The following is a 144,179-nucleotide window of genomic DNA, read 5'->3' as shown; positions in this document are numbered from 1 at the left end:
GTGAAAGTGCCATAACGAAACCCATTACTTTGTATGCTAACTAAAAATTAATTTAAAAAGTGTATTTTTTTGAGACTTTACTTATTTTTAATTTTATGTGTAAGAGTATTTTGCCCACACTTATGTCTTTGCACCAGTGCAGGCAGCACCTGTCGAGGCCAGGAGAGGACATTAGGTCCTCTGAACTGGAATTACACATGGCTGTGAGCTGCCATGTGGGTACTGAGAATTGACCCCAGGTCCTCTGGAAGGGTAGCCAGTGCTCTTTAACTACTGAGCCATCATTCCAGCTCCAAAAGATGGAATTTTAAAGTAAACCACACATTGGTTAGTGTGGTTGTTTGGTTGAAAATGGCCCCCAAAGGCTTGCATGTATTAATAGTTGATCCCCAGTTGGTGGAACTATTTGAGAGGGATTGGGAGATATCCTTGTTGGAGGAGAGGTGTCACTGGGGGTGGGCTTTGAGGTTTCAAAAGACTCACACAATTCCCAATGTTCTTTTTTTGCCTCATGGTTATGTCTCAAGACATGAACTTCTAGCGGCTGCCCTGGTGCCATGCTTCCCTCACTACTGCCATGGCTTCCCTTAGTGATGGACATGGAGAATGGCCATGGGGTCATGGACATGGACTCTAAGTTGTAAGTACCAAATCAACTCTTTCTTCTGTAAGTTTCCTTGGTCATGGTGTTTTATCACAACAGAAAAACAACTAAGTCCATTAGGTTAAACTGGACTGCATAACAGACCACTTTTAAGACATGATACATTCTTGCTTATATGAAAATCCAGTGGGGCGTTTGGTGAGGGAGCTTACATACTGAGAATGGGCTACCTCCAGCTCTTCTCATCTTCTAGGCTGCCCATGTCTTTATTTGGCTGAGAAAAGAAGGAAGAAAGAGTGCAGGACTTACGGGCAAAATTTTGGAAGCTTAGAGGTGACACATGCCACATTTCATCCATTAGAATGTAGTTAACTTGACTAGGAAGTGAGGAGGAAAGTGTTTATAGTGGCAGTCACTGCCAGGATTTCCACAGTCCAGGGTACAGCCTGTTAGTGCAGTACTCGGCAGACATTTCAAAGATGTCTTTAAAGCATATTTTTATACTTATATTTTATACTTCACTTAAAGCTATTGGCAAACAAGTCTTTAAATTTATACACATAGTACATACATGGTTACATACTGTAGCTAGAATTAACATAAATATACAAATATTGAATCATACATAAACATGAATATAATAGATAAGGCACAGCTTCAGGTGGATACAGTGGCCTGGACTTATAATCCAAACATTTAGAATACTGAGACAGGACTATTGTGAGTTTGAGGCATCCTGGGATATACAGCAAAAGCCTATTTCAAAGAAAACAAAACCAAGTAAAACCATTAAAAAATAATTGAAATCTGTGCAAAGAAACAACCCAAAGAAATCTTCTAAAATGTTAAAAAGATTGCCTTAGAAAGTCCTATCACAGATATTTTATTTCTCTTTTTTAAATTTTGGAAACTTCATTATATTTTGTATTTTATTTTATGTGTCTTGGTGTTTTGCCTGAATGCATATCTGTGCACCATATACATGCCTGGTGTACTAGAGGATAGAAGAGTGCATCTGCTCCCCTGAAATAGGACCTGTAGATAGTCGTGAACTGTCCAATGCAGGAGCTAGAAATCAAACATGGGTCCTCTGGAAGAGCAGTGCTCTTAATTGCTGAGATATCTCTAGCCCCTCTCTAGCTTTTTCAAGTTTATAGTTATGGTTGCTTTTCAACAAGAAAAGTTGCTTTCTTTTTAAAAGATATTGTTTTAATCATTTCTCATTTAAGTGTTTATTTTATTCTGACAATTTCATAAGTATATAATACATTTTTTTTTTTTTATCATATTCACCTTCTCCTGCCCTCCCTTCTGACTCGTGGAAACTTCTTCCGAAAAGTCCCCCTATTCTATCCTGTCTTCTTTTTTGTTATGTAAATAATTCACAGGTGTTTGCATTTGCATGGGTATGAGGTTATTGACTGGCTCATAAGCAAGTTTCCACTGGCTACACCACTGAAGAAAAATGGCACCTACCCCACTTTTCAGCAGCCATGAAGTACCAATCTTCAGCCAGAGGTTAGGCATTTGTCATTTTTAAATCTTTGTATTTCTATACATATTTTTATTTTTGTTTACTTTTTTACCTTTTTAACACAAAATTTTAAGAAAGATATAGTGGAAGTAACTCTGGGATATTGATATTGATTGTATAAAGTTTGTCAGAAAATTATCTGGGTCAAAAGGAGTGAAAACATTATAGGATGAAACAATAATCAAAGATAATTCCCTCTAAGTAATTGTTAAAAAAAAACTAAATGAAATTTAAATTTCATGACATAATATTATTTGAAAAATCATGTTGTTTAAAATATTTAAATTGTCACTGATTTCTGAATACTGAATCTCAGACTTGCAGAAATGTCTGTATTGTTGGCAGGGACAATCCGGACAGAGGCGTATTGTTTACTTTTCTTGTTTCTGTTACAAAATGCCTGACAAAAGGGACTGAAGGAGAGAAGGGAGGGCTTGAGTTCAGGGGCACCACAGCTGTGAGGACCGGATGTGAAGTGGTGCTGGGGATGCTGTGAATGTGTTGCTCTGATTGACTGATAAATAAAATGCTGATTGGCCAGTAGCCAGGCAGGAAGTATAGTATAGGCAGGATAAGCAGAGAGGAGAATTCTGGGAACAAGAAGGCTGAGTCAGGAGTTGCCAGCCAGACACAAAGGAAGCAAGAGGTAAATGTAAAAGTACTGGTAAGCCATGAGCCATGTGGAGACTTATAGATAAATAGAAATGGGTTAATTTAAGGTATAAGAACTGGATAGCAAGAAGCCTGAGCCGTTAGGCCAAACAGTTTAATTAATATAAGTGTCTGTGTGTTTATTTGTGTCTGAGTGTCTGCGGGCCTGGGTGGGACTGGAGATAACTCAAGCAACAAGGTGGCTGGCCACACTGTGCCTGACATCAGGAAACATGGTAGTAGGCATGCTGCCCGACCAGAGTGTTCTTCTTTACCCTGGGACATTGCCTAGGGGATGGTGCTTCTCTTCCTAATTAATCCTCCACAGAAACAAGAGCCTTCACAGACACCTAGGTGATTCTAAGCCAGGTCAGGTTCACAGTCACAGATGGCTGTCTCAATGGGACTTTCTGAGATGTGTATACACTTCTCTCCACTCACTGCCCTCTATGCCAGCAACAGAACTAACGCTGTCTATGACAGATCCTCTGGCCTTCTCTGAAGTCATCTTCTCATAGTCTCGCCTTTTAGGTTAGTATGGTTTAACTAAATGACAACTTTAATGTCAGTACTGTGGCCAGTAAGCTACCCTCATAAGTTAGGATTCATGCCAAACACATGTTTTGAAATTCAGTAACACACATGCATACACACACACACACACACACACACACACACACACACACACACACACATATGCACGCACGCACATGCACACACTTTAAAAACACAGCAGTTTATGCATTTTAGAGTAAATATAAGATTCTGCTTAGACATCTTGATATGAAGTGAACACATCTCAAATTTAGTTATTTTCAATACCACTCTGCTATCTCTAACATAAATTATTCAGGCTCCAGCGTTTTCTTCCTTAGAAACCATTTCTTGGTGTCTCTGCTGGCACCCAGGTGGGACTAGAGCCAGCTAAGTTTTCTGAATGGATTAAGGCTGCAGCAGCAGCTGGTGGTGGTCTCTGGGGAAGCTGGTTGATGTGATCTCTGCCCCTCTGATGAAGAGGCTCCCTTAGAGTCACCTGGAATCCCAGATCTTTATTTGCTGTATGGAAATGCCAGCAGCAAGCTGGCATATTTTTCAACCAGTGCTATTTATGTGATGAAGCCTCGCAGCAATCAACTCTTCCTGGGCCAGCTTTGTGCTGTGCCAGAGAATACCCTTGAAAGGAACCAAATTCATTTGCTCAAAATAGCGAGATCTAATGCATTTGCTCTGTAACATGCTGGCTACTTTGGGGTAGAAGTTCGTAAGCATTGGAGTGCAGGCAATGACTGGTTTTATGTGCAAATATATCTCTGTGAACGGTTATACCTTTGGTGTGTTAATTTTGGACTCTGTTGTCCACGGAGCTTACCATGACCAAACACATGGTAGGTAGGTCTAGAACTACCTACGATTCTTAAATATGTCTAAATCATTGGATCTTTTATTTTTGTTAATTCCTCATTTTATTCACCATCAATACTCAATTCAAAGGCCCAGATACCCTTCCTAACCTGCAGAGATGGAGGCATAACTTGTTTTTTTTTTTCCTTTTGCAGGGGACCCAGCTTTTATTTCCAGAACCCACAAGGTAGTTCACAACTATCTGTAACTCCAGTCCCAGGGAATCCAGTACCCTCTTGATCTCCACAGGAACCACACACACATGTGGTGTACATACATATATGCTGGCAAAACACACATACAATAAAATAAATGAATCTAATAAAAATGTCTTTTGACAAATGAGTAAACAAGATGCGGTAGGTCCATAAGTGGAATATTACTCAGCCTTTATAAGGAAGAACTTGCTTTTTTTTGTAGACTTGGTATATGTTATAATCCCAGTACTATGGGTAAGCTAAAGCAGGAGGATCACCTTGAATTCCTGGCTAGCCTGGGCTTAACAAAATGAGACCCTGTCTTAAAAAATAAAAAGGAAGGAAATCTTGTCACATACTAGAACCTAGATAAACCCCAAGAGCACCATTGTGCTGAGTGTAGTAAGCTACGCACTGAATAACTTGTTGTTTTTATTGTTATATTGTAAGTAATGATTGTTTCTAGTAGCACTGTAAAACGTAACTCGGACACATTCAATAATTGATTTAGATTTTTATCAGCATTGTGGCTTTCTCATAGGGTGCAATTAATAACATCCTCCCATCTCCAGATGATCGTCTTGCTTTATGACTAATTGTCAGTATTTTATTCTGTTGTAATTTCTTGAGCAGTGTCAGGTAACACCAGCCATTGACCCTGTGTAAATTTAACCAACAGAGAAATGCCAACTTATTTGTTTCTCTCCCAGTCTCTTTTTATTTGAACACTTTCTTCCTTAGCAATTCTTTACACTGTTTTAAGTATTGCCTATTAAAATTTCTGTTCACACTTTTTATCTCCATGATGTTTAGCCTCTGCATTTACGAGTATGTTGAGTGGTTTCCCACTCTTTATGGGATCCTCCTAATATTTATGAATTTAGGGTACCAGCAACTTGCTTTATCTTTCCTCATTAACTTGAGTCCAGTTAGACTCAGGACAGAGGGGAGACATATGCATTCCTACTCTGTATACTGAACTCGTCATGTGGCTTGTACTGGGGTTGGGGGATGGTTGCCTTCAGGAGGGAGCACTGTCCATGTCAATGTTTGTCATTCTTGGGTTTCCACAAGAGCTGCCTGCGGGGTCAATTGCAGAAGTCTGAATGAGTTAATAAACTGAAAGCTGGGGTTGACTTTGAACTTGAGAAGTAGTTCATGCTGCCAGTTATCCTCAAATTAGTTTTGCAATTTTATGTGAAATTCTATGCAATTGATGTTAGCAAAAGGCATTTGCCAAAACAGCCTTGTTTGTTGTAAAACACATAGGATAATTTAAACTAAAAGGATGGTTCTGAATTTGTCATCATTTTGGATTGTTGGCTTACAATTAAATCAAACCAAACTCAAATCCAATTCATCCAAACAACGATAACATTATTTTTTTTTCTTAAATTTATGGTTTTGCTTTTGAGAGACTAGGAGTTAGAGAGACTCCCTGGTAGGCAGACAGAGAGGGAGAAGGGTATGGCTAGGTAATAAAGATGGTGAATTTCCAAGATAGCCAGCTTCTTTCTCAACTTCCTAACAGGAGACAGAATCCTGTTAGGCCTTTGTTTCTTGTCCAGCAGGCTCTCACACCGCAGCACCCCTCTGCCCAGCAGTCTGTGTCATGCCCCTCCATCCCCCTGTCCTCCCCATTCCCCCCCCCCCCCCCCCCCCCCGCTGATGGACTGGGCTTGGCAAGTTCAAGACTCAATCAGGACATGTCACACAACAGTTGCATATCAATCAACCATCCCATCTGCCATCTGTCTTCAAACCAACAAACCCTAAATTAGGGAAGGAAGCCTATTCAGGGATTTAAAAAACCCCAGCCCTGGAAGACTAGAGTTTTGACTTTCCTAGTCCCCCCACCTCTGCTTTACAGAGGGTCTTTTTTCTCTGTGTGCCTGCTGCCTGTGTGTGTTTCCTCACCCCCAAAAAATGCCTTTGTTCAACTTTCTGTGTTTGGTGTTTGTGATTTCTCTGCTACTACCTGTTGTGTTTCAGATTTTTCCTGCCTTTTAAGTCTGTGACTGGCAGAACAAATGAACCATGCCGTGACTCCCAGACTGTATTGCTTTCACATATGTGTGCTGTATTTATATTATTTTGCCTCCTCCCTCCAGCCTCTCCTATGCCCCCTGTGTTTCTTCTCAAATTCAGAGCCTCTTTCTTCTTGGGTAAGGAATTGTGTGGTAGATGTATACATCAGAATGGGCACCCACAGTTACTTGTTCTCTCATTTTCACCAGTTGTAGTTTTCTGTAATGGTTGCTGTCTGCCACAAACAAAAGCTTCTTGTGGGAAGAATATCTGTGGGTATGAGGGTACATGTTACAAATTCAGGTAGAACTGGTTTAGGAAAGTAGCAGTGGTAGGTTCCCCTGTTGGTTCTATGGCATGATAGTTGGCTAAATTTACAGTGCCAGGCATGAATTCTCTCCTATTAAGTGGTCTTTAGGTCCAGTTAGACATTGATGGTAACCAACAAGGTATCAGTCACTATTGCTCCTTTGAAATGTCTACATGCTAGTTTGTAGGCATCACCACTAGTAAGAGACTATTGATGACTCTTTTCTTTTGGTAGCCTGCACAGCAATTCCTGGCACTATGAGAGTTAGTTCTCAGGGAAGAGTCTCCAGATCAGGTTCAGCTTGATTCCTCTAAGTGCTATGTCTAAAGTGCAATGTGTAAAAACAAAAAGATGAATGAAGTAGGGAAATCAATTCAGAATCTCAAGAGAAAAGACAGCAACATGGAAGAGAAAGTCATCATACTGGATGAAGTAATCATCAAGCATAATGAAAGAAAAATTCGACAAGGAAATTGAAAGTCTAGGGAAAAAAACACACACACAGAAATGTTGGAATGAGAAAAATCAGTTAAGCAAATTAAAAATACAATGCAATACATCACCAGATTCATTGGAAGTTGATTACAGCAATTCTTAGGGGAATAGATTGTAGTTATGAGTGATTACATTTTAAAATCATGAAATCTCAAATAAATATCCTAATGATTCACAAGAGAGCTTAGAAAACAAATAACAAGTCAAACCCAAAAGTAATAGATGGCAAGTAATAATAAAGATAAGGGCAAAAGTCAATGAAATAGAAATTCAAAGAATAATGCATGGAATCAGTCAGAGCTGGTATTTGAGAATATAAGGCAGATTGACAAAACTCTAGTCAATGTAATCAAAAGAAAAGGGGATAGCACTAAAATGAATTAAATTAGAGGGGGGTATGGGGAGTAATATCACACTGTATATTTCAGTATTAGCCTGAGGACTATTTGGGAATGCTTTGAGAACTTATTATCCAAATCCTGTGAAACCTAGAAGAAATAGATAATTCCCTAGACACATATGACCTGCCAAAGTTAAATTAAGGGGATATAAGTTATATAAGCATGCTACTAACAAGTCATGAGATTGAAGAAAAAATAGTTTTCTAAAAAGAGAAGCCAAGGACACAACAGATTTAATACAGAATGCTATGAAACTATCAAAGAGAAACTAACTCTAAAGATCTTCAAATTGTTTCATAAAATAGAAAGGATAATGATCTATGGTTCTGAGTGTGATGGCACATGCTGGTAATCCTTGAGAGGTAGAGACAGGAAAGTTAGAAATTCAAGGTCATCCTTGGCCACATAGAGAGTTCCAGTCCACTCTGACCCTGTAAGACTCTGCCTTAAAATAAGTAGAGAAGTAAGAACACTATAAAATTAATGATTAAAAGCTTGGTAATATATTTAGACAGAACAACAACAAAAAACCCTATAGACCAATTTTCCTGAAGAACACAGATGTAGAAATTTTCAATAAAACACTTGAAAAGTGAATTCAAGAACACATTAAAAAGATCATTCATCATGACTAAGTTGGTTGCATTCCAGGAGTGCAAGGTTGTCTCAACATACACAAATTCAACAAATGTAATTCAGCCCATATAGAAGCTCAGGGAAAGAAAAATAATAAAAACTTCACCATGTGTGAAAAATGAAAACAAAGACTACTGTAGTGGCACAAATAAAACCGGCAATTTACACAGCTTTTGAGAACCCAGTGGAACCCTGAAGAATCCTTTCTGTTTTATTTTCATTTTGTTTTAATACTAAGTTGTCCAAAGAAATAAAAGCCTAGCTTGCTTTGCCTATTTTCCTTAAGCAAACCCTACTCCCTGCTCTTCTCACCCAGTAGACTCAAAGGTAAGAAGAAAAGAAGAAAACCAGTGGTCACTGAGCAGTTGGGCCCATCTTACCATGGAAGGGCGGAGGAGAGTGGGGAGGAGGAAACAGAGGGAGATGAGTCTTTCTCAGTACTGGTACTCCCTGACCATGCAGAGTTCCAGACTTGTGACTACCCTTCCTCTGGGAGCAGAAATGACACAGTTGGCCCAGACTAGAGCAGGACCTCTTCCACAGGGTGGTGCGTGCAGCAGGTACTCAACCGTTGTGGTGGTGATTGTTACTTGGGGGCTATATCTTTTTAGTGAAAGTAAATCATTTTTGGCTGTGTCCCTAGTTAGGAAATTGGTAGGTTGAAGTTAGAGTTTATTTTATAAACAACATGAAGTGGATAAGGTTTTGTTTGAAAAGATGGGATGTTTTGATTGTAGGCTAAAGAGAGGATCAATAACTTATTGAGATGCAATTCAGAGTTTCATGGTTAAAAACAGGCTCTAAATTTAAATCCAAACTCTACTACTGACTAGGTACACAGTCATGGGTCAATCTTTTCATCTCTGTCCTCTGCTTTTAATCTTTAAGATGAGAGAAGCTACAATATCTATCTTTGCAATACAGACTTTGACTTTGCCTGGAAAGATGCTTGGTAGTTGACCTTGACCACTGGCCACTGGAGGTTTTCTCTAGGCCCTCAGAATATCTTCTCAGATAAGAAAGCATTGTTTGGCTTGGGAAATTTTTGTCATAGTAGAAGGTCCAACTATCTGCTTTAAGGGTGAGGGTTTTGGGTCATTGGGAATTACTTTGGCCCATGAAAGTACTAGAAGCTAAGGTTAGCCATGGAGGTCAAATAAAGAGTTTGGACAGATGAACTTCCATGTTTGGCAATGCTCTGCTGTTACACAGAAAGGTTTAAAAAGCTCCATAGTTACACAGGGACAAAATGTCTGATGTTAATGTGGGAAACCCTCTAGATACCACTGAATGTTCCTCCTTTAGCTGACTTTGATCCCTATTGTTTAACTATATTCCATTCTAACTAATGAGAAGTGTCTCATTCCTTAGTGAATGTTATGAGTCATTCTACTTAATTAGTGACAAGAAGCGTGATCTTGAGGACTGATGAGTGTTCAGTCAGCATCATAGTTATGGGTTGTGCCCTTTCCAACTTGTACTATCTTAGGGCTTTGTAGATCAAATTAGATGGTTATGCTCAGGCAGAGTATAGTGTAAATCAATCACTGAGGATTGTGTTACTTTACATCTCTTGATGCAATACCATGTTGTAGGTGAAGGGCTTGAGAAGTTGCTTGGTGAGCATGGCCAAACTTAGCAAAGAAAAATACAGAACATATTTATAGTGCAAAAGCCTTATTCAACTGAAATTCACACTTTGCTTCTGGAATTTTATCTAGCCTATTGAGACATGGACAAATAGTTTTTAGACAAAAAAGACTAGTGTTCACTGAGACTAGCATGCTAGGACCTATAGGTTGTTGCCAATTTGGGATAAATTGGCATATCTTTGGATTATCAGGTAAGTTCCAGGTAGAGGAGAAATGTCTTTGGAGGAAGATTAACATGGCAATTTAAAGCACAGACACTGAGGGTTTGTAATGATATGCCCATAGCCACTTGATCAGAGCATCCTAGGAAGTTTCCAGAGTTCTATTTTTTGACAAATTTAAGTTTCACATGTCAGCACAAGCTATTTAAAATATGTTAGGAATCTAATAATGTTCAATATGTTTCTTGTCTACTTAAAGGAAATCAGTATAATATTTTGGGGAATACCTTTCATATGTATCAGAGTATTGGTAGTATTTTCCTATGCAGGTTTTGTTGTAAAACATTAATGCTTTTAGCGCCACAATAACTTAGAAGAGTTAAATCAGCAGACAGAAGGATCTTTATTTTATAAAGCAAGACAGCGGGGCTCAAAATTTTTAGACGTGCCATAGACCACCGTTTTTCCTACTGAGCAGAAGGGATCAGATCTTCCTATCCCTGGTTCACTTTCTTTATTTCTCAACAGTTCATGATTCCAGACATATGCAGGCTAGATTGAAAATGAAGTAGTGAACAGTTTCTTTTCATTAGCCTACCTGTGTGTGGTAATCCCACTGCTTATGCTAAGTAGCAAAATGAGAAGGTGCAATATTTCTTCAGTAGAGACAAAACCCACTTTTGCCTTTACTATGCAGTGCTTGAGGTCCTGGGCAACCTAACCTCTGAGCTTCAACAACAGCAACATCTGAGATGGCCACTGTAAGTAAACTGATGGTTAAAAAAAAAAAAAAAAAAGTCCCCGGCATTTGCCAAAGACACTGTTCAAACATTAATGTTAGTGAGAAAGAATGAAATGGAGCATTGATTAACTTGTCCTGATCACTATAGTTTAAATTTAGGAAAGAGAATTAGGAAGTTCCTCACCAAATTTTTAGATTTTAAAATAATTTCCAAACATTCCTGGTTTACAAACAGCAATTGCTTTTAAGCTGTATTTCTGTAGTTTAAACATCCATGTTTGACTTGAATGATCCTTGGAAAATCTTGGTCTACGGGTGGTCTGAAACTGGCTGGTTTTGATGAAACTGTTTATTCTGCATATAAGTCAGAAACAATCCTGTTTTGACTTTCCTGCCCTGGATAGTATCATGTTTTACAAACACATGAAAGAAACATGCTGATGTAAAAAACAGAAGCGCTTTCATTCAGAACAAACAACCTCCCAGTCATGAAGATCTGCTGCAGGCATATCCGTACACCCTGTGTGACTAATGGCTATATCATATTTGGCAACAGAAGTTGTGTGAGTCATCAACCAGAACTATACAAAGCTTATTTTACAATGAATGTGTTATGATATTTTTTGTGTTTGGGAAGGAACTGCAGAACCACAGGGATCTCACAGAGTAAAGAAAGCTCATCTGCATTCATGACTGTGGATGTCTTCAACTTGATGTTGGATATTCACATTGAAGATGAGGAAGGGTGGACTTATCTTCCATCTTTCGGTAATCACATCAAGTTCTTTTTCCCATCTACTTAACAAAAGAAAGCTTCATTGCTCAGTGCTTTTTTTTTTCCTCAGAAGTTTGGGGTAGACTGACTTCACCTGGGGAGATCTTACTGACCCAGTGCAGTACTCAGTTTCAGTCACACAATTAACTCTGAGCTTCCAGAAATGGCACAGAAGCATCAAGTCTTGCTTCCAGGCTCTCCAAGTGCTCCCAGTCATGTGTCGACATCTACCTGAGAAGGAAAATAAACGTATCTTTTACCAGGGCTGCTCTTTCACCCTGCTGAGTATCATCTAAGGAATTCTAGAGATGCTATAAATGCCAAGGTCACCCCCATAAGGTAGTCTGATTCCCATCTACAAGGTTTTCCTCCACAAGTCAGCAATTGTGATTTATATCTGCAGTGAGAACTGCATCTCTGCTCCTTGAGAGCAAAGGCAGAGATCTATTTGTGTGTGTGTGTCTGCAAATGTCTATATAATGCTTATAATAAGAACTCCTAGTTTCTGTGGTATATTATTAAATACTTTAAATTTGCACTTGCATAAAAATAATCACAAGATTAAAACAAAAGAAAAAATATGAATGATTACTTTCAACATAATAAATCGTGCCTAAAATTATTAAAAGACTTAAAGCCAGAAGTGTTAAAAACACTGAAAAAAAAAACCCCAAAATTCAATGTCATTTAACATGCTTTGGAACATTTACAGTGTCAGGAATTATGCTAAATATTTCTCAGAAATTTCCTAATTTAGAAATAAAAACTGAAGCTCTACTGAGCTTTGGTCATGTCTAAGGTCATATGTTGATCAAATGACATAGTGTCAGGTCTGTGTCTTTGGCTCTCCTTCTAGCTAAAACATTAACAACCTAACTGCTCATGATGTCATGGATATGGAACAAAAAATAGGAGACTCTTACACTCAAAGATGCTGTAACAGAGGGCATTCCTTTGTGAGTTGTTCCTTCTAGAGCTGTTCCTCTTTGCCAGGCAATTCAAATTATAAAGTAAAGCTATACCTACACAATGTTAGCTGCTGTATAGTCTCCCTTTAGATTTACAGAAAACAGGATGTTAGGTGACCTTCTTATATTATCTAAACATGCAATGCTACTTGTTCATTGGTCTATGCATCAGCTAACACAAAGCATGTAAGTGTCTGTGGATTTTAACTTTATCTTGTCTAAAGTATCATAAACATTTGCTTGCAAAAGGCAGAAATCAGCTGTGGTGTTCTAGTGTATGTATGTGTTTAGGCACTCACTGTATGATAAAAAATCCCACCCAGTAGGTGATCTAAGCCCTCTCACAAAGGTACAGTCACTAACATGATCTTTCTTGAAGGACAGTGGTTCCTTTCCTATCAAGATTCCAGCCTTGAATAAAGTACTTTGTCTATGAGAGATTCTACTAAACATTAGCTTTTCAGGGGTGGGCAGTGAACATGGGTCCAATGACAGAGCCAAGGGATGTAACAGGCATCATGATTTCCTTGTTTTTATTGGTTAATCTTTGCCCTTCAGATTCCAAGGAATGTTGAGAAGGGGCACCTAGATTAGTGTTTTGTGTGAGTAGTGTTGCCAATATGATAAAGATTTTTATCTAAGTTAGTTAATTAAGAGTTTTTAAGGATTGATTAGGCCATACTTCCTCTTTCATGAATGTTATTTGATGCTAATCAATGAGGTCTTAGGGAAGGACCTCAACTCCCTTGCTCTTCTTTCTTATAATATGTATCAGTTTAGTAAGAAAGCTCTCGCTAGATGCCAGATGCTGACTTGAACCTTAGTCTTGGAGTTAGCAGCCCTCCAAATTGTAAGAAATAAACTTTTGTTCAATGTTCGGTTTGTAGCATTCTGCTACAGAAAAACTAAGGAACTAAGATTAGCCTCGAACCTAGGAAACTATATTTTTAATGAGTTATGTATAATTTTGTCCAACACCTACTCTATGGATATGTGTTTACTGTACTAGAGAGCAAATACATATGCTTCTCATTCTAGAAATACTTGGGCTTTCTCCATCTTCCAAGGTTGTGTTCTATATAAAAATCTTTGGAAAAAAAGATTCTACAATAAAGCCCAGAAGTGCTTCTGCTGGCAAGATGTGTGGAAAGGGAAGACTCACATGCAAACCCTCCTCTAATATGGAGTTCTATTCTCAGAACAGATGCTCTGACCATGGCACAGCTTCCTGATGAACTCAAATATAATCAGCAGATATTACAGGAAGGCTGTCATGCCCACTCTGCACCAATCAGAACTGGAGTTCTGCACCAATCAGAACTGGAGTCCTTCAGCTTGTTCTCCAAGTATTTTTCCTTCAGTGCCTTCTCTCAGCCCAAGCACAAGTTTTTTTTAACACAATATTAAGCCTTGACTAGGTTGTGGGGTCTATAATTTTATTTTAAGTACTAGCCTTAGAAGAACTTTTTCAGAATATAATTCACTATAAATGAGCAGTGTTTCCAAAGTATCATTTGTATTATATATATATATATATATATATATATATATACATACATACATAAATTGTGAAACTTCACTTTTAGTTTTTTTCTTGAGTGTAACATAGATTGGGTGCAAGATATATTCTAACAACATTTTCAGTGGAAAATTTTGAAATTTTTGAAATTTTTAAAATTCTAGGAAGACAATACCTTAGACAAAACAAAACTGCATCCATTCAAGTATTTACTGGAGAAATTATCCAAGTATATAATTTAAGTGTAGGATAAAGGACCTGAAGTGGCCATACATTAGCATGACGTGAATTATATTGTTTTAAGATATAAAGTGTCTGTTCTACAATTTATGGATGGAGGCAGTTCTATGAGTGCTTTGCTGGCGTCCTACCCTTCTGAGAACAGCCAATAATTATCTTAATATCTCCTGAAATGATCTACAAGTAATTGAAATTGATGACAACTTGAGTGGTGCCAAACGACTTGGCAGAAAGTCAGGGGCTTCCATGAACATGGACATTTGTGCTGACCTGCTCTGTAACCTAATACAATGTGATCTAATGGATGCATCGTAACATCAGGAGCCTCATCCAAAGCTGGGAGGTGTTGCTCTCTCAAGCCATCAACATGATAAAAAATTTGGCTTTGAACTGTTGAATGCAGCTACTGGTGTTGAAAAGGATTCATATTCTTTTATCTGTTTGCTATTTTGACATGAAAGCATTGTGTCTAGGACAGGAGGCCTATGAAAATAAGCTGTGATATGCCCAGAGGGCTCTATGATGCTTTATCATCCAGATGTAATAGTGAGTAGTTCAATTGATGGGGGAGTATTAAGAGCAAACACAAGGTTTTACCCAGTGTTATTTCCCTATGGATTGATGGTCTGCAGAAATCTCATCTGGTATTCTGTATCATCATTTCAGGGTTAGTTCTTGTCAGTAGTTGCTGTATTCAGGATAAGACAATTCACCTGTTGTCTTGAAATTGTCTCTTTGATATTCTCAGTGATGAATTATTTCCCTAAGTATGTTACTTTGATGATCTTTCCCAAGGACTAAGTAGTCACAGTTGTGAAGCTTGGATTCAGCACAGTTTCTCTCCTCTTTTTTTTTTGTCTGAAAATCACAGTAATTCTGCCACCTTTCAATGTGCATCACCATGGATCACACCTGTCTACTTTGTTACAATCTTCTTTGAATTGGAACACTGAATGTTTTTTACTCAAGAATAATGGTTTCTTCCTTAGATCTCCTCTCTCTCTCTCTCTCTCTCTCTCTCTCTCTCTCTCTCTCTCTCTCTCTCTCTCTCTCTCTGTATGTGTGGGTGTGTACTTTAAAAGTTAATGTCAACATTAAGTAGGTTCATACCAAAGCTAATTCTTACTTTTTTTGTTTAGTTCTTTGACAATTTTATATGTTTCTATAATACATTTTTGATACTCTCTTCCTCTACACTGTATCTTTATTCCACTCTTATCAACTCCCTTTTCCTTACCTATACTTCCTCCAGACTCATAACTTTTAGGTTTGTTTTATGACCTGTTTATTTTAACTAGGGCCATCTGTGTGACAACTGGATTGGGATGCCAGTAAAGGTAATGACTCCCATTTCCCCCAAAGCTATCTGTAGGAAATAGGTGAGTGGTAAGGGTTAGGGCTCCCTGGGCTTCCCCTCCATGTATGTCTGACTGTTGACAGGCCTATTCTTGTGTAAGTTATCTGCAGTTGTTGAAAGTCTGTGATTACAATGGCTGTGCATTGTCAGGAGAAAACATTTCTCAGCCTCTCAGGCCTCTCTTTATCCTCTGGCTCTTCTATTATTTTTTTCTACCAGTCTTCAATAATGTTCCCTGAGCTTTGGAAGTGATGGTATAAATGCCTCCTTTAGGACTAAACACTCAATCATGGTTTATTCTCAGGTTCTTTTATAGTTATGAGTCCCTGTATTTACTACTGGAAAGAGGTTGCTCAGATAAAGGCTAAAAGTAGAAATTGTCTATTGGTATCAAAAGATATTTAGAAGGTAGTTCAACATTGTGTCAATTTACTTAAACAACGGAATTAAGTTCCCCCAAGAACCTATGACCTCTCCTGCCATTGACTTTTAAATAAGGTTACAGTACCAGGTATAGCTTCTCCACTGTGGAGTCACCCTGAAACCCAACTAGAGAGCAGTTAGTTACCTCCATAAGAGTCATGCCACTATTGCACAGGGGCATATCTTTCAGGGCAGGTTGGTATCATACATTTTAGGGTTCATTGCTAGGTAAAATTATTGAAGCCTTTTCTATAGCAGCAACATGAATAAACAACTTCAAGCACTATGAAAGCTATCCAGCTATGGAAACTAATTCTTAAGTCTAGTCATTAATTTTACTTAGTGACTAATCAAATAATAAATGAAAATCCATTATGAAACAACCAGAAGGATACATGCTACAGACAAAGGGATGAATTAAACATTTTCTCTACAAGTAAAGAGAGAATAGCCTGATGGTCAGAAGTGAGTACTCCAGGCTGAATTATTTCACTTGTGATTTTTAGCTAGCTAGTGTATGATTTTTCTAAAATCAACGACACAACTAGATGAAACAAGTCAGTTACATTCACTTATTTATGCCTTTCCTTGGAATCTTACCAAAATGACGTGCAAAAGTATTTTTAAAAACATAAAAATCTGTGTTTTGTGAAAAGGAATGGTAAAGTCAAAGACTATAGCAGGTGAAAATACTTACCAACTGTTTTAATGCTGGAAATCTGACAGGAGACTGACATCAAACTATACAAACCTTACATCTGAAACTGTTGATAGAAGAACCACAAAGAGCTGAGACTCTTTGTCTTGGATATGCCCAAAAAATGCCAAGAAGGGTGGTTTCAGGAAGCAAGATAGAAGATTGAAGTGAAAATAGGAATAGCTAAGGAAAGTCTTGAAAACATGTTAGACTGCTGGGTGGTGGTGGTGGCGGTGGCGGCGGCGGTGGCTGCGGTGGGGGCGCACGCCTTTAATCCCAGCACTCAGGAGGCAGAGGCAGATCTCTATGAGTTCAAGTCCAGCCTCCTGGTCTACAGAGTGAGTTCCAAGACAGGCACCAAAGCTACACAAAGAAACCCTGTCTCGAAAAACCAAAAAAAAAAAAAAAAAGAAAAGAAAAGAAAACATATTAGACTAACCTAAACCTTACCAATATCATGTGGTTACTGTTTTTTAACTCAGAAATGTGAGGATAATGGATTTTTTCTCTCTCACTGGATACTAACTGAGATGAATTCCATTGTGAATACTAAATGTATTTGAGGATAGTTGTGATGAGACACACTGAGACCTTGTGCTATAAGATTCTACTACTGCCTTTTCCTGCTTTGTCCCTAGAGTGTTCTCTGATGGGAAATTTCCCAGGCAAAAAGCAAAAACCCGCCTTTCTTTCTTTCTTTCTTTCTTTCTTTCTTTCTTTCTTTCTTTCTTTCTTTCTTTCTTTCTTCCTTCCTTCCTTCCTTCCTTCCTTCCTTCCTTCCTTCCTTCCTTTCTTTCTTTTTGAGGGGTTTGTGTGAAAAACCTGGTTGAAAAGCCCTGCATGTTGAATTTGGTGTTTAATGACATGTTGTATTAGTGTTTGCATTGCTGCTTACAAAGAAACTCTACAGAAGCAACTGAAAGAAGGAAGGCTTACTTTGGTTCACAGTTTGAGGGCATGCTTCATCACAGCATGGAAGTCATGTGGGCAGAAGCTTGAGGCAGACATTGTTCTGCAGTTAGGAAGCAGAGAGACATGAATTCTACTGACTTCTTTTTATTCAGTTCAGGATCCCAGCCCCTGCTATGGTGCCACCTTTGTTTAGAAAGGGTCTCCTTGCACCAATTAACCAAATCTAGAATCTTCCTTATAGGCATACCCAGAGAGCTGTCTCCTAAATGATTATAAAGTCTGTCAAGTTAAAAATAAATATTATCCATCACTTAGAGTCTGTCAGGTTGATAATCAATAGTATCCATCACACATGCCTAGATTTTAATTTGGTCACTTTATAAGATCACCAGTCATCACAATCCATCAAGTGGGCATAGCTTCCTATCATCATTTTTGTGTTTTGTTCTTAATTGTGAAGAAAGAAATTTTAAAAACAAAATTAAAAGTCTTTGCAGGAAAACCTCCAAAGGGTCAGATGAAGGAAAGAGAAAGGAAAGAGAAGAGTAAGAAATAGAGTGAACTCATATGACCAGAGGCAGATCAGGCAGCAAGCCACAATACATAAATAGACACGCATAGTCACAGGTATTTCCCACCTGACAGACAAATTAAAATTCTTACAGAGATTATACATATGAAATATAGAAAAGAAGCCATTAGGTAAAAAGAAAGCAGATAAAAAACAGTTTTAGAAATGAAACCAAAATGCTAACATTTTAATTTAATACATTTTGAACTTAAAATATAAATGATTTCTTTCCCCCTTTTCTTTCCCCTCTCCAACTCCTCTCATATCCCTTCTCTCCAAACCCTGCCATGTTTCTCCCATCTTCTCACATTGATGGTCTCTTTTCGTTTGAATATATATATATATTCAAATGAAAGCCCCAGGTAGTTAGGTAGGTTTCTAGTACTAGTCATGATTTCTTTTCTGTTGAGTGAGTCTTAAGTATAAATAGATGGCTGTGTTTACAGCCAAGCAATGCATACCACTAATATGCTTTAAAGGATATCTTGCCATGCTGGTCAGTGTTGTAGTTCATCGGTATCACAGCTGGATCAAATTGCTTCCCTCCCTTGGCAGGTTGCATAGCACTTGTTAGTACTATGGAAGCTAGACTGTAAAAAGGAGGTTTTGAGATTGGATCTGGTTTGAAAAATCTGAGCCCTGTGTTGTAAGTGTGCGGAGTCTTCAGCAGCATGGGCCTACCTTCAGCTTTGAAGAGGCAGCCAAAGGCACTATAGAGCATTATAAGAACTCTAGTATCTAGATCAGGGATTTGAAACCTGATGTCATGCATGAGACTGAAACATATAGTCCTAAGTAACATAACCTTGAAAGTTGAAATTCTCAAATATCAAAATCCCCAATGTCTCCATTCTGAAAAATCACAATACTGACAGATTAAACTCCTAAATGCTAAACTACAAAAGCTCAAGTATTAGAAACCACAGTGCCATGAGCAGATTTTAAAATGGGCAAAAAAAGACTAATTAGGGGGAAGGGCTTGGCCAGGCTATATAATGATGATGAAAACAAATGTACCATTTGCCTGAGCTGGCATTCCCATCCCACTGATGAAATTCCTGTTTTAATAAAGTAAAGCCACATATGTTGAAGGAAGCCACTGATGTTGCTGACTGGTTTAAAAGGATGCACAAAAGGATGAGAACACATACCATGGCTTTCCTGTAATGTTTCCACTGCATTTGTGGCCCATGAGTACATGCAGAATGAATTTCCAAGTACCCAAAACAACGTAGAAACATGACAAAGAAGACAGGATAATTTAACTGAGAACCCTCACCAGTGCACATAAAACCTTAGCAGAGTTTCCAAAAAAGCAGCATACAGGAAGCAGAAGGAAGGTATTTGTTCAGGTTCTGATATCAACTCCTGGCCTCTACATGCACAGTGCTAGCAAGTGTACCTGCATGCACACATGTGTACACCCATTGAACACACACACACACACACACACACACACACACACACACACGTACCCCACACAATGATATAAATACCCTAATAAAATCTAGAAGTATTTCTTGTGAGTGAGAATCACTTGTCAGTAAGTAAGAAAATTAGGAGTGGAGAGAAATGATGACATTTTTTTCCACATTGGATATAATCTAGCAAATTACATGTTTTAAGTTGTGAACTTCTAATAGTTACACAAAATAAAATTTTAGAAAGAAAGATCTCAAGGCTGAGCACTTAATAATTTGAGGTGTTTAAAAATTTTAAATAAACCAACTTCCTGTATAAATATTAAATGTTCATGGGTATTGGAAAGTTTTTAGGCTAGAGAATGCAAACCAACTTTGACTTCACCTAGCTACTTCAGAATGAGGGAACACGTCAGAACCACTGAGAATTCCAAAATGGTTCACCATCCTAAATATGGGTACAATATTCTGGTAAGAAATAGTAAAATATTATTTGTTTCCACAAGTCTTTATAATATACAATAAAGACAGGGACAGCAAAGATTTTTAGAATGTAAAACCTATTTTATAGTAGATGGTTTAATGAAAAACTAATAATATAGAGACTCAATATAAAAATCATGGATGAAGAAAATGTCATTATTGTGGAAAATTAACCTGTTCTACAATGTGGGCATCTCAGCATATTCCTAGAGAGGGGGCTATATGCGCAGTGGCCACAGTCACTGCTGCATCTATCATGCATCATCTTGAACACATCTCTTTGTGATCATGTTTTATAATGCAATGGGTATTTCAGAGACTTTTCATACTATAACTGCACAAAGAAATTTTTATCTCAACTGAATTAGTGGATACTGAATTCACCAATATTCTCACTAAAATTCATAGAAACATGATAGTGCTCTTTATTTCTTTTTATTATTTTGTTTTATTTTTTACATTCTACCTCACTATATAATTCTGGATGGCTTAGAACTCTCTTTGTAGACCAGCATGGTCTTGAACTCACATAGATCTGCTTGCCTATGCTTCCCAAGTGCTGGGGTTAAAGGCCTGTACCAACTTACCTGGGTGATAGTAATCTTTAAAAAAACACAATTTATTTGAATATGAAAGAAAAGGTAAGTGTATGCAACATTACTGAAAATATAAAAGATAGTTTCATGCAGTTTTAAAGACTTTTTAATCCCCAAGTCTCAGAGGAAACAAAGACCAAAGCTAAGCTACAAAATTGCCGATGGAGACAGTTGAGAACCAAGACCACAGTGCAGCAAAGGCGGTTGTTTTGGAATCTGGTTGTTATGGCTCCTGAGATGGAGAATTGCATTCTCCTGATTTTCTCTAATTTAAGAATATTTTTGTAAAGGAGATGTGGTCTAACTGACAATTGCTATTCTTGAGTTTCTTAGTAAACTGCTGGAAAAATTCCTGCCAAAAAACAAGCTCTTAGTTCTGGTTTGAGCGTCTCATCAAATTCCCATTTTTTCCCCTTACTGTAACAAGCTGGATGGGAACACAGAAACTTTCGAGAGTGTTGCCACACTTGTTTTACTCTTTTGTTTTAATATACACTTTAGAAACTTCATTTGCAATACCATAATGTGGACTAGTTATTTTTTTAAAGAAGGTATTGCGGTGGTATGTGCAGTGAAGGGGGCTTGGACGCTCAAAAGACAAAAGGAAACGGAAGTGTGACTACAACCAACCCCACCATTCCCACGGCTGCCTGGAAACCCTTTCCCCAGAACTGCCAGCTCAACACTGCACAGTCTTCAAGCAAGCCAGAGTCACAATGCTACATTTGCCCGAGTGGAATGATGGCATGTGGTGGAGGTTTATATAAATTAATGGGCAACAATTAATAATTTGGATCCAATTTGGAAAATTGGAAGGAGTATAATTAGGGAAGCAATGACAAGAAATTCTGGAAGGAAAATGTCTGTGAGCATCTCAAGCTTGTCCCCAAGTGTTCACCTGGAGTCTGCTGTAAAGAGAGTTCTTAATAATTAGGTGGAAAGCATGTTAGACTTTTTGTCACTGTGACAAATGCCTGAGAGGAACAGTATGAATGATGAAAGACTTATAGCTACTCACAGTTTCAAAGGTTTTGTGGGCAATCAGCTGGCTTCATGCTCTGGGCTTGAGGCAAGGCTGAACTTCAGGGTATGTACTATGTTGACAGGAGATGATATAGGAAGGAACCAGGGAGATGATACATCTTTCCAGGCTACAAGATTCACTTCCTCCCTGTACCTTACCTTCTATAGTTTCATCAGTTCCCAGTTACCTATCTATACCTTGAATCTATCAGTGGATTGAATTGTTGATTTGGTCAGAATCCTCTTCATCTAACCACCTCCCCCAAGCCCTGCCTCTTATCACTGCTTGCATCAGGACCAACTCTTCTAATACATAAGCATTCTGTAACACACTTGATATCCAAACCATCATACACAGGAGCTTCACTGGTCTATTGCTAGTCCTTTACCATAGCCATTCTTGTGCTTTTCCAGTTAGTTCCTAGAGTGGTTTGGTGGAAACATATATTCTCAGAAAGGCTATCCCTGTCTTACCACTTTGGGAGTCTAGTTTCCAGAAAGCAGTTACTAATCTGGGACCTTCATATACTTATTCATCTCTGTGACCAAACAGCTCCCCAATAACAAATAAGAGGAACTCACTGCAGCTTGTACTCACCAGGAATTGTTCTGAATTTTGAACTGTTTTCACCTTGTTCTGTATATTGGTGAGATTCCTTTTATTCTGTTATGATATGCCTTATAAACTGATTCGTATCAAGGACTTTGATGCTAAAGAAAGAAAGCAACAGGCTAATGTCAGTATAGTCATTGAGGCTATACAATGGTTAAATCAATTACTAAAGAGTCTGTTGTGGTTCTATCAGCATATATCATCTAATGGAAACGTTGTTTTCCTGGTAGAAAATATAGATTCAGGATTCAAGGCACACACTGACGGGGGCTGGATTTGCTTGCCATTGAAATTTTAATTTTGTTTCAATTGGAAACATTCTATTGCTTGGAAATTTGGACTACACCACCTAGTAATTTTGGCTTTTTAATGCAGGTAAAGGTATTGTGAAAAAAATCATTACATCAACAGGATTATGATGAAGAGCTGAGTTAGGGACTTTCCATCATCATTTGAATATAAAGTATCTTCCACCAGCTCATATGCTGAGCACTTGATCTCTAACTGGAGGTGTTGTTTTTAGATAAAAAGTCACTTCCTTCACATATTCCTACTGAGATGCTCTAACCAAGATGTGGAAACAACCAGCCATGGACAGAACCCTCTGACACTGTGATACCAAATAATTCTTTTAGCTCTGAGTTGTTCTATCGCATCATTTGGCCTCCAAACAAGAAGGGTGACAGGGACAGGGACAGGGACTTAAGAGACTGGGAACAAACTTGTCTGAGTGCACCTACAGGTAAAAGTTATGAGATGATTACAAGTCTATAAACATGCTCACCAACCACTCAGATATCTCAATGTCTGGGCATTGCAGGGCATATTATACTGATAATTTGGGAACATGACAAAGTCCATGTGGAACTGCTCCAGGTAGTAAAGGAAAGAAATAACACTGGCATGGCCAGTAGCAGAAATGATAGTTTACCCTTCACCGTGATTTTCCTCTTTGTGCATAATTCATACTTCAAATAAATACCCCTTCTCCTCTTCCTTCAACCTTTTATTTATAGGTTATAGAGTAATAGATGGAGTTATGAAGACAGTACAAGAAAGGAACAATAAGGAACTGTGGCTTTGGCTCTAAAGCTAGAGAGCTTTACTTATCTCTTTTTGGGAGCAACTAGACTTTCGTTAAACAGGAATTTTATCTGGAAGCATATCTCTGACATTCTGTGCACATAAATACGTACTCATGGAGGTAAATTAGAGAAGACGCTGTTTGTCACAGTCAGCTCAGCATCATGTCTATCTTTCTCACCAATATATCTGCTATCCATTGAATGATTATCTCATCACTGAGTACAGGGTGGGGGAATTCTTTCTTTGATTGTGCATTTTTCTTAGACAAGGAATGGAGCATAATTTCACATAGGTGAGTGAAGGGTCCCTCCTCATCTGTGTGGTTCAATGAGCAATTCAACTGGATATCTTCAGAGTTAGATTTCATCTTGGTGGGTGGTTCAGCTACTAACCAAACCATCCAACTACTATGATGCAGTTGAATCCTCCACAATTCCTACTTTCAGGCTATGTTGTGAGACTCCAATAACCTTTCAATAACTTTTACCGTGTTCAAGCTAGCCAGAGAAGTTGGTCCCCTGTATCAGAATGGGACATATTAGAAGACCCTAATGTATGACTGAAGCTATGTCCAGTTATTAACTCTATGTACAGGTTGATTTTTCTACATGTACATGTGATAAAGTTTAATTCTCAAGTTAAACAAGGAAAAATATCAACAATAAATAATGAAATAGAATGATTGCAATTATATACTCTAATCACACTTTTGAAAATGTAGTTTTATTCTTGTGAGATTTAGGCAAATGCTAGCATTCCTGGACCAGATGTCTTAATTTAATTTTTTGTTGCTGTGATAAAATACCCTGACAAAAGCAACTTAAGGGAGAAAGGATTTATTTGGTTCACAGTTCCAAGTTATATTCCACCATTGCCAGGAACTTGAAACCATTAATTTCATTATATTGACAGTCAAAAACAGAGAGAAATGGAGTGATGAATGTATGCCAATGCTCAGCTTGCTCTCTTTCCTTTTCATTCAGCCCAAGCTATCCACATTAGAGTGTGTCTTATCATCTTAATTAACTCAATGGAAATCCTTCGCAGCTATGCTCACTAGCCAACAGAATCTAGACAGTTCCTCATTGAGATGCTCTTCCTAGGTTATTCTATGCTGTGTCAACTTCACTATCAAAATCAGCCTTTACAACGATGGTATCCTTCAAAATCATGCAGAGTGAAACCCTGGTAATGAAGACTACTATGTTTCTGTTGTATGCAATTATTTGCTGGTAAAGAGTCAAAAGATGTAGGCATTCAGGCAAATGTTCAGGAGAATTAAATGGTGTGAATTGTGTAGGGGGCATAGAAAATAATAAAATAAAAATAATAGGGAAGTATAGATTTCTGGCTATACCTTGTATTTTCGAATTATATTGGACATGTTGCAAGTTACAAATTTCATTCAAGAAATTCATAGCAGAAGTCATGCTATTTGTAAACAGACAGGCGTCAATAGGTGAATTGAAGAACAGAGAATTTGGGAGTGAATTCTACTCAGAATGGGATGAAAGAGAAACTGAGGAGTCATTTTAAAAGTGTTTACCTCACCCTGCAAAAATATGCTAAAGTGGAGTTTTTATTTAAAATGCTGAAGCAATCAAAATGTTGTTAGCATCTCTTATTCTAGTTTGTGTGAGAAGCAGAGCAGGAAGGATCTTAGTGTCCTGACAGTTCATAAAGCACCATGGAAAGGTATTGGCATTGCTGTGATTACTATGACCATCACTATTGTTATTTAAATCCAATCATAGTGAGCAACACAATTTTCTCTTTTAAATTATTGCTTTCTAATTCCCAGATGAAAATAAGTTCCCATAACTCCAAAAGTTACTAGATAGTCTAAATATATCTCCTTTTTACTTGTGAATTAAAAAATACAAACAGAAAGAAAAACTGGTTTTTATGTATTACTTTTTTCTTTTGCTTAGTTATTAGTATTTTTCTTGAGATAGGATCTTTCATTGATAGTCCTTACAGGCCTCCAAATTTCTATAGAGATAAGATGTCTTCTAAATTAGAGATGTTATTACTTCAGTCTCCTGAGTACTTCAGGTTAGTTTTCCTCATGTTGTCAATACACAGAAGAATAAAATGATGTCAAACTGGATTCTTTCTAGATTGCTTCTTCAAGGAATTCTGAACAGAATTAAGTAAGGATATGGACATCAACTAAAAACATGGTATACAAATGGGAATTTTTTTGGCTAAATCTGGGATCTTTTGACATTTGTTAATTGTCTAAAGATAATGAAATAATCTATTGAAAAAATTAGAAATAACCCCAGATGTGAACCGGGGCAAATTCATTTATGTGGTTGGGTATAAAATACAAAGAGATTTTTTTCTTTGCAAATGGATTGTCATGAAGGTAGGGGGAGAAACTTAAAAAAATATGAATTCCTGGGGCTAGAAAAGGAAAGTAATAAGTTGTGCAAAATATTATACTGGTTTGGGCATTAGGGTGAAAGAAACGTACTCATGAAGTTTGGCAATATGGAGGACATTAGTGACTGTAAGGAGAACAGAATTAGTGCTGTAAGACAAAGTCATTGCTTGATGAGTGAAGGGGAACTAGAAAAGAAGTAAGATTTCTGATGCTACAAGATATTACTAAAATCCATTAAACCCAATATGAATATATAAAATAGGAATTATCAACTGAGATGGTAGAATTTAAAAATAATCACACATTTGTTCTTCACAAATTATTTCAAATCAAATCTCAGACACTTCGGGTTTTTTAAGAGGAATAACCAACATAATTCATTAAAATTTCAACATAAAATTATAACGGTAATTTAAAATGTATGATGCATGGGATTAAATATGAAAGAAATGATAAAGAGATGTGATTATTTTTAAATTCTACCATCTTAGTCAATGTGATTTTTTTAAATAAATTTATTTATTTTATACCCCAGTTGGTTCCCCTACCTCCTCTATACCAGTCCTCACCTCACCCCCACTCTGCTCCCACACCCCAATCCGCCCCTCCTCCATTTCTGTTTAGAAAAGGACAGATTTCCCATGAGTGTCAACAAAACATAGCATATGGAGTTGCAAATAGACTAAGCACCTCGCCATGTATTAAGGCTGGGCAAGGTGAGCCAGTGTGGGAGTAGGGTCTCCAAAACCAGTAAGAGTCTGAGACAGCCCCTGTTGCCACTGTTAGGAGTCCTACAAGAGGACCAGGTTACACACCTGTAACATAGATGCAGAGGGCTTAGGTCAGTCCCATGCAGGCTCCCTGGTTGTCGATCCAGTCTCTGTGAGAGCTCAGGTTATTTGATTCTGTGAATTTTCTTGTGTTGTCTTTGACCCTTCTGGCTCCTACAATCCTTTCTCCTCTTCTTCTACAGGATTCCCTGAACTCTACCTAATGTTTGATTGTGGATCTGCATTTCTTTCCATCAATAGCTGGATGAAGCCTCTCTGATGACAATTGGACTAGGTACCAATCTGGTCACAGATGATGGCCAGTTCAGGCTATGTATCTGCTATTGCTAGGAGTCTTAGCTGGGGCCATTCCTGGTAGATCCCCTTGTGCTAGATTTTTACTTGACCCTGAAATCCTCCTCTGCCTCACTCAGGATGACTTTTCTAGTTCCGTCTATTTGCCTTCAAATTTCCTAGTGTCCTTATTTTTAATAGCTGAGTGATATTCCACTGTGTAAATGTACCACATTTTCTTTATCCATTCCTTGGTTGAGGGACATCTAGGTTGTTTCCAGTTCTGGCTATTACAAATAAAGCTGCTATGAACATAGCTGAGCAAGTGTCCTTATGGTATCATTAAGCATCCTTTGGGTATATGCCCAAGAGTGGTATAGCTGGGTCTTGTGGTAGATTGGTTACCAGTTTTCTGAGAAACTGCCACGCTGATTTCCAAAGTGGCTGTACAAGTTTGCACTCCCTCCAGCAATGGAGAAGCATTCTCCTTGCTTCACATCCTCTCCAGCACGAGCTGTCACTTGTGCTTTTGATATTAGCCATTCTGACAGGTGTAAGAAGGACTCTGGGAGTCATTTTGATTTGCATTTCCTTGAAGGCTAAGGATGTTGAACATTTCTTCAAATGTTCCTCAGCTATTTGAGATTCTTTTGTTGAGATCTGTTTAGATCTAGTGTAGTTGGAAGTTTTTATATGTCCTGCCCGGTTCTGCAGCTGTTTAGACACACATAAACATATAGAGGTTTATATTATTTTTAAACTATGGCCATGGCAGGGTTCTGTTTGATCCTATTGATGATATCCTTTGCCTTACAGAAACTTTTCAATTTCATGAGGTGCCATTTATTAATTGTAGATCTTAGTGCCTGTGCTATTTGTGTTCTGTTCAAGAAGTTGTCTCCTGTGCCAATGTGTTCGAGTTTATTTCCTACTTTCTCTTCTCTCAGATACAGTGGATCTGGATTTATGTTTGGGTCTTTGATCCATTTGGACTTGAGCTTTGTGCAGGGTAATAGATAAGAATCTATTTCATTCTTCAACATGCCAACATCCAGTTACCATTTGTTGAAGATGTTTTATTTTTTCCATTGTATAATTTCGGCTGCTATGTCAAAAATCAGGTGTCCATAGATGTGTGGATTGACATCTGGGTCTTTGATTCAATTCCATTGACCCACTTGTCTGTTTTTATGCCAATATCATGCTGGTTTTTGTTTGTTTGTTTGTTTTTTGTTTTTTCAAGACAGGGTTTCTCTGTGTAGTTTTGGTGCCTGTTCTGGATCTTGCTTTGTAGACCAGGTTGGCCTTGAACTCACAGAGATCCGCCTATCTCTGCCTCCTGAGTGCTGAGATTAAAGGCATTCACTACCACTGCCTAGCTTTTTTTTTTTCTGTGCTGTTTTTATTATTGTATCTCTATAGTAGAGCTTGAAATCAGGGATGGTGTTACTTCTTGGAGTTCTTTTATTGTATAGAATTGTTTTAGCTATCCTGGATTTTTTTGTTTTTCCATATGAAGTTGAATATTGTTCTTTCAAGGTAAGTAAAAAATTGTGTTGGGATTTTATGGGTATTGCATTGAATCTGTAGATTGCTTTTGGTAAGATGGTCATTTTTATGATGTTAACCCTACTAATCCATGAGCATGAGAGATATTTTCATCTTCTGATATCTTCTTCAGTTTATTTCTTCAAAGACTTGAAGTTCTTGTCATACAGGTATTTTATATTATTTGAGGCTATTTTAAAGGTCGTTATTCTCTGATTTCTTTCTCAGCCCATTTATCATTTGTATATAGGAGGGATACTGATTTTTTTGAGTTAATCTTGTATCTAGTCAATTGACAGCTATAGGAGTCTCCTGATAGAGGTTTTGGGGTTGTTTATGTATACTATCATATCATCTGTGAATAATGATACATTGACTTCTTATTTTCCAATTTGTATCCCTTTGATTTTTAAATTCTACCGTCTAAGTTAAAGTTATATATTCTCATGCATAATTGGATCCTAGGATCAAGTCTATAACCATAACACCATGAACATGTATGGATTATAGGGATGAATATTAAGGTTTTATGTGTTTAATTTGTGTGGGAGGCCAGCTTCTACCTTTTCCAGGGTTCCTATGAGAAGAAAAGAGGGATAAGAAAATATTAGATAGAAAGATAGCAAAGAGGAGAAAGACAGAAACACAGGATAGCTTTGGGAAGGCCTGGGTTAATACCTAATGGCCTCTTCTGCCTCTTCAAAGGGGCTTTTCATAACAATGTCAAAGGGTGGGGCAAAAAACCTTCCCCTTGCTATATCAAAACACGCCACACAGCCAAGTGTAGACCCTCCCAAACAGCTGGTAACCACACACATGGTCAAATCATCCCCTTATGTAGCCCTGCTGGTTAAAGCAAACTCAGATTCTCAGACCCTGAATATGTTCTCACTAGGAAACCTCTGGGCAGGGGGTTTTCTACAAACTTGGGATATGTGTGAAATCCAGGAAACTAGAAAAGGGCCATTGGAGGGGGAAGAAAGATCTTAAGAGAGAGGTGATAGTGTAACAAAGTGACTTCAGGATGTTGGAGATTCCAAGACACCAGGATATCACTGAAGAAAGCTGTCTGGATAAGGAGTAGAATCCCAAAGTGTGGCTATGTGTGCTGCAGGTGGCACAGCTGGAGGAATAGGTCTACCCAAGCTTTGAAATCTAGATAATTTCATTATAAGCCCCAGATGCCCAACATAGATCCACAGGACTGGTTGTTTTCCCTGCTGGGTTTTGTTCTTGGTTTGGACTGATCTTGCTGTGTCTTCATTCTTCTCTTTTGGAATGGGAATATTTATTCTATGCCACTGTAATGTTGAGCATATGTTGTAGCTGGAGTTTTCTCTCCAGCTCCTGCCAAGTCTCGCCAGCCCCTGAGCCCACTTATAAAATAAACACACAGACTCTTATATTATTTAAACTGCTTGGCCATTAGCTCAGGCCTATCATTGTCTAGCTCTTACTCTTATATTTAGCCCATTTTTATTAATCTATACTTTGTCACGTGGCTCATGGCTTATTGGTACCTTACATTTTCCTTGTCCTGGCCTTTTGTGACTTCTTTGTGTCTCTGTCTGTCTCTCCCAAACAGTTGTTTATCAATGAACCCATACTATTTTTTTTTTCAAAGAAGTTTTCCAATCTATATGTTTTCAAATTTCCTAAAGGGTCCTATTTCAGTCAGGGTTGACCAGAAGAAAGATTGGCTTTAGAAAGCTTGGAATATCTGTTTGGTATTTTTTTTTTGTCTTTTTATAATATAAGAAGAAATTGATGATCAGTGCTTAGGTTCTTCATGATTTGAAATGATAAAAACCTGATTCTATTTATGTCATAGTTATTGTCTCCGAGAAAAATTTCCCTTTGTTGCTACCTAGTTTTTCAATGGTATGGTTGAATAAGAAAGGAAGAATAGGTATATTACTCTTTATCTATTTCACTAGTTTTCAAAATTCTAAGTTAGATGTTAACTAATAACTTACATGCTTCATTTTTATATCATTTGACTTAAAATTTTAATTATTTGTGATATATCAAACTTACTCATTTCTATTATTTGACTTTGTAATGCTTTTATGTTAACTGCTGAGTTCGTTGACAATAACATTAGTGGTTTGGACAGTTTTCTGCATATGTGTATTATGACAATACAGACTAAAACCATTGCTGCTCCAGGCCTGGAGTCAATCACTTCAAGGCCCCCAGATTCCTATTAGCAGGAAATATGTTGTAGCAACTATAATGTGGGTGCTTAGAATAAGAAACATAAATAGACTGGTCATTTTCTTAATTATTTTGAATTTCCTTTAATTATTGGATTATTTCTTGCTAAGGGATGCAATAAAATTATTATTTAAAGTAATTTGGAATAATCTGTATTATCAAATAAATAACATTTTTCAATGTTTACTTTCAGTTTTTGAGATTCCTTTAAAATAATTTTATTTATATTTTGTGAATTTGATAACAAGATTTTCAGAGAAATTTATGCTATTTTACATGTCCTTTTATTTATTTTTTCTTTTTTTTTAAGATTTATTTATTTATTATGTATACAGAAGAGGGTGCCAGATCTCATTACAGATGGTTGTGAGCCACCATGTGGTTGCTGGGAATTGAACTCAGGACATCTTGGTGCTCTTAACCTCTGAGCCATCTCTCCAGCCCCTTATTTTTTATTTTAAAAAGAAAACATTGTTTTAAGCCTGTTTTTTTTCATTGTTTTTACAAGATAGTTAACTATGTATCTAAAGTATTTGATATGTATTTTCAGATATTAGGTGTGTAATTAGATATTTTTCTCACAGGTTTCATTTCTGAGATAACTGGTGGCATCCTTTGTACAATTTTCTTCACTTTGCTTTTTATATATTAGTTTCATTTAAGCATATATCTTTTTTATTTATTTATTTTTTATTTTACAACACCATTCAGTTCCACATAATAGCCACAGATTCCCTTGCTCTCCCCCCCCGTCCCCCTCCCCTTCCCCCAGTCCACCCCCCATTCCCACCTCCTCCAGATCAAGGTCTCCCCGAGGACCGGGATCGACCTGATAGACTCAGTCCAGGCAGGTCCAGTCCCCCACTCCCAGACTGAGCCAAGCGTCCCTGCATAAGTCCCAGGATTCAAACAGCCAACTCATGCAACAAGCCCAGAACCCGGCACCTCCCAAACAGATCAAGCCAAATGACTGTCTCACCCATTCAGAGGGCCTGACCCAGTTGGGGGCCCCTCAGCCTTTGGTTCATAGTTCATGTGCTTCCATTCATTTGGTTATTTGTCGCTGTGCTTTATCCAACCTTGGCTTCAACAATTCTCGCTCATATAAACCCTCCTCTTTCTCACTAATTAGACTCCCAGCGCTCCACCAGGGGCCCAGCCTTGGATGTCTGCATCCAGATTTCTCAGTCCTTGGATGGGGTTTATGGCACAACTATCAGGGTGTTTGACCATCCCATCACCAGAGTAGGTCAGTCCCGGCCGTCTCTCGACCATTGCCAGCAGTCTTTTGTGGGGGTATCTTTGTGGATTTCCGTGGGCCTCCCTAGCTCTCTGCTTCCTCCCCTTCTCATGTGGTCTTCTCACTAGATGCAGAAAAGGCATTTGACAAAATCCAACACCCCTTCATGATAAAAGTCTTGGAGCGATCAGGAATACAGGGAACATACCTAAACATAATAAAGGCAATTTACAGCAAGCCAACAGCCAACATCAAATTAAATGGAGAGAAACTCAAAGCAATTCCACTAAAATCAGGAATGAGGCAAGGCTGTCTGCTCTCCCCATACTTACTCAATATAGTACTTGAAGTTCTAGCCAGAGCAATAAGACAACATAAGGAGATTAAGGGGATGCAAATTGGAAAGGAAGAAGTCAAGCTTTCCCTATTTGCAGATGACATGATAGTATACTTGAGTGACCCCAAAAATTCCACCCAGGAACTGATAAAGCTTATAAACACCTTCAGCAACATAGCAGGATACAAGATCAACTCAAAAAAATCAGTAGCCCTCCTATATACAATGGACAAAGAAGCTGAGAAGGCAATTAGAGATACATCACCCTTTACAATAGCCACAAATGACATAAAATACCTTGGGGTAACACTAACCAAGCAAGTGAAGGACCTATATGACAAGAACTTTAAGTCCCTGAAAAAAGAAATTGAAGAAGATGTCAGAAAATGGAAAGATCTCCCATGCTCATGGATAGGCAGGGTTAACATAGTAAAAATGGCAATCTTACCAAAAGGAATCTACAGATTCAATGCAATCCCCATCAAAATACCAACACAATTCTTCACAGACCTGGAAAGAATAATACTCAACTTCATATGGAAAAACAAAAAACCCAGGATAGCCAAAAGAATCCTGTACAATAAAACAACCTCTGGAGGCATCACAATCCCTGACTTCAAGCTCTACTATAGAGCTACAGTAATAAAAACAGCTTGGTATTGGCATAAAAACCGACATGTGGATGAAGGGAATCGAATTGAAGACCCTGACATTAATCCACACACCTATGAACATATAATTTTTGACAAAGAAGCCAAAAGTGTACAATGGAAAAAAGAAAGCATCTTCAACAAATGGTGCTGGCATAACTGGATATCAACGTGTAGAAGGCTGCAAATAGATCCATATCTGTCACCGTGCACAAAACTTAAGTCCAAGTGGATCAAAGACCTCAACATAAATCCAGCTACTCTGAACCTGCTAGAAGAGAAAGTAGGAAGTAGTCTTGAACGCACTGGCATAGGAGATCACTTCCTAACTATAACACCAGTAGCACAGACACTGAGACAAACAATCAATCAATGGGACCATTTAAGCATATATCTTAACGGCCAGCAGGAGGATCCGGAGTTTGAGGCTGGCCTAGGAGGCTTGGGAGAAGCTTCGGCCTGGACGGGGCCACAAACAGTGGTGGGACCATGGAAGCAGTGGCTACTGTTCCATGTTGCCGGCTCCTTCTCATTGTGTTGGTGACTGCGGTGATGCTGCTACCTGGGACAAAGGGTTTACTGATGCTTGTTCAGAGAAGAATTGTCAGGACCATCGTGTTACAAGAAAGCATTGGCAAAGGTCAGTTTGGAAAAGTTTGGTAAGACAAATGGTGGGGAGAAATTGCTGTGAAGATTTTCTGTTCTAGGAAATAATGTTCATGGTTCCCGAGAGACAGACATTTATCAGACTGTGATTGCTCCAAACCACACACACACATACACACACACACACACACACACACACACACACACACACACACACACACACACAAAGTCTGCAGGGAACCATGACCACGCCTAACAGTGACTTTGAAATCTTCAAAAAGATGACAGGATCCTACACCGATGATTCCACATGGACTATGATAAAGCCATTAAGCCAATTAACACCATGGAAATATCGACTTTGGACTTCAAACAGGTCAGGACAATTTTGAGATGACTAGCTGAGATGATCCAGCCTGACAGACTACTCAAGCAAGGACTTATGACAAGCCCTGAACTTTCTTTTTATGCAGAGACTGGACAAATGATATAGGACTTGACAATTAACCCAAAAATTTTCTTTTCCAGATTCCCTAAATATATCTTCACTCCTAGAAAGCACAAAGAAAAATAGAATAAGATATGAGATAGATCATTGAATCTACTCTGAGAAAAAAGATACAGAAATAATAGGATAAATAGGTAGATCACTGAATCTACACTGAAGAAAAAGGGGAAGATATAAAAATGACAAAAGGTAGACTACTGAATGTATTATGAAAAGAAAAAAGAGATAATATGGATGTGATAAGATAAAAAGGGAGATTATGGAATCTACTTTTAAAAAGGAACTACTTGTTTTAAATAAGATAAGTAATGAAAATTTTTTGGTCTGAGTTTATCAGATGTTACTGGACTGGACATTGTTAATATATATAATGGAGTTTTTATCTGAATCTGTCAAATGTTAATGGACTAGACATCGTTAATGTAATCTTGACTGTGTATATTGTATATACTTATTGGATATAATTTTTCTTGTATTAGTTACAAGCTTTTTTTTAAAATTTTAGACAAAAAGAGGGGAAATGTGGTGGTATTGTATTCCCTCAAATATTGTGTACCCTAATAAATTTATCTGGGGTCAGAGAACAGACAGCCACTAGATACAGAGGCTAGAAAATGGTGGTACTCACGCCTTTAATCCTAGCAGTCCAGAGACAAATCCCTCTGGATCTCTGTGAGTTCAAGGCCACATTGGAAACAGCCAGGCATGGTGACACACGCCTTTAATCCCAAGAAGTGAGTCTTTAATCCCAGGGAGTGATGGCAAAAACAGAAAGATATATAAGGTGTGGAGACCAGAAACTAGAAGCATTTGGCTGGTTAAGCATTTGGCTGGTTAAGCTTTCAGGCTTCTAGCAGCAGTTCAGCTGAGAGCCACTGGGATGAGGACACAGAAGCTTCCAGTCTGAGGAAACAAGACCAGCTGAGGAATTGGCAAGGTGAGATAGCTGTGGCTTGTTCTGGCTCTGATCTTTCAGTGTTCACCCCAATAACTGGCCTCAGGTTTGATTTTATTAATAAGAACTTTTAAGATTCATGCTACATCAGCATACAGAGAACCTCTTCATTTCATTTGAGTTTCATGGCATCCTGATTTTTTGGATGTAGCTCACCGTAGTTTATGTAATTAGCCCTATCAAAGGATATTAGGGTTTTTGCAAAGTAACTCTCTTATAGTAATTAACTTTCTGCAAAAGAATTTATATTTTTGTCAGGATTTCTTTTGGGGAATTCTTCAAAGAAACTGCTGCCAGACCATAATGTCTAAATAATTTCAGTAGACACTAACAAATTACCTGCCAAAGACATTATATGTTATGTACTCATATAGGCAATATGTGGCAGCCTGTTGCCATTTAGACTACTGTGAAAGTTTCAGAATGTAAAATCATCCAAAGTTAACAAAGATGATATGTTTATAAAATATATCATGGTAAAAGTTCATTTTTTTTTTCTGATCAGAATGAAAAAGTAATTTTGTTTGGAGGTGACAAACTTCTACCCTCATAGCCTCCAGAATTTTGTTTAGCTCACCTGTTAGGGAATTAAAACATACACAATACAGGTGTGCACATAAACAATATCATAAACATAATCTTTTTTAAGATTTCAGGTGATAATTTTCTAAAACCGTGAGATTATTATTGGTTTTATGACTCAGGGTCTAGCTATGTAGTCCTGGGAGTCATCAACTCTTGATTCTCCTATCTCAGCCTCCCAAGTGCTGGTACTACAGTGGTACACTACCATATCTAGCCTGAACTTTGATTGTGTAAGTCAAGGCTTCATAAAGAAATGTTTGATGATTTAGTGGATGTAGTCACTTCAAATAGTCTTCTTAGGAAAGAAAAGTTACTCAAAACCAAACAAACATCTAAATTATATGAAAATTCTTACTATTAAAAATAATTATCATAGTTATAAAATATTCATGAAGATAACATAAAGTAAATAACCTGGATATAAACTTACTGGATCATTTTATTTAAAACTGAGTTAGGAACAGAAGGAAAGAAGCAGAGAGCCTAAATTTCTAGTCTTGTTGGTTGGTGATTAGCAGGTCTTTATAGTTACTATTTATTGTAATAGTGAACTAAAAACTCAGAGAAAACATTAATGTAATCAAATAATAAGTACTGAAAACATAAGGTTTCAGCTACTTGAGATAAAGATGGTGAAATCATAAGAAATAAAATATTTGAAAAAAGAAGTTAAACAAGAAAAGTAAAGGAAAACACCCAAGAACAAGCAGAGAAGACTATCTTGTTGCTTGTATCTAGCACGTCTTAGAGAAAAGTGATTTGTAGGACAAGATTAGAATGAAAAAATAACATTAGGAATAGTGCACAGCGGTCATGTTTTCTGGTATCCTAGCTTTGAAAAGCTAGTGGTGTTTAGAGACATTCTTCCATGTGCATTTAACCTTTCCAGAGCAGAAACTAGAGCATGCATCCTGCCAAGTCTCCTGTGGTTAAAAGCTAAGAAAATCTGAGTGAACTTTGGTGCCAGACCATGGGTCAGAAGTGAGGAAGGTAAAGGGGACTCTGAGAAGAATGTGTTTACTCACCACACTAGCCAGAAGCAGAAGCTGAGCTCTTGGCTCTTGGGTGAGTCACCTGAAGAATAGAATTCTTGGTGTAGAAATGCCATCAGTATCAGTGCCAATGAATTCTTATCACTGTCTCTCATAAAAACTATTATCCCTTGTGGTATTGATGACACTGGCTATTCCTTCTTATCTTTCTTGTGGTGCAGGTGTGTATGTTATCTGAAATCTTAGGCCTTTAGCCATCTACATTTCTCTCAAAAGAACTTGAAGGAAACAAATAGAGACTAAGTTTTTGATCTCGTTGATGGGAGATTAGCAGGGTTTTAAATCTGCTTCCTAGTGTAATAGAGAAATAAAAAAAATACAAATAAAGCTCAGATAAAAGTTCATATAATCAAATAATATGGCTGAAAACAGCACAGTTTGAGCCAGCTGTCCTGGCTCTATTTTTTTCTCAGTGAGCAATGCTATTCCCTCCCAGGATAAACAGTAAGATGCTGTCTTGGAAGGAAGGGGTAGTTCTCCTCAGGCAGGGAACCTGCTGGCCTTTTTATCTTGCATGCTCCAGTTTCCAGAACTAAAAGAAAATAAGGTTTTCCTCTTTAACAATTGTCTAGTCTGAAACATTCTGCTGTCATAGCACAAGCAGATTAGGACAATTACTGTTTGTTTATGGGGGAACTTTCTATAAAAAAAAAAAAAGTTAAAAAGATAACTGAAAAGAGGGACCAGGCCTTGAGATGGAAAATTCTAGATTTGAATTTGAAGGACTATTCATAGGCATTAGAGACATCTTAGGGTGGGATGGTTTGACTATTGGGGCAGGTCCAACATGTATAACAACCTTAACTGTGTTCCTGGCCAGCATTATGAGATCCAAGTTGACTATGGCAAAGGATTTGGTTGGTATTTCTGTATTTATTTTTTCCAATAAGTTCTTCTTCAGAGTTTTAGTCATAGACAAATAAATTATGTAAATAAAAGCTCAGGAGAAAATTGACAAAATGGAAGAGAGGGAGGGAGGGAGGAAGGGAGGGAGGAGAGAAGGAGGGAGGGAGAGAGAGAGAGAGAGAGCAAGAGCATGCAAATGGCTTTCTGCTGAAACTCACTCATTATAAAGGATGAAGATGGCAGAAAAGCAGGTAAGCTTCCAAACTGTTATAGTGAAATTACTAATTTGTGGTGGCTATAAAGCTCTGTTGGATAAAATATTTGATCTCCATTGTTAATAAAATTTTTTGCAAAATTAGCATAAACTTGTAACTTCACCTGAGCTCATCCAGCTCTGTGAACTCAATACTTAGGACTGTTTTCTAACAACTGCAGGATCTTCAATTTTATGAATTATTCATGAATATGCATATGGTTAGTACAGCCTTCGTGTCACTCCCCAATTCCATTTAATTTCTTTCAATTCAGCACTATGATGGTTTTGAAACAGAATAGAGTTCATAAAAGCATACTATTAATTATATGAATTATGTAAAAGTGAAGAAAAGTAGAGAAACAGTAAAACAAATATTCATGAACTTTAGTCAAGATGAAAGAGGTGAATGCCTTGCTAATGATTTAAAAACAAACAAACAAACAAAAAACAGTGCACACACCCTAAGGCCCTTCCTATAGTCTTTGAGGCAGCATCTTCTAAGTCAGTCGTAACCATAGGGTTTTGTATTATATCCTACAGAGAGCACAAATGCAATGTTTCCTTGAAAATGTACATACTTCACAGATATGTGCCTGGAGCTCCAAGCTTGTTCCCTCTTCTTCGCTCAAATGGCTTGTCATAACTATGAACAAATGAAACTGTTCCCTTCTTTTCCTCCAGAGGTTTAGTTCACTCATTATAGCTAGACTATAGTATTACATTACACGAATAAGTAATAGTCGTCTATCTTCTTCTAACCAAGAAACATAGTAGTCCTCACTGTCACTGTTACTAGCAGTGTTGCAGTAAAATGCTTAGGATTTATCTCCTTGTAGGAGAATGGGTGACCCCTGCCCATCTCAGAAGAAAGAATTCTCCATTTTCTAAAAGGGAAGTGTCTTGTGGGTGTTTTTGAGCAGTAAGTTGAAGACTTCAGTGGCTGGCAAGAGTTCTTTGTTTCCAGGCTACCTTGAGGTTTTCTTTTATAAGCAGATCTGTAGGCAGACGCTTGTTCTGTGTGTTCTTGGAAATCAGCTTTGGTCCCACATCCTATGTACCTCACACTAATTTTGGAAAAAATAGTGATGTGTAAAAGAAGAGGGGAATATCATAGTCACTTGCTCCTTAAGTTTAGAATGTCATGTGAAAGATAACTACAGATAAGATACAGGAGGACGGTGGACTTCAAAGCAGGGGAGGTGATTTCCTCCTGGTAAAGCATGGCTATTTTTAGAATACATTTTTATTCTCTCTTTAATTATGTTTAATCTGATCTGTTATGTGATCACTGCTCAATAGACAGGGATCTCTGACTGAGTAGAAATATGACATTCTGAACCACCCAGATGTCATGAAATTGATGTGCAGCCAATGTTTATATACAGAGAAGAAAGACATACCAATACCCTTTCTCCATCAATCAAAAATGGGCTTGCCAGTTACCTGGGCAGGAATGTACCCGATTAGGAAAGCCATCTATTCTAGGGACTTTAAGAAATAGCACAAAGCCCACTTAGCATGTAAGTTGAAACAATGGTCTCTTTGGTTGTTGCCTGCTCTCAGCCTTGAAAGTCTGACTTACCTTCTAATGCACTCCACCTATCTCCTACATTGTTGCTCTGGATGCCTGAATTCTCTTGACAGAGAGTGCATGGACTTGGGAGCAAAGGGGAGACCTGAGTGAGATCCCAGAGACACTATGTCATTTTGGCATGACACTAAGTAGAGTGTTCTGGGTGCCCATTTCAGTATCCACATGAACGTTAAAATCCTGCTTTCTGGAGGATGGTACTGCTGCTCTCCCCCTGACATCTTTCTTCTGTCTCATTTCACACACATACAATATTGATTTTTATGCCCTCTTGATGTTTATAACCTAAGGAGTGCCCCCATTCTACCTTCAAGTTAAGCTATGTGTGGATAATAATGTTTCATTTTCCCATCTTTTATAAATAGAAGCCTTTTAAATGTAATTTTGTACTTTGCCTTTTCTACTTGTTATTAAAAAAAGAAAGACAAGGAGGAAAATTCTCTTTATAAAGTTGCTGTAAACCAGCAAACTAACAGCTTTAGAGACTTGAGAAGAAGCATACTTTACATACAAATTAGGAGCTATTTTATTGTTTGCATTTGATAAAATAGATTGTTAGGTTTATTTTCTGTTTGGTTTGAGTTAAAGGATATATGTGAAGAAGGAAAAAAATGATGCAATGATTTAAGAAACAAAGCAAGCAAGACAAGTGCTTCATAATCCAATGTTACCACAGCCTCAAATCGATGAAGATTTACCAAGTTCTATATATAGTGAGAAAATACTTTTAAAAACAACTTAAACTTCAGTGCTTGAAGCTGTGTGTCAGTAGTAAGCTGCCCAGACCTAACTTGTTTATGTCAAGCATCTTCTGCTAGCAACCTGCAAAATAGGGAAAGGTCTGTAGTCAACGCAGTGTTTGAAATAGCATTGAACTCCAAAGGCAAAATCCTTTGTCCTTTGCTGAATCCAGAGCCCAGATGTCTCTTTGATATAGGGTGAAATACTTAGTGATATTGGAAGAGGAAAAGGGTGATTAAGACTGGAATCAGGGTTTTTGATTACAGCAGGCATTTCAACACCTTTATTGTCGCAGAATTTCAAGCTGTTGTCTACCAGGCTATACTGAGATTGATGTGAAAATTTTACACTGCTTGATGAAATTTTCACCAAATGGCCTTTTTCTGTAAAAGTCAGAATAGAAGTCATTTTGTGACGCACTAGCAGGGATCGTTAGTGGGGACAGTGGCAGAGGCCTGAACATTTAATGCATTCTGGGAAACTACCACTTGGCAAAGTCTCTTTGTGGTTGTTTTATAGTGTGGAGCTTCACTCTGCAATAAAAATAAAACCAAATTCATTTGGGCTCACTCTTTTTGTTGCTTTATTTAATTTTCACTTTGGCGTGTGGCCCTTAAAGCTTTAACAGGGCAGATGTGGCTTTGGAAGCGCTTACTAATTCAACGTGGTTAATGACTTCCATGGCGGAGGCCAGCTCAGCAGTTTAGCCTCATTCTGTCTTTAGTGCTCCTTTCTCTTTGATTTTCCTTCTGGTGGGAAACCTCTCCATGGGGCAACCTATTATCAGGAGATGTTTTCTTGACTTTTGAGGTAACTGCCTTAAACTTTCTGGTCTGCAAAAGCACAGGAAGAACCAAAGCCACTAAACTAGCTCATAAAAGCCCTGGGAAAGGGAAGAGGGTGTTTGCCTTTGCAAGTCCTTTCCTGATCTCCAGAACCATACCCACATCTTGCTGTACAACACAGATTCGGCTAGGTTTGGAAAACCCAAAATGACGTAGAATTTTTGGTGTTCCCAGGTCGGTGCAAGTTTGTGGAAGGGACAGTGGAGTTGGCACTGAGCAGTCCATCCTTCAACTCCCAGGACTGAAGAATGTTCTAAAGGTCTCTGAGTCAGTTTCCTTACAGTGTTGTACAATTAGATTCATGATGCAGTGTTTGGGGGAGGATTTTATTTTATGAACTATAGTTTTACACACAAAATCTAGGATTAAAAAAAATGTGTGGTGTTCATGTGTGTGTGTGTGTGTGTGTGTGTGTGTGTCTGCCCTGGTGCATGGGTGGAGTGTCAGCCTGTTTTCATTTTCTACCTTGTTTGATATGGAGTCTGTCTTCTTTTTTTCTTTTGGCATTTATCAAGGCATAGATGTGTCTGGGTGGCCAGAGAGCTTCCCAGGATTCACCTGTCTCTCCCTTCCATCTTAATGTAGGTACACTAGGACTACAGATGTGTACCATGATGCCCAGATTTCACATGGGTTCTGGGGATTAGAACTCAGGCAGATACTTAGGCTTTTATGGCAAGTGCTTAACTTTTTGAGCCCAGCTCATCAGGGATTCTAATGTTCTATATTTTGATTATTAACTTAGCATGTTTTAACCATCGATTCCCCCATTTCTTCAAATGCACACACCTTGAACTCTATCTAAAGCAATATGTGTAAAGCCTCAATGCATCAGTTATATTTTTAATTACACATTAAAATAAATGTAGAACAATCCCTCAAACATTGCGAACAATGTTGCTATGTGCAGGAGAAGCTGACCACAGTGGCTTTAGTTGTGCTAGTCTATAATTCCCACCTGCTGCCACAAGAACGTTTATTCAATTAGCATGCTGAGATCCTTGTTATATAGTGTAATGTCTGGCACATGAAAAGGAGATCTAAATCATGTGAAAACTGCCCCAAATGCATTTTTTGTTACTTGGAAAAAGTATCAAATAGAATACTCCTAGTACTTGAGAAGTGCCTGCATCAAAGGTCTGCATCTCACACAGAGGGGCTTCCCTCCCTAGCAGTCAACCAAACTTCCCAAGAGCAGCTAAGATTGGGTGATCTGCTCTTCCAGATTACAGCAGAAACCTAGAATCAACCCTTCTCTGCATGATTAATCAGTTCTCTCTATTATCAGCAATCTTCATAATTGCCTGTTGGTGAAATTATTAAGGCCACTCCACGTCGTTAAAAGGAAGATTTATTTAGTGGGTAACTTACAAATGAAGGGATAGGTAGGTCTCGGGGTCTAGGGAAGGTGTATTATAGTCCAGCGGTGTTCTCTGGAGCTCTGCTCGGTCAACCTCCACCATCTAAGGCCCAGGAACAGAGAGCATGCTGGCCCATCCAGGTGCCTCCCTTGGCCCCGCCTTGTAGGCGTGACAGTTGTTGAAGCCTCAATGGGGGTTGGAACTTCCAGATCAAAGCTGGAATGGCTACCCACTACAATTGCCAATAATTCTTTATTCAATTCCATTTGCTTTTTCCACCATATACAAACCACACCACACACAGACACCACATACAGGCACACATTACATATCACACACATACACCCCTGTAGCACGAATCTTAAAAGGTCTTATTAATAAAACTAACCCGGAGCCACGTATTGGGGTGAGTGCTAGAAGATCAGAGAAGCAGAACAAGCCACAGCCAACCTCACCTTGCCAGTTCCTCAGCTGATTCTGTTTCTTCAAACTGGAAGCCTCTGAGTCCTCATCCAAATGGATCTCAGCTGAACTGCTGCTCAAAAGCCTAAAAGCTTAACTGGCTCTAGTTTCTGGTCCTCACGCCTTATATATCTTTCTGCTTTCTGCCATGACTTCCTGGGATTAAAGGCATGTGTCATCATGCCTGGCTGTTTCCAGTGTGGCTTTGAACTCACAGAGATCCAGACGGATCTCTGCCTTTGGAATGCTAGGATTAAAGGTGTGTGTGCCACCAATTCTGGCCTCTATATCTAGTGGCTGTTCTGTTCTCTGACCCCAGATAAGTTTATTAGTGTTCACAATATATTGAGGAACACAATACCACCCCCTACACATACACACACAGCACACGCACACATATACCACACAGACACCACACCACACAGACACCACACCACACATACATACACAGACACCACATACAGACACACATTACACATCACACACATACACCCCCCACACATATACACCCACCACACACACATATATCACACACACAGACACACACCACACATCACATACCACACACACACACACACACACACACACACACACACACACACACAAAACATGCAACACACACACAAAACATACAACACACACACACACTTTGATTACTTACCCTTCCCTGAAATCGTCACCATTATGTCCCAGTCTTAGGGTGTCTGACAAGATCAGGGTCCTGTGTTGTCTCAGAATCCTAGATTTGGTTTGTACATTCCTCAGGATATATACTATAAAACTGTGAACATTCTCAAACTTTCTGTGGTAACCTGGAGCACAGCTGCTATCAGCACAGGAATTTTCATGTTCAGTTAAAAACCGATAAAAACCCATTTTTGTACACAGTGCCTAGCCCATAGCACTACACAGTCAATGGCAGTAGACACCATGGTGAATGGGTAGACAGAGATTCAAAGCTGGTGAAAGAATAAACAGCTGGGAAAACATTCACAGTTATTTTTCTGTTTAATAGACTGAAGAGCCAATAAAGAACAGAAAATAATAACTACAATTAAATTTGATGAAACTTTTAGGGAATGAGTTTTTCTAGAGTATCAAGTTTCCAGGACAGGAGAAACTTTGAAGCATCTGTTAACCTTTGCGTAAATTCTTCTTAAAGTGGTATTTCACCTTTTCAGTTTGTTACATTGAGTAGACTGCAAGTAATTTAACCTGGTCTTCAATACTTAATAATAAAACAGCATCTTACAAAACAATTAAAATGACATGTAGATCTAGACATTTCAGGGGCTCCCTTTGAGTAATTTTTGATCAGGCTGTGAAAGTCATGTGTATAATGGAGAGGGGTCTATACAGGAAAGGGCCTTGGCAACATCCTCTGTTTCCTCCATTCTACAATGTTTCTCTTGCATGGATATTGTTCCAGGGACACATTGTTGGAAAGGCAATGTCACTTGTTAAGGAAATGCACAGTTATTCTGGTATTAACATGCTAACTTTAATACCCCACTCTTCCACTTGGCCTGTGTTTGCAGAACAATATGTACCAATTGTGCTCAGATTTGAAATATTTCCATATCCTTTTAAGGGACAGCATCAGTCACAGATTTAGGACCTAAGTAGTAAATGTTTGCTGAGCACAGCACTGGCAGCTGCCCCACACTCTTAACTTTTACATCAGTTCACTTGTACAGTCACCACTGCAACTGTGTGAAGTGGTTGCTGCTTGTCAGCATTTCATATATGACCAATGAGGCAGACTAGTTTGGTAACACTGGTAATAGAAGAGGAGTATGACCTTTGCGTCCTCTTTAAATATTTTATTATTTTGTTTCTAATCATGTATATGTGGCACAGGTGGCAGAGGCCAGTGATGTTGAAGCAAGCAAGGGGAGTTGGATTCCCCCTGCGACTGGAGTTACAGGTGGTTGGCAACTGTCCAGCGTGGATGCTAAGAATCCAACTCAGGTCCTCTGGATGAGCAGGCCACACAATTAACCACTGAGCTATCTCTGTGGTCCCAATCTTGCTCTTTCCTTCTTCTGTCTTCTCTACATAGACATGATCATCTTTGGCTCTACTCTCTGTTGTTCATTCTTGGTGACATGTCTTACTTCACACTAGATATCTATTCTCTGATAGCTTCTTTTTTTTTTTTTTTTTTGGTTTTTTTGGTTTTTTGAGACAGGGTTTCTCTGTGTAGCTTTGCGCCTTTCCTGGAGCTCACTTGGTAGCCCAGACTAGCCTCGAACTCACAGAGATCCACCTGGCTCTGCCTCCCGAGTGCTGGGATTAAAGGCGTGTGCCACCAACGCCCAGCTTCTCTGATAGCTTCTTAGTTATCATTGATTTTAATATATCCTTTGAAGACAGTGACATGTAAGAATGAAAATTAGGAAGTTGGTATGAGACTGGTAGACAAGGCTCTATGATTGATTTCGAATTTCAGCATGGCAGAAGTAATTAGCATTCCCCTCTCTGGGGGGCTTTTCACTGACAAATTCTTGATAGAGCCCCAGCACACACATGCCAAGGTTACCATGAACCTCCCATTTTCCCTCCCCACTCCCATGTCCCCATTACATGCAGGGCAGCCTGGGGGAAATCAGTTCTATTTACCTTACTAGATAGAGGAGCTCACCTTCCTCTTTTCATCTAGTTTCACTTTGAATTACTTTCATATCTAAAGAGAATTTCCAGGCATTCTCCTCAAAAAAGAGCTGTCTCTTCTACAACTGTAGAAAGGCAACTGCTAATTTTTGTTTCTTTGTTTTCAATACTGATACACTTTCTTTTTACTACGTCTATTAATAGAAAACTAAAAAAAATCGTTAAATATATTGTAATATGAATTCTGACGGAAAATATTGGAGATTATTATGTTTTGTAGGAAAACATTCACTGAATATTTAATGATCAAAGCAGGTTACAAAAGACTACACACAATCCTGTCTGCAGTTTGATATATCTTTTCTCCTACTCTCCACTCCTATGCCCCACCCTGTTCTCCTTCTCCTCCTTCCTTGTTTGTCCTCCTACAACAGACAAATTCAGGAAAATTGTATATTATTAATTGTAGAAATTGTTTATTATTTCTCAGACCATAACTAAATAATCCCTGTCAAGGCCTATTGTAACATACAGGGTCATTTACTTTTGTTCAAATACTCTTACCCACTGCCTTGTCCTAGCTTTTGTTAATGGCTAGTAATGACTAAGGGTTTACTATATGCCAAATGTGGTACTGCATTAGTCATAGATATTGTCATTTAAACTCATTCAGAATAATCAAATGAGACATCTACACAATGGGATATGGATACACTGAGGCCCAGTTCTACTTATTTTATGGCCAAATATACTGAAGCACAGAGAAACATCTTGTTCGATTCATAAATAGCTAGGCTGTAACCACAAAGTCTTATCATTTGTGTTCCCTTCAATGTCTTTAATGTGTGTTCATCTTTTTATTTGCATCGAATGGTGATGCTTAGAACAAATATAACTTAACTTATGGAATCAATATCATTTTATGTACAATGTTACATCAACAGCTTCAAAGGCATGTTTATAATTCTTTTGGTCTTCATGTATAGAAAGGAAATATCTTTTCTTGTCAGTTAGAGACCTCATGGTTTCACACAGGTAAATGGCTTTTTTTCAGTAACTGCAGAGCTGGAAGTCTAAATATCATATATTGCTAAAGTGACTATGTCCTTCATGCTTTTCACTAGTCAACCATACACTTATCTTTGGAGGAACCTGGAAATGAGAGGTTCTATTGTGTATCTGGTGCCTCCAATGGTAAAGAAAGGGAGTCTCCAGGCCTATAAACAATAGACTGTAGTTGTTCTTTTTATTTATAAAGGAAGAGTTTCTAGGTAAAGGTGGGGGATCCCGGGTAGCTTAGTGACAGTCACAGCAGATTTCACAGTAGCAGACCACTTTATTCCCAGGTCTTTCAGACAGGTCGCAGACAGGCTTCTAGGAAGTTACTGCCTCCAGTCCTTTGCTTCCTAGAGGGAGCAAAGAGTGGACCAGCTGGCAGAAGAGCAGTAGGTCTGGCAGGACTTTGTTGTGAGGTTGTTTTCATCCTTTTCCAACCTTTGCATGGCTGGACAGGAATTCCTCTCTTGCTGAGTACATGCCATAAGTGTATTACAACATCACTTCTTCAGAAGGGCAGAATTCTTTATATCTACTTTCAAACACTTTACTAATCAATCTTCCTCAAATTTCCTTCTTAGTTTTTTTTTTCTTTTTAGCCTTAAGAGAAAAGATCAAAGGCAACTGCTCAATTTGACAATGCTGAAAAGAGGGAGAATGGCACTGAGTCCCAGCCGATAAGACTGGAAGTGTTGTTTCACCATGGTTTCCAAAGAAAAATAAATGATAAGGGCTCAAAACAGAACTCCTGCACAAAGAGCTCACTTGCCTGTGAACTAGTTTCCCCTGCAGACTGAGGTGTGCTGATGACTGGCAAGCAATTGCTTTTGTGTGGAACTCAATCTCTGCTCCTTCTGGTGGCTTAGTGTGCATTTCTGCTCTCCTCAACTCCCTCTGTCCCCCCACCTCTTTACACAATTAGAGGTGTCCTGTAAGTGCACCTGGAAAACATCAATGTAAGAACATCATCACAGAATGTTCTCGAGCATTTCAGGGGCTTTCTCCCACACAACATCTGCCTACACTGTGGCAAGAGCCTGTCCTTTTAGGTGTCAGAGTGGCTGTTCTGAGGCCCCTTGACAGCTCTGCTTTTGTTGTTACAGTATGTCAACCGGGATTTGCTCTGTCACATGAATGTGCCATCAGGAGCTTGGTTTTTGACAGTTTTAGTTGTTTCTCCTTGTAGCATATTGTCACACACACTGGAAAGAAGAAATGTAGTTTGCTAAATATAAATCCTCCTGGATAAGGAGAGAACTAGCTCCTGGGCAAAAGCTATCAAGTGTTTTTGTGTTAATTTGTTTCATGTTAAGTCATGTCAGTTGGTTTCATACATGATAAAAATATTTTAATATTTTTTAAACCATAGACAGATAGATAATTTTAGTTTATCAAATGCAAGTCCATTAATTTTGTTTAGTTATTGGGAATGAAAACAATATATCAGTGTTACTGAGGGGATATGGGTGGTGGGGGTTGGGGGTGGTGATGGGAAGTGTAGGTTCTTTGTGTCTTGACAGATAGTTGAGCAAGAAAGAGAGGGGCAGCAGTGAAAGTATAGATTCATTGAAAGTGAATAAGGGTACATGGAGGTCTTGCAGAGAAGGGGAAGTAGAAAATGTAATTTATTATAATCTCCAAAAAATAAAAAGAATACTAAAAATGAACGAAAGTAGAGGCAAACAACTCACTCCACGGTATGGAAGTGGGTGGGGGCCAGCATGCAGCTCTATAGCCCTAGTTCACCAATCCTGATCTTTCTTCATATAAGGGAGGGAGGGCATCCATCAAAGTGGTGATTTCTCTTGACTACTACTTTCTTTGATGGTTAGATGGAGTTGTATAATATCCCCCCCACTGTGTGTGTGTGTGTGTGTGTGTGTGTGTGAGAGAGAGAGAGAGAGAGAGAGAGAGAGAGAGAGAGAGAGAGAGAGAGAGAGAGAGGGAATATGATGCATTTTGCAGTTCAGGAAAACCTTAGGTGTTGTCCTCACCTACCTTGCTTGGAGACAGTGCATCTCATTGTTCATTGCTGTGTATGTATATCAGGCTAATTGGCCAGTGAGTCTGCAAGCATTCTCCTGTCTCCACTTCCCATTTTATCATAGGAGTGCTGTTATCACAGACACATGCTACTGTGTTAAGCTTGACCCGAGTTCTGGGGATCTCAACTCAGGTCCTCACACTTGCTTGGCAAGTGTTCTACCCATTGCACCATCTCCTCAGCTCAGTTTGTACAGCCTTTGGGATGGTCTTGGCAGTACATGGGATCAATTTCCCTTGTTACCGAGTCCCAGAGTTAACTTTCTTATGGCTCACAGTACTATATGCCTGGCCCTATCTTACCATGTCATCAACACCAAACTTACAGCAATTGGAGTTACATAGGTTCTGCTTTATCAAAAGGACTCTGTGTGTGACTATGTATGCTCCCCTGGAGTCTGTGACTTGAAAAGGTTGACTGGGATGCCAGTATAGGCATTCTTCTACACACTAAAATAATAAGCTCCCTTGGAGACATCTGAGCTCCAGCACAGACTTAAAGGGATACAACAAACTGTTTAAAAATAAATAGGTCTCTGCTGGCCAGCTCAGCTGGTGGAGTGTGTAACTCTTCAATGTCCTTTGAATCTATGCTAGTTCCCAACAGGAACAACAAGTTTCAGCATGTAAGTTCACACTACAGTTTCTCTATTTCAGTTCTCATAAATCCCTGTTTTATATCTTCTGTTTAGATTAATTTTTTATTTGATCAAACATTTGAACAGACAGAAGCTATGGTGGCTTGAATGAAAAATATCCCCTTAGGCTCATGTATTTGAACACTTGGTCTCTAGCTGGTGGTGCTGTTTGGGGAGACTAAGGTAGATATTTGGGAGATAGAGCTTTTTGGGGAGAAGCACGCACCCATTTTCTCTGGTGTTCCCTTTGGCCTGGGATGTCTTACGATATCTTGGGTCGTTTCAACAATCCTATCCTTCAAGGATCAATTCAGATGTCATACTTACATTTGCCCCATCCAATAGACAACTACCTGTCTTATCTCTTAATGCATAGAGCTCTTATGACCCTAGTGTTTCCTTTCTTTTTTTCTTGTATTCTAGCCAGTTGACTGTCTCTTCCAATGACTGAATTCCTTGAGTGACGCTTCTTCTATTCTCCTGTTTGAATGTGGTAAGTGTTCAGTAACTGAAAGCATGAATTAAAGATGCTTAGAGAGGCCTCAGTACCTGGAGCTCTTGAGGTCCTTCATGGAGCACCAGGCATGGTCCCCTTACAGTGAGGAGTCTGACAGCCTTGTGTCTGAATGAGGCATCTCCTATGTGACTTGGCATTTCTGGCTGAAACATCTGAAGGAGCTGAGCCTGAAAACAAATTTTCTCTTTAATGATTAACTTTGTTACTAGGCTTTTAGGATTTATTCAAGAGGAATTTGAGTATTCCCATTATAAATTGCATACATATTATAAATGTAAAAATAAAAAAGCATTAACATAGAAATGAATCAATAAAAACAAAACAATAAAGTGAACGAAGAGAAAATGAAGTCAGGATGATGACCTTATTTTCTTCCCGGTGTGAGCCTAGCCTTTAACAACTATGTCATCACTCCAGCCCACTATTAGCTTATTTGAAGCAATCCCATGCATTTATTGTAAGGGCACATTGAAAACCTTTGTGTCCTGTGCCTCTGATATAATTAAACTAGAGGTTATTAAAGCAATGCATTGGGGGAACAGATAAATTCATTAGCATACCACATAAACACTAATAGGATCAGTTCCATTTTTATAGGACCTGTACAGAAACAAATATTGAGATCTCCACTAAGTAGTTTCATTAGAGCTGCTCTGAGCAGCTGGTATAAAGTCCGGTTCCTTCTAGGTGGCTGCTTGGTCTAGGGCTGATAGTATTGCATTTTGGTGGAAAGGAATCTATCACTTAGCAAAAGTCTATGACTTTTGGGAGCTTAATAATATGTGAGTGGTCACCTCTAATGGGGTGCATTTCCCCTTTGTTTCCATGTAAATATTGTACCAGTAAAGGAGCAGGTTACTGAGTAAAGCCATGACAGCTGATTGTTTATAGAAACCAGATTTCCTTACCTCTGTTTAGTCCTAATGAGTTTAATTAAAAGGCAGGATGAAGTGGAGATAGTGGACCCAGAATAGAAGGTCAGACTCAGAGGTGCCTTCTTTTCTCTCTTGCTTGAGTATGTCAAGTTATCATCTCTCTGCCTACTACCTTTTCTTGCAGGTGCCATTTATTTCAATGGGAAGCATAACACAGTCGTTCCATTTAGATGTTCTCAGACATCCAGAGTCATCTCTGGGGTCTTTCATTAGCTCTGGCCTCACTGGAGAGAGGATCAAATTAGTCCACCTTGTGTCAGTGTATATACCCTGATGGAACTAACACTGGTAAAGCGGGTGGCTTCTAGCAATTCAGTGCTGGACAGGGTTTTAAAAGGCAAATGGTCAGTCTGAAGACAATAGCCACAAAGTTTTGGTAAGGGGAGACCATGTAGAAGCTGGAACATAATGGGAACATTCAACATTCAGCTCCTATTTCCTGTTCTGCTTTTGAAGGAGATACTTCACACTTCCATAAGGTTATGCTTGATCATAAGTACCTGGAAGAAATGAGGCTCAGTCAGTCTTATAAAGGTAACAGAGTTCAGACATCTATGTAGCAGGAAAAAAAAACACAAGTCATCGCCCTTGTAATCATTTTCATCATGACAACAGTAGTGTCTGGGGATAATAATTAGTGGTTCTATTAATAGTTGCCACTGGTTGTGGTGGACTTGAGGCAGTATTTGTCCTCCAGCTCTGACACTAGCACCATCTTTGTTTAATCTATCTAGTAGAAGACACAGAAGAAACCAACCATCTTTCAGTTATCAAGCATGAGGACAGCTGTAGAAGTAGAAAAAAACGACAGGAAATTCTTTTTTGGTTGTGAGACTAGCCTTTAATGGCTGAGCCATCTCTCCAGCCCGTCTTTTTAGTATGAGTCCTGGGCAGGACGGACTCCCGCCTTCTTTTACTAGACTGGCTCCTTCCTTTTGCTCTTCCCACAGGGTGGGGAAGCTGGCAGAGGGTTGGGGTAGGGACACTTGTTCAGCCTTTTCAATATTCATGCAAGATACTGCAGAATTCTAGTCTCTGATGTAGTAACATCTGGACTCCCAATCAGAACAGAGGTAAACCTCTTCCACTTTCTCTCTCTCTCTCTCTCTCTCTCTCTCTCTCTCTCTCTCTCTCTCTCTCTCTCTCTCTCTCATATTGGGGATTACAAAAGGGTCCAAACATGCTGGACATGTGCTTTCTACCACTGAGCTACCTCCTTAGTTACTTTCTACTTAGGAAATGTAAACCTTTATGAGCCATGTTTAATATGAATTGTTAGGCCATCCTATGGGAAGCACTTTTCAGGTTTTACTCTACAATATGTTACTTTCTTCTATTCTATGCTTTTTAAATGATTTTAAAAATTTATATGCTATGACTTTATTACACTTTGGTTCTTATGACAGGCATATCAATGTAATAATGGTGGTACATGCTCTAACAATTATACAAAGTGAAGCTTACCGCCATGTACTCTGAGTCATTAATGAAAGGCTTGGTACCAAGTGAGCTTCAATAGAGCTGGAAGGGAAGGCATAGACACCAGGCATAAAAAGTTTGCCTCAAAGCAAACTGGGTATTATGCCCATCTGAGAACCTAATAGTTATATATTTTCCTTTTTGTATTTCTATTGTTACGGGAAATAAAACTGCCTTTTACTATTTTATTTCCTTCTTAATTTCGTATCTTCCAAGCAACTACATGTCAGGAACCTTCTCATAGTTTTCTCAAATCCCCTTAGCTGAACACATAGCAGGTGTTCAATAAAGGCCCCATGGTTTGCTTGATCTGAACAAATAAATACTGATACTTGTAAGAAATGTTACTGGGTTTTTAATCATGCCTATTGGTACTCAATGTCATGCAGACTTCATAGGATGCAATTTCTTTCTTCCTGTTCCCTTCCCCTTCTAAGTGCTTTGAGAAGCACAGGCAGACAGTGTGGGCTAGCAGTCAAAAATCCCCCAGGTTGAGAGGGCAGTCAAGCTAAGCCAGAAACCTGTACAGGGTCAGGGAGAAGGGAATTACTCAGAGACAGGTGGCCTTGTGTAGGATGCCGGAGCCTGAATGGGATGAGGAGGTTGTCCTTGTGGGTCTTGATGGATGGATAAGTGAAAATAGTGAAGCAGCAATGAGGCGGACTCTCAGCTAACTCTTGGGTCCTTGGATGTGAAGTGGGTGATGGCTCAGATTGGATACCGGCTAGAGCCAGAGGAGCTGATGATGTAAATAAACATGATGAAGAAATGGGAGTCAGTTCCTTACTGTTAGACAGGGCCTGCAAGGATCGCAAGACAGTTACACACCTGTAACATATATGTGGCTGTAACTTGGTCCTTGTGGTACTCCTAACAGTGGGAGCAGGGCTCTCTCTGGCTCTTTTACTGGCTTTGGTACCCTACTTCTCATACTGGGTCACCTTGTCCAGCCTTAAAATGTGGGGGGGGCAGGTACTTAGTCTCACTGCAACTTGATCTGTCATGTGTTGTTGATACTCATGAGAGACCTGACCTTTCCTAAGCAGAAATGGAGGAGGAGTGGATTAGGGGGTGGGAACGGAGTAGGAGGCTTGGGGAGGAACTGGAAGGAGAGGAGGGAGTAAAACTGTGGCAGGAATGTGAAATAAATAAATAAAATTTAAAAAATTAATAGAATAAATAGTCTTTTAAAGAAGACTAGCAAGAAAGAAAGTTAGAATAAACTCTGTAGACTGGATTAAGTGCTACTGGAGCAAACAAATGCTGCAGGCTGATAGAAAGTTGTACACATAAATACAGTGTTTATAAAAAGTGAGAAATGTTGAATTTAGAGCCTAAACAGGCTCTAAAAATTAGACCATGTCTAATAAGCATGGTCATCTTAAATTTGTAAAGAGAATTCAAATCTTAGGGTGATTCTATCCAAACCCTTACCCAAATCAAGTTAAATGTATACATCAAAATAATAATTTTAATAGATAACCCACTGATGAAATAGGAAGCCATGCATGCATGATGATATAATTATATAAATTAATAAACTACAACACAGAATATTTAAATACTTCAAGCTTCTATTTCATAAAAATAGCTACCAGGGAATTTTTAGAAAATTTATAGGGAAGACCCTATATATTAATCATAAGATCAACATGAATATGATCAGTGGGACAAACTAAAATGCTGTCCTAATTGTTAAGTCATGTAAATGCAAACTGAAGGGCATTCCCTAAAATAGCTGACCTATAATGGTCAAAGTGTTAAAATTCTTAAAGTTGAGAAAAAGAGACTTGCATCATAAGGATCCTAGGTCCCTGACAAGTGAATAAGGGTATTACTATGACGGCTGCAAAAGCCTGGGTGGTCTCTAGAGGGTAGATAAGTTCAGATTAGTGTTCCCTTTCTGGTGCTGATGCTTACAGTGTAGTTATAGAAAAGTGTGTTCTTGTCAATTTGTACATAATCATGATCTGTCAGTGACAGGACATGATGCCAGTAGCTTCTCAAATGGCTCAGGAAAGGAATGTTGTAACTGACTTTCCAAGGTTTCTGTAAGTTTGTGGTTGCCTCCAAGAATAAACCTTAGAAAAAAACAGAACAAGACAAAACCCCTCAAAACTTCTGAGTTCATTGTAGGAAAAACATAAACTTATAAAATAAAGAAGTTATTCTCATTGCATGTAAGGATCTCCCCACAAGTGCTATCATTATAACTTTTTTAAAAAAAGTTTCTCTCATGTACAACCTCAAAAGAGCAGTTTAAAATGGCAGGAATATCTTTTGAAGTAGTCAACTACCAACTATGCCTTTTGAGATTTCTTTGGAAGCACATCCTTGTGTTTGTGTTACATAGTATCTATTTATTTATTTTGAGACAATATCACTGTGCTGCAAAGTCTATCCTGGAACTCCCTAAGTAGCCCAGGCTGGCCTTGAACTCTTCAGCCCCACAAATACTAGGATTATAGTTTGCACCCAGATACTTACACTTTACTTTCTCCTTTTCCTGCAGGAATTTCCTAATTAGTTTAATCTCACTTTTTTAGTTTTCTTTTCGAGATAGGATCCCACTGTGTAGCCTTGGCTAGCTTGGAACTCACTATATAGACAAGGCTGGATTCATATTCATAAGATCCATCTGCCTTATGAATATGAGGTCTGGGAGTATACACCACCATGCCTACAATCTCATGCTTGATTGGTCAAATTATTACTTTTAAATATTATTTTTATGTGTTCCTATAATAAGAAGTACCTGCAGGCTATGTGTAGGTGTATGAAACATTTTGTTACTTAGTACATCATCCTAAAATTTCTCATTCTTTTCCTCCTTTCCTCCTAGTTCTCTCCCCCTTCTCTCCCTCTCTGCTTCCCCCTCTCTCCATTTTAAAAGTTGTAGTGGGTCCTACTGGGATGAGTATGGAGTTTGCTGAGGATGATAGAGAAGAGAATAAGCTGATGACTGTCCCTAGTGCTATGGGAAAGCTTGTGAAAACAGTGCTCTCAGAGATGGATGGTGTTAATCCATCTGCCAACCATTAGAGAGGAGGAAGGGAGGGCCCAGAGAACACAGGGCTGGAGCTGAGCTGTCATGAGAAGCATGTTAGATGACTAAATAAGTGGTTAACAAACTAAGAAGAAGGAATTCCTAAGGATAAAATGTGAAATATACATAAAATAAAATCTTATGGATCAGTCAGGGAGATAGCTGGCAATACTGGCAAACATTTGCTAGACCTATACAAGGTGTTGGTAATATAAATAATGAAATGGCATCAAAAATAAGGAAGGGGCTATAAGCAATGCTGAGGAAGTGAACACGCTTGAAAAACTACTGTTTCCAGATTTGAACCAATAAATTTTTGTGCTCTAAGAGTAAAATATATTTATCTAGTAAAATCTAAATCAACAATAACAGAATGAAACCCAAACCACTTAGAACCATGTATAACCATAGATAAAACTGAAAATGTAGTCAGTAATTTCTCTTAGTCCTGGGTAGTTTACTGTCTCATCAACAGCTAAAGAAATGAGTTGTCAGCTGGGCTGTGATGGCACATGCCTTTAATCCCAGCACTCGAGAGGCAGAGGCAGGCGGATCTTTGTGAGTTCAAGGTTAGCCTGGTCTACAAAGTGAGTTCCAGGAAAGGTGCAAAGCTACACAGAGAAACCCTGTCTCGAAAAACCAAAAAAAAAAAAAAAAAAAAAAAAAAAAAAAAACAAAACAAACAAAACAAAACAAAACAAAACAAAACAAAACAAAACAAAACAAAACAAAACAAAACAAAACAAAAAACAACCAAAAACAGGGTTGGGGATTTAGCTCAGTGGTAGAGCTCTTGCCTAGCAAGCGCAAGGCCCTGGGTTCGATCCTCAGCTCAAAAAAAAAAAAAAAAAAAAAAAAAAAAAGAAAGAAATGAGTTGAAATGAGTTGTCATGGCTTAGCAGTTCTTCTAGGTGACCAAATGGTACAAGGCTATTTAATTAATTTTATAAGATAGGTTATAGGGAGTCCAAGACAACCATTACAATTCTAGGACAACAACAAAAAACTAAAACAAAACAATCTTCACAGCTGAAGAGTGTAAGTAAGTACATGTGATTGCATGTCTAAGTCCAAGTTTAGTATAATGGGCTCTGGATTTTGATGCATTTCTTCCTTCCATAAGCATTGGATCATAACTTTTACTTTGGAATATAGGTACAATTAACACACATTTTATTTTCCTTGATAATCCCACAGATAGATTATTTACATAGATTGCTGCAGCCATACTAGCTGCTTCCTTTTTTTTTCTTTCCTTATTTTTTTCACCTTTTCACATAAAAGAAGCCCTCTTAGATTTTCATTAGAATATCTGAATTGACAGCATCACTGTTCTTAAGTGTTGAGGCCATTATTAAATAATTCAAGGTTATACGAACCCAGCATGCAGTTCTACAATACTGAGACAGTCCGTCTAATGAGTGAGATAGCTTCTAAGTGATAAGTGTCTGGTTGCTTAAACTGATGGATACTCTGGGCAAAGGAATGACTTCTGCTCTGGGTAGGGAGTAAGATATTGCAAGAATTCATCACTCTGCTCAGAATGGCAAGCACTTTAAGACTCACAACACTTTTATTTCTGGTATTTTTTGTTTAATATTTTGGAGCCGCAATTATGGTGAGCAACACAAAAGATGGAGAGAGCTGCAGATAAGAAGGATAGCTAAACATAGATGAAGCAATCACAGTGAGTCATGGGCAAAGAAAGTGCCAGGTTTGAGAGGTGTGATTTAAAGGTAGTACTATCTCAGGAATGTTAGGCATTTCATCATCAGAAAATCTAATGCAATTCTCCATGGAAACAGATTAAAGGGAGGAAATGCCATTTAATTATCTCAAGTGATGCCTTTAGAGCATTTCATAAAGATACCAACTGATGTTAAAAACTCTTGACTTGGACCAGAAGGGGAGGTCCTTAATGTATTAACAGGCTCCAGCTATTCACAGCGAACATCTTAAGGAATTGTGGGACTTTAGAAATATTATCAGTCAGGACAAAAGTTGCTAATTATTGCTGCAACCTTTTTTTAGTATACCTGAAGACCAAGCCTAAACAATAAGCCAGATAAAACAGAAAGAACTGGTGTAAAAAAGATAGGGTTGTCTTTAGCTGAAGATGACGTGAGGTCATGATGAGGCCAGAATTTAACAGTAAAGTATTCTAAAGTGACTTAGAACTGAATGAGGCCAATGAGACAGGTTACTGTGTGATCTGGTTCTGTAACATTCCTTTCTTGTCCAGGTGGCAAAATTAATTTCTCATTAAAAAGCATGATCATATATTTTTAGTAGATCAGATAAAGCTGTTTTCATAAGAAGTCACTTTATTATCTTTGAAAATAAAGCTTCTATGAGTTTATGACTTTTTTCCAAAGGAATTTCATAACACAAAAAAGAAGTGGGCAGGGAGCTAATAGGTTTGCTGTTCCTCTAGATACCCACTTTCAGATATTCTCTTCCCTTTTCATCTGTTTATGCAAAATCATCACACCAGAATATTCACTATTCAAACACATACAAATTAACATTCTACATTTGCAATGAAGTTCCATTCCCTTTTATTTGCCTGATGTTCTGAGTCTTCAAAATTATTATTATTGTCAACATTACCTTCATGCATCATTGACCCTCTTTTGAGTCATTGATCCAAATTTCCAAATAGGAACATTTTCTCTGCATGAAACTTATAACAGAAAATACTAAACTCCCAATTATAAAAATAGAAATGGTGGAAAATTCACCATCAGAAACAAAAAGGATATTCTGCTATCCAAAGCAACTGTAGCCAGAACTGATGAGTACACTTTTGTAAGGCCCACAACTTTCCAGTTGGTGATCATTAACCATATACGTATCAAGGAACATTATTTTATTTCATAGCTTTCTGGAATTCTTGTTAACATAATTTTTCCACTGATTTTTCTTCCAAAACATTCATGTTATCTGTAGATCTCTTGGTTGACCACTATGGACCACAGAGGTCTGAACACCTTACTTCAGGAATCTTTGTTCTACAGATTTAAATAAGAAAACATGTGGGTTGAAATGACACCAAAGTGGCCAGGTATAGTGGCCTATACCAGCATTCTAGCACCTATAAGCAGGAGTATAAACATTTCAGAACCAGTCTCCCTGCTTTGTAACAATTACCTCCAAATTTAAGCATTTAAGCTTCTCGATTTAGGAAGTAAACAAACCTTACAGAGTTCAGGAACCAAGCAATTCACTAGTCTCAGAAAGTTCCTGAAATGTAGAAGATTTATACACCCCCTCCAGTCATTAGCATTTGCAACTTGATGGGGAGTAGAGATTCTGATCAGCTGAGATCCCTACCAGCTGTTCAGATAGCTCCAGGGACTTGGACAATGCTGGGGTGGGTTTTTGATGATGTAACTATGTTAGAGTCATTCAATGCTCATGCCAGTTGCTCTTCACTCATACTCTGTAAGTACTTCCAGGAAACTGGTTCACCAAGTAGTACTTTGATGAAATAATTTCTTTTATCTTTTGTTGGTGCCCTATTTGGGGTAAATAGATGTTTGTACTTGCCTCACCAAGAAAAGTCATACAACACATGGCTACATATACTTAGTGAGTTAAGTGCCAACCTGGGCTTACATGTGACCTTGTCCCGAGATAAATACAAGAAAAAAAAGTGATAATGATTTGAAAAATTTGAGAAGCTACTTACTTCTTTCTTGTCTTTGGGCATTTATTTCTATCTGAGGAGGAACTCAAAGCAATTTCCTATTGTGAGCCTGGGCTTGATGTTGATGTTACTATGTTAGATGACTTTTAATTTGTGCTTAAAGTTTAATGATGATGCTCATTTAGATGTCATTGTGAGTGGGAGAGCAGAATCCCACAAAAGCTTTTTTCCCAAAAAAATCATATTTTTTTAACTACCTAGTTCTTATCTCAAATTCTTTGTTTCCAAAAGGAATCCTTAGTTTAAGAAAAAAAAATTCCCAATGTTTTCTAATGTCTACTTTTGATCTTGGTTGTTACAATGGTCAAGACAGAAAGCTAAGTTCATCTAGAAATATATTTGGTGTTTTAAGGTGAAGAAAGCAAACAAAGCTTTCAAAAAATATTCAGACTCTAGCCCAGCAGTGGTGGCTCACACCTTTAATCCCAGCACTCAGGAGGTAGAGCCAGACAGATCTCTACGAGTTCAAGGCCAGCCTGGTCTACAGAGCGAGTTCCAGGACAGGCACCAAAACTACACACAGAGAAACCCTGCCTCAAAAAAAAAAAAAAATTCAAACTCAGGGAAATCTTCAGACTTTGGACCAACCTTATAGATTTGGATTTCTGCATTTTGAAAGTACTGGGCATTTTGAAAGGGTAGGTGCTTAGGCATAGGGAATGTAAAGAAAGTGTGTGTGTGTGTGTGTGTGTGTGTGTGTGTGTGTGTGTGTGTGTTGGGGAGACAGACACATACAGAGACATGAAAGAGTTCTTCACATTTATTCCATAGCTTATTTTCATTGCTAACCTTATGCTTCTTGGCTTTGAAGTAGAACTTTCTGATATTTTCAGCTTGGAGCAAATCAGAAAGTTCTAATGAGTTTCCTTGATATTTACTTTGACCCGATTCAGGTCAGCTTATTGCTTTTTTCTCATACTCCAAAAGCAGAGTAAGAGGAGGGGAACTTCCTCTTGCTCATTAGGGCTTCAGTGAGTAATCTTAACTCAAGGATTTCTAATTAAAATATAAAGATCATTAGTATGAGTCATAACAGGCTTTTCTTCCCAGTTGGTGCTGTGATGGTGGTTTCAGGCACACTTCTGCATCCGCCTCACTGAACATCCGATGCTCTTGGCACAGTTTCTCGGCAGCAGAGGGCCTTGACCAGTACCCAAGCTTCTGTTTGAGGGCAGGGAGATAGAATGCAGGCCTGGAGGAACCAGAAGAAGAAACTAATTGCAAAGGCAGCATTTTCTTTGCTGCTAGTACCAGGCCCCCAGCATGAGTGGTGCAAAAGGAGAAAGAGGAAGAGGACACTAAGGATGATGGGCAAGACATTACCTTATATTTTGCAATTCTTTACCTAGGAGGGAAAGAACTGAGATGGCTACTCATAGATATAAGATGAATTTTTTTTGTTAGTATTCCATTAATTTGTCTTATATTCTAATTTTGTCCTTCAGGAATTCAAATATCTATATAATCTTCACTGTTGCAAAAACACTAGGATATATGCTACCTTTCCCATATTTCTGACGTTTTAAGTAGAGATAGTTACTTCTCTTTGGTGGTGCAACACTGTTGATCATGTCAGCTAAATTATTTCATTTTGAAAGTAAAAATTGTGATTAATGGAATCTTTAAGTCTTCTGTTGTGTAGGGATTCATGGGGGATTTAGCTCCAGTTAATCACACTTATGACTTGTTTTATGTATGACATGTTAATAAGGCCAAACTTTAGAGCCTTAGTCAACAGCAAGTAAAAATATAGAACTGTGTATATTTTCCATTACTAGGCTTTAATCTTAGGAATATTAATGGGGGATTTAAATCAGAAACAAGAAGAATGTAATGACTCTACAGATGCTTGAGTGGAAAATGTACGCTCATTGATTTGCTTCTCCCCTCTGTCATCTGAACTTTTGACCCATTTCAATTGTCACAATGTAATTAGTTTTTCTATTGAAAGAGTTGGGGCTAATAGAATAAAATACATTCTTTCATAATTAAGATTGCTGGGCTTCCGGGAGAAGATGGCTATTTGGGTTATTTGTGATTTCAAATTCAGTTAGTTGCAATGGCAAATGATTATGATTTACATATACATATTTATCTTTCATCTTATTAATTAACTGTGTTGGAACTGTTTGAGGATGACATGTGAATATTGACATCATTCTGTGTTTTGATGTAAATGTCATCTAAGGTGTAGAATGTTTAGAGAGAAAATTTACACTCTCCTGTGATAGGAGATGGAAGACTTATTCTGTGATAGCCCTGGGGTAAAATGGTAAGGAGTTTAAGCTACATCACAAACTCAATGTCCATTTCACAAGGGATGGTACTAACTCTAAGGCATCAGGAATCTGTTCATCATGGCAGACAGAAAAAAGTAGTATGAGGGATAATCTTGTTTGTCAACTTGACAGATATGGGAACAGGCAACCTCAGTTGAAGAACTGTCTAATTCAGATTGGCCAATGTACATGTCTATGGAGCACTTTCTTAATTGCTAATTAATGCAGAATTGTCCAGCCCATTGTGAGAGGTGTCATTGCTAGGCAAGTGGGCTTGGCTGTTTAGAATGATAGCAGAGAAAGCCAGGGGAACAAGCTAGTATGAAGCATTCCTCTACGGCTCCATTTCACTTTTTGCCTTGAGTTCTGCTTTAATTTCTAGCCATAATGTATTGTAACCTGTGAGGAAAAACAAAAACAAAAACAAAACAACACCCTTTCTTTCTCAAGTTGCTTTTGGTCAATGTTTTATCATAGCAGCAAGAGAGACAACTAAAGAAAAGTGGTAAAGAAAAAGTTGAAGTCAAGGAAGAGACATCATAATAAATATCTAGTATGCTTTAGATTTTCATATAGAAATGGATATTGGATGTATAGGGATAGGGTCAACCGATTTTTTTCTCATAGTTTAAAAAAAATATAAGTATAAACATTTCTGAGTCAGATAAAACTTAAACTACAGATTCTACTGTCTTGGTTCACATGCAAATAGTTGTCTATTTAAAATATATATGAGGGCTAGGGTTGTCACTTATTGGCACAGACTTTACTCAACATATGCAAGATCTTGAGTTCAGGCCCCAGAACTTCAAAAGTAAAAGTTAAAAAAAAAAAAAAGTTAGCCTATTCACAAAACTGTAGCTCAATTGAGAACAGTGGTTTTTCACACTTGCGTGTACATTGCAACCACCTGGGGGGCTCATTAAATTCATGGTCTGTACACCGCCCTTAGAATTCCTAACACATTCCCAGCCACTGCTGCGACTTCTCTCTGGGGTCCCATATTGAGAACCATAGTATTAGAAGATGCCTATGAAAATTTAAGGAAGTATTTCTTTACCGTACTTTAGCTCTTTGTTCGGTTAGGATTTCTGAATTGTTGTTGTTGAGCTCATCTAAAAAGGTAGCAGGAACATTTCATGAAGTTACAGTGAGATGTGTTTGCAGTCACTTTCATATTAGACATGTTATGTACATGTATCAACAATCATTTACAACTCGTGTCCAAGACATAAGGTTAAAGGGATGTATGTGATCCATGTATGTCTATCTACCTATCTATAATCTAATTAAATGTCTATGACTGTTATCTATGAAGATACAACTTTATGATGGATTTTTTTTTAAACAGGGGAGAGTGTGAATGTAGTCCTTTATTACCACAAATTACACAGTTCTATTTCTTGCATTTTTGGACATCTCAGAGGTAAGCACCTCTGGAGTGCAAGAGATGAGCCTAACCCTGAGAAAACCACCTTTATGACCATGGTATCTCCCCTGCCAGGTAAGTATTTTATGGTGGATATTTGTGATTTGCATATCTAAATCTTTTTTGAAGTTTAGGTTGGATTCAGTTTTTGATGAAGTGTTGGATGTAGGAAGAATATCTCCAAGGGTTTTCATCACTGGCTCTCCTGAGATAACTGCTAAGAAAAATTCATAGGAAATCTTGAAGACATCAGATATCTTGAACAATTCTATCCTCTTATTGAAGTACTTCAGCACTGAAATGTTTTAATCACTGAGACAGATGTTAAAAATATGAATCTTGTGTATATCTGTAGCTAGATGTGACTAGTTGCTTCATTTGACTATTGACTTAGCTGTGTATTTGCACTCCTTTTCATTTTCCAGTTTTACAGTAATGGGGATTGAACCCAGGCCCTATCTATGTATGCCAGGCAAATGTTATACAACTTTTCTACATCCTCAACCCTAGTTCCACTTTTACAAAGAACATGTATGTATTTTTGTGTCAGTCTTTAAGCAAAGCTTCAAACTGATTGTCAAAGAGTACAGTCCACATGTCTGGAAAGCTCTGCCCAGCAACCAAATAGTAGGAGCAGATGTTCACGAAATAGCTGTGGAACATCTGTGTCAGTGGTCCATGGGTCCTTGCTGTGGGTTACTGAAGCATGCACAAAGGTTCACACTTTCTCTTTTTCTGGTTTCCACATGCCTGCATTTGATTAGTGATTTAAATAGGAGAAACCATGGTAAATGCTATACTTCCTATCAAGGGAAAGAAGCTCCTCTTAGGGAGCTGAATGTCTGCTCTCAGTGGATTGGGGCATGCCATGGCTCTGGGCATACCATGGTGATATATATATATATATATATATATATATATATATATATATATATATATTATTGTTTCAAAAGAGGCTCCAAGTATTCATTGAAAGATTGTCTTTGTTGATTTTTTTTATTATGGTCTTGGGGTGTGGCAAAACAATGTATATTACTGAAGATCTACCTTATGCCTACTGAAAAACCTTTTCAAAAGAATATTTTGGTAAGTAAACAAAGACCTTACTGATCCTTTTTCTAACCCTAAGGAATCCCCCCTTTTATTATATTCTATTTTCCTCTTCTGTTCTTCCTCCTCTTTGCTTTAGACTTATCCCTTCCTCACATAGATCACCTTATGCTTTCATAACATTTGCATGACATGAAAAAAATACATATACAAAATCCAGATTCCACATGTGAGAGAAAACATGATCTTTTTCTTTTTTGAGTCTAATTTTTTTCACTTAATACAATAATCATCAATTCCATCTATTTTCTTGTGAATGTCATACTTTTATTCTTCTTTACAGCTAAATTAAATTCTACTATGTATTTTTTTAATCGATTTATCTTTTGATAGACATCTAGGCTACTTACATACCTTCCATATTGTGAATAGCATACTAATAGATATGGATGTGCAAGAATCTCTGTGGTGGGCTGGTTTGTTATATTGGGTCTGTAGGAGAAGTAGTATAGCTGGCCTGTCTTCAGTCTTTGGGGGAAACTCCCTTCTGGCTTTGAGAATGGCTACAACAGCTACATTCCCACCAGCAGTGAATAAGAACCCCTTTCTTCGCATCCTCACTAGCATTTCTTATTTGTTCTCTTGGTGATGATAGCCATTTTGACTAGGAAAAAGTGGAGTCTGGAAACAGTTTGTATTTCCATTTCCCTAATATTATTCAATTGTTTTCCAAATATTTATTATCCATATGTATTTCTTTCTTTGAGAACTGTCTATTCAGTTAAGCGGCACATGTATTAATAATGGTCAATTTGCTTTATTGGTGTTTTGTGTTTACAGTATTTCATAGACTTCTGAATGTATAGACATACATACATTGACTTTATAATCTTCTGTAATCAATATAGTTGGCAAAGATTTTCTCCCATAGGCTGCTTTTTCTGTGTGTTGATTTTTCTTTGTTTTGCAGAAACTTTTCACTCTGAGGCAATCTCACTTTTCAGCTATTGAGGTTGTCTTTTTAATGCTAACTCTTCAAAGTAAACATTTCATTTTTTATCATCTATATTTCCAAATTTCCAACTTCTTCCATGGGAAGAAATACCATGGGACAAAGTGCTTAGGGATTTAAGTGTGTATGGCTAATATTACTGAATTTCAGCTTCAGTTTTATAGCATGAAAATTCTTTATGAATTTATCTGTTTTTTAATAATAATCCAAGTAGAATGTAGACATGAGAGTGGGAGGCAGGACACACGTGTGAAGAGAAATCCCATGCTCTCATCTTTGTCATTGATTTTCATACCCAATGTTGCCCCTATGTTAGACAGATAGAAATAGTTCTCTACATACTAAACATGTTTAAATGTTACCCAGTGACTGGATTGCCTCAAAATCTTATCTACTCAAAAGAGAAAAAATTTCCAAATCTACCCCATTGTGTCAAAAGCTCCTTATTTCTTTTCCTTTCTCCCCAGTCAATTTTTGAGATAGCTGCAGGCAACAACAACAAAAAACAAAAACATAAAAAAAAGAAAAAAGAAAAAGCAGTTTCAAAATTTATTTAGACTGAAATAATATTTCCCAGATTTGATGATTAAATTGTAATTAAAATGTTATAATGCTGACTTTTGAATAGCAGAGTCAAATTCACATATCTCAGTCTAGTGCTTTTTTTCTAAACATCCTGCCTCCCTACATTAAACAAAAAAATCCAACAATGCTGTTTCTGATTTACTATTATATCAACACATCATTCTATAATTGCAAAATATTCAATATTAGTTTCTTTTTTGTTAAGTAGTTGAGTGTTTATGGGTGCTTCCCTTCTACTGTGAATCAACACAGATATGATTCTCAAATTCCTGAGAGTATAAAAGGAATGTGACAATTTTATTTATAATATTAGCAGCTTCAGAATCATATGCTGGAGCATTATGTATTTATACAGCATTGTGAATTTTTGGGCATTTAACATCCAATAGTGTTTATTAGAGCCTAGAGCAGGTAAGCATCCTGGGCCTGGAGCAAGTAAACAAGTCAATAAGAGAAATGAGCCCTTATAAAGGTTGAGTTCTGGGCAATAGTGTCTCTAAGCTGCAAAGTAGTCAGTCAACTTGGTCTTGGGAAATAGTTCATTTCTCCTAATGATGCTGATCACTGGAGGTGCATATACTGTTAACATATGGAAGTTCAGCCTTTGACATGGCAGCAAACATTTCATTGCCTTGGAGCTTGAATATTTTTGGCTCAAGAAAACTAGCCATTGTTCCCAAGTAAAGAATATACTTCTTAATCATACACTTTTCTGGCTTTTGGAAATGAAGTATTTAAAATGAGTTTCTTTTCACAAACAACTTTGTTTTATTTACTGGTGGATTCATAAAGGAACCAGGGAGCATCCCTCCCTGTACTAAGCAGCCTCAGAAGCCCAGAGGGGACAATGGCACTGTCAAAATAAAAATTCACAAAAACACTTCACAATGATAGTCCCAAAATAGTCTCAAGCTGCTGGTTATGTTGGAGGTCTGGAGGTGTCTGACACTTACTTTTCACTTATCTTTTTATAAAAACAAGAAAACAGACTGTGGTGTTTCTTGTTTTCTGGAAAAATATTAGAACCTTGTTAATTATGCTAGAGTGAACATGGCAGCAAAAGGAAAAATATGATTTTAAGTATAATGATGCATGCTGGAAACACAGACTGGCAAGCATATGGGGTTCTGGCATCTGGACAGAAGCTTTCTGAACCATCTGCTTCTCAGGGGTTCTTTTGGCAATGGCTGCATTTATTCCAGTGATTCACAGGTCTGGGCTAAGGGTTCTCAACAAGCAGCTAAGATCAGCACAGATACTCAGAGCTTCTGTGCACAGATCCATGTTACACTATCTGGAGAGTGAGTTACCCTAAGATGTAACATGCGTCAGTATTTCATCGTGGTGGTGGCAGACATTTCTTCATGCTAATATTTTCTTCATATTATGCAGCAGGAGATGGCCATTTTCTCCTTGAGAGCCATTCCTCTGTTTCTGCTTCTTTGAAATGTGTGTAATTGAGTGAGTATGTGCTCTGCTACATGTCTTTAACTGAAGACCTAAATGGTAACTTGGCTCTCCTTTTTTCATTCTGTCCAGTATTTGCAGAAATTTTAGGCATTTCTTCAATGTTTTTAGGACATGGAAAGATGCCTCATGTCCTACTTTTAAAGTTATTTTTATTTTTTACTTTTGAAGTATTTGTATAGCACATTATTGTTTTGATTTTTGGTTTAAAAAATCTAACTCTATATTTAAATGTGCTATATACGTTGATTAAATATTTGACCCCACACCTTCAGACTTTTGTGTTGAAGCCCCATGACAATATATCTAGTAGTTTTGCAGATGAGGTGTGTGAGCTCTGGGCAGTAGTCACAGATAGATAAGGTCATGAAGGTGCTGCCCCCTTTGATGGCACTAGCGCTTTATAAGAGTTGGAAGTGGCAAGAGTTCATTCTTTGCACTATGTGATGAAATTGAGGAGGCAGCTCTTTATATGTAACCAAGAGATGCTTTACCAGAATCCAACCATATTGACCTCTTGATTCCAGACTCTAGAACTGGAGAAGTAAATTAAATGATTGTTGGTTTCAGCCATTTAGTGTATGGCTTTTGTTACAGCAATCTGAGCTAAGGAGACTAAGTAGACATGTTTCCTTTTTAGGCTATTTGTGGATATTTTAAAGGTACAGGTATAATTTTAATATATAACATATAAAACTTTCTTCAGATAATATTACTGTCCATTAGACAAAAATGAATCAGGAACATCAGAATAAATTTGAACATAGGACTAATAAGCATAGAGCAATACATAAAGTTACTGAAGGCATTCATTTTGTAACACATTTACCCAGGAGAGCAGTTTTCAAGACCATGAGTGGTGTTGTTACCTATAGCTCTTATTAATAACATGATCATAATCTATTTAGTCTTGGGAACTACTTCCAGGCTTTGATTTCATCCACTCAGTTAAGGAAAGGCTGACAGACTTATCTGTCCCCTTGCAGTAGCTGGTCCTCTTGTTTGCATCTTGCAGTTGCTAGCTGCTTTCATGCTCTAAGTCCTCTCAACTGCTGGGATGACTGTGGTCATTTAGACTTGAATAAAATGCTTGCAAATATCCTGAAGAGACATTAGAAAATGTCTAGAAACTATTTTTGCATCTCAGTATTTCACAGGATCCTTGGTGACTTGAAAGTATCAGTCTTTCTTTCCTTCTCTCTCTCTCTCTCTCTCTCTCTCTCTCTCTCTCTGTGTGTGTGTGTGTGTGATCTTAACTTTAGGGCATTCTGGTTTTTTTTGTTGTTGTTTTATTTTGTTTGTTTGTTGCTTAACATTGCTCCACACTGTATCCTGCCAAAAATGTTCCACCTTCAAATAATGATCCTCACAAGACTTATGAGCAGCTTTTCCTTTGTGTTTTGAAAGTTATTCAAGAGCAATTAATTAATCACTCTTCCAAATGCCTTTTGAACATTCCTAACCTCTGCTTACTCCACCAGCTTCATCCAGATGGCTATGGCGTCCAGTCTTCTTGTTGTACATTCCTTTTTCTTTCTTCTTTCTCAAACTCCACAGTATCCCCCTGCACTTGATGCTTTAATTTTATACAAATTCTGATGGATAATCCAGTGAATTTGGTATAACTCACTAAGCTGATGTACTGTGCATAGGTAATTCACTTTAGAAGGGGATTATCAAGGATTCTCAAAACTTATAGTATCCATCCTACAGAGGTTTAAAATCCAGGGTAAGCAAAGAACTCAAAAAGCAAAGAATCAAAACAACAAAGAAAACCAAAAACCAAAACAAATGGCCCATTCAAAAAATGACTGAATACTGAAAAAGAAGAAAAAAGAATGGGAATATATATGTATATATATTATGTTATATATATGTGCATATATATATCACCATTCCTAGCAATGAGGGAAATATAAGTTAAAACAAATTTGAGGTTTCGTTTTACCCTAGTCAGAATGGAACAACCAACAACAAATGTTGGAAAGGATGTGGGGAAAAGGGAACTCTCATTCTCTATTAGTGAGATTGCAAACTGGTACAGCCATGATTGAAATCAGTGTAGAAAATTATCAAAATGATAAATCTAACATATGACCCAGATATATCACTACTTGGCATATCTCCAAAGAACTTAATATCCTACTGTGTAGATACTTGTTCAGTCATGCTCATTATTGCTCTGTTCACAATAGCTAGGAAATGGAAACAACTTAAATGTCCTACAACCTACAAATAAATATTGAAAATATGGTACATATACACTATGAAATACTATTCAGCAATAAAGATGAAATCATAAACTTTGCAGGTAAATGGCTAAAAGTGGAAAAGATCACATTGAGTGAAGTAACCCAGACTCAGAAAGATAAACACTGCATGTTCTTTTTTATTGGAGGCTCCTAGCTCTACATCTTCAGATGTGAGTACACAGCCTGTAGTAACTATAGAAACCAGGAAAGTAAAATGGGTCCAATGCCAGGATAGGGGTTGGGTAACAATAGGAAGCACAATATCAGGGCACAAGAATCTGATTGTGGATATGGGAAAAATGGAAGCTCCTTAGGAAAAGGGAGGGGTTAGTTCTGTAGAGGGTACAAGGAGGGTAAAGAGGAATACAAAGTAGGATACAATTGATCTGACTGGAGAAATGGTAAAAGGGGGACTCCTTAGGGATGAGGGGTAGTACACAGAGGACAAGGAGGTAGGTAGCTAAAATAACAATACAGGTGGCTTTAAAATCCACAAAGAATTAAACTAGGACTATTAACCTAAAAAAACTATAACACATGTAAGTCAGTGTATAAATATCCATAAATAGTTTTAATAAACTTTAATCATCTGAGCTACTGACACTCCCTCTAAGAGCCAAAGGCTACCTTACAAAAACCCCAGTACCAGACATGAGGAGCCCTATTGTGAGTTGTTACTCAGGACTGTCTAAGAAACTGCTAAAACATATAACCTATTGATGGTGCCTTTGCTATCCCCAAGAGGTAGAAGGTAGGTTCCTATTGGTGAGGACACCATGAACTTCAGGAGCAGGGCCCAGAGGCTCCTGAGCCAGAATTGATCTGAATGTCCCCTCTATGAGGACTAACTTTCATTGTACCAGAAGGTGCCATGCAAGGTGCCAAGGGAGAGAGGCGACCAAAATCCTTACTCAGGTATGATGCCTAAGAACTACATCAATGACCAGCATGACATGATAACCCTGAAGGTACAATAGTAGTACACATAGATTCACAGTAACCAATGGTTCTCTAATTGGACTTAAGACCTGCTCAACAAGGGGGTCATAGTACCTAGAACAAGAAATTTAGTCAGCTAATCGGTGCTAGTGAAATCATGGTTGTTGTAGGAGAATCTATAACTACTAATTTACTAAATCAGCATAACCCTAATAACAATTAGTAAACACTTGTCTTTATACCAGTAATAAGTGTAGTCTTCACCCCTCATCAAGGAAACTTCTCTTTGCCACAGATAGAGACCAGTACGGAAAATCATAACCAATAAATATGCAGAGCTATGGAGCCCAGTCCCACTGGATACATTACAAACACTCTAGCACCTGAGACTCAGGGAACATTGAAGAACAGAGGGCAAAAAGATTGTAAGATTCATAGGCTCAGATACTTTGTCGTGAGATTGTGTCTCCTAGTAACATCAGAAGCTACACCTTTAAAGTCTCCCAAACATAACTGCCCATGAGCTGAACAAGAAGGACACCAATGAACATTCCAAACTGCTTGTAGGGAAGCCCATGAGGCTTCAACCCTTCACGGAAAACTGCAGGCAACCGAGTAAAGCTGGAAGAGCACACCAATTGTCTGTTCAGTGCCAAATGATAAGCCCTGAAAAAATACATAAAAGTAGCATTATATGGACTCAATCTCAATAGGTTATAGTTAGGAATATACATATAATATATATATATATATATATATATATATATATGTGTGTGTGTGTGTGTGTGTGTGTGTGTGTGTGTGTGTGTGTTGACAATGGATGAGAAAAGGAGCATGAATTTGAAGGAGGGCAGGAAGGGGGATTTGGGAATGTTTGGAAGGAGGAAAGAGAAGGGAGAAATGATGTAATTAAAACACAACTTATCATGCATTTTAATTTAAATATGAACCATAAATATTTTCTATCTCATTTAATATTGTTTGAAACCCATTGTCAATAAAACTATTAGAAAAGAGAGAGAATCTGACCTAAGAAATGAAATGTGAAATTATAGATAAACAGAGAAGCAGTGTGTTGTTCTCTCGGTCCACAGGGAAGAAGTTCCTTCTGGCAGACACCATTTCCTTTGCTTTCCTTGAAGAGAATCAACTCACACAACCAAGGAATGTCCAAAGCTTCCTGTAATGTCTGTGTGTGAGTCTGCAGGACACCTGAAGAGTTTGCCAATTTGGTTCCTCTTATCAGCGACAATCTGGTACAATTTCTGTGTTCAATTGAATTAAATGTTGTTGACAATTTCTAAGATTGTAAAGATCAGTGACAGCTGAAAAAGAAAAATTTTCTTTTAGAAAGGTAGAGCTTGAAAAGTTGAATTTTTTGTAGAATATTTACAGCTTGGTACAAATATCAACAAAGCTGGTGATGGGGGCTGGGGAAGTAACCCAGTAATAGAGTGCTTCCTGAGCCAAATGCCCCATGAGTGGGACTTGGCCCCTTCAGTTTGATCCCCACCATCTTATGTTGTTATGTGCAAGAACGAAAGGCCCTTTTCTTTGGCTTTTTCATGTGTGTGTGTTTGTATATGTGTGTGCACGTCTGGGAATCTCTTTGGGAGAGTAAAATCAAAACGAATAGCTGCTATTCTATGTAATCTTATGGGGAAAATTTAAATGACATTTTGTATTATGGCCTAGTTACAGTAAAAATAATTTGAATACTTTTTATATAACAATAATTTTTCAGATATGAATACATTCTGCTCAAAAAAGAATTCAGAAGTGGTTTCAATGGAAGAAAGCCATGGTAGACTTTTGGTGTTTCATTAGAGCAATGGAGATGATTCTTATGATTCAAATGAACTGGGTTGCCATGGTACTTGCATGCATAAGGAAGAGTTCAAATTTCAGTTCCCTTGAGATGTGTCCTCATTCATGCAAGTGTATCTGCAGGGTGATGTTAGGGATTTGTCATATAGAGGGGACTTCCTCTTATGGGAGCTGAAGGATAGCCAGTGCAGATCAGAGGGAATCCCTTGTATTATCTGCCCTGATCATCATTATAAGCTCCTGCCTGATATCAAGTACAGGTCAAAGCAGTATCAGGGTAAAGACTGACATATAAGCTCAGTCCTAGGATAAGTAAGCCAGATGGAACAGGCATATAGTGGCAAGAATTCTCAGAAAAGCATCCTGATCTGGCACACAACAGTGCTTCCCTTAACCACAGCAAAGATCTAGGTCAATGGTTTGAAGATGTCTGCATGTTAGGGAAAAGAAAGACAAGAGAGAGAAGACAGGAACAGGGCAGCCTGGGAGCCAGTGGCAGTGACCCCGATTGCCGAAGTGATGTTTAAAGGGCCTGCAGCTATGGAAATGACCCCTATTCTGAAATCTATAGAGAGCCAGTCTCAGAGGTCAGAAAGTGGTGACACTGAGATAAAGCTTTCACTACCAATGATTGCTTGGCTTTCAGCTAAAAAGCTAAAAAATTCATCAGTGTTTCAATTATTGAGCCCTATTTATTAATATCTTTTCCAAACAGAATGGCTTTTAAGATGTCAGAGTAATCTACAACTTGTGTTTCATAATACCTAGCTTCAACCAATTTCAGATACAAGGAACTGAAGTAATGACCCCTATTAAATTCTCATCAATATTGTCCCGGCGGGCATTCTGTTGTTTTTGCACAGCTGTTAAAGAAAACAAATGTGTTGACCAATGATCTGCCATTAGAGGTAAGTTTGTTTAAAGTAGACAATAATTAAGTTTCTATAGTTGAATAATCACTTTAAAGGCAGTTAGATATCTTGGCTCCTATGAAGTTCTAGAGAGAAAATAAAACATTTAAAGGCTATTTCTGGTTGCTAGCATAATTCCACTTATCAAAGGTATCAACAATATCGAGGCATTGCATATTAAAATACATTTTGTCTCTGAAGGAAAGGAAACCTGCTTTAGTAGCTTAGCACATGTTTTATTTAATTCTGCTCAAAGTTCTTTACACTCCCAAGAAGAAAGAAGTTACAAAGAGACCAATGATCTTTCTATCCTTAGTCCACTTAAGGGCTTATTAAAGATAGTTTATTAGTAATAAAATGAGGAGTGTTAATTTTGCTGAGCAGCATGGGGATTGGTACACCCCCAAATGATTCTTTTCTGTTGTTCAAAGGGTGTTTGAAAGGAGAGGAGAATTTCCTGCCACAATAATCACTGAGATGTATGCTTTCAAAGTTTGGATTAAAAATATGTTAATTCTCTAAGCTCTTAGAATTCAGATAAGACTGATTGCCAAGAGAACAAAGAAAACGTGGAATTCTTTACAACCTTAAAAAGTGGAAGCTGTTTTTTTCATAGTTTATGAAATCAGGAAGAATTTCATATTTTCTCATGGGATGTTTCACAGATACATGACTAGTGTTGGGGGAAATGTTCATTAGATGCCATTCTTAGAGCACTAATGTGTTTATCATGTGGCCAAGCTAACCAGATAGTGAAGATCTGATGTAGCATCATTTCTCATTAATGTTCTGGTTTCAATTCACAGTAGAATAGAACTCTGAACAATTTAGAATAATTCTCAGCATGCCAGTGCATCAAGATTATTGCTCTTTGAAAACATACCCTTTTAAGTTGATATATGTAGGGTGTATGTCACATTCAGTATTCCTGTTTTTTTTTTTTTTCTTCAGTAAGCAGTGGGTTAAGAAAAACCTGGAGGTCTGGAATTCCATATTTGAATTTACACCAGATACATTCTTATCATAAGTTTACTGGGAGAGCATTTGCCTGTGTTCAGTCTCCAGCACAAAATAAAGAATATAAAAACAGCAACCTGCTTTGAGATGGAGAATTATGGACAGAATGTTTAATGGGAAATAAATTTGGTACAACCTCTGTGGAAGTTAAAGGAAGCAGAACTTTCAGTGAGCAAATGCCATCATTACAAGTACAAGCTCTATTTGCCAGGAGGGATGTGAGTGAGTTTTCCTATAGGGTTACTTGAACTAGAATAATGGGACTGAGTCCTTTGTACCCTGTCATCCACAAGGTACAGACTATAGACAGAGGGGTGAGGCTATGACAGCTAACAAAGTGGCTGGCATCTGCCAAATTGAAACTCTAAAGGAGATGCTAGCTATACTCTATTGCTGGTTGCCAATAGCTGGGGAGTCTGTCCTTCTGCTCTGTGGGGGGGGCACTTAAAAAATGCAGCATACTTGTCTGTCTGTTACACTCTTTCTGCAGGCCATTAGATCTGACGACATGGCGAAGGTTCTGAGTACAACTGTTCTTTTAATCTACAAAACCTATGCAAAGGTTGAATTGAGCTTCAGGCACATTGCCTGCCTTTTCTACTACGAGTGAGCACTGCTGCTTTGTGGGTTCTTACTGGTGGAGATAATGCAGAACCTCGCCTCTGTATGTTTCTTTCAGGACATGGTTGTTAGACATCTCCATTTCCCAAAACTCCCCCGTGAATCACTGTGAGCCAAGTTTAGTTTTTATGGCCCACTTGTAGCTGTTTTATCTCTTTTTAATTATCAGGGTTAATTACTCCTTCTCTGCTCCAGCTTTCTCTTCCTACCTTTTTTTATGATTTCTCCCCCACCACCCCACAAGGAACTAATTGGAGCAACAGGAGCAAAAACCATAACTTAAGCTTTAATGTCTTTAATATGTGCCTGATTAAAACAGCACCACTTCTGAGGAACAGACATTCTAGAACTACAGAAACTAAAGTTACATAGCCCGATGACAGCCATCCAGGGCCACTCTCACTTGGAGGACACCATTCCATCTTTGTAGCTTATGACCTTCAGGGAGGGTTTGGCACTCCATCAGTCTGCCAACTTCCAATTGGTGTAAGAGACTCCTTGATGTTGCTTCTACTGCTATCCCCCGCATTCGCCTGCAGAATAGACCCACGGCTGGTCTGAGACGACGCTACTCAGAAAAAGACGAGGTTGTGAACAATCTTTTGTTGTCTCTCACAGAAGCTGGGAAATGAGCCCTTCAGTTCTGAATTGGGGGCTCTGGATAGCATAACACAATTGCTCATGACACATCAATGTACTGATATTTTAAACTCTGGATAGTGATTCGGAGTGAAAATTTAGGGACAAAATAATGTTATGTTTATTTTTCTTTGAAATATTCCAGGCCATAGGAGAGTTAGAAATTTTACGGATAAGGCAGATTATCTTCAGTATTTTAAGAGAATGCTATCTTCCCAATAGCTCCAATTTACTTGCTACTTCTATTACTCCAAGTAATATGACTCCATCAACAGAATGGATTAATAAAATGTTGTGTATGATATTACAATGGCCCAAGTGTTACTAATCTATTGTCTGCAATAACAAACGAAAGAAATATTATTGCCCTTTCCATATACATGCTTCTGACCTTCCTTTCTGATAGCAACATAAAGAAACCTTCACACCAAATGAATGTCTGAGGACAAAAAGGTGCTCTATCCCCTCAGGGGAAAAATTGTCTTTCACAATAGCTTCTATTTGGACTACAATGTATTTAACTGCCATGGTAGGTAGTTTATTCCTTGTTAAGGTGGTATTATCAATGACCTATCTTGCCTGTGGCCATTGATCTTTTACAAAGAGGTCCAATTACAATGGTGTTTGGAATGGTACATAGCTGTTAGTCAATGCTTAAAATAGTTTGTTGAATAAACCAGTGAGTAGCCTCTACTTTTTTGTTACACAGTTCCTTAATTTCCTTCATAATATATTTATTTCTATGCTTTTTTGCTTACTTACTGTTTAATTTCCAAGTTAGGAATGAGGGCATCATTGTGTTCTAGCTCTTAAGAATAGTGCCAAGCACATGATAAGCACTTAGAATCTGATAAACACGAAAATGAACTGAATATAGAGAATTTCAATTTATTCATGACTTTAAAATTCCGACTTTATTATAAGCCATGACCTGATTTTTAAAATAGCTTCACAATATCTTATAAATATGTGGCATAATTAAATAAGTCATTTCCTTACTTTTATAGTTCTCATTTGTTGCTAAGTAAAATGCTACACTGAAAAATCAGAGTAGGATCTGAAATCAACAGATTTAATGGCATCTTAAAAAAATAATCATGCTTTATTTGGGCTGGAGGGACATGCTCTTAGAATTATAGACTCAGAGAAAGGTGAGACTAGACATGAACATAGCAGCCAACTAGCAGCTCCCATTTTTCATTTTATATATGTGAGGATAAGCAGCCTTGACTTTCCCAAGAAAGACTGAAGGCTCCCTAATAAACCATGTTCACATTTCATAAATAAGCCCAAGACAATGTGACTGCAAATCCACCTTCAACTTTTCCACTGAAAAACAGTAGGACCAGTTGTTACTAAGTTTCATTTTCAATAACTCAAGACATTTGATTTCCAGAAATGTTTTAATTAAAATCCTTTTGGCTGTGAGCAAAACTAACCTAAAGTGACCTAAACAAGACCAGTTTATAATTGCTAAGAAAGTAGAAGTATTGTCCTATAGTTGATGTAGTGTTAGGCTGACTACTGGACATGCTCTATTCTTCATCATGACATTCACTGCAGGCTCTCTTTCTCACTCTCTCACTCAGCTTACAGCATTGGGTGTGAAGAAGTTCAGTAGTGTTCAAACTCTGCTTTTCCCATGGCCATAATGAATAGTTCATATGAGCCAAATGATCTTGACAAATCAATCACAATCCTCATCATGACTGATAATTTAGAGGTTGAAAGAGGTTCCTTTAGCACTGGGGTTGCTCAGTGAGGAGGATGTATTTATAAACCAGCCAACATCAGTTTTACCCATCATTTAAAAGGAACCAGTCAACAGGAAGACATAAATACAGAAACAGAGAAGGTATCTTTGCCATATCTGAGTGCTAAATTTCAATCTTCCAAGTCCCTTGTCTCTATAGCCATCCATTTAATAAGTTACTACAAAAAAATAGCAGAGACAAGTAGCCTATAAAGATGAAATGTTATTTGGCTCACAGTTTCAGAGGTTTTTGTGTTAATCAATTGGCCCCTTCCCCTTTAGATTGTGGTGAGGTAGTGCAACATGACAGAAACGTACCGGAAAAATAGTTCACACTCCATGGCCACAGTGAAAGAAGAGAGGGCTACAGCTTCATGATTTCCTTGGTAGCCCACATCTGTCCCCTGAAAAACTACCTCTAGGCCCTAGCTCTTAAGTTTCTATCACTTTCCCTTAGCTGAGACCAAACTTCTTAACTCAAGGGACATTGATGAACATTCCATATCTATAACACAGCACTCATGTGCTTCCTTTAAATAAATGAACTAGATCTTTGTTTTCTTAAACCAATTTGAACCATGTTTAAATCATTTCTGATCTAAAGCATTCTAATGGATTGAGGCATTTTACTGAATTCAAACACAGGTAGATAATTTAGGGTCTGAAGCTCGTGTATGGGGTGCTGCAGGAATCCAAACAACAATCTTTATTCTCTGCACATTTCTTTCAAGTATGTGTTTATTTACATATTTATTTTATTTGTGTGAGTATTTGCATATATGCTCAGAGGTCTCTGCAACCACCACAGCCAACAGAGTAACTATCCATGTGAAGCAAGACTGCAATTTGGTTTAACATGACTAAGCAGCTGGTATTGGTTAAAACGTTGGGAGTCTGACCCTGAGTAGTTTATTTTAGGCATATTTAAGCACCGCACAATTTGGTGAAAACTTTCCTGGTGATAATTAACTCATTCCCAGGTGCACAATAAAAAAAAGCAAACATAAATCTTCTTGAGAAACAAAGTAAGCTAAATAAAGATCAGACATGACTACATCAAAAGTATATGTGGCACCTTCCATAAAGATAGTTTCTCTAGGTTTACTGAGGGGGAAAAAAAGCTTATGATAAAGGTTTGGGGAAGGATCTCATGTGGTCCCAGTTCCACAGATAGCACACAGGTCACCAGGATATTAACCATGTCCACTTCCAGCCTTCTGGTCAGATAACAGGTTATACACATCTTCCATTGAAGGAACAACCCTGTGTGTTTAACATTCCAAGTTCCCCTAGTGCTTATCTGTGAGCACGAAGACCTTCATGCTATATATATATATATATATATATATATATATATATATATATGCATATGCATCCATGCCTGAAGGCTAGAAGAGGGCATCAGATCCTCTGGAATCAGAGTTATAGATGTGAACTATCATGTAGGTGCTGGGAACCGAACCCAGGTCCTTTGCAAGAGTATCAAGTGCTCTTAACTACTGAGTCATCTCTCCAACCCCTTTTTCAAGTGTCTGCTTTGGTCTCTGTGTCTTCTTTATTCTTTCTTAGGATCCAGATTGCTTATTTTCTTCAGTGTGGCTTATTGAACAAAAGTGACTGGCCTATTTTTAAGTTTCTGTCACCTCTGTTCATATTCTTGGGGAAGAGGTATCTTAACTGATTCACTTTAGATTAAAAAAAATACTTGCTTTATTTCAGTTATATGTGGTATATATTCAGATATATCCATGGCATTATAGAAGCAGCCAGGGAAGACCTTTCTAATGTGGATGAAATAGTTCTCAGAGAAAAAAAGAAAGGTTGCTGTAGGCTGATATCCCTCAAATATCAACCATATTTATTCTCTGTCTCTTTCCCTCTGATTTCTGAAATATTTGAAGATCAGGTTTATTAATCTGGCTTCTAATTATGAATTCTACTTTAAATAATATTCAAATCACTTGAATTGTGTAGAAATGTCACATGCCATCTTTGAGATAAATGTGTTCATTTTTGTGAAGAGATGCTCCAAAGGGAATCTCTCTTCTAAATACAAGTAAAATAGAATGTGGCTGATCTGTCTGTGTTTTGGGCACAGATGAAGCTGATTTGGGAGAGGGTCCTTTCTGATCCCTGACCTCAGTTGATCATCCTGGAAACAAAGGCCCCTGGAGAAAGCAGAACACCACATTTTGATAGGGTATTCCTAATAATCTCTTTTATTCAGGCCATGCTCATGCTCTGTAGACATGAATGGGTTTGGGTGAAAACAAGAGGAACCGTGTAAGCTGAGTGGGAGGTTGCCATGTGTAACTACCCTCTGCAGTTTCCTTTCTTCTTTTCCCTTTGGCATAGCATTTCTTCTTGTCTTATCTCAAAGGACTTATCCCTGCAATAAAAGAAATACAACTGCCATGATTGTGGATAATTTCTTTGGAAAGACAGCAAAATACCCCGACTCTGATAAGTAAACAAGATCCTTTTTGCATTTAGCTTGCTGGTTTGGGGTGCTCAAACTTCAGATTCTTGCATGTGGACATGATTGTGTGATCAGTGTGTGGAGTTTCCTGAAATGGGATGTATGATTCCTAGGAGGACAGTACAGGTTTTTGTGGTCATTGCTTCCTATTCGATTCCTAGCTCATATCTTTTTAAAAGGAAATTGATAGTTCTAATCTTATACTTGGAGTAATGCGGGAAGCCTGACAAGAAGTGTGCTGTACTTTCCAGGACACACACACACACACACACACACACACACACACACACGTGCACATCATCTGTCAAACATGTCATAGAGATTAGAGTATTGGGTAAGGAGAATCATCTAGCTGCCTGTGATAGGGCCATGGGTGACAGTCTATGTACAGAATTGATTTTTTATTGAAAGAAGACAGGAACATAATGTACTTGGGAGAAGGGACACTGATTATAGAATGGTCACACTCAGCCTGTGTGCTCTGTTCCAGTTGTGGGTCAGAGTAATGACTCCAGTTGTAGGGCTGGACACACGATAGTCATTTTTTTTTTGCTGGTAAAGCTGTCATTGTGGGTCATGATGCATCGCTGGGTTTTAAAAGTAGAACTGAGAAGGCTGCAGGAAGAAAGATAGAGAAAGACACATGCTGGAAACAGACATTGAGATGCTTCTCCTGACAGCATCTCACCTTGTAATTACAACAGCAATCTGTTTTGTCTCAGGCTCTCCTCCCCAGTGCAGCAGTATCATTCTCTTGATCCTGCATTCCAGAACAGGCCCGCTACTGAGTTTTAATAGCTAAGCTCCAGGCATCTATTATTCGCCTCATCTTATTTTTTGGTTATTTTGTCACTCACTTCTGTCATTTCTCATTGTATTACTATGCTGACTCATCAATTATTCCTCTGTCTTACGGGTTTATTTTTGTTGAAATAGGTTTGGTTTTTGTGACTTCTTGGAAACTTAGTTTGGAGCTTGTATGCTTTTCCATAGTCTGTGTTTTGTGTGGTTTCTCTTTTCAATGGATCTCTAAATTAATTAGAATTCTTTATGTTTCTCATAGCATAAACTTGTAATCTTTTCTATTGTAATTTAAGTAGATGAAATCACCACTAAGGATCCTTTATGCATGTGTATTTAATTCTTGCTTGAAATTCTGATAATATTCCAAGAGCTTTATGGTGATTTCACTTAAAGGGCTTAATTGTTTTTAAAACACATCATTATTAGTATTTATTGGCATTTTCTCCTTGCTTTCTGATTGATACTTAAACTTACGTGATGTATCTTTAGAGACTACACCCACAAAGATAAGGCTTTTCCACACCCATTCTCTTTTCTGACTAAATTCTTGTAGTCACTTCATGAAACTTCACATTTTAGAGTTGCTTCTCGTGAACTTGTGAACAGGCCCTTACGTGTTATTTCTATAGGTTAATTGAAACAAGTTGTGTATATAATATTTCTATATGGCGTGCTCTGTATCTATCATATAACAAGACTGGTATATGTGTCATGAACAAATATGATTGCTAAAAATATAAATCACAAAATTAAAATCAATTAAAAATTTTTAGAATGCTTTCTATAATCTCCATTTTAACTTACTGAGGCTTAGACCTTCCCTCATCTACAACTAACCCATGTGTTGTATGAGGGGACCTCACCAGAGAGAAGAGCTTCTCTCATACCCCCATGCAGTGTCTTCCTAGGTGGTCTCAAGAAGGAGGCTAGGGTCTTGGTCTTTGTTCCAGTCTGCTTTGGTGAGTTTCTTCTTTAATATCCTTTGGCTTCAGTTCGAACTCCCACAGTTAGGACTTTGATAAGATCTCACCACTTCCAATCCTGCCTCAGGGGAAGAATCTAGAGCAGTTGTGGTGCTGCTTGTGTGACTGCAGACCCTACTTGTCTGATGAATTTGTCATTCCCCGGGGGCTCTCTGCGTCCTAGCAATTTTCTAAATGGCTCCCATCATCACAGATATTCCCTTTCTGTGTAGCTTTGTTTTTGTGCTGTGGCATTGTTCCATCTTGGTGGAAGAAACAAAAGCATGGTGCATGGAGCACCATCCTGTCAGGGATGGTTGGAAAGGGTAAATTTTCTCTCTGTGCATATTTTTTCCTTCCATTGCAGAATCATAAACAGTTCAGGGTTTTTAATAGTTTATTTTGTTGTTTCACAATCTCTGAATATATCATAAGATTTTTTTTTTCACATTTAACTTACTTATATATTGTAATTTGTGGTTTCTGACTTTGATGGACATAACAATAGATTATTAGCAATTACTGAAAATCCTGGAATACAAATTAAACTGTATTGATTTCTTCTTTGCCTTAGAATATATTTTCCTTTATATCTAAGATAGATTTTTATCTACCTCCACTTGGCTGAGCTTGTCTATCTTGTTAGTGTAAATCTATGCCAGCACAACACGTTGGCTTGGATTAGCAGAGAAGCAAGTTCTCCTCATTGCCCTGCACTGCCCCTCCTCTCTGGAAGCCAGCTACATGGAGAATATCCTACTTGTACTTTACAGACCACTCAAAACTAAAGATTTCTATTTCTCTTCTACTTTCAGACATTTAACAAAAATGTTAAACATTTTTAAATCTCACATCTCTTTCTGTATTTTAAATTTCATAAGCATATACTAATTGTACCCACCATTGTGTTTCCTTATTTGATGCATATGTACTGTGTGTTTTGATTATAATCCTCCCACTGCCCTGTCCTGTCCACGTCCCCCCTACCACCACCAACCACTTAGTCTCCTTTCTCTCCCCCCAATAACCCCACTCCTATTTTGGGGATTTTTTTTTTTTAAATCTAGATTCTTCCTAAGAGAGTGTATGTTGTGTTCACCTTCAGAGTCTGCTGATTATACTCTCCACAACGATCCAGCTGCTCTCCTTTCTCATTTCATCCACAGCTTTCAGTCTTACCCTTTCTCTGCCTCCTGGTTCATGTTCTTTCAAGTCTATTCAGAATGCTTGCTAAGTTTTCCGTTGATATTTTAAAGGTTTACCAGTCATTTTCTTAGAAAGTATCCATTTAAAAAGTTTCTTCTAGTTGCTATAAAATCTCAATTATTATTATTATTATTATTATTATTATTATTATTTTGTGTGTATGAAAGAGTTTATTACTTCTTGTTTGGTTTTCCTATCCTTTCATCATGGTTTTTCTGAGACACATGATAATTCTTAGCTCTGTGTACCTCTTAGTTTTTGAAAATTTAGCATGTGCACAGACACACACATAGACACAGACATAGACACAGACACAGACACACACACACACACACACACACACACACACACACACGCCCGCGCACACACAGACACACACACAGACACACGCACACGCCACTACCCCTGGAGGTGACTGGTTGACAGAGACTGTCTTCAGTGAATCAAAGCGGTAGTGTGGGTTGCACCCGAAGTTTGTTTGTGGGTGTTAGGCAGACATGGGGCCCGCCCTCCCTTGCTGCTTTCCTGGGTAAGTGCTCTTGCTGGCAGTTGTTTAAAACAAACACGGAAGGAGAGAGTCGCCAGGCACCACATTCGCTTCTGAAAACACTTCTTATTTCCAGCGTTTGCTCAAGGGCACCTCTCATAGTCCCTGAATACAGGATTTCACAGCCTGAGATGTCCTCCCCAGCCACCCTCATCTCTACAGAAGTCCCTGCTCACCAGAGTCTTGAACGTCCTCTTTACTTTGATTTTCCAAAAATTCTTCCAAAACTCTGATTCATTACTGATAATATTTTTTTTCTTTAGCTTTGCTGTTACAGATTCCTTTTCATTATTAATATACTTAAATATCCAGCTGATTAAATACTCTGAGGTGTATGATTGGGCTCTCCTTCTCTGGCAATGTCTCTGTGGTACTCAGAGCTGTAGCAGAGTGAGGATATTGCCCTCTTCCGTGTGTGCTTCCTATCTGAAGGATTAGGATCTATTTTGTCTGATATTCCTTTTGCTGTTTTGTTTGTTTTATTTTTTACTGTCAAGTTGATACAACCTGCAGTCACTTGAGAAGATGAAACCTCAACTGAGGAATTTCCCAGAGACTGTCTTCCTTGATGACTGATGCGAGCGGCCCCAGTCCATGGCGGGCAACACCATCTTTTGGCAGATGGGCCTGGACCGCATAAGAAAGAGAGCAGAACATGAGCCAGTAAGCAAGCTGTGTTCCTCCGTTCTTCCCGCCTCCTGCTCTGACTTTCTCACTGATGGATTATGATGACATCCACCATAATTATACTGATGGTATAAGCCAAACCCCTTCCTCCCCAGGTTGCTTTTGGTCAGAGCGTTCTACCGCAGCAACGGAACGGAAGTAGTGCATTCCTAATCATGTATATGATGATACTGAATGAAGCGGACTTAAACAGAAGGAATTTCTGTGGAAGGAAACAGCCATTGCATTCAAATTAGAATGATTTCTGATTTTAGAACTAAAGAAACACTTAAAACTCTCATGCAGTATTTTATAATATGGGAAATTTAAGAGACCAAATTTCTTCCTCTTTAGTAATCAATGAAAATATCATTAATGTGTGCCTGGAATGAATAATCATGGGAGAGAAAATGATGTCAGACTTCAGTGATAAGTCAAGACCTCATATTTGGACTTGTGATTTTTATTTATTTTATTTATTTATTTATTTATTTATTTATTTATTTATTTTAGGGGAAGGAGGAAGGAAGTAGCTTTGCCCTCTCTTTACTTTGATAAAGCAGAGTGACCTGGGATTCAGTAGAATGAATTCTCACTGGTACTGTTCCCAGAGAGCCAGTGTACTGGCTGCCTAGATGTTTCTGGTAACTAGTTTTCCAGGAGATTAAGATAAAAATTCCCCTAAAACACTGAGCTGCTGTGGATATCACTCTGTATAAATAAAATGCTGATTGGCCAATGGCCAGGCAGAAAGTATAGGCAGGACAAGCAGAGAAGAGAATTCTGGGAAGTGGAAGGCTGAGTCAAGGAGACACTGCCAGCTGCCGCAATGACAAGCAGCATGTGAAGATGCCGGTAAGTCACCAGCTACGTGGCAAGGTATAGATTTAGAGAAATGGGTTAATTTAACATATAAGAACAGTTAGCAAGAAGTCTGCCACGGCCATACAGTTTGTAGATAGTATAAGTGTCTGTGTGTTTATTTTATAAGTGGGTTGTCGGACTGCTGGGGCTCGGCAGGACCCGGGGAGAAAACTCTGCAGCTACACTGAGCTGACACCTTTAGTTTCTTTAATGTCATATTCGGAGATTTATTTCTGGGGCCCAAATGTTTTGTTGAGGCAAGATAACCTTTGCTCTTTTGCAGCATTCTTCTCAATGTCATCCAAGAAGAAGTGTTTAGATGTGAAGTAGGGAGACGTCACAATGCAGCATTCCCTGAGGTTCTGAGGTAACATCCTAGAAAAAGAAAAGGCTGGTGAGCTAAAGGGCCTGCTGGTAATGTCCTTTATAGACCTTGTGGTGATTGTTAGCTGTACAAAATTATGTCAAGTCCTGACCACTTCTATTTTTAAGGTTCTGATTTCCATGTTTCTAGAGAGATTTAAGAGAGCTAGCTGCATCAGCAACTTCCTGGCTCAGGACAATTCTACAATCTGAGGAAATGGAAGCTAGAGATGGGAAATAACATCAATCAATAAAACTCCATCACCATGAGACCAAGGCTGCCTAGGCAGGACCTGATTTGATGCATATTTGGGCTTAGGGTAGGAAACTGTGTCCCTAGAAAATAGACTCCAAGAATCACCCCCCCACACACACACACAAATATCAATAGGGAATGTAATCACTACAAATTAGTTGGAATATAAAGAATTCAATAACACAGTGAGTGGTGGTCTCATGTAAATAGAACCCCCGAAGACCAATCAAAATCCCTGGCTGAGGGTTCGGTTTCCTTTCATTCTAGATTTCTATTTACAAAATGAGTACTAGAAGCATGCCTTTTATCTTCTTTATAATAAGCATGAATACATGTGATAAAATTTCTTCCCAAGCAATGGATTTTCAAGCCATTAAGAAATCACCAGAACTTAATTTGCCTATTCCCTGCATATATTCAAGAGGTATTCTTATATACACTGGAGGGACTGAGAATCAAACAGTGTTTGTGTTAGAGGTGAGTTGGAAAATGCAGTTCCCACTTGCAAACTGTAGGGGACAAAATGTTAAAGTAAGCTGAAACTAAGAACAAGGAGCTGCGCGGTAAGGAATGTGGCAGCCACGGCCACAGACACTGTGTTTGGGATGATTGGAAGCTTGTGTGCACTTCTTTACCATTGGTGAGCAGATGTGCCCTGAATAACTTTCATCTAAGGAAGCTTCTGTGAGATGTGTGACCTGTTTGTGGGCTTTGTTGTTGTTCAAAATAAATCCCATCAGGCTAATAATTTTTAGTTGGGAGTAAATTCACCAGCAGACCTTTCTAACTATGCCACACAAGTGTTTCTGACCTCAGTGACTTATTATAACTAAGTGAATCTGAGACAGAACATGGGTAGCGTGGAGGGAATAATGACATCACACATACAGGACAAGCCAAAGTAGGTGTTGGTTCAGGTTGTATCAGAGCCAATGTGGGCATTCTTGTACAAGGTGAGTGCATGGAAGTCTGTGGGGTTTGTTGTTCTAGTGACCAAATCCAGTTCTCTCTTCTACCCTGAGTAAACTCTCAAGTTCCACTCTCTTCCCTCCCCACATCCTGTGTGCCTTCTTCTTCAGTGTTTCTAGAAAAAGCAAAAGATTTCTGGTACTAAAAAAATTGTCAATGTTGCCAGGCATGTTGGCACATGCATTTAATCCCAGCACTCAGGGAGGCAGAGGCAGGTGGATCTCAGTGAGTTCAAGGCCAACTTGGTTAGACCAGGACAGCCAGAGCTACACAGAGAAACCCTGTCTCAAAAAAAAAAAAAAAAGTCAATGCCACTAAAGCATTTTGGCAAAATAGTATTTTAGACATAAGAATCTGTGTGTGTATGTGTGCGTGTGCATGTGCTTTAAGAAAAATCAAGTGCTATTTCTGACCATCATTTCCCGTCTAGTCTTATAAATGGCTGTTTTCCTGAACTTCTTTCTCTCCCATCTATCATGAAATTTTTGCATTATGTTTATAGTTTAAAACTGTACCCCTTTGAACATTCTATATAGCAGAGGATTGCTGTGGGATGTTCTGTATGTTACGTGTGTTGCTTGATTGGGTAATAAATAAAACACTGATTGGCAGTATCCAGGCAGGAAGTATAGGCGGGACAAAGAGAAGAGAATTGAGGGAAGTAGAAGGCTGGGGCGGAGAGACCTGCCAGCCACCGCCATGAGAAGCAAGATGTAAGGTACCGGTAAGCCATGAGTCACATGGCAACTTATAGATTAATAGAAATGGGTTAATTTAAGATAGAAGAAGTAGATAACAAGAAGCCTGCCATGGCCATACAGTTTGTAAGCAATATAAAAGTCTCTGTGTGTTTACTTGGTTGGGTCTGAGTGGCTGTGGGACTGGCGGGTGAGAAAGATTTGTCCTAACTGTGGGCCAGGCAGGAAAACTCTAGCTACAGAGGGTGACCTTGAACTTCTGACTCTCCTCCCTCCACCTTCTGAGTGCTAGCATCATAGGCAAACTCTCTACCCATCGAGCTCTACCCTCAGCCTATGTTATTTAGTTTTTAATCTTGTGAACTGTCAGGGAACCTTGCTTCCCCCTAGTGCTGGCAGTAGTTTCAGGCAGAGGGGTGACTTTAGACAACATCCTTCTGAGGAAACTTGGAAGGCTTATACTCCTCATTGTCATTAAGCCAGAAAATGGGAAAACATACTTTCATTAACGGCTGAGTTTCCCAATAACATTCACTGTAATGCAACTGCTGTCCAAGCAGGGCCCCTCCCATCCACTGGCCTTCAAGTATATATTAAACACGTACCTTTGTTCTGTTTTCTGGATATTGTGTCTAATCAGCAACTCTCTTGGCACACAGGGTAAAGACATTGTCTCTCTCATGTTTGTTGTCAACTGGAAAGAGACACCCATTTACTTCATATAGTCACTTTTCCTGAGTTGAGGAAAGCAGTGTTATCTCCACTGGGATTGAGGAACCTGGGGTGAGGGGGTGTTTTGAAACTCTAGAACATAGGGTAGCACTTATAGAGTAGCACTTAGAGCCAACCCAGGGAGTCATTTAGACGTTACTGTGGATTTGAGCTGGTAGTGTGCCCGCACAGACCTGCCATCCTCATACAGATACTGAGATGCTGGGTAATTGCTACCTCACTCACCCCTCTCTCCTCCCCTCCATCCTTTCATTCATTTACTCATTTGACTAAGATTTAGACGCTAAACTTAAGAGATTAGGTTTAACCCCAAAATTTAGAGAATATCAAATTTCTCTAATGCTCTACTCACTCATCAAACATTGACTAAGTATAAAGCACACAAACCCAAGAAATTGCCTGACGATGCTGATGCTGTGCACTCAGCAGTAGAGTGAAGAGCTAGGGCTGCCTTCAGGAAAAGTGTTAAATTTGCTCTCCTACTCCTTTGTTCTTACCTCATTTCCTCACTGTGATTCTGCATATTCACCTACTCTTCACCAAAATCTCTTAGGGAACTCTCAGATAGTTCTTTCTTTCTTTCTTTCTTTTTTTTTTTTTTTTTTTTGGTTTTTCGAGACAGGGTTTCTCTGTGTAGCTTTGCGCCTCTCCTGGAACTCACTTGGTAGCCCAGGCTGGCCTCGAACTCACAGAGGTCCACCTGGCTCTGCCTCCCAAGTGCTGGGATTAAAGGCGTGCGCCACCACCGCCCAGCGATAGTTCTTTCTTAAAGCTTTTATCCAATATTCATTTCCTTAGACTGAAATGTGTTTACCAGCAATTGGAGCACCCTATCTTTTGCCTTCAATGTTTCTTTTTAGTTTTCAACTGCCTTTACCTTTCTCCTTGTCAGGATTCCTTGCATTGCTTCCCATCTCCCTTTTGATCCATCTAATCTCTTCATTTCTGGAATGTCTTTGGTAGCAAGGTAGTGTCAGTACATAACGGGAGTACCAAAGATCTCTAGAAAGGAGGGAAGAATCAGAGTTGAGGGAGAGATGTAGCTCAGTCTGTACCTGGATATCCAGGTTCAATAGTTTCCTGTGTCAGTGGTGAAGAGCTAAAATGGGAACAAAGCTATAGGTTGAATAGTTATATAAAATTATACCAGAAGCATGATCAGCAACAAATTTAATTAATCAGATTAATGGCTAACACATTGGCAGATGCTGATTAATTTTATTATTATATATGTTCTCATCTATAGAATTAAACTCTTGTTCTGGCATGTCAACTAGTGCAATTTTGTGAACACACACACACACACACACACACACACACGTAGCATAAATCTTAAAGAGTCTTATCAATAAAATCAAACCTGTGAGTCAGGTATTGGGGTGAAGCTGGAAGATCAGATGCAGAACAAGCCACAGCTACCTCACCTCGCAGGATCCTCAGTTTGTCTTGTTTCCTCAGACTGGAAGCCTCTGAGTCCTCATATCCGAATGGCTCTCAGCGAATGGCTCTCAGCTGAACTGCTGCTAGAAGCCTGAAAGCTTAACCAGCCAAAATGTTAAACCAGCCAAATGCTTCTAGTTTCTGGTCCTCACGCCTTATATACCTTTCTGCTTTCTACCACCACTCCCTGGGATTAAAGACTTGCTTTCTGGGATTAAAGGCGTGATGAGTCACCATGCCTGTCTATGTCCTTGAACACATGGATTTCTGCCTCTGGAATGCTAGGATTAAAGGCGTGTGCTACCACTGCCTATCCTTTATGTTTAATATTGTGGCTGTTCTGTCTCTGACCCCAGATAAGTTTATTAGCATGCACAATATTTGGGGGAATACAATACCACACACACACACACACACACACACACACACACACACACACACACAGAGAGAGAGAGACAGAGAGAGAGACAGAGACAGAGAGCGGGTTTTCCCATTGTATACAAGTTAAAATGACAAAGATGTACCATTTCTCTGTTGAATGTTGGTTGATGTAGAAAATAATTGTGAATAATTAAAAAAAAATAGAGTTCCCAGGTGTGTGTAAGAATCTTGTTTCTGAGACCACAGCACATCAGAAGTAGCAGGTTAGAAGATGGGTAGTTCCCTTAGTGCCTAACAGAAACAAGGGAGGAACCCAGATATCAAGGGAGACATTCCAACCTGGATAAACAAGATGAGGAAAAGACTTAAAATACAGCCACACATCCTTGAAACAGTGACCTGGCATTCCAAGGACAGGTAGTGTGTATGATATACATACTATACTCATGATTAGCCTTGAACATAACAGTTGTACAAGAGATGATGCAAAGAATCTTGGAAACAAACAAAACAAAACAAAATATGTGTTATAAAGGTTAGAATACATATAATACTTTTAATTGTCTATGAAAGTCTTGGTGTTCACTGCAGTGGGATTCTCCTATGAGAATCATGGCAGGCTTCCTTTGGACATTGAGTAAATAAGGATTTGTTATAAAACCCCATGGCTGCTATTCATGGAAGAAAATACATCTCCTGGAGGACAAAAATTTGTACAGATTTTATGTAAACTCATTCCCTCAAAATGTTTTGCTTTCTGGCGCTAAGAACTTTGGAAACAACGAATTTGGGCTGTGTCCCAGGCAAGGTACGCTGTGCTTCAATGGGGCCAGTGAGTCCTTTCCATATAGCTTTGTGGTTTCCAAGTCACAAGTCAAGTGGTTCCAGGGGGTGGAAGCCAAGCTCTATTACTTTTCTTTTGACTTTCTTTCCCATGCAATTTCTAGTCCAAATATGGAACTCCTTACATGTTCCAAATTCTTCTCAAGGCAATAAGTGATTGGCCAGTGACAAGGGAAAACCAAGTTAAGGCAATATGGCAAAGATAATATGAATCAGGTTTGAAAAAGTTTTATTTAGCTATAAAAGGGTTTCAGAATATAATTCCTTTTTAGCTGTTCCAGAATGCACGCTGCCTTCCTGATAGATAAATCTGGTTCTTTGGTACCTGGCTGCTCCTTTTTGGAATGGGAATAGCAAGACTTCTCTTAAAACTTAATCAATGCTAAGGGAATGATTTCTTTTAGGCCCCCCACAGATATCAATGCCTTTATGATTTGCACAACTCTTTCAAAAATACACGTTTTTAGAAAATTCTGACCAAGAATCACCTTGTAAACAATGTTTAGAAATTTAATGTGTGGTCAAAGAAGAACTCACACTATCTACTTTGTAATAGTATCATCTTTTTCCAGGGGTCTTAAATGAAGTCTTCCTTCTCTGGAATGATATTGATAAACAATTTTCTAACCCGGGGGAGCTCAGAAACTGCTGAGAAGTTTGAAATTCTAAGTACATGCAGCTAATACAGCACCTTCATATAAAGACAACTGCTGAAGGACACAAGAGCCCTGGGCCAGGAGGATTTCTTGTTGAGCTTGTAAGAAATCACACGCATTTCATTATTGACACTAATATGTATTCTATTACTGGTCATGTGTTATAGGAGTTGATCTGAAGAATGTCATGTGTCTTGTTTGTTTTTCAATCTGAATGAACTTAAGTAGCCATGTAAGTTTAAAAGATAGGTGAGAAAGTTATAACTCTACCTCTGGCTATGAAATAATATGGCTTCCTTTAACATGCTTTGTAAGGAAGTGATCATTTTCACCTAAGTTTGGCTTGTATAATTATGCTTCTTCTCAAAATTCTGCTGACTAGAATTCACCTTTAACTATTTCATGAGATTACCACAGCCTTTTGGAATTCTGAAACTTCATACTTTCAATCTCCAAACCCCCCTCAGTCTAATAATAATGTCAGTGATATGAGGCTGTGCCTGTTGACTCTCAAAGCTTTTTCATGAAGAGATAGGTCATCTAAACATCATATCAGCTTTTGTTCTCAAATCATACCCTCCATGTGTCAAGTGGGGAGGTAACATCACAGAATATACATGGGCTGGTCCTTTTGGGTGGAGGCTATGATGATACATCACGTTGATTTACACTTTTTTTTTTAAACTTACAAAACCATGCCTCTGTTTTCTCAGGATAAAATACGCCTTTTATTCATTGTATGAAAATAATACCCATGAAAAGGTTTGCACACTCTGAAGAAACACAATAATAGCATAATTAAAGATAGTCCCTATGAAGGCTGCTGGTACTTGGGCACACGTATAAGTTTCATGCACATAGTCTTATCATTACAAAAGCAAGTTTCGGTGACGTCTGTATGACTTTAATATGTTATCCTTTCTCCAACATTGTCTAGACTAGTGAAATATTATGATATTTCCTTAAGTTAGCTTTTAGACAGCTCAGTGAGGCTGAGGCATCCAGCTAACACCAGTGGGACTGGTGTATTAACTACAGAGTTATTTTTGAGACTCATTCTTGAATAGTAATAACAGTGCATTTCATTGTCATGGCGAATTGTGGCAAGAACCACAAACAAGTAATAGGAACCTGGAAATGATTGGCTTACACAGTACTTTGGATGTAGATGATGGACACAGTCACCACAAAATTCAGTGTGCCTTTTTTTTTCTTTTCATTCTTAGCCATTTACCAAATACCCCAGAAAGGCTCACATGAAGTTTAGCTCTTGTTTACTCCTTTGGGAAAAAGCTTTATGGTAAAACCAGCTGGAGCAATTGTCCATCCAAAAGGAAGTCATGTGTTAGGGTCTACTGCCCATTCTTTGTTAGAATCTACTGCCCATTCTTTGTTTCCTCATCTCCACTGCTGCTGTTAAGTTAGTTCATTATCTGTGGGTACTAAAAAGGGAAATCCAAAGAAACAAATGAGAAACGAAGAATTTATAGCTGAAAATGTAGGTGATTGTATGTTTTTGCTTTTGGCCTTAAACAGACATCTGGTTTGCATTTTCTGTCTACTTCAGAATTTTACTAGCTCTTGAAAACATGATAGGAAAATTAAACTGCTAATGTTTAAAAAAAATCTGTTTAAGAATTAGACTGAGGAAGAAGAAAAAGGTTGTTTCAAGAACAAAAATTAGAATGACCTACCTCCTTCAAAGAAGATAAGAAAAACACACCCCTCATATACATACCCTAGCCCATAAGGACCATGGGAACTGGGATCTACAGTAGTTTCCCCCGTGCATCAGGATGGAGCCACAAGGACAAACACCTTCTGTCTAGGCAAAGACTTCTGGTCAAGTGCTCACGTCCTTCTATAATCAACTCTAAGAAGAAAGGAAGCTCTGGACAAACCCAAGGTATATTTAAACTAGTCCGAAAAGAGAAACATCATCAACAACAAAAATGATATGATATGTATTTCCTTTTTAATCTCCTTACCTTATCTGACCTCATTGCCTTCCCAAAGCAAATAAATGCTGAAATTTCATAATGCCAGGAAGTAGTAAACGTGACTTCCAATTTATAAAGTCTAGTTCTGTTACACACACACACACACACACACACACACACACACACACACTCTACTTCAGGGAGAACAGTGTTTAGTTGTGCAAAGGACAGGAGGAACAAACCATGATAAGAAGACATAGCATCTGTTGTTTCTAGACTGGCCTCCTTTAACTTAGATGATACTCTAAATTGTTCTAATGACTCATGTTATTAGTTTATTTCAAATCTTAGGCATCATAGAGTTCAATTAAATATCAGCACGGGGATAACTGCTCACTTATTTTTTCTAGAAAAGACGCATTAGGAATATACTCAACTTCCCAAAGGTTAGCGACATTTTGCTCAGCACATAATATGTCCCTTTCACACCAGGATTAATGAGCAGTCTTGTGGAATTTGGCTGTAGATATAATCCTTGTCTGATTTATTTTAATCACATGATTTCATTTTATTTTCAGACCCAGAAAGTATATAAGTGGTCAAGAAAGTCCTTTGGAAGCTTTAATGATTCAGTTTGCCTTCTTTTAGTCACGAACTGGTGGAAAGAGAACTTGAGCAACTTCATTTGCAGGCTGCGGCTTCTGCAATGATTCATCTGACCCAGAGTTCTAGTAGGTCTAAGTTTCTTCCTTTCTGGGCTTTTGCAGGGTGCTTCCAGAAGTGGTTGGGCAGTGCTCTCAATTCTACGTTGGAGTATTTGAGCTCAGGCTCTTTTATATTTTAGGAGAAAAACTAACTGTAAAGTATGCTTACTTTTTTTGTCTCATTTGATACAAAGAGGATTGTCCATTCAGCATTTGGATACATTAACTATTTCCCCCATTGTTTTCTGTCTTCTTGCTCTTGCTGTCTCATTTTCCCACTTACTTTGAAAAAAACAGAATTCCTGAGTTCAAATCCCAATTCTGCTACCTCTTGTGTAATATGCTTCCATCACATCCTTACCCAAGAGGTAGTACAGGCACCTCTTCTTAGAGAGCTCTTGTGGGGACACTTTGATGCACAGGAATGATGCAGAATAACCTGCAGCCCATTGTGAAAATTAGTGGTGGTGTTTGGAATGGGGGGTAGACAATACTGGTGGAGTTTTGAGACAATGGCTTTTCAAAAAGCTTTATCAATTTTGTTTGCACAGTCCTCTCATCTTGTGTGTGTGTGTGTGTGTGTGTGTGTGTGTGTGTGTGTGTGTGTGTGTGAAGTATATGGGTACTAGATACTTTGGCCAGAAAAAGATCTACAAGTAACCAAGAAGATGAAGTGCATGATTAAAGGGGAAGTTGTATGCTTATGAGTTGGAACCAGCAACTAACTTAGACCAACCTTGCTGAAGGTCAACTTGGCAAAATAAAACAAATTATTGAAAATAGATGTGTGTTTTAATACTGCCATCCCATTTGGGAGAATTATTCCAAGGAGTACTTGTATAATGATGTGGGAAAACATGGCTGTGCTACAAGAATATCCATGATAGTGCTCATCCGAGAAACACAACCAATACCAATTGGTTAAGCAAAGTGTAGAGTGTTTTAACAATAGAGCACTTGCTGGAAAAAAAATGTACTTATTACTATGGGAAATTATCATAATATATAGGGCAGTTAAAATAATAGCTTTGAACTCATGAATGGTTTGCACAGAGAGTGGTGAGAGGCAGCTTGGATACTGCTCTATCTCTTGATTGTTTGAGTTTGGTGGTTGGTTCTATTTTAGGTGGTCATTTTGGGTCTGGTTTTATATGAGTGTTCTCAACCTGTGGGTCCTGACCCCTTTGGCAGTCAAGTGATTTCACAGGGGTCACCTCAGACCATCGGAAAACACAGATATTTATATTACAATTCATAACCTTAGCAAAATTGCAGTTATAAAGTAGCAATGAAAATAATTTTTGGTTGGAGGTCAGCACAGCATAAGGAACTGTATTAAGGGTTACAACATTAGGATGGTTGAGAACCACTGTTTTAGATTTTTCTTTTTTTTTTCCTATATATTCTGATTTTCAGTACTCAACAATTATTACTTTTCAGTTTTAAAGGAACTTCAGGTGAAACGCTCATGTGCTCAAATACTATGATCACTTTTTAGAAGTCATACAACATTTTTTTTTCTGAGTAAACACTATGTAGATTTTAACCGTTAGGAAAGAAATGTCTATACAATAAACTGGTCAAGGTGACTATTACATAGTTGTCTGCGTTCAGTCTTCATTTTTGCTTTCTTATCTGTGAGGTGGCTACTTTGATGCTAAACCTACCTCTATGAAGCTGTATGGGTAACACAGAAAAATACACATGGAAGTGATTTGAAGATAGTGGAGGAGGGGACATGCCTCACTGGAATCTACCAGGCTGAGCTGAATCCCCAAGGGAGTCCTTGCCCTAGAGAAGATGGGAATGGGGGGTGGATTGGGGGGAGGGCGAAGGGGGGTGCTGGAGGAGGGAGGACAGGGGAATCCATGGCTGATATGTAAAAGTAAATTAAATTATAAAATAAAATTTAAAAAACGATAGTACAAGTACAATTTTGAATGTGTTTATAAGAACAGTTTACTTAATCCTGATGAAGAAAAGGATATATTATCACTGAAGAGTCAAGAAAAGTCTAAAAGACTCTGGTTTTGAAACTCATTCTATACATAATCCTTGATTCCTAGGCTTCTTCTGACACGATCTGCTATCAATGTTTATTAGATAGTAAAGAGAGCCGATGTTAATGGGTGGTGAATAGTAAAGAGAGCTGGTGTTAACAAGCTGTCAGTGTTGACTAAGCATTCAGTGAAATGGGAGATTTACTAATACAAAAATAATTAGAGTGAAGATGGAATCAAGTTAGAGCTTCTAGGGGTGATTTACTTACTCACCCACACAGTGTTGAATAAGCACATTGCAGTAGAACACTCCTGTCCTAGAATTCTTACATGCCTTGACATGAGTTTGACATTATGACAATAACTCGATGATGGCTGGACAAACTGCCAGAACTAGAGAAGACAGAACAGATGCTAAAATGTCATTAAAAATAAGTAGGCCAGTTGGAGCCCTGAACCACAGTTCAACGTGAAGGACCCTCAGGCCAGGGGAGGCAGGGGAGGAGGGACATTGAAATGAGTGAAATGAGAAGTTAAAGTTTACCCTATGAACCACACTGGCTGCCTGCTCACTCTTTTCCAGAGCTGGCTATGTACCTTTCTTACATTATCTTAGTTATTGGTTCTCAAAAGTGGTTTCTAGAGCAGGCTCAGTGTTGCCTGGGAGCTTGTTAGAGATTCAAACTTAGAGCTCTCCAGAGAGTGCTAACCTGAGCACCCCTAGAGATGACACAGAGCCATTAGTATTGCAGCAGTCTCTCCAGAAATTTCTTAGGTGGATTCAGTTTGGAAATGACTGATGGAAATTAATCCTTGTTACAACATAGTCTATTGTTCCTATCTACCTCTGTCTTATAGTCCAAAGAATAAAGCTCAGATGGTAACTGCCTCCTAATAGGTCTAGAGTTCTCCCATTTCCCATTCCCACCACAAGCTCCAAGCCCTTCACCCACCCTCCAACTTCACACCATTTTTTAACCATTAGCCATCCCTGGTCAATGCAAGGAGATTGAAGAGGAAACTAGTTCGCCAGAGAGGTCACCAAAATGGCAGCCACTGGTCATCAGATACTGCTCAGAGATATCAAATCTATCACTAGATATTTGAAGGTCTGATTTTAGTTTGAGGAATGGGAAGCTGGAATATTTTTAACTGGAAAAAGACAATAGGAGTAGAGTCTTGTCATTTTAATATTCTTAACCTTCCAGTCATCAGAAATATATAGACACATATATATTCTATATAAAATATTCCAGTTTTACATATATTACATACATATATATGTACATATATACACGTGTAATATTTAGGTAAATATATATGACTAGAATGTGAGTGAAAAGACTTTTGAGTTTCTCTGGAATTATAAAAGAAAAGGGTAACCGCTCACCTCCACCATAGGTACTCTTTAAGGAGAGCACTGAGAGTCCTTGTGTGTGGCCCACTGAATACCAACTTTCCCAACTACATTTATTTAGCACTGTTGCTTTCATTCGACTTCTGTGTGATCAGATGTTCCTGGTATTGCAAGCTTCAATCTGCTCTCAAGTTGAATCATGATTCCTGAAGCCTTCACTACAATGTGAGACCTTTTAGAGAGCATAAAGATGTCTAGTGTCAGGTCCCATGCTCTTGTAATTAAATCAGGATCTCTTGGTCATGATGGCTTCCCGGTGATGCTAGCAGAAGCCAGGACTGGATGAGACTTTCAACCAGGGCCATGCTTGTGATCTAATGCTGACTGGCAAACTTGACAAATTTGTTGCAAGATTTTCTTAATTGACTTATTTTAAAAAAAAGTTCACAGGAAGAAACAGTTTTCTTCCTCTAGATAACACTACATCTGCATGTGGTATCTATAGTTTACAGCAGTCTTGAAATGGTAAAGATGAGGTTTTGGATAACATACAGGGAGAAGGAGGAGAGTCATTTCTTGAACATGCTGGCTTAGAGTATCCCTGGGTTCAGATTTGTTTCTGTTTTTGAAAGTTAATATCCTTTGATTTTATAGTACCTTCAGTTTAGTTTTCTATTATTTCCAGCCAACTTAGGTGTCATTGCTCGGTTCTGATTCTGGTTTATATGTAAATTTCAGTAAAAATCTAGGCTGAATCGACTGGCATTTTGAGAGCAATTAGGAGAGGCAGTATGAAGCTAGAATCATGTGTAGAGACTTAACAAAGCAGATGCACCTTCTTCCCATGGATTTGTGTGAGAAACTCTAATGGAATAATGGGGGGTTAGAATTACAGATAGAAGGAAAATTAAGGGATTTGCTTTTTTTTTTAAAATAAATTTCCCTATTTTGATGTACACCCACAAACTAGTAATGAATATTAGTTTAAAAACTACTAATTATTTGAACTACATGATCTCATGATCTCCATATTTCAGCTTACTCTTGAGTCAGACCACAAGAAATAGCTAGTGTGCATTGTAGGCTTAAAATACTTAGATTATGGCTAACCACTTTGCCTTCCATCAATTTCCACTGTAGCTCATGCTTTAAAGTTACTGCCAGTGTTCACAGAGCTTCACACCCTGGATATAAAAGAATACACAGCTTGTTCCCATTTTTCAATGGAGTTACTTCCTAATAAACCCATCCCAAGTGGGGTCTGTGTTCAGCACACCTAAGCTATAGAGCATTGTAGCTATGAACACAAAGAACATTGTAGAGATCTACAATGTAGACAATGTAGATCTGTCCTTATGACTATGTGACTGAGCAGGGCTGCAGGGGGTCCCCTGCTGCTCATCTTGCAAGACAGTATCATGCCACCTGTCCCTAGCCTGAGGGGATACCAAAACTAATACCTGAAGTCTAGTTTGTACTGAATGAGAGACACCTTCATTCCATCATAAGTTGAAAAGCTACAAGGTAAATCATTGTAAGTTGAGGACACGAATATCTTTCTAGAATTCCCTAGGAGATCAAACATGTCTTAAAACCATCTAGCACTCCAACAATCACTGCTTTCGGTGGTACCTTATAATCTGGATCACAGGAGCCAATAGCCAACTGGCACAGTTGCTGTTATAGCTGCTGTTGGCCTTGAAGGCAGTTTTCTGTAGCTGAACTTTCAATTTTATGAGATGTCACTGAGGTCCAGCTCTGTGCTTAATCTTTATAGTACTATTGCAACAATCCAGCTTTCATATTTGAGAAAAAGCTTACCCTTCTGTGTTAGGCTGTTAGAGTTTCTTGTGCCCAGGTGTTTCAGTCACAACATTTAGAGTTCACTGAAAGAGTGCTTTCAGCTCAAATGTATAGACCCTGCTGTCATGTGTCTCCTGAGTTGTTGGATGAGGACAGATGTGACCAGACATGACCCCTTCCTTTGTTCATATATGCCTTGGCTTGATGCTTAGAGTCCCATTTCTGTTTTCCTTGGAACAAGTTCTCTTTCAAAGATTTCATAGTTCCCATCCACAATGACTTAGGTTGGGCTCTCCTGGCCTATTATACTTGCTAGTTTTTTGGAATATCTGTGAATTTGATGGTAGATGTTTCTTTAATGCTGTCTAGATGATTTTATAGCCCTGGGCACATCAGCAGATGTTCTCATCCAAATGATAGGAGAAAGAAGTTGTTCAAATGCGAACGACTGTGTCTAAGTTGATATATCAAAAATCCTTGCAGACTCTGTCCCCTGAAGGTGGCTCATGCTACTATCCTCAAAGAATGAGAATATTGATTATGATCATGTCAGATATTTCATTTATAGGCACATGTGTAAACTTTTTTTTTCTGAAGAGAACATCTTGTGTGCTTCTTTCAACAAGCATTTCTTGACTAGTCCATTGCTGGACATGGGCATATTTTCTGGTGAGACAGAAATAGATACGACACACACTTCCTTCAGATAAAAGAGAGCTTTGGTCGAGGAGGTAATGAGAGTGCTGTTCCTGTCCTTACTAATAATGGGAAGCCAGTTGTTTCACCGATTCATCTGAAGCTTCCTACAGCTCAAAGCTCAGCTCAGTTAAAGGTGCTGAGAATGGTCTTCAGGCACTCCCCACCTTCATTACACACCCCTCCCCGGCACCCTGTGACAACCCTTGATTGAACATTCCTGTTTTTGATTCCTAGCACTTGCCACTATCTGAAACTTTCTATCCATCTGTAAAATAGTTTCTGAAAGCAAATCTGTCCTTCCTGTGCACCCGAGTGTTCGATGTTTATATTATGTTTTGAATCAAATCATGAGTGAAGTCACCCAGCTGCACCTTTGGAGGACTTCAAATGGTTTTTCCAAAGCTGGAGGTTCTGCTCTGTGCTTTCAAGGCTGAGACTAGAAAGAGGGGTCCAAAGAGCTAGCAAGAGGCTAGCAGTATGGAAATGTCTTAGAGAATCCCAGAAGACCTAGTGCTGTAGGTACAGAATGTGTAGCTAGTGAAAGGGAGGCTGGCCAGGAAGCCAGGAGTCAGCTCTTAGGAGAAAAGGCTAATTTGTGAGTGGAAAGTGACATTTAGATTTCAGGAAAATCAAGTCATTTCTCCAAGTGGGATGTATGCCATAGAATTTCAGAGTGTCTTCACTATTGAATTTAGGATTACTTCTGAATCTTTTGGAGAAGAAACAGAGGGTTTGCCTCTCAGGAGAATGTCTAGTTCTAGGCTGGCTGGCATTCAAGAGTCCACCTGTGAAGATGTACTTCTTGACAATATTTTAATCCTCCAGAGGTGTGGATTTGGGATGGGGAGCACCTCTCACATGGTGAGTTTTCAGAAGTGTCTACTTCCTATTTGGTCAGTTTTTGAGGAGCAGGGACTAGAGGGGAGTTCATCTTTCTTTAGAAACACTTACAACACTATTTGTTTATCATTGGTTATTTTCTGTTGTAGTTGTGCCACTGGCTGGCTTTGAACTGAACGAGGCCAGGCAGAGATTGTGTCCTCTTTAAGGTCTGTTTCACCAGCATTTACTTGCTTTGTGAATGAGCACACAATGAAGACATCTAAATAGACGACTTGTTTGGAGTTCAATTTGATTCCCAGATGGTGGGCTTCTGCACCTCTGTTCTTACAGATGCTGGTGCTGAGAACTTGTTTGTGACATTGGTTTATGACAACATTGGTAGTCCTATTAGATTTGTGCCAAATGCCTCATCTTTAAAGTGAAAATAAAAAAATAATGTTGTGTGACATTATATTTAAGTACTTTTGTATTCTCTCTTCTGCCACTAGCACAGAGCACAAAACAAGAAGCATTCATTGTTTGTTTGTTTATTGTGGTGATATTTTGTTTGTGTTCTAACAAATAAAGCTTGCCTGGGGATCAGAGTGTGGAGCTAGCCTCTAGTTAACCATAGAAGCCAGGCAGTAATGGCACGCACCTTTAATCCCACTACTTGGGAGAAGGAAGCAGGAAGATCAGGAGATCAAGGCCATCCTGGGCTATATGAGATTGATTCAGTCTAAAAGAGAAACAGAGCAAGGCAGTTGAGGCTCACCCCTTTAATCCCAGCATTAAGCAGGTGGAGACAGGAAGTGATATGTTTGGGTGGAGAGGAATATAAGGCGGGAGGAGACAGGAGGTCAACCCCTTTTTCAGTCCGAGTCATCGTGGAGGTAAGAGGTGACTTTGGCTAGCTCCTTTACTTCTCTGATCTTTCAGCATTTACTCCTATATCTGACTTTGGGTTGCCTGTTTTTAAATGGTTGCTGCCTTTTAAGTCACAGCTGTCCGAATCAGCAACTGCAACTCCATCACTATCAGCAGCGGTTAGACAGCAAGAGTCATAGCTGGAAGGAATTCTGTTCCAACTCTTGCAAAGCTACAAAGAACACTTAACTAAACTTCTGGGCCTCTACAGAACTCAAGATTCAAAGGTTAAGGTAGAATTCTGCTCTTCAGAGAGGTTGAACAGCAAGTAACTCACCTCCTCTCCTTGCTTACATCCTCCAAAAAGCCTTCATGCTTCTCCTCGCCTCTCCTTATAAACCCTTCTGCACCTGGCTCCCCCCTACCACTTCCTGTCAGCTAGTTGCTGACTCAGTCTCCTGACTATAGATGCATTTTATTTAATCAAACACATCTTTGCATCATTAAACAAACGTTCCAGAGCATAAATAAAGGTAACATACCTTGAAATACTATTTTACAACCAGGTTTTTATTATTAAGACTAATTAGAATTCATGCTACAGTTGACTAATTTCTTTGCAGCACTAGGGATTGAGCCCAGAGCCTCACAGGTTCTCAGTGCCAGGTAAGTTCTCTGCTACTGAGCTATTATTTTAGCTCTCTTTTTAACTTGTTATTTTACATTACTCAGGCAGTCTTGAACTCACCCTGCAGCGAAAGCAGTCCTCAAACTTTTCATCCTTTTGACCCAGCCTGTGAACTAGCTAGGGTTACAGGCTTCAAGCCTGGCAGTAACATTGCCTTTGAAACCAGCTGGTCATGAAGGAGATAGTAAATAGTTGCCCTCTTCTGAGTTTCAGTTTCTTCCTCTATAAATGCAGACAATTAACTGTTTTATAGGGTGACTGTGGAGATTAAAAGGAGATGAAATACAAAGAAAGTCTTGCACCCTGCTTCATTGTAAGCATCCATTCATGTCAGTTTGGAAACTTGGCTTGCTCCCTTGTAGAAACCAAGGTCAATGCTCACCTAGAAGCAGTGATCCACAAGACTACATCCAGTGGGTAACTCAGTCTTGTGAGTTCCTTGCCCTGTATGTTGGACAGTTTTACTAGACAACCTCCAAAGCTACTCAAATTACCTTCTTGTTTTAATACTTTAGTGAACTATGCCAATCCATAATGCTTGTGAGAAGCAAGCCACTGGCAGAGGACAGGCACCCTCCAGATCTTAGGAACTGAGTGTGGGCTGTTCCCTCCCACTGGGTATTCTCTCTCTCTCTCTCTCTCTCTCTCTCTCTCTCTCTCTCTCTCTCTCTCTCTCTCTCTCTCTTCTCTCTCTTCTCTCTCTTCTCTTCTCTCTCTTCTCTCTCTTCTCTCTCTTCTCTCTCTTCTCTCTCTTCTCTCTCTCTCTCTCTCTCTCTCTCTCTCTCTCTCTCTCTCTCTCTCTCTCTCTCTCTCTCTCTCCTCTCTCTCTTCCAAGACAGGGTTTCTCTGTGTAGCTTTGATGCCTGTCCTGGATCTCACTCTGTAGACCAGGCTGGCCTCGAACTCCCAAGCGCTGGGATTAAAGGCGTGTGCCACCACCGCCCAGCCCATTGGGTATTTCTGTATCTTACATAAGAATCAGATAACAAGACAAGCATTCTGCTCAAGACTGCAGCAGTCTCTGTGTTTGTTTAACGATTACTACAGCTTGGTTTGTAATTATGACTGCATGAGCAATCCTGCTTGATCCAGGGAACTTTCAGAAAGTAATGACAGTAATTTACAACCATGTGGCTTTGTGCAGATGCTTATGTTCTTGGTCCGGAGCCCGCTTGTGCTCATTCTGTTGACTGCCCGATGGCCCCCATTCCCCACCTGCACCTAGCTACCTTTGCTCCTCATGGAACACTGTAGTCTGGATAGTGTGTGTGTGTGTGTGGGAAAGCCAAAGGAAACAAATTGTGTGTTGGGAAAGGAAGATTGCATCTGGAAGAAATTCCTTTTGTTGTTTTCTCATCAAAACAAACCATCCCTCCTTACCTCCATCCCCACCCCCATCCCACCTCGAGCTTTCTTTTTGTGAATATAAAATCAGTACAGGTTTAGCCCCTTTGGTATATATCTAGAGCTTTAAAAAAGCTTGGAGAATTCCTTCAGGCTTTGGGTAAACTCCTGAATGCTTCCTTTCAACTGGGTATTTTTAGATAATTAAAAACTAATTGAAGTAAATTTCCATGTCTTTGGTTGTGGATAAGTACGCCTTATTCATGGTGACAAGCCCCTTTCAAAAGAAAAAAAAAAGTAAGTTCTTCTTATGTGGAAACCGTGTTTAAGTCAAATTCAAATTTTTTTTTTTTGGAGAAAGGCATGCGTGATGAGGCAAAGGGAAAACAGCAATTGCACACCCACTTTCTGCATGTTGCCTTTGAAAACATGCCACATCCTGAAATGAGACTCCGTTTGTGTGTGCCATGGTCTTAAAGGGGAAAATGAAGATGTTGGTTAAAATTTTCAATAAGCCAGCCCCAAAGAATTTCCTTTGAAGTTATTTTATAAGCCTCCCCACTGAAAAGTTTAAGATAAGTTATAACACTGCTTTGTGCTTTGGAAATAAATTCAACACATTAGTTGTATTTATGGGAGAAAGTAGTAAATGTCCCAGAATGAATACACAGCCATAATTTACTCAGAGGGAACTGCTACTGCCCATAAACTTTTCCTGAGCCCCTCTCCTGGTTTATGACATCAGCCAGCCCTGCGAATGAATCACTGCTCTGTGCACCATCAGATTCTTGTGCTATGTAAATTTCCACCGACTGCTTATCAAATAAGATTATTACTTATTGCCTATTTTCTTTGATAATTTTCTAAGAGATTAAATACAGTAGGGAGGGATGTAACTGGCTGAGCTGCATATACATTTGGATTTGGAAGTCTGTGGGTATCAGTAGTAGAATAGTAAGATAGTTGTGGGGGTTTTCTTTGCATTAGGGATTGATGGGTCTTACAGAAAAATCTCAGCCTATGGGAGAACAAATTGAGTATAGAGTCATAATATCATATGTGGTCATGTCCTAGCCATCAAATGGGGGCAGTGACTAAAACATGTGTCAATGTTTACCCAAAGGTTAGATATCTACACTTAACTTTTATGGAGAAAATGATAGATGAGCAAACAAACAAACAAACAAACAAAAAAACCCAACTATATTAATGGATAAAATATCTGATCAAACAAGATGTAGATGTAACCAACTGTCTTATTAAATAAGAAGCACAGAACCAATGTAAAAGAGAAAGCCAAGAGGTCAGAGCTCAAAGCTAAAATCTCACCCTTCCTCCTGCGGTGGTCCTAACTCTCCGAAAAAAAGCTATTTCCTGTGTGTATGTCTTTAAATAATCTTTCTGTTCTGCCTTCTCATTGGTTGTAAACCCAAACACATGACTGCCTCATCACTGCCTGTAAGTACAGCCCTCTAGGTCTTAAAGGCGTATGTCTCTAATGCTGGCTGTATCCCTGAACACACAGAGATCTAGGGGATTAAAGGCATGTGCCACCACCGCCATGCTCTTTCTATGGCTCTAATTGCTCTGACCCCCCCAGGCAACTTTATTTATTAACATACGATTAAATTCACATTTCAGTACAAATAGAATACCACCATATTTCCCCTTTTCTATTTTAATAAAAAGAAAAAAAAGCAAAAGTTTATAATTAACAAAAGAAAAACTATATACAAAAGTACAATAACTATATACAATATATACAAGTAATAAATACCTAAATAATGTCTAGTCCATTTGTATTTGACAAATCAGAGAAAATAATTCCATTATCTATCCTATTTTGGTAAATCCAAAATATATCTAATTCATTTTCTATCCTAATTATTCTTCAACTATAACTAACTAATCTTCAACTCCCTCAGAGATCCAAGAAGGAAATAATATTAGCTAACAAAAATAAAAACAGGAAGTGCATGCAAGCAACTCCCCAAAAATTTGTGAGTTGACAGAAACTGTCAGCTGCCTGGACAGTCACCTGAGGTTTCGCTGCAATGTTGGGGCATCATCTTCAGCCTATAGGCTTAGCGTATCTGACAGACTCATTTGTGAAGCAGGATGTACACAAGGTTAACAGTTCAACCTCACATTGGGTGAGAGCAGTCCACGTACCAGAAACACCTGAATTCCACTAGTGTCCTGTCATGATTCAGGATTATAAATTCTGGAAATTGTTGATGGTTTTTGAATTCAGCTGTTCATTCTTCTTGGCTGTGTATATATGGCTTCATCTCAGCATCCCCTTCTTCTCCACATCCCTCTATTAAATGCCAGTCTACTTTCGAGAGGCATGAGCTTTCAGCTGCTGTTCCATTGCACAACAGAAGCCATCGGCCCTCTGCCTGTTAAGCTGCCTTCGAAGAAAAGGGCACTGTACCTTTTCCGGATTGTGAAGGCCACTTCAGGGATGGGGCCATATTGTCCTGGCCTCAGAAGATGCCTTTTGATAAAGCCATAACCATACTTGTTTTGGCAAGAATCAGTAGTCCTTTGTTTCATGTTCTGTCTGTCCATTTTGTCCTATTGATTCGAGGATACTTTGTTGTCCAGTGGCTAACGTTTGCCACAATGAAAGTTGACTCCATATGCAGTTTCTTCAATGCCCATATTTTTTCTGAAGTAGATTGGTACTGCCAGGAGCCGACATGTCTCAAAAAAGAAAAGTTTCTAAGTTATTAAAACATTTTAAATGCCATATTCTGTAGATCTCTGAAGGGTTTGAAGATGACCTGTCTAAAACATCTCTGCTCAATTTTTAAAACATATCTAATATGACTACAAGTTCTATTGTAATGTCTAACTACTAACTTTCAATTCTTTATATCCTAATAGTTGGTAATAATAACATTCAAGGATCAGAAAATTGCATTACATTGTTAAATGAATGGTATAAATACAATTTGAAATATACATATAGCATTTTCTAACAATATCAATTTCAAATTTGTATACAATATAAAACAATCCAACCCAATGTAAAGTATTTAAAACTAGTAATTGTCTTTTTCTTTTCTTTTCTTTTTTAAACAAGAACCTTAAATCTAATCTCCTTTGCTTAGCCTTTTTCCTAACCCTTGACAACAACTTGTAACCAACCCCCCTAAACAATGAAAATCATCCCAGACCCAAAACCCATTAAAAAGACCAAAAAACCACCTGCCCCACACCACCTCTTTGGGAATATGGGCGTCGTATTCTTAAAATTGCTTCCTGCTGGGTATGGGTGAAGTTATCTTTATCCTGAAAGAAAAATTTTAGGTTAATTGTCAAATTCTAGGAAAGGTAACTATATCCTTCATTATCCAGTCTGTGTATAATGCCAAAGTTCAGGGTTTATCTCAAGTCCTTATTCAAGTAGTCTTTGAGACTGGATCATCTCAGCTAGTCATCTCAAAATTGCTCTGAGCACCTTGTAGTTCAAAGTTGATCTGTAGATGATGTTTGTCAGCTTGGTGATATTATTATTGTCCAAGTGGAATTGTTGTTGTTGTGGGGCCCCATCTTCTTTCTGGAGACTTCAGTTGATGTTAGGCCTGGCCGTGATCCTGCAGAAAACTGATAAGAGACTCGAACACAAAGACATACATATGCATCTAATTGAAGCCTTTTTTCTAGAATTAGTTAGTACTCTATATGACCATTCATATCTTAACAAAGTTTAAAATGTATATATATCTATATATATTAATCTTGTAAATTTTGATATAAAATTCATACTTTAAGAAAAGTTTAAAGAATCAGAATAGAATCAAAGAGTTGAGATTAGTAATAGAATAGTCCCTTAATTAATTTGGCTTTTGTCCTGTCCCATAGCAGAAGATGGCTCTTTTATTCTGGCATTATAAAGGGAGTTTGCATTTTCCTTTTAACAACATGCTTGAATTTAAAGGAGAGACCCATTCTCCAACTCCAAAGTCAGCTTTAAATTTTAATTGAACTGGGACTATTAGAAGACCAATAGTGTTAAATCTTTAGAGAAAAGCAGAAACAAACATTTAGGAAGACATACATTTTTTTAGATAATATATACCCGTACGCCGTTTCACTCTGTTTCCTGGGATAGGTGATTTGTCCCTTTTCTTCACTTGTCTCATTTGTCCAGTGTTCTTCAGATTCCTTAACCTTCATTCTCCTAAAAGACAAAAACAAAAACCTTTCCCCAAGACTAATTTTGGGGATGTTCCTTTTTGGCAAGTTATTATCTGATTAAATGAAAATGCATGTGTTACTGGTACAAGTAGGTTTAAATTGGATGTTCATGCTGGTTGATGAACTATCACCTCCTCTAATTAAGAGGTTTCTCTTATTCAAATCGAACCTTTATCAATTTTGATGGTACCCACAGCTTATCTTCTCCTGTAGAAACAAAAGCAAAACCTCATCCCCAACGTAATACATACCCTGGTTTCCATTCTGAGGTCAGCACATCCTTAAAGTATATAGGCTGATTTAATTCTGTAGTTTTTTCTATTATCCAATGTCTCTCTGCAGCTGTTGTTCCTTTCTCATTGGCATTCAGAAAATTCAAAGTTAGAAGAGCATTATGCAGTCTATTTCCGGGTTTTTTTGTTACCCCTTTCTGTTTATTTAGCATATCCTTTAGAGTTCTGTTTGATCTTTCTATAACTGCTTGACCTGTAGGATTATGTGGTATACCTGTAATATGCTTTATATTATAATAAGCAAAAAACTGTTTCATTTAAACAGAGACATATGATGGAGCATTGTCAGTTTTGATTTGTGCTGGTATATACCCATGATGGCCATAACTTCTAGCAAATGAGTGATTACAGAATCAGCATTTTCAGAACTCAAAGCAGTTGCCCATTGAAATCCTGAATAAGTATCTATGGTGTGGTGTACATATTTCAATTTTCTAAATTCTGTAAAGTGAAACACGTCCATCTGCCAGATTTTGTTCCTCTGAGTACCCTTTGGGTTACATCCTGCTGGTAATGGTGTTTGATTATAGAAGGAACAAGTAGGACATTTCTTTACTATTTCTTTGGCTTTTTGCCAGGTTATGGAAAAATCCTTTTTTAAACCTTTACTATTGACATGATGTTTTTTATGAAATTCTGAGGCCTCCAGAACATTTCCTATCATTAATTTATCAATCTCATCATTGCCTTGTGCTAGAGGGCCTGGCAGACCAGTATGGGATCGAATGTGAGTTATATATAAAGGATGACTCATTTTCTTGATTGTATCTTGTAATTGAATAAATAGTGAAGTTAATTCTGAAGCATCAGGGATAAATTCTGCAGTCTCAATATGTAATACCACTCTTTCAGCATACTGAGAGTCATTTACTATGTTGAGAGGTTCTGAAAAATCCATTAATACCAACAAAATAGCATACAATTCTGATTTTTGAACTGAATTATACAGACTTTGAACCACTTTACTTAAATTTTCTGATTTGTAACCTGCCTTTCCTTCTTTGTTGGTATCTGTATAAAATGTACGAACTCCAGATATGGGTTTTTTCTGCACAATTCGAGGCAAGATCCAATCAGCTCTCTTTATAAGATCAATTCTATCGCTTTTGGGATATTTGCTGTTAATTTCTCCCAAAAAATTACTGCAAGCTCTTTGCCAAGGTTCACTTTCTGTCCATAATTTTTCAATGTCCTCCTTAGTTAAAGGTACAACAATTTCTGCTGGGTCTATTCCTGCTAATTGACGAAGTCTCAATTTTCCTTTCCAAATCAAGTCAGAGATTTTTTCCACATAAGTTTTTAATTTTTTATTTGATTTATTTGGTAAAAATATCCATTCCAATATAATATCTTCCAGTGGGAGAACGCCTAGAAGGTAAAATAACCAAAATGCAATCCAGCTTTTGATCAATACGATCCACATGCCCTTCATGTACTTTCTTTTCTACCAAGGCCAATTCTTTCTCAGCTTCAGGTGATAATTCTCTTGGACTATTTAAGTCTTTGTCACCTTCTAAGGTTTTGAACAAATTAGTCAGTTCATCATTTTTTACCACAACAATAGTTCGTAGATGAGAAATATCTCCAAATAATCTTTGAAAGTCATTAAGAATCTGTAGTCTATCTCTCCTAATTTGCACCTTTTGGGGTCTAATTTTTTTGTAGCTCTATTTTATATCCTAAATAATTAATAGAATCTCCTCTTTGTATCTTTTCTGGAGCAATTTGTAATCCCCAGCAAGGCAAAATTTTCTTTACTTCTTCAAACATTCTTTCTAAAGTATCTGCATTTGAGTCAGCTAGTAAAATATCATCCATATAATGATAAGTCTCTTCCATCAACCCCAGTGACAGATGAAAATTCAGGACTCAAAGGCTGCTAAAAAAGAGGAACCATGAGCCCATCTTCCCTGGTACTCAGTCTTGGAATCAGGTAAGAGGTAGCTGATGGCCAAACATCATCTTCAAATGCTTAGGAGATGAGATCAAAAGTAACATTGTTTGTTACTTAGCCTAAGACTCCATTTGTGCTATCAGGAAGGCAGGGCTGAGGGGATGAGGCCATTGTTTTGTGTTCTCTAAAATAATTCATTCTTTATTTGTTGACTTTATATTTTACCTGTTATCTCATAATCATACACACACACACACACACACACACACACACACACACACACACACACACTGGATGTATATTGATAAGTAAACAATTATTTATTTGTTATCAAATGCATTTTGTTCTATTTGGGGGAAAATATTTTGCTATATCTTCACCATGTACAACTGGGTACTATATATGATTTTCCAGAGAAAATCGGTGTACACAAATACCAATGTGACTTGACCTTGTTTCTTTCTTGACCTTGTTTCTTTATTCTAAGTGACACTTTTTCTACTGTGTCCTGTGCTACCAGACCAAGAGGATATGGTAAGAAATATATTCCTGCAGGTTTTCACATCTAAAGTGTAACGGTTGAAGGTTTAAAAAAATGTCACTATCTACTTGGAAAGTGTAGATCCTAGAACAATAACACTTCCATATCTAAAATGTTGCAAGTCTTTTCTCTGATTGCTTATATGTCATGGTGTTTGTTTTTCTATGAGCCCCCCCTCCTCAACACTTCTCTGCTGCTTCTATCACCGATTTTCTTAGTCACTGTTCTATTGCTGTGAAGAGACACCATGACCAAGGCAACTCTTATAAAGAAAAGCATTTAATTTGGGGCTTGCTTACAGTTTCATAGATTAGTTTATTATCATTGCAGCATGAGCAATCATGGATCTGAGGCAGGAGCTGAGTGCTACATCCTAATCCACAAAGAGAGAGAGAGAGAGAGAGAGAGAGAGAGAGAGAGAGAGAGAGAGAGAGAGAGAGTAAGTGAGCAAGAAAGCACCCAGGCCTGATATAAGCTGTGGGGGAATATGTGTGCCACAACACGCTTATGGAAGTCAGACTACAGTTCATGCGAGTCAGTTTCTCCTTCCATCATGTTGATCCTGAGTGTCACACTCATGTTATCAGTCTTGGTGGTTTTGTGAAACCTCAAAGTTCACCTCCAGTGACACACCTCTTCCAGCAAGGCCACACCTCAAGTTGATTTGGGTCATGATGTTTTATCATAGCAATAGAAACCCAACTAAGACCATGACCAAAATCAACTTGAAAGGAAAGGGTTTGTTTCACCTTACTTGAAAGGAAAGGGTTTGTTTCACCTAACTACTTGTAAGTATATCACCTAAGGAAGCCATAAAGAAGTGCTACTTAATGACTTCCTCATCGTGGCCTATTCAGCTTGTTTCCTTATGGTACTGAGGGACACTAGCCCAGTGGTGGCATCCCCCACAGTGAGCTTGGTCCTCTCACATCAATCATTTTCTTGGGTTTATATTACTGTGATGAAACACAGTGGCCCCAAGTTGCTTGGGGGAGGAGAGGGTTTATTTCATCTTTCATTTTATATTCCATCATCCAGGGGAGTCAGGGCAGAAGCACAGTTCAGGTAGGACCCAATGCATGGATGAGTGTTTTTTGCTGTCTTGCTTCTTGTGGCTTTCTCAGCCTGCTTTATTATGACAACCAACATCAGCAGCCAAGGCTTGTGTCATACACAGTGAGCTGGGCCCTCCAACATCAATCATTTATCAAGAAAATGCACCACAGACTTTCCCACAGGCCAATCAGGTGGGAACATTTTCTCAGTTGAGGTTCTGTCTTCCAAAATGACTCTAGCTTATGTCAAGTTGACACAAAAACTAGTCAGCACAATCATCAATCAAGAAAATGCACCAGAATCTTGCCCACAGGCCACTCTAGTGGGGGCATTTTCTCATTTAAGAGGTTCTCTTCCTAAATGACTCTAACTTGTATCAATTTGACCTAAAACTGGCTAGCACACCTTCCTAAACAGTTCCACTAACTGGGAACCAAATAATCAAACACATTAGCCTGTGAAGACCTGCATAATTCAAATAAATTATAAATTCACCACATTTAATTCCCTGGCTCCATTAGGCTTGTGGCCATATCATAATGCAAAATTCATTTAATTCATCTGCAGAAGTCCCCATAGTCTTTAAATCTCAACACAGTTTAAAATACCAAAGTTCAAAAATCTCCTTGGAAACTCAAGACAATCTCTTAACTGTATGTTCCCCTGTAAAATAAAAGAGCAAATTACATACAATGGTACAGAATATATATATTACCATTCCAAAAGGGAGGAATCAGGGCCTGATTAGGAAATGCTTGACTAAATCAAGACTGAAATCCAGCAGTGCAAACTCCAAATCCTGTAGCTCCCTGTCTAATGCCAGAAGTCTTAGTTGGCTCTGTCCTTCTGATTTTTCTGCCTGCAACATGTTTCTCTATCATGGGTTAATTTCGCTCCCTGTCTACAGCTCTCTTTGGCATATTTCTCCTGGCTCTAGTGTCTCTAGTATTTTGGAGTCACCTATGTAACTTAGGTTTTACTTCAACTTCATACAATAGCCTCTTAGGACCTCAATGCAGGGACTCCCCTGCCACACACCTGGCTTCAACAGCTATTCCTAACCATACACATAGATTCCATTAACCCTTTGCTTATTATAATTCATGATTCTAAAGACAGAACACTAACAAGTATGGCTGTTCACCTGAGAGCTATGGGAGACACTACATAACCACAGTCTATGCCCAAGATCACAGAAACAATGCAAAGGTGGGAAGATTCGTTTTGACTTGTGATTTCTGAGTGCTTTTGCTTCTTGTTGGCAGTGAATGCATAGTGGCAAGAACATGTAGTAGTAGCTCTTCACTTGGCAGTAGACCAGGATACAAAGCAGATTCGTCTGGAACCATGGCTTGCCCTTAATGACTAACTTTCATGAAGCAGACCCCAACTCCTAAAGATTCCACAGACTTCAAAATTGCTTTCTACACTGGAGATAAGATCAATAACTTATAACAAAAGCCTGTAGCATGAATCTTAAAAGTTCTTATTAATAAAATCAAACCTGAGGCGAGTTATTGGGGTCCATGCTGGTAGATCAGAGAGACAGGACAAGCCACAGCTATCTCACCTTGCCAATTCCTCAGCTGGTCCTGTTTCCTCAGACTGGAAGCTTCTGTGTCCTCATCCCGAATGGGTCTCAGCTGAACTGTATTGCTCCATAGCCTGAATGCTTAACCAGCCAAATGCCTAACCAGCCAAATGCTTAACCAGCCAAAACCTTCTAGTTTCTGGTTCTCACGCCTTATATATCTTTCTACTTTCTACCACCACTCCCTGGGATTAAAGGCTGGCTTTCTGGGATTAAAGGCATGTCACCATGCTTGGCTGTTTCCAATGTGGCCTTGAACTCACAGAGATCCAGAGGGATTTCTATCTCTGGAATGCTAGGATTAAAGGTGTGAGTGCCACCATTTTCTAGCCTTTGTATCTAGTGGCTGTCTGTTCTCTGACCCCAGATAAATTTATTAGAATACACAATATTTTGGGGGACACAATACCCCCACATCTCCTCTCTTTTTGTCTAAAATTAAAAAAGCTTATAACTAATACAAGAAAAACTATCTTCAATAAGTATATACAATATACAGTCAAGATTACATTAACTATGTCTAGTCCATTAACATTTGACAGATCCAGACAAAAAACTCCATTATATATATTAACAATGTCCAGTCCAGTAACATCTGATAAATTCAGACCAAAAAATTTTCATTACTTATCTTATTTAAAACAAGTAGTTCCTTTTTAAAAGTAGATTCCATAATCTCCCTTTTTATCTTATCATATCCATATTTTCTCTTTTTTCTTTTCATAATAGATTCATTAGTCTACCTTTTGTCATTTTTATATCTTCCCCTTTTGTTCAGTGTAGATTCAGTGATCTACCTATTTATCCTATTATTTATCTTTTTTCTCAGAGTAGATTCGATGATCTATCTCATATCTATATTCTCTTTTTCTTTTTGCCTTCTAGGGGTGAAAATATCTTTAGGGAATCTTGAAAAGAAAATTTTTGGGTTAATCATCAAGTCCTGTATCATTTGTCCAGTCTCTGCATAATAGGAAAGTTCAGGGCTTGTTTCAAGTCCTTGTTCAAGTAGTCTGTCAGGCTGGATCATCTCAGCTAGTCCTCTCTCGAAATTGTCCTGAACAGTTTGTAGTCCAAAGTCGATTTTTCAATGGTGTTAATCGGCTTAATGGCTTTATCATAGTCCATGTGGAATCATCGTTGTAGGATCCTGTCATCTTTTTAAAGATTTCAAAGTCACTGTTAGGCATGGTCATGGTTTCCTGCAGACTTTTTTTTTTTTTTTTTTTTTTTTTTGCCTCCTCTGTGGTTTGGAGCAATCATAGTCTGATAAATGTCTGTCTCTCGGAACCATGAACATTCTTCCCTAGAATAGAAAATCTTCACAACAATTTCTCCCCACCATTTGTCTTGCCAAAATTTTCCAAACTGACCTTTGCTGATGCTTTCTTGTAACACGATGGTCCTGGCAATTCTTCTCTGAACCAGCAGCAGTAAATCCTTCGTCCCAGGTAGCAGCATCACCGCAGTCACCAACACGATGAGAAGGATCTGGCAACATGGAGCAGTAGCCACTGCTTCCATGGTCCCACCACTGTTTGTGGTTCAGTCCGGGCCAAAGCTTCTCCCAAGCCTCCTAGGCCGGCCTCAAACTTGGGATCCTCCTGCCTCTGCCTCCTTCAGCAAATCCTACCGGTGTGCGCCACCACAACCGGCTGAGTGTAGCTTGGGCCTGAGCTGGGGCTCACAAGGCCACAGGCAAACAGCTTTTTCATGAATTCGTAACACGAACGTTGGGCGCCAGATGTCGCAGGAATCTTAAAAGTTCTTATTAATAAAATCAAACCTGAGGCGAGTTATTGGGGTCCATGCTGGTAGATCAGAGAGACAGGACAAGCCACAGCTATCTCACCTTGCCAATTCCTCAGCTGGTCCTGTTTCCTCAGACTGGAAGCTTCTGTGTCCTCATCCCGAATGGGTCTCAGCTGAACTGTATTGCTCCATAGCCTGAATGCTTAACCAGCCAAATGCCTAACCAGCCAAATGCTTAACCAGCCAAAACCTTCTAGTTTCTGGTTCTCACGCCTTATATATCTTTCTACTTTCTACCACCACTCCCTGGGATTAAAGGCTGGCTTTCTGGGATTAAAGGCATGTCACCATGCTTGGCTGTTTCCAATGTGGCCTTGAACTCACAGAGATCCAGAGGGATTTCTATCTCTGGAATGCTAGGATTAAAGGTGTGAGTGCCACCATTTTCTAGCCTTTGTATCTAGTGGCTGTCTGTTCTCTGACCCCAGATAAATTTATTAGAATACACAATATTTTGGGGGACACAATACCCCCACAAAAGCCTGTGGAGATCACATTAGATTCAAGCCATAATAACAAATATAATTATAAAAATAGTTTCTATGAAAATCTTTATGCAATAAATCTGCATACCTAAGATCAAATAGAAGAATATTTTACGTAACACTAATCTTAGAAGGTCCAAAAACAATGGGACAAACATAGGCCACTAAAATCTCAAATAAATTGATGTAAGTTGTTGCTATTGATAATGTAAATTAATTTTTCTGGACTGACTATATGTTTTTTATATTAAATTAAATTTCCCAGAAGTAAAAATTTACAGAAAGCCTGCAAACTCAATTAATCAGATTAGAGTTATCCTTATATCAAAATCTAATGAAAATAATATAAAAAGTACTTTGGCTACCAAACAGTTTCATTTTTTAAAATTGCTGTTTATACTTGAACTATCTAGCTTAATAGATGCTCTTTAATGCTAAAGTTTGCTGGCATAATTTTGGTATCATTCAGTTAAAAAGAACCTATATCCAAAGTATACCTTATTTGAATTACATATTTCGCTCATAAAACGTATCAAGTTTTGGGGAATGGAACTGAAGGCAAGTGAGAACTGAGTTCAAGTTGTCCCATAGGGGTCAAATCTGTTCCATGGAATTAAAAAAAAATGTTTTTTTAATTATATGAACATAGGAAAATAAGATTTCTAAAAAAGAAAAAAAATGGATTAATACTGTGGACTATAACATATAAGAGTGAAACCATAGTCAAAATGAAAGTATTGCTCTGTAGATGCATAACTCTGTGAAGAAGTGAATGGGGCATTGAGGAGGAACAGGAACATGGGAAAATTTGTCAGAGTGACTAATCAGGAATCTTTAGAGCTTTCAATTGTTCACACACCCTTTCTCCTCTCCTTTTGCTAAGCAGAACTTGAAAGGAACATTAACTGTGTGTTCTAAGAGTGTAAAGACCATGCAGAGTACTTTTCAGCACCATTGAATGCTATTATTGGACAAAGGGACATGGACACAAAGTTCCACACCTAACCAAGAGGCTGTTTGCAATTGACACCTGCTGGGAAAGGGAAAATGAGTTTTCTCCAATGGAGTGACACTGAGTATATGAACCACACATGGGCAAGGCCCATGCCCAGGAGTAGCTGGCCAAGAAAAAGCAGATTGCATATTTTTTTTTTTTTGTGTGTGTGTGTGTGCATTTTGTTTGGGTACTCTTTGTTGTTGTTGCTGTTATTGATATTCAGTTTTTGTTTTTATTTTTGTTACTTTGTTTTTCTTTTGGGGGAAAGGAGAGAGAGAGAGAGAGAGAGAGAGAGAGAGAGAGAGAGAGAGAGAGAGAATGAGAATGAGAATGAGAATTAAGTTGAGTAGATAGGGAGGTGGGGAGGAACTGGGAGGTGTTGAGCGAGAGTAAACGTGATCAAAATATATGGAAAAATCATTCTTAATTAAAAAAGAAGTTTACAGATAATGGTGGTACTGCAAAGATTCACTGAGACTGAAGAGTTCAGGAAAGCTCTACACACAGAGGATACTGGCTTGGTATCCCATGCCTACGACTCCGAATCAAGGCCTAATTCAGAGGATGAAAAGTGGCTTTCATAAGAAGCCATATGTATATGGAACATAATTTCCACATATAAACTCACTAAATATTTGTGGAGTATTGCATTCAATCAGAAATGATGAGCAGCTAAGGAAACAACATTACGGTGAAATAAAGTATGTATTGCCAGAGCCTTTTCATTTACCAGAACAAATGTAACCTGTGTCTTTGAGTAAATTTTAAGCACTAAGTGAACTTACTAGTGGGACAGAAAGAGCTCACTGAGAAGTAGGGGTTTGGGAGATGGGGGTGAGGAGCTCTTGGAAAAGCCAGAGGCAGTGAGCTGAGACACATGAATGAAGAGATAAGAAAAGGGATTATTAAATTTCAGCAGCCATGTAGTAAAACTTTCAAAAGGAGATAGGTATGAAGCAACCAAAGAAAAAAATTAAAAATTGATAAGTAATAGAATAAATCAATGAAATGCTATCTTCAAAGTTGAACTCCTACCTTTCATAGTCTTCAAGAAGGAGAAATAATTTAAATATCTACAAGTAGAAGGGGTTCACAGACTTTATTATCATGAGTCCTATTCTGAAAAAGTTAGTGGAAGAAAATGTGGATAAAATTTGTAATAAACCCAGAAGGGAACAAAGAAAGTTTTCTAGTAAAAAATGTTAGGAAAGTCAATGAGGATAATTAATTTTAATTCAGTGCTCCTGATACTTAAGATCAGAATGAAATGGGCATCTTAAACAATCTCATCTGGGGGAGATTTTAGACTTTGGTAAAAGGAAGACTAAAGCATAGCAGATTCCTCTCATTATTTTGATGAAGATGTTAGTGTCTAAGCACCACAAAGAAAATGGCTGTTCATTCGTGCATGTTTTATGTTAAAGTCCTCCAGCTATAGCGTAACTTTCAATCATGAGAAGAAAAGTAACTGATCATAAACAAGACCATGGCAGGTACAGTCAAATGTCTGCCAGAAACTTTGTATTTTCCTTTCCATAGCGTAATAGTTCTCCAAGAGGCAGCTATTATGCTCTCCCATGGTTTGCATTTTGTTTGCATGTGATTCAAATGCTAATGGAAATGGTGGGATGAGGGAGTCAAAACTCAGATGGGCTAAATATTCTCCAATCCTGCCTAGATTCAGAAATGCCTGAGGGTCTGTGCACTGGTGGCCAACATGATGGAGGAAACTCAGATCTAGGTTTCTCAACAGTTAGGACCTATAATGTCACCAGAGCAAGAAATGAAATTCAGATGAGTAGAAGGGGAGATGTCTGATATTGGATTCTAGAAACAAGAATGGAGAAGCATAGCCTTAACTCTAGTGAATCTGTCAAGGCATTTGTCTAATTCAAACAGAAAGAGTACTCTGCTGATAGCTCTAAGCGAAGAACGTTAAGAAAGATGATAGTAGATGTCTTAATTATCCCTTTTAAGGTTTTGTAATAAAGAAATTATTTCAGGCAAAAATAATTTAAGACTAGAAATTAAATCATAAAAAGAACTACCAATAGAGCTAAGAATGTGAGACATTTAAGGGAAAATCCTGTGGTGATATATTGTGTACCCCAATATGTTTTATTCCCCTATAAACTTATCTGGGGATCAGAGGACAGAACCAGTGACTAGATTAGACAAAGAGGCAAGACAGTGGTGGCACACACCCTTAATCCTATCACTTTGGAGGCAGAGATCTGTTTGGATCTCTGTGAGTTCAAGGCCACACTGGAAACAGCCAGGCAGTGATGGCACACACCTTTAATTGTAGCATTTGAGATCTCATGCCTTTGCTACCAAGTATTTGGGAAGCAAAAACACCTTTAATCCCAACACTAGGAAGTAAGTAAGATGGAAGGGCACAGAAAAGTATATAAAGCATTGAGTAAACAGGAAGTCTAGATCTGGAGGCTGAAGAGTTTGCAAGGTGAGGTTGACTGTGGCTTTTTCTGTTTCTCTAGTCCTTTGGCTTTCACCCCAATATCTGGCTCTGGGTAGATACATGATAAGACAGATTCAGATGGAATAAACCGCTAAACGATTTACATTGTATGTAAAAAGGTACATAGGCTTGAGAGGGAGAAAAGGAAGGATATAAATAGTAATAATAATAATAATAATAATAATAATAATAAAATAAGTCTTAAAAATAAAATAATATATAAAAATATAAACCACGTAAAGATGGAAATTACAGAGAGGGTCTGTATTATGTTGTCTTTGGGATTTTTAATTGGAGAGAGACATTTGATTGTAGGGGCTATTGAGTCAAATGAACATATGTATTTTCAAGGTATCTTGACTTCAAAATTTGGATCTAAGGATACATTGCTTTGGAAAGGAGGCTCTGCTTTTGTTTTCACAGGAAGTAAGAGGCTATGGATTTGTTCCAGGTTAAGATGGATCAGATTTGATCAAGCTGGACCTCCTGAAACTTAACAGATGGTACCTGTCAACAAAGGATATAGCCGGTCTTCCCAGGACTTGACCATTATCTTGATTTTTCTTGGGATACCGATAAGATTGCCCCCAGTCAGCAGAAACTAATATGAGAAGCTACACCCAGATTCCCAAAGTACTATTTATAAATGTTTATTTTTATGTAAAGGGGATTGATTATAAATGCAATCTCTTTCTAAAGAAGAAAAGGCGATAATATGGATATGATAGAATAAAAGGGTAGATTATTGAATCTATTTTTAAAGAGCAATAACTTGTTTGAAATGTTTTACATTGCTATGGATTTTAGTTTATTGATACAAATTTTTATACTGTATATATATATATATTTCTACTCTTTTTAAGGTATTATGTTTATATAACTCATTTAAATTGTAATGTAATTAAGAAATACAGATTAATTAGTCTTCTATAAGTTTGACTATCATAGTCTTCTATGATAGTCAAATTTATAGTCATGTTAGTTATGAAAAAAAGTGCCCTTATCTGGACTCCTTGACAGGATGTTGTATAAACTGAATATGCAGGACCCATTGGAAAATAACCACTGAATTCTGCCAAAACAAGGTGAGGAGGTCCTTCAGGTACCTGCTTCACAGAGGAGACTGCCAGACATTGTGCAGGACACAGTGAGAAGCAACTGAGAAACTCTAGGCCGATAGGCTGAAGATGGATGCCCCAATGTTGCAGAGGAACTTTGGGTGACTGTCCAGTCAACCAGATGTCTCTGTCATTCTAGATTTTTTGGAAGTTGCTTACAATGTACTTCCTGTTTACTTAGGTAATATTATATCCTTCTGGGATCTTTGATGTAGTTGAAGACTAGTTAGTTATAATTACAGTTTTCCTTAGTCATGATAAAAGATAAATTAGATATAAAACTTTAGACTCACAAATATAGGATAGATGACAGAGTATTTTCTTTAATTTTGCCAAATACAAGTAGACTAGATATTGTAACTATAATTCTTGCTTGATAACTGTTCTATTATATGTAATTTTACTATGTTATAGTTAAAAACCTTCCTTTTGGATGAGATAGAAAAAGGGAAGTGCTATGAGATGTCTTTGTGATACCTTGAATATGTTTTGCTTAATTGGTTAATAAAGAAGCTGCTCTCGCCTATGGTGAGTCATATTATAGCCAGGCAGGAAATCCAAGACAGAGACAGGAGGAAGAAAGGAGAGTAGGGGAGATGCTAGCCTCCACTCAAGGAGAAGCAAGATGTCAGCAGACTGATAATGCCACTGCCACATGGCAACATATAGATGAATAGTAATGGGTTTATTTAAGATGAAAGAGCTAGCTAGCATGAAGCTGAAACCATAGGCCATATAGTTTGTAATTAATATAAGCCTCTGAGTAATTATTTTATAAGTGACTGTGGAATCTGCAAGTGGGAGAGATTTGTAAAGACTCCTGGGCAAGGCAGGACTGGAAAAATTTCAGACTACAAAATCTAACTTTTCTTTTTCTTTATTCTTTTTTCTTTTTTCTTTCTTTCTTTCCTTTCTTTCTTTCTTTCTTTCTTTCTTTCTTTCTTTCTTTTTTTTTGGTAAAACAAAAGACTTCTAAAATGAGATTGAGCAACTGGGCATGGCGATTCATGTCTGTAGTCCAACACAAGAGCTTTTAGCAGAGGGGTTTTAAAGTTACATTTATTTATTTATTTGCATATAGACCCACGTTGCCCCTCCATGCCTCAGTGCATTTGTGGCAGCCAGAGAACAACTTTCTGGAGTCAGATCTCTTCTTCTACCAAGCAGGTCCCAGGGATCAAACTCCTGTTGTCAGGCTTATTGGCTAGTGTCTCTGCTAGCTGAGCCATCTCCCTGGCTGGATCAGGAGATTGATGCCAGCTTGGGACACAGTGAATTTGAGGCCAATTTGGTCTCCCTATTGAGAATCTGCCTCAAAAAGCCAAACCAAATGAAAATAAACTGAAACAAATAGACAAATTTTCCAAACCAAAATATCCCCTCAAAAACAAAAATATTAATGAATCGGTCTAGAGAGATGACTAGATGGCTCTGAAGTTAAGAGCATTGGCTATTCTTCCAGAGGACCTGGGTTTGATTCCGAGCAGACAAAATACCTATACACATTACACACATTTAAAAGAAATACATTTAAAAACAGATATTGAGGGCTGGAGAGATGGCTCAGAGGTTAAGAACACTGGTTGTTCTTCTAGAGGTCCTGAGTTCGATTCCCAGCAACCACATGGTGGCTCACAGCCATCTGTAATGAGATCTGGCGCCCTCTCCTGACCCACAGGCATACATGTAGGCAGAACAATGTATGCATAATAAAAAAAATTAAAAACAAAAAAAAATAGATATTGAAGGAGATAGCCTTTTAAAACTCCATTTAAACATCTTAAACTGTGGCTATGAATATGTGGGTTTTTGCTTTCTCTATATCTGTTGTCCCAAATGGCTGTCAAGGGAACTATCTTTTTGTAAAGAGACACTTAGAAGAAACACAGATTAAATGTGTAAATAATATCTGAGAAAAAAATTTCCATGTGATCACATGTGTGTAGAGCCAAATATATGCAACAGTTCACAATTTCTAAGGGGCTGTAAAACATCTTTAAGAATTCTAAGCCCTGTGAGCAGTGGAAGTACAGGGGTGCCTGGCAAGCCCTGGAGGAGGCCATGCTCTACAGTATCTGATGGAGCATGAATGATGACAACAGAAATCTTGTCATAAGCAAGCTTCACTGACCACAATGAACACAAAGAATCAGGCTCTATTTAAGTAAATAGTGTATGGCAATTTAAAATGCTCGCTTGGCTGACTTCTTTTATTGATGATGACGAGTGCATAATGCTTATCTCTCTTCTGACCATTCTTCTCTTGAATGTGTGTGGGCATGATGTATAGCTGCGTGGTAGACAGTGCTAGAAGCCCCAATGATGGAAAAACAACAAAAGCATTTATGTTGGAAAGGAAAACTGCCAGAATTTATAGTGATTATGGTTACTGGACTAGAACATTCAAGAAAATCAATTGGAACTCATAGAATTAGTTTAACAATTTGGTAATATTGTCAGGCAAATTTCCAATGAAGTCCCCAACATTACTTTCTATGTGTGGTGATAAAATTTTAAAGTAATAAGAAAGGAAAATAATGTTTAAAGCAGCCAGATCACAATGATAAAAATTCTAAGAAATAAATCTTATACAATATACTTAAGAATATTCTGAAAAGATATAAACTTTATTGAAATAGATAAAATGAACTTTGAATTAATAAACAAAACACAATAGAAAAATCTGACCAGAAGAGGACTATTGGACAACTTGGTCAACATCAGTTGATGTTTAGAACATATAACATTAGCATGCATGTTTCTTTTCACAGTCATCTGGAATCATCAAGATGGACCACAAAGCAAGTCATAATTCATTTATAAGAACTGCGTCATACAAAAAATTCTCTAACTACAAAGGTATCAGTTGGAAACAACACACATATTTTTCAAATATATAGCCCCAATTACTTTCCAGGTAATTGGAAACCAAATGATGTATTTTTCAATTGGCTATGGATCAAAGACTACAAGGAAATCAGAAAGCATTTTGAATGGGTGGAAAAACCTACATAGAATTAATGGGATGTTACTAAAATGTACTTAGGAGAAAATCTGTGTCTTTAAAGATCTCTCTTACAAAAGAATGGTCTGAAATCAATAGCTCCAATTTTAAAATACTGGATTAAGAAAGTAAATTAGTTACAATATAATGAGATGAAAGAAAATAAAAACCAAAGGTCTGCAGAACTGAAACAGAAACTAGAGAAAAATCAACTAAATAAAAATGATTTAAAAAAAAAAAGAACTGGTACTCAGGATTGTCAGGAAAGGAATGACACTATAAGGCGAACAGACAATTAAAGAATAGAAAATAATGTGAATGCATCAATGACTTAGAGAAGATAGGTTATGTACCAAGGAAAGTTGACTTAATGATTAATCTGTGTGACCTTTTGTTTTTTAGAAAAGTAAATTACAATGAAAATCTTCGCTATAAAGAAAAATCTAGTCAGATATTTTACCAATAACTTCTACAATAATTTAAGTCATAAGTAATATCAGTTGTTGTTTTTTTTCCAAATTCTTACAGCAAACTAAGGGCCAGGATTATTTCCAAACTCATAATGGGAGACATTCAAACCTCGATAGACAAAAATCAAAATGTAAAAACTTTAATGGTTTAAATGGTATCGAACAGTACATAGGAGTGAGCTATATCACAACCAAAAGGTATTTATCCCAAGAAAATATGGTTTATTTAACATTTGAAACAAACAAACATGCAACTTCAAATACAAACAAATTAAAACAAGAATTCTTATATTTGATCAAATCCACTATTCATACTTGATTCAAAGAAATTCTCAGTGAACTGAGAAAGGAAAGGAACTGAATCTGGAAAACAGTACCAAGGAGAAGCCCGCAGCTCTGGTTATTTTTAAGGGTAGAAAACAAGTATTCCTCCAAGGTAGGAATTAAGGAAAGATGCCCATTTCCTTCTTTCACTTCTACACTATTATTCTCTTTATTTAACATTGCACTAAGAAATAAAAGGCACCTCAAAGACAAAGTAGTAGAAAATGTCTCTATTCGCAGATGCCAAGATTATGTAGAAAAGTACACAAAAGCGAACAAGTAAATCAAAGTTGTAGGTTAGAAGATCAAGATATAAAAGTAAATGTATGTATGCAAATAATAAATTAAAATTAAATTATCAAATATAGTAGTATCAAACTTTGCAATATGCCATAAACTATTATGCATATGAAATTGCTACATATTGAAACCTAACAATGCTGAATAAATTTTAAAAGTTATAAATGCCTGAAGAGATGTGCCTGCTCATTATTTGGAAATTTCAATCAAGACAACAGCAATCTCCTTTGTAGAATTTGTCTAGTTGATATCTAACTCTCATTTGGAAATGCAAAAATAAATAAAATAAAATAATTTGTGAAAATAAATTCCAAAATAACAGCAATAAGAACAAAACACTTTAAAAAGGTATAACAAAGTTTGGGGAATAATATTATTTGATTTGAGTACTTATGAAGCTACAAAATCAAAACAATGCAGCATTGCCATTAAGATATAGGAGGAGAAGAATTTTAAAAATGGTAAGACTTGCCGGGCGGTGGTGGCGCATGCCTTTAATCCCAGCACTCGGGAGGCAGAGGCAGGCGGATCTTTGTGAGTTCGAGGCCAGCCTGGTCTACAGAGCAAGATCCAGGAAAGGTGCAAAGCTACACAGAGAAACCCTGTCTCGAAAAACCAAACCCCCCCCCCCAAAAAAAATGGTAAGACTCTAGAAATCTATAAATACATGAATTATTCTTTTGGATAACTCACACTGGGCAGCTTATAACCTCCTGTAACTACAGCTCCACAAAATCAATGTATTACCCAACAAAATACCAGGATTGCAAATAAGCACATGAAAATGAGTTAACATTATTAGCTAAAAGGAAATACAAATTAAGACCACAATGACCATGTCTAGGTGGAGATATGACTCAGAAGTTAAGAGTGCTTCTTGCTCTTTCAGAATTCCATAGCTGAACTCCTAGCCCCATATCTGGAGGTTTAAAACTGCCTGTAACTTTGATTCCAGGGGATCCCATACCCCTTTCTGGACTCTATGGATACCCACTAACTCATATACACACATATACACAGACACAAAAAATAAAGTTGCTTTTAAAAACAAGGATGTTATATCTCTAGGTGCCTATTCCAATGACTACAGAAATAAATCCATACACAAATACACAACTCTAAGCTGGAGAGAGCACAGAGCACCTGGGACTTTCCTCTGCTGTGCCAATGCATTTATTTATACAAGAACTTTAACAGCTTTATTAAAAAATTGGGGGGGAGTATCTTTTGGATTTTCTGTGTAGTTATGGCTGGGCAGAAACTCACACCCAAGATAAGCCAGAAAGCTTAGAAATGCTTGGCCTGAAACTTACTATGTAGACCAGGTTGGTTGAACTTGTGGCTGATCCTTCTGGCTTTGTCTTCCTGGTTGTCATAGGGTTTATATTGTAGTGAAGAGACACCATGATCTTATAAACGAAAATGCTTAATTGGGGTTGGCTTATAGTTTCATAGATTTAGTACATTATCATCATGGCAGGAAGCATGGCAGCATGTAGGCAGACATGGTGCTGGAGATGGAACTGAGTTCTACATCTGGATTGTCAGGCAGCAAAAAGAGAGTGACACTGGACCTGGATTGAACATCTGAAATCTCAAAGCCAGCCCCCCAGTGATACACTTACTCTAAACAAAACCATACCTACTCCACCTAGGCTACACCTCCTAATAGTGCCACTACCTATGGGCCTATGGGGACCATTTTTATTCAAACCACCTCATCAGTCTTTGAATTACAGGCCTGAACCCCTATGCCTAGCTCTTGTTTGGTCTGTTTTTAAATAGTGAAATAAATTACTGTTATTTATTATTGCTGTGGTTAATATTCACTATCAGCTGGAGTGAGCTTAGGATTGCTCAGGATACACCTTTGGGCATGTTTGTGAAGGTTTTTCTAGAAGTGATTAACTAAGAAGGAAAAACATATAATTAGCTTCAGCTGTCAACTTGTCAGAAACCTTCAATCACCTGGGAAGAATGAACCTTGTCTAAAGAACTGTCCCAGTGAGACAGTCCTGTAGGCATGTCTGTTGGACAGTTTCTTAATTGCTGACTGATGTAGGAAGGCTCAGCTTACTGCTGGGCGGCACCATCCATAGGCAGGAGTGCCTGAGCTCTGTAAGAAAGGCCAATGAGCAGGTCAAAAGGAACAAGGCAGTGAATAGGGTCCTTACATATCTCTGCTTTAGTTTGTGCCTTCAGGCTGGTGCCTTGGTTTTCCTCTATGATGGACTATAATCTCATTGCCAAATAAACTGCTTTCAGTCATGGTGTTTATCACAGCAACAGAGGCAAAGTAAGACACATACATTATGCACTTTGTTTCTGGAATGAATAAAAAGGAAAAAGGAGAAAGCGAGCTGAACTGCTAGCATTCATCACTCTCTCCGCCTTTTAATTACAAATGCAATGTGATCAACTAGCTGCCTCTTACTCCTGCCATGATGGACTGCATCTTCTCAAACTGTGAGCTAAAGTGAACCCCTGCTTTCTAAAGTTGCTTCTGCTATATATTTGGTCACAGGAACGAGAAAAGAAAATAATAGATTAAAGGTAAATAAAACTTATATTTACTCCAAAGTCATGTGGTGGTTTAACACATTACCAATATTATTTATAATTGCTCAACCTTAAATCTGTCCAGATGCCATTCAGCTGATAAATGGTGAAACAAATGAGCAACTTACATATGACAGAATATTACTCCACATCAGAAGTTACCAGCTATTAGTTCCTTCAGCTGCAGGGAACCTGAATACATTATGGTATATTGAAGAAATTTATGTAATATTTAACTTCATTTCAAGGATTTCAGAAAGGACAACAAAAGAATAATGGCATTTAAGGTGGCGGCTATATTTATATCCTTGTATGCATTGTCATATGATTTTACATTCATAAAAATGTCACATTGTTGTTCATAAATAGGTACATCAATTATTTGTCAATCAAACAAAGCTAGTCTTTGCCAAAGAGTCTGGCACTGGGGTAAGGGCTGGATGTGAAGATGCATGAAGGATTTGGGTGGAGATTGGGTAAGGGACCATTGTGTCATGATTGTGGCAGTTACTCCAGAGCTACATGCATTTCTCAGAACGTGTGCAATAAAAGGTGACTTTTTTTTTATAAATATCAATAAATTTGACTTCAAGTCAGGACTTAAAGAAAGGTTTGGATGGACATTAGCTTTTACTAATGTTTCTTTTAAAGAGGAAAAGGCTTCTTAAGCAAGATACAAACCTTAAAGTCATATCACAAGGCCAGCAGATTTAAATACATGGAAATGTAAATTTTGTATAGCAAGATGTATTCATCATAAGATTGAGGTTTTTATTTATACTTAAAAGATATTTGTTATGTGCTTAGCAACAGTCTGTTATCCAGAATAACTAGAGTATTCCTCCAAATTAGGTAGAATAATACTAATTATACAGCTGAAAATGTGTCCATCAATATGAATCTGAGTTGACTCATGTATATAAAATTATAAAGTTCAAAAGGAACTGTTTTCTCAAGCTTGATGGGTACAGGTTCTTGAAGCTGCAGGGAAGGTAGGCACTCTTGTGTGTGCTGGAATGGGTTGCAAAGACAACCCCACAGTGTCTTTAGAAGTTGCCTTTAACCGAACAAGTCTTCTATGAAATTCTTGCCTTGTAGACATTTTCATATGATTGCACCTTATTTTTAAAAATGAGAATTTTGAAAATGAACTAAATCACTGTCAAATTGTGGAATTATATAATGTCTGACTATTCTACATAGCCAATTACAAATATGATAAGGCTGTATGTATATGTAAGTGGAAATCTCTGCAAGTCACTTTAACAGAGTAAATTATATTTTTAATAGATGGGCTTTCTCATTTATGTAGAAAAACATTTGCAGGAGTGCACACAGGAGGGATTGGAGTTAGGAAAGCGAAGGGAGAAGTGATGTAATTATATTTTAATTAAAAATTAATAAAAGAAAAAACATAGCTCATGTGTTCATTTTCATCTATGGAAAATGATGTTTGTTAAGCATAAAGTAATCACTACTTATGAAGGTGGGTAAATGCATAGGATGCAAAGATTTTATTCTTTGTGTTTCTCATAAAGAATATAATTCTTACAATTCTTTATACTTATTGCTTGAATCCTTGCATTGAAAATATTTATGAATTATGAAATTTGAGAAAGGGAGCAGAAAGTTGGGGAAATGGTTAATTAAAAATGCAGTGTGTGATGGTGCACAATGCCTAGATTTTAGAAGACTTGGTTTAAAACTGTATAATCACTCAGATATGACCTGGCAGCACGCAAGTTGAGATCCCTGGAGGCATCATGACTTTCTACTAGCAGTGTCTGCCTCTAGCAGGCTGTCGTTTACAAGCGTGCATTGGACATAGTTGTTTTCTTTAGGAATTATTTTTGCCTCCCTTGTCTTGGGACTCTACTGAGGGACTCAGGCTTGCTCCCTGGGGTCTGTGGTACATGCAAGGTTGTCTGTGTCACAGCTGTTATGATGACATGGCAACACAGTGTCAGACTTGAGTACTTGGGTTTTCCTTTTCCATCACTGTGAAACGAAGAGAGAGTCTGACGTGCTCCCGCACATAACTCCTCACAGTAGACTGCTAGCAGGAGTCTTGAAGCGCTTTGCCTGTCAGCGTTTTGCCTCTTGAGTGTCAGTCACTGAGGGGTTCAGCTTCCGTCTGATGGGAAGGCTTCACTACTAATCTCCCTCACCTCCCTGTTCTGCTCAGAAATGTTCTACTGTCAATCAATCATTATGTCTCTTTATTTCCCCGAAGGAAGATGCTATTAAACAACCTGCTCTAGGCCCTGAAAAATATCAGTTGTAACCTAGTCAGAAATACCGACTTCTAGTTCTGTCCTTGTATCAACAAGCCTTGCTACCTTTAAAGGAAACCTTTAACTTTGGCAGATGTAAGTCCAGTTTTGGAACTGTGGGACTCTTCCAGTTGCACCGTGAGCTCTTATTTGTCCATTTTTATGACTACTACTGAGAGTTATAGGGTCCTTTTGACTTAAGGACACTTAACATTCTAACACTGAAACAGAGTTGGTGGCACTGGAGTGGATGCTGCTGCCCCTTTTCTCTTCCAAGCGTGACTCCATCCAATGGCAGTCATATGTGGCTGAGTGATTTGCTCTGTTTTTGATATGTGAAAGAAGTGTTGCTTCCAGGAATTGTGTTAAGAATCTACAGTGCCTTGGTACCTCTCTCCCTTTCCCTGTCTGGTAAAGTGAAGGGCATTGCTGAGTCAAAGCAACAGGAGGCCCAGTCACTCACATAATGACATGTGACTTGGAAGTCACACTTCCCTGTTATGATCTGTCATTGAAGTTTGGAGCTGTGATAAGGAACCAATGCTGGCCCATTGAAAGTCATAACTTCAGGTTCATAGAGCAACTTTTCCTAGTCTATGCTGTTAGAATGCTGTAATGGCCATTAAAAGCTAAGGAGCATGTCATTTCCCTGAAGATGTTTTGTTTTTTATATTGCTATGTTAAGAAGCTGTTTCTTTCTTTTTTTTAAAAAAAAAAAAAATACAGATCCTAGAATCTTCTATTTAATGTGATATTTCATATTTCATTTTCATGATACTTAAGTACTATAACTAGGGTTTCCATATTAAGAAATAAAATTAATTATTGTATTTCCATATATCATTTAAACATTAAACTATGTCTTTCACTTTTTATGCACTCACATACATGATTTTTCCCCCCTTAAGAGCTGTTGGTCATTAAAGGTGTCTTCAATTGCTAATCCTTGAGTCTCAGCATACATGATTTCATTCCATTTGTACAGTGGCCATGCATGAAGCTCAGAGGGGTTAGGTGTGCAGGGGCCTAAGAAAGAGACTCAGCTGGAAAGCAGGAGGGGCACTGAGATAAGAGAAGCCCTGAGTTACACCTGTATGCTCCAACTCAGGGAGGCCAGCCTGCTCTACTGTGAGAAACATTGCTGAGAGAGGCAGTGGAGCAGGGAGGAAGCAGTGGACAGATGGTCACCAAGGAGCCACCTGACCTTCAGAGGACTCTTGGGACAGTGATAAGATAGGTGTGCTAGCATAAAGTGAGACAGAATCTGGGGCCTTCGCTGGAGACGGCAAGTGCAGATGACTTCAGTTTTGCGATCATCAAAAAGACAGCAATAAAACAGCAGGAAGAAAGAGGAGGCACGGCACGGGAAGCACTGTCGTTTGTCTGTTTTCATTTGACACAAGAGAAATAATAGTGTGAGCGCATAGTTAAAAAGGCTCATTTGTGAGGGGCGGGATCTTACTAGTGAAGCTGGGAGGAGGAGGAGCAGGTAGAGCCATGTCCATGGAAGGTGAGAGGAGAGGTGTGCCTTGCAGACAGTCATAGAATTCCCCCCCCCCACTCACAATCCCTTTTCACTCAAGACATTTTTATGTGACCCCAGTCATGTAGATATATAAAATAGGTACATAAATCAAACGATTTTTGATAATAAATCATATGGAAATTTATTTTAAAACAATTCCCTAGAATGCACATAACATTAGCATTTACTAAAGGTGAAAGCAAATGTATGTATTAATGAGAAGAATATGCTTTTTTATTTTTACATATATTGTAGAGAGTGAATGAAGTCCTGGGTTGATGTGTATTATTGACATGGGCATGGCCATGTCAAAGACTCCAATGCCTCAGATCCATGGTGCAGCAAGGCTGGGGTTGGACTCCGAGCACCCAACCCCCATGAATCCAGCTTTCTGTGTGCTTGCCATTTCTTCTTTCCCCATAGCCTCGGTTTGACTGATGCCAAAGCTGTGCAGGCGAAGAATTAAGTCTTGGCTACATATTTAATATGGCAGGATATAAAGCACCTTCAACATTTTTCAGAGATGTTTGATATTTATAACCATCAATACCAAGAATGTCACTTTGTATACATACATAGAGCAAAATGGCAGAAATGTGTCCAGGACCATTTCAGAATTTGTTAGGAATTCTATTCTACTCTCAAGCCAAAATTAATTGAATGCTTTTTTAGTGAAATGAAACATGAGTCTAAAACTCAATCAGCAATTTAAAAAACATCCTAACATAGCACAGCTCAAAGATAAGCTAATAATGATGTATCTCTCTAAGGAATGATGACACAAAAATATTGTTATTCCTTTCAATAGTTAAACCAGTATGTTTGTGTAAGAGCAGCAAGCTCTGTGTGTACAACAGAAAACACTGTGATCAAAACATGTAGAAGTGTGTAAGCTAGGCTGAGGTGTTGCAAGCAGCATCCATGGTGTTGTTTGATGTGATGACAGGGGCAGTACAAAGTCCACACATGTGCTCAGGAACAAGGCTGAATCTACATGCTGAAGACATCACTAGCAGTCTATAACAACAACTGAGTCCTGCCAGAGACACCTCTAGATTCACCACATATTTTCAGTTAAGTGTCGGTGCTTAACTGAAAATAAAATAAAAACTTTTCTATGCTCAGACAAGTTTTACTTTTGCCAGAATTATCACAAAGCTCACACCCCATTATGTGAGCAGGTTGCAAATCACAATGTAGTTGCAGTCTATTGGAGTAAGAGGCTGTGGCCCGCATCAGGAACTTAGAAAAATCTCATCTACTTTACTCTCAGTAACTTCTCCACTGAGGGTAGTTGGGGGTGCTGAGCAAGGGCTTACAAATGTATGAAAATGTGAAGGAGCTTTGAGTAGCTCTGTTCCCTCAGCAATAGAGAAAATAAGACCATTGGGAGAGAAGATGGGCAAGGAGCTGCTAAGAGTTGGGAGGAAAGTTGTGAGTACATGATTCTGAACCTGACAACTTAGCAGACCTGGACAAAGGTCCCAACCTCAGGGAGTGCGCACGGGGCACTGAGATGGCCTGGGCTCCCAGGTGCAAGGTTTTAAGGAAGAGCAGGTGAGAATGCCTAGATATCAACAGCACAGACTTGATATCAATAGCACAGACGGAATACATGCCTTTTCCAGACATTGAAGTTCAAGGGTGGTGAGAGTGATCAGGGATAAAATGTCTTCTGGGAGGACCTAGCATTCAATTAGAGCTAGAAGATGAGACAAGGAATACAGTGACATGAAGTTTAAGGAAAAACAAACCTGGGATTTTAAAATTGTTGTTGTTATTGTACTGTGAATTCTAGATACACTATTAGGGTTTCAGGTTCTCAAGTTACAGGTGGAAATAGAATAGGAGAGAGATGCACAAAGCCACTTGGAATAAAGACCTTGACCTAACTGGGAATTGAGGGTAAATGAGGAAGTTTCAGTTTAATGGGCCTCCAGGGATGCCTAGACAAGAGAAGCCACAGCTTTGGTGGGAAAATTCTTAATTCACATGGCTAACTCATAACTTTTGTGGGTTCATAGACCCAACATTTGATCTTTGTTGAGATGGAAGTCCAGTGATCTAGTGTGGGAAGAAATTCTCAGCTTTGACTTCAATCAGCTTTGAATTGTTCAGAGAAAATAAATTAAAACAGCTGGTTCCTCTTGAGTCCAGCAGACCTAAGAAAGTTACAAAGTGGATAATATCAGATATTCAAAAATATAGAATGAAATGTTCCTGGGAAAAATGATAAATTGTTGTTGACATTGCTACTGAGGGATCATCTAGCAATAATTTAAAAATATTTATACTGTTTTCTCTTGTATGTGGAATATAGACTTAATATGCATCTATCCATACTTCTCTCTCTCTCTCTCTGTATATATATATATATATATATATATATATATATATATATATATATATTATTTGTGTAATATATATAACACAAGTAAAGGTATTTGGGTAGAAGAAGGATGTCAGCAGGATTGGTGGGCAAAAGAGTTCAAGAGGTGAAGTACAATCGAGTTCGAAGTACATGAGATATGTGTATAAAAATGCCAAAAGCATACCCATCATTTTGAAGAAAATGCTTAATGCTCATATATACTGATGTGTTCCTGTAGTTCCATCTACTTGGGAGGTTGAAGGAGAGAGATTTGTTCATTCAGCCTAAACAGGATGTCTTCATAACAAACCTCCTCTCAAGGTTCTGGGAGCTATGCAGAAGAGGAGGCAGAAAGATTTTAAGAGCCAGATGTGTTGGATGACTCCAAAACATAGCATTTTCCAGATAAAACGAGGCCAATACATATATGAACTCATGGAGACTATGGTAACATGCACAAGACTGCATAAATCAAGCCAGAAAAGATCCCAGCACAGAGAAGAAGGCACAGAGTGCCAAGCTTAACTAAGAAGCTAGTTGCAATTGACAGCTTTCCTCAATGGTCTGACACTGAATTTGCCAAATACACTCCAGGGTAGCTCTGGGGCTCAGGAACAGTTGACTGACGCAAAACAGACTCTATGGACTTTATAAATGTTTATTTAAGAGATAGAATGAACATGAAGTTAGGTGAATAGGGTGGGAGGATCTAGAAGAAGTTGGGGAGAGAAAAGGATATGATGAAAATATAGTGTATGAATATACATATGTATATGTGTATATATATTTAAAAAAAAAGAAAGTAAGTTTGTTCCAGCTCAGGAGTTTGTGCCAAGCCTGTGAAATATAGCAAAAGCTATATTTCTAAAACAGAAATAATAAAAAGTATATAAATATGGTTATACTCTACTGCAGTAAACTTCTTCCAAAGTAGGGTTTTTGGCAAAATTTGCTATTCCAGGAGTTGATATATATTATTTTTAAAGTAGAAATGATTTCTAATGGCAAAAGGTAGATGCAACCTAGACATGGTTCCTAGGAGGCCAGGGTAGAGACTTTAGTGCTTGTCCATGGTGGCAGCCACGATGGCTGTCTGAAGAAATTACTCAAATTAGATGTTGTATATGGATGTGTTTTATAGTTAGTTTAAAGGATGGAAAGAAAACAATGACTAAGCTGGGGTTTGCAGCACAGTTAACTATGCAAACACACAAATTCGATTTCAGGAAATACATGTGCAGTAAGAACATGAATTACACATATTTCCATGGCCAAGGGAGAGAGTGGGGCTATGATGTGGATAAGTAAAAGCCAGTACAATAATCTAAGCTAAGGGGCCGATTGGTGGGTACTAAGTTGCAGTTGGATGTGAGAAATAAGTTCGGGTGTTCTATGGCACTGTAGGGAGAGTCTAAAGAATCATACTGTAGTCTATGTTTTGAAAAAGCTAGAAGGAAGGACTTTGTAGCTTTAACTACAGAGATGTGATAAATGTTTGAGGAGATGGACAAGCTTAACACAACTTGAACATATGATGCTATACATAATTCAAGACAGCACCACCATTCTGTAACTATGTGGAAATTTAATGTGTCAATTAAAATCAAAAGGAGAAAGTGCTGGTGAGCCAGGAAAGAAGGGCTCTGACTAGCTCAATTCTGTACACAAAAATTCTAAAAAGAAATCAGGTGGTCTTTATATACTGTCTTTTGCTTATTAAACTAGTTTTACATGAGCTATTTTATTAGTAAGTAGATTAACTCATTAGATTAAACACGAACAATGAGAAATATAGGTTGAATGAACCAAGCATTCTTGTTATATCTCTCTTTTCCTCTGAATTGGTTTCCTCTTTATTAGAACCACATCGTAAAGGCACAGTCATCTACCGTGAAAGGCACAATCATCTACCGTGAGAGGATGAGCAACTCAGGAACCCTACTAAATATCAACAGATCTCTACCCTCCAGCCCAGAGCTAACAAAGGCAGATTCTACCTAAGTGCTTGCTGAAGGAAAGGGGATTTTATAACTTGAAGAAATAATAGTTAAAGTAATATTTTAAAAGGGCCAGGGAATATATCCTTTGATGTCACAGGGACTGCCATCTCTAACTCATATGGTTGCTGGCTGTGGTTCAGAGGACTATGTCCCAGGGAATTTATTTCTGGTTGACACTGTAGTCTTCTTATTTTTAGGTTTAATTTAGTTTTCTTTGTGTCTTTGTTATGTGTGGGGAAGTGGGTGTTTATGTCTGAGTGTGTGCTGAGTGCTCACAGAGACCGGAAGAGGGAGTTATGAATCCCCTGGAGCTGGAGTTATGGACAGTTTTGAGGTTTCCAGTGTGAGTGCTCTGAACTAAACATGGTTCTTTGCAAGAGAAATGAGATCATGAACAGTCACCACTCCGCCAGTGACACTGCAGACTTGCATCTTCAACAGGTCTGCAGTTAAACATGGGCAGCTTCTTTTTGGTAACCGAGTATTCAAAGTCTGTCCTGAGGTCTGAAGGGCAGATTCCAGGCCATTAATAGTTTTTAAGAACCACCATATCTTGTTTAGTGAGTAATGTGCCATTGCTTAAACTTTTAGTTCTTTGATGGTAGTACAAGGCTGAGTCCATTTTATCTTGAGTGCATGATAATTAAATACCACAGAGCTCTCTTCTCCAGTGCACATGTTTTTGGGTTGCCAATCAAAATGGTCACAATGTCAGCAGTTTGCTGTAGTCTTGCACATCACCTCTGGGCTCATACAAGCCTGTACATGCATCTTAAAGTGTTGCCTTTTAGTTATTTGGAAAGAAATATAATAATAGATTCATGAGAGTAATTCATGCTTATTTTAGAAAGCATAATAAGGTAAAAATACTATTGTAATCCATTGTTAAAATTTGTTGTGTATTATTTTGTCTATTATTAGCATTTTATGTTGTAGCATTGTCTGCTAATAGCCAATAATAGGCTAAATTATAGTAAATCTTTGAAATATAATACCATGAAATATTAAAATGGACAATAGATATTTCTTCTTAATTTTTTGCAATGATTTTTAGTACCTAGTTCATGTTATTGCAGTATTTAGCCAGCCTCCTATTATTAACGCTTTGCTAAACCTAGAAATAACAGAAAATAACAAAGGTGCTGAGGGCATTTGTGTCGTCTGCTTTTAATGAGGAAGGCTCCAAAGCTTTGTTAGCTGGAGTGCTATTGACTAGTGGTCTGAGATGTTCTTTATCATACTGTATAATTGCTTCCTATTTCCACTTCCTTAAGCTCTTGAAGACCAGCTTGTTAAAATAAATGGGTTAGTGAAGTACTTTTAAAATGTCATTTCCAAATGCACTGACTTGATCAATTGCTTTATGTCTTAAAATGACCAGTTGTCTCAGCTTTTCCAGTTTTAAGCCTTCTTGTATTTTGTGTTTGTCAGCTGTGTCACGGTATCAAATCCTGAAGTCATCACCTTTAAAGGATGGAAAGGTTGATTTGGGCTGACAGTCTTGGAGAGTTCTGTCTTTGTTTTGTGGGGGTGATGAGACAGCACCTCTAGAAGGGAGATGGCAGATGTGAGAGAGAAAGCTGCATCCTCACCATAGGGCAGCTAGCAGGCAAGAGAGACTGGGGACCCAATCATCTTTTCAAGGCAAGTCTTCCAATGGTCCTCCTTGTCTTCTTTGGACCCTACCTCTTAAAGTTTCCCCTAGCTACCAGCAAAGTCAAGCTAAGAAGAACCCCTTAACACCTGGGCCTGGAGGAAGCAGGTACTTCTGATGCAAAGTATTATGCTCTTGAAAGTTTTAGAAGTTCAAATTCTCCTACTATAGCTCATCATCTAAAGAATATGGACTCCTTATAGGTCTCACAGTCAAACATAAAGTACAGATATTAGTGTGTAATTCAGGGACCAGCACTAACATTTAGTGTGTGATGGAGGGGACCTTGCTGTGCTTACTGCTCACTGCACAGTCAGGAGGTGCTGCCAGGAGATCCTGGAGTGACTGTGGGGGTCTCCTCTTCTAATTTACCCCCGAGTGTCTCAGTTCTACGTTGTTTATCTCCTAACACCTTTAGAATTATTAGATGTGTTGGGGTTATTTTTCCTAATTTTTAAATTCTTCTTGATGATAAGGCAAGATGGTTCAAGTTGCCACCTTGTAGTTAGAGGTGCAATGCTAAACACAGATGTGGACAAGTCATGTCAGAACCATGCTTTTTGTTCTGTTTTCACAGAGATCTGTTCCATTTACACAGCTCTCAGGAGTGCTGTTTGCTTGCTCTGTGGTACAGCACACAAAAGCAAAGGCTGTTCATAGTCTATCTAGATGGACCATTTTACCATTTTTAATCAGAGTGGACCCCAAGGCCAGTAGCTAATTACTCTGTATAGGAAAAACTCAGCATGAACTAAGTGTAGATTGAAATAATCTCATGGATACTCACTGGTATTTAATTAACCTTAATCCACCTACAAAGTGGAGGCTGATGAGTTATATGAGGGTGCCCTTTTCAGCTTACTTATATTGACAGGGGCCTTTGGATTGATACTCTTAATATTTAAACTTCTGTTAAATTTAAACTCAGAAATGTATTGTTTTTTTATGAAATAGAAAGCTGAAAAGGAAATATACAGTTCAAGGTCATTAAAGGAACCTAAAACTTAAAATATAATTATATATTTACAGCCAAACAAAAAAGGTAGGTGATTTAAAATAATTGACTTTTAAAGTGTTACGCGACTGAAATTAAACAAATTAAAGGATAATTGGGATCTTAGAACCTTGTAAAGATAAAATACTAATGCTTCATCTTTCTCAAAAATCTGGAACCTGTTCAATGGTTCTATCCTCACACCTAGTCACTGAGTTCCATGTACTACTTACAAACAGGATGGCCGCTAGGCCCTATTGATCAGGAAGGACACCAGTCTGCTTTCACTTAAAAACGTTTCCAAAGGCAGTCACTCAGATCTAGTTTATTTAGAGGACTGAGATCTTCACATGCCTCTCAGCACGGCTTTCTTCAATGCTGGGTTTCCTCAGATCATTAATGAATATTGAAAGGAACAGTTCTTAATATTTTACCTTTACAAAGCATTGTGGCACTGTTCTTCCATAGACTACAATACCAAATGTGTGTGTACACGTGACACACACACATACACACACACACACATACACACACACACCTGATCAAGTATGCTTTAAAAAATCCTTTCAGTGTGGAATTCTTTCCCCCACGTTGGAAGATGCACGTGATGGAGCATCAGTGAGAACCTGCAAGACCAATCAGAAGAAGGCTGTAGCTCTTAGGCTGGCATCCCTCCTGCTTGTTTGTGATGAGAACAAATGTGGTTGTTGACAAAAATGACAAGTCTTGACTAATAACTAAATCGAGGAGGCTGCATTTTAACTGACAACGCCAAGTATTTACACAGCAGCTTCTTGTGAGAGTTTAATCACGATCTGACAATAATTCAGCTGCTGCCAGCATAACCCAAGGAATCTGGTGTTTGCGAGTGCCTGATGGGCATCTTTACTATCTCACTATTTAAAACAATCTCCTCTCTTAATTTAGATTCTTGGAATGTGAGGGCTGAAAGCAGCTTCCCTACCAAGTGCCTTCAGCACACTTTGCTGTAATCCTTTGCTTGCTATATGCATAAAGGGTGAGCTGTAGGAAATTTCTCTAATCACATAATAGAAGTGATGTGTTAGCTGGGGTGACTTACACAAAGTCCCATGTCACAAATTCCTGCGTGTTTATTCCAGGAAGTGCCACAGACTGCAGAGACAAATGTGTGTACTTTTGTTTGTCAGATAATGAAAAGAATGAAGCTCAACATGTTCTCTTTTGTGTTTTAACTGACAGAATATGCTGAACTCAATTCACGCCCAAAGAAAACTGTCACTCGCTTCAGGCAATGGATAGTCTCTATTTGCTTTTTGGTTCATTTGTGTGGTTGAAGCTCTGTTTTGCTGCTAACAGCTCTGCTTCATATTATGTTTACCTCATAAGATGGTTTGAATACTTTGGAAGAATATGGGCTGCGTATTCTAAATGTAAGAGGAGAGGAGCATCCATTGGGTGGTCTGGATGATTACAGGCTAACAAGGGAAAACACTGAAAGAGAAGTGTTTTCTGCAATGGCAGCACAACCAGAAAGGTTTTCACTTAGCAAAAACTGTGAAACTATTAAAAATGGAGGAGGGATCTTGGGATTTGAGCATTTTATTGCATCAGCGACTCAGTTGGATAGTAATCAGATTTCAGGGACTTGAAAAGTGAACATTAAGAAATAAAGTCAGAGAAACAGATTTCTATTTAATTAATCTGAAGCATGAAGTGGACCTGTAACTGACGAGGGAAATGTATCCAGTGATACCTGTTGAAGCAGAGGAACGGGGTGAGGAGTGTGTGTGTGGGGGGGGATGGAAAGATGGATCAGTGGCTAAAAGCACTGGCTGCTCTTGCAGAGGACCCAGGTTTGAATCCTAGAACACACATTGTGGCTCACAACCATTGTAACCCCGGCTTCAGGGAATATGATGGCATTTTTTGACCTCTGAAGGTACTAGGCACGACCATAGTACACAGATGTAGTTGTAGACAAAACAAAACAAAAAAATCTTTAAAATAGGAAGAGAAGGGCAATGAGAGCTTGCAGTGTTGAGAGGAGAGGAGAGAGGAGATGGAGGGAGGGAGGGAGAGGGAAAGAGAGAGAGAGAGAGAGAGAGAGAGAGAGAGAGAGAGAGAGAGAGAGAGAGAGAGACTGCTGTGGGATATTCTGTACACCGTGAATATGTTGCTCTGATTGGTTGATAAATAAAACGATGATTGGCTAGTAGACAGGCAGAAAGTATAAGGCAAAAATAAACAGAAAAGGAAAATTCTGCAAAGGAAAAACAAAACTGAGGAGGAGACATCAGCATGCCGTCCAGGGAGCAGCATGTAATGATACACAGGTAAAGCCACGGAAAACATGGTGATACATAGATGAACAGAAATGGGTTGAGTTTAAGTGTAAGAAGAGCTAGTCAGTAGTTAGCCTGAGCTAATGGCTGAGCAGTTTTAAATAATATTAAGCCTCTGTGTGTTCATTTGGGTCTGAGCAGCTGTGGGACTGCGGGACCACAGGAGCCAGGGTGCGACCAGGAAAACTTCAGCTACACAGAGAGAGAGACAGAGAGAGATCAAATGGCAACCAAGGACCAGGGCTGGTGCTGGGTGGAGTGAAGGGGGTGGTTACTACAGAGAGAGAAGTTGCTAAGCTGAAACATCAGGGATCAGAGGATTCTGGGTAAACTGACCTAAGAAGAGTCTGGCTGAAGGGAGGAGTGACCCGGTAGCTCCCAAAAGATGTGGAAGATGAAGATGCTTTCTGGTGTCAAGGCTGAGCAGGTGCCTAGGGTTCCTGCAATCCTGACTCATCGTGACTTTGTTTCTCTGTTTTTGTTTTATAAATCGGAAGGAGATTAAGCTAGAAGAAAGTTCAAGCCTGCCTAAAGTAGGCCAGGCCAGGAATCTTTGTTGGAAATGAGGCTGCAGGGCATTGCGGCTGGATCCTTTGCAAGTCAGAGTTCTGATTTAGAGCAGAAGAGAAACTTACAGTTTTGCATTTTATTTCAGTTTCTCATTATCTAGTGCTAAATATGCTGTGTGCTGTGACCTAAAACTATTTGTTCCCTTTTAACTTAGGGATTTTTTTTAAGTTTATACATGTGGATGATTAAGAAAATATATTCATTGTTTTTTTTTTCAAAGTTATCTTCACATGCTTTGGTGTAATTAATTCCCTCTTCACAGCCCCCCTCCCCACGCCCCCCCCCAAGGGAACTTGCTGTTTTTCCTGTTCTATTCATATCTGCGGTTCATTTGTGATACAAATGCAAGCTTAACCCTCAGGCAGAGCTCAGTTAATCAACAGCAGGAAAACTGCTCTAAGGCTTGTTATAGTGAACGTTCCATGAGCCAGAGAGTGTGTATTTGGTCTGACCTGGTATCAACTATAATGCATGGCTCTGGCAGGCCGCTTTGAATTGTTGGTGACTGACATGATTTTGTAAATCCATGTCAACAATCAAAGAATTTACATATTTGTGAGACAAAGACTCACTTTTGTAGCAGGCTTTCTTTTGGGCCACCAACAAACTCCCAAATCATGACATAGAGATTTCTTATTAGTTATTAATGCTCAGCCTTATCTTAGCTCTTGTTTTAATCTGTTTTTCTTTACCTATGTTTTGCCTGAGGCTTTTTACCATTCTTTCATTCTGCATATCTTACTTTCCTGTTTCTTTCATGTCTGGCTGTCTGGCTTCTGGCCCCAGGTATCTCCCTCTCTTTCTCTCCTTCTCATTCTCAAGCCTAGATTTCTCCACCTACTTATTCCCTCTTCCTTACAGCCACACTCATCCCTCTGCCTGGACAATCACCCAAAGTTCCTCTTCAATGTTGGGGCATTCATGAGGCATCCATTTTCGGCTTACAGGCCTAGAATATCTGGCAGACTTTTCTATAAAGCAGCACTGTCCTTCTTTATAGTCCTTTTGAAGGACTGTCCTGCCTTGTTTTGGCAAAGTTCAGCAGCTACTTTGCTTTGTGTACTGCTGGTCCAGTTTGGACAGCATAATACCAGCAGTTGAGGCAAGGGCAGCTTCTTGTCCAAATGGCTAGCTTTGTTACATTGAAAGCAAACTTCGTATGGGGGTTCTTCAGTGCCCATCATTCTTTCTGAAATCAATTGGTGCTGCAAGGAGCAAATGTGTCTCACTATCATGAAAATCCTCAAGTTATTAAACATCTTAAATGGCATATTCTGTAGGTCTTTGAAGTATTTGAAGACCACCTATCTATTTAAAATATATCTGTTTATCCTTGAAAACATACCTAATATGACTACAAGTTTGATTCATATAGGTGACTACTTACCTACCTGCATTTCTTAATTATAGATTACATTTTTAAATGAGCAGTATAGGTCCAATAGCCCCAAAAAGAACAGAAACATACATACAGTATAACAAAAATAACTTTAAATTTGTATCAATGTACTAAAATCCATACCAATATAAAATAGTTGAGGTTAATAGTTGTCTTTTTATCCTATATTCCCCCTAAATGATGACAAGCATCCATAACCCATTGAATAACTAAAAAACACTCACCCCACCTCTTGGGAATATGGGCATTGTGTTCTCTATATTGCTTCCTGTTGCTTGCAGGTGAAGGGATCTTTAGAGGATCCTGAGAAAATTTAGGTAATGGTCAAGTCCTAGGAAAACTAGTTGTAACCTTTGTTGTCCAGTTTCAGAACTGTTCTCATGTAGAAGGATCAGTATGCATGTAACCTGTCTTGTAGTTTTTCTTGTTTTATTTCTTTATGTCTGTAGCCAAGATTTTCAGGTGGTCTCCCACAATCAAACCTGATCTCTATTAAACTTGAAGGAATCCACAGCCTTTCATTTCCCATGGAAACAAAATCATAACCTTTTCCCCAATGCAATACATCTTCTGACTTCCATTTTAAACATTTTAAGACATCCTAAAGTACCTATATTGGTTTAATTCAACAGTCCCTTTTACAATTCCATGTCTCTCAGTAGCTGTTCTTTGCTCATCAGCATTCAAAAAATTCAAAGTGAACACAACACCATACAGGATGCAGACTCCCTGTGTATTTCCCATCTTTATGTGGCTTTTTTCTCTTATATTACTTTACTCTCTTTTAAAAGACTTTACTTTATTATCTTTAAATTATTTATTTTTTCCTATGACTGTCTATACTCAATTTCTTTTCTTTCTTAAGCCTATGCACATTTTAAAACCTGTCTACAGTTTTTATTTTCATTTATTTATTTATTTATTTATTTATTTATTTATTTATTTATTTATTTATTCCAATCTGGACCTGTCTTTACTGCATATCTCTAGTCTTTTTTGACTACATGAGCCAAATTGTAACTGAAGCCACAACTCTGCTCCAGGTTCCAGTCACAACCGCTTCAAACCTGCACTGCTGTGGGAAGGAAGTATTCCAGGTAGAGTTTAGATGGCCAGATGAGGTTTCAGATGAGAGACAGGGTCTTCTCAGTAACTTAGCAAGAAGACAGTGGCTGAAGAACAGGAAGCTGGGTTGTGACTGGTTGTAAGCAGTACAAATTCAATCTTTCATTTGCATGCTACACCTGCCCCACCATAGCCTATCCCTTCCTAGTTATGTAAACAAGCTATTCAGGTCACCTTTTGAGATAGCTTCTGGAGTCATTGGGTAGTACCTACTGTGCTGTTATTTGGGGTTGGAAAATTAGACCCAGGGAAAGGCTTATTCTGAATGGTCTTTTCTTGCCTGCTAAGAGAGCAGGATGGGGGAGTAATGCACAGAGAAGAAACAGCAGAGCCATAGCAGAGGTGGGTACAACAACAGTGTGGAAGCATCAAGTGCCCTGAGGGCAGTAGTTGCAAGAGCAGCATAGTGACAAGAGTGTGGATGCAGAGCTCCAGAGGCTGGCCCAGCAGTAGATACAGAAATCAAAAACTGTAGAGATGATGAGAGACAACAGGTTCCTAACCCTAGCCCTAATCCTGAGCTATCTCCTCATTTTCCTATTTCTTTTGTTGTTTAGGCAAAGTCGGATATAATTCAACTTGTATAATTTTGCTTCTATTGTTTGTACCTTTGAGGCTATACCCAAGCTCCTTCCTAACACCAGTATTGTTGGGTATTCCTGTAATGTCTTTGGTGGTTTTACTAATTCTAGACTTAGATTTAAGTACTTAATCTCTCTTTTACTTACTTACAGATATGATTGGCAATGAGTCAAATTTAATTATCTGCAAATACATGCCAGTTTCTCTTGTACCATTTACTGAAGAGATTCTCTTTCTCCTATCATGTACCATTGGCATCTTTGTTTAATTGATATAAATTGACAAATACTATATTGGTTGATAAAGTAAATGTGTGAATTAATCTCTGAGCATTCTGTGTTGCTATTCCAGTGTTGCACCTGTCTGCTTTTTTTTATGTCATGTTATGGTATCAGCTTTCTTCTTCTTTTTGAGACAGGGTTTCTCTGTGTCATAGTCCTGGCTGTCCTAGAACTTGCTCTGTAGACCAGGCTCGCCTTGAACTCACAGAGTTCTATCTGCCTGTGTCTTCAAGGTGGTGGGATTAAAGATGTGCACCTCTGGCTAGAGCTTTACTCTTTTTTTTTTTAATCAGGATTATTTCCTCTGCTTGGTAATTTTTCTTTGTCTCTTATGAATTTTAGCAGTTAAAGACATTTTGTGAAAAATGTCATTAAAATTTTAATGTATATTACACTGACTCTGCTGTGGGATGAACTGTGTGTCAAATTACTCTGATTGGTCAATAAATAAAACACTGATTGTCCAGTGGCTAGGCAGGAAGTACAGGTGGGACTAACAGAGAGGAGAAAAGAAAGAACAGGAAGGCAGAAGGAGTCACTGCCAGCTGCCACCATGACAAGCAGCATGTGAAGACACCAGTAAGCCATGAGCCACATGGCAAGGTATAGATTTATAGAAATGGATTAATTTAAGCTATAAGAACAGTTAGCAAGAAGCCTGCCACGGCCATACAGTTTGTAAGCAATATAAGTCTCTGTGTTTACTTGGTTGGGTCTGAGCGGCTGTGGGACTGGCGGTAGACAGAGATTTGTCCTGACTGTGGGCAAGGCAGGAAAACTCTAGCTACACTGACTCTGTAGACCACTTTGAACAACATAGACATCTTAAAATATCAATTTTTTCCAGAACATAAGAAAAATTTTCATTTATTTGACTCATTAATGTCTTCTATTCATCACTTTTTATAGTTTTCATTATATAAACTTTCTTGCTAAAACTATATCCTAAATCATATTCTCTATATATTGGATATTATTAAAAAAGGGATTGTTTCTTTGCTTTGTAATTTTACATGGTTTTATGTTGTTGTGAACAATTCTATTGATTTTTTATGTTACATCTTTATCTTGCATCTTCACTGAATTTGCTTATAAATTCAAACAGTTTTGGTGCAATCTTTAGTGTTTTCTCAGTATAAAATCATGTCATCTATAAGCAGTTGGATTTATCTCCCCCTTTACAATTTGGATGCCTCTTATTTCTTTTTCTTGCCAAAGTGCTTTGGCTAGGACTTCTAGAACTATTCTAACAGCAGTCATGAGAGCAGCATCCTTGCATATTTTTAATGTGTT

At 38.3% G+C, this 144,179-nt stretch overlaps 2 long non-coding RNA genes and 1 other non-coding gene across 7 annotated transcripts in view; 2 read left to right on the top strand and 1 right to left on the bottom strand.

Moving 5' to 3' along the window:
* LOC119088360 overlaps positions 1-2,119 on the top strand; it is a 4,908-nt gene extending 2,789 nt beyond the window's left edge. Inside the window, exons 2-3 of the long non-coding RNA XR_005092027.1 lie at positions 528-640; positions 1,993-2,119. This is a non-coding gene — a long non-coding RNA (uncharacterized LOC119088360). The remainder of the gene's footprint in view (positions 1-527; positions 641-1,992) is intronic.
* Positions 2,120-49,037: 46,918 nt separating this feature from the next.
* On the top strand, positions 49,038-93,037 carry LOC114690959. Of its 5 annotated transcripts, XR_005092023.1 has the most exons (7): positions 49,044-49,592; positions 62,416-62,568; positions 70,893-71,054; positions 72,410-72,533; positions 90,349-90,533; positions 92,069-92,338; positions 92,951-93,037. It is a non-coding gene; the product is annotated as an uncharacterized LOC114690959 (long non-coding RNA). The 5 variants fall into 5 exon arrangements; XR_005092026.1 differs by lacking the exons at positions 90,349-90,533; positions 92,069-92,338; positions 92,951-93,037 and adding exons at positions 73,488-73,771; positions 83,062-83,231 and having other exon boundaries at positions 49,038-49,592; XR_005092022.1 differs by lacking the exon at positions 92,069-92,338 and having other exon boundaries at positions 49,047-49,592.
* Positions 62,413-62,576, bottom strand: LOC114691005. The gene has a single exon (XR_003734164.1). It is a non-coding gene; the product is annotated as a U1 spliceosomal RNA (small nuclear RNA).
* Positions 93,038-144,179: the final 51,142 nt, after the last annotated feature.

This window comes from Peromyscus leucopus, chromosome 7 (genome assembly GCF_004664715.2).
Source record: "Peromyscus leucopus breed LL Stock chromosome 7, UCI_PerLeu_2.1, whole genome shotgun sequence".
NCBI lineage: Eukaryota > Metazoa > Chordata > Mammalia > Rodentia > Cricetidae > Peromyscus > Peromyscus leucopus.
This window is presented reverse-complemented; position numbering and strand designations above follow the sequence as displayed.